Consider the following 142447-nt stretch of genomic DNA (forward strand, 5'->3'; position numbering starts at 1 on the left):
ACTAGCCTGAGCCTTGAGCAAGATGGCCTCACCTCAGCTACCAGAGTTCTGCTGTTAGGGTGGAGACCAGCCTCCCCGAGGGGATCTGAGTGATGGGAGAGCCAGCAGTCCAGAAGGAGCCTGTCCTTACACAGTCCTGACCTTTAACCTGCCTGCTAACCTGCTTATCTGGCCCACCCTCCCTGCTTACAGTGCTTTCTTTTCTAGAAACTTCCAGCCTCCCTTGGCTTCCTCACCCATGCTACAGGATCTAAGTGGCCTCTTGGATACCCAAACCTTAGCTACTTCTATGACTTTTCTTGCCCTGATACATGTAAACATGTGGACACATACCCACTTATACATGCTTGTACACACATACACACACACACACACACACACACACACACACACACACACACACACACACGCACGCACAGCATCTCTTCAACCTTGGAGTTCTACATGCCTGGTCTCTGTAACCAGAGTCTCCATATCTGTATGTGTCATCTAATCTAACCGATGCTCCAGTTTTCCTGTCGGAACAGTGAGCTCTGGTCCCCTTCCAGGGCTTTGAGAGGCTTCTGGGGTTCATGATTGCGAGAGGTCAGTCAGTGCCTGGCATGAAGCAGGTGCCCAGCCAACAGCCACAATGGTCATCTTAAGTTTGTAGTGACCCTGAGCCTGTGGGCAGTTCCCAACGGTTGAGCAGGTCTCCGGAAGGAGACTGAAGTCCTCACGTTCCCAGGGTTCCGTGGAGCCGCTGAAGAGCCCCTGGAGGTGCTCACAACCCAGCCAAGGATGTGCCTCCTGCCTTTCTAGTCCCTGATGCATTTTTCTGCCCCTGGAGGAATGAATGGCAGGGTCTTGGGGATCTGGAGAGGGACTCCTGAGAAGCCCCGCCCACCCCACCTGCTGTCCCCAGTGAACCCTGCAGGCGCCTCCTCCCAGGCCCGTGTGAACATCCCTGGGAGTTCTCAGGCTGCAGAGCCGCTGAGCTAATTAAGAATGACAAAGCACTGTGTAATTGCCAGCCACTGATGAGTCCCCTGCTTCTTCCTGCCCTCCTTCTCTGGCCCTCCCTGGAGGCCTCTGAGCACTGGCTGCCTTGCAGGAGGACACTGAGCAAGAAGTTCCTGATTGTCTTAAACTGGCTCCAACACCTCCAACACCATGCACCACACATGCATGCCACACACACACACACCCCACCCCCACCACACATACCACACACACACAGCCCCCACCACACACACACACACACACACACACACACACACACACACACCACACCACACACCACACAGACCACACACATATACCACACACCACACACCCAGCCCCCCACCACATAACACACACATACACACACACACACACACCAGACACACACCCCACACACCCAGCCCCCACCACACATACCACACACCACACACCACACAGACCACACACATACACCACACACCCAGCACCCCCACCACATAACACACACACACACACACACACACACACACACACACACACACACACACACAGAGCCAGCCCTTGCCATCTGCAGAGCCCTTGACCTTACGCAAAGAGGAAACAAAAAGCAAGGTTCAGTGGTTAGGAGCACTGACTGCTCTTCCAGAAGTCCTGAGTTCAATTCCCAGCAACCACATGGTGGCTCACAACCATCTGTAATGGGATCTGATGCCCTCTTCTATTGTGTCTGAAACAGCTACATGTACTTATATAGAATATCTTTTAAAAAAGAAAAAGAAAAAGAAAAGCAAGCTTGGTTCAGGCCTCTAGAGGTTCAGCAAGGCAGTGGGGCTCAGTCCCCTCTCTCACCAGCTGTCACCAGCTGTGCAACCTTGGGCAGGCCACCTGCTGAGGAAGCTGTTCTAAACACTCTAATCAGGAGAGCCCTGGACATCTGAGAAACAAGCCAGGGCAGCACCTGCAGTGAGGCAAGTGTGAGGGGGTGGGGGTGGGGGTGGGGGGTTGGGGGGGTGAGAGCAGGCGTCGAGTATTTGATATGTACTAGATCTTAAAATAAAAACATCAGGTTGGAGGGGCTCTCCCCCAACTAATTTTCCTTGGATTTTAAAAAAATATTCATCTGTGAGGCTGGAATTTGAACCCAGAGGACCCAAGTTCAAATTCCAGCATCCACATGGCGATTGACAACTGCCTAAAACTCCGAGATCTGATGTTCTCATGCAGACACAGATACGGGCAATGCACAGATAATAATGCTTAAAAAATCCATCTATGATGGACTAGAAGCTTGCTTGCTTTCTCTCTCTCTTTCTCTCTCTCTTTCTTTCTTTCTTTCTTTCTTTCTTTCTTTCTTTCTTGTTTTTGATTCTTTTTTGTTTGGTTGGTTTTGGCTTTGGTTTAAAAGTGGGTCTCTTAGGGGCTGGGGATTTAGCTCAGTGGTAGAGCGCTTGCCTAGCAAGTGCAAGGCCCTGGGTTCAGTCCCCAGCTCCGGGAAAAAAAAAAAAAAAAAAAAAAAAGTGGGTCTCTTGATGTAACACTGGTTGTCCTGGAACTCTCTATGTAGACCAGGCTAGCCTTGAACTCACAGAGATCCTCCTGCCTCTGCCTTCGTAGTACTAGTATGAGAGGTGTGCACCACCCAACCCAGCAGATGGCTGTGGGGCAGCAGGGACTGAGGGGCCTCCGAGACCTTGCTTGCTCTCTATCTAAATATACATTTTGATTTCTAGGAACTCTCCACATTTGCAAAGTCCCCAGGCCACTGCAACACAGTGTTATAGTTACAGAGTTTAAGAACTCCACATTCACGTTACAGGAAAAATGGCCACCAAAAAAAACCAAACAAAACCTTTCTTGTCTTGGTGGTGTTCATATGGTTGATGTCAGCAATCTTCGTCAATTTCTCAAAAATGTTATCAATTAATTAATTGATTATTATTTTTTTTTGTTCTTTTTTTCGGAGCTGGGGACCGAACCCAGGGCCTTGCGCTTCCTAGGCAAGCGCTCTACCACTGAGCTAAATCCCCAACCCCTAATTGATTATTTTTATGTGTGGAGATAGGTGTGTGTATGGAGGAGTTGGCTCTCTCCTCCTAACGTGTGTCCGGGGTTTGAACTCAGATCTTTGAGCTTGGCTGCAAGTCCCTTTACTCCATAAGCCATCTCTTCAGGCCTCCACCTTACTATTTAAGACAGATTCTCTCCCTGAGCCTGGAGTTCACTGATCTGGCTAGACTGGCTGGCCAGGGAGCTCCGGGCTGCTTCCAGCTTCTGTCTCACCAGGACTGGAGCGACAGGTAAGAACTGCCACGCCTGACACTTTATATGGTGCTGGGGATTGAACCCAGGACCTCACACTTGCATGGCAACCACCTTACTAACAGAACCTGTCCTCCTGCCCTGACAATGTTTTAAGTGAGTTTATGGCTCTGTATCAGGGTGGCTTTCTTAGCAGGGGCGGCAGACTGGACCTGACAGGATAAATACCAAGTCTTTTAGCCTGGTTTTCCAGAAACTTCTCATTCAAATCCCATACTCTTTTTCTCTTTTGGTTTTGAAAACCACAAGCTGCAGTTGAGTGGCTCTGCACTGCCCACCTCCTCCCCACCTTACCCCACCCCCACTTTCTATGTTTTCTCAGTTTCCCTGTTCTATTTCTCCGACCTGCAGGGCCTTCTCTGACTTTGTCCTTCAACTGGCAAACAAAACTATTCTTCCTTCAAGGCCTGATCAAAAATGACCACCCCTGGGAAACCTTTCCCAGTGCTGCTGGGGCCCTGCCCCCCTTAGGGTTACCCACTTCATCCCCCATGTACCCTCAGGCTTGTGATCGGTGGAGGGGGACAGCAAGCTTTAGCTCTGGAGTCAGCACGGTGTTCACCACAGCCGTGCCTGGCAGGTGGCTGTCCTGCTAAGATTCACCAGCCTCACCGTACAGTGAGCCAAGAGATGGCATAAACAGCCCCAGGAGAGATCTGAGAAGTGTCCACAGGTCTCCCTCTCATGCCGTGGGGCAGGGCCATTCTTTCTTCCCGCTCTCTGCTAGACAGAGGGCAGGGCCCCTCGGAGGGTCCTCCATCCCTGGAGGTTTCCGAGAAAGCACATGGTGTGCCCGGGGTGTGCAGTGAGCGGTCTCCAGCTGCTTCCTGGTGGCGAGGCTAGTGGCTGGAGCACTCTTGTGGATAACACTGAGCACCCCACTCTGAAAGAAAAACACGTACCGCGCAGGTGTGGAGTGCTGGCCCAAAGGGACGAGACAGTTTATGTTGAGTCAAATGTGAGTGGCTGTGGCCCAGGATAATACCCACTGTGGGAGCCCAGACATGAAGTTGCAAAACAAAGGAGGTCATTAATCAAGACATTCACCAAGCAAACAGGTAGGCAGGTTGTCACAAAGCTCACAAAAAAACCCTGTTACAGGTCTCAGATGCTGCCTAACGTGTACTCGGCTTTCGGGTTAGTAGAAGGTAGGCTTGTTGTTGTTCTGATTTTTTTTTTTGGCTGTTTTTGTTTTGTTTTGTTTTTCTTTTCTATTTTTCAGAGATGGGGACCGAACCCAGGGCCTTGCGCTTGCTAGGCAAGCACTCTACCACTGAGCTAACTCTCCAACCCCTGTTTTGTTTTGTTTTTTTTTCTTATTTAGTCTTTATTCATAATCATAAACTTAATTTTGCAATCCTGGTAGACTTGAAGGGGAATGAGGAAAATATGGAACCCAAAGAACTTCAGTGAGAGCAGAGATTACAGGGTATTGCAAGCAGATGGGGTGGGGCGCTCTCCTGAGCTACAGAAGGAATGGTTTGATGGGTAAAATGCCCGCAAGTCAAAGAAATTAGCGTTGTCCACAGTCGGAAATGGTGATTTTCTTGCTGGTCTTGCCATTCCTGGACCCAAAACGCTCCACGGCTTCCACAATGTTCATGCCTTCTTTTACCTTCCTAAAGACCACATGCCTGCCATCCAGCCACTCAGTCTTGGCAGTGCAGATAAAAACCTGGGAACCATTTGTGTTTGGTCCAGCATTTGCCATGGACAAGGTGCCAGGACCTGTATGCTTCAGGATGAAGTTCTCATCCTCAAATTTCTCTCCGTAGATGGACTTGCCACCAGTGCCATTATGGCGTGTGAAGTCACCACTCTGGCACATGAACCCTGGAATAATTCTGTGAAAGGAGGAGCCCTTATAGCCAAATCCTTTCTCCCCAGTGCTCAGAGCACGAAAGTTTTCTGCTGTCTTTGGAAACTTTGTCTGCAAACAGCTCGAAGGAGACTCGGCCCAAGGGCTCGCCATCGGCCATGATCTTGAAGAACACGGTGGGGTTGACCATGTCTGCAGCAAGCGGCGAAAAGCGACAGCGGCGTCTGCAAAGCCTTGTTTTGTTTTTTGAGACAGGGTTTCTCTGTGCAGCCCTGGCTGTCCTGGAACTCACTCTATAGACAAGGCTGGCCTCGAACTCAGAGATCCACCTGCCTCTGCCTCCTGAGTGCTGGGATAAAAGCCGCCACGCCTGGCTGATGAATAGCTTTTTTATTTTTTAAGATTTATTTATTTATTTGTTTGTTTGTTTATTTATTTTATGTATGTGGGTACACTGTCACTCTCTTCAGACACAGCAGAAGAGGGCATCAGATCCCATTACAGATGGTTGTGAGCCACCATGTGGTTGCTGGGAATTGAACTCAGGACCTCTGGAAGAGCAGTCAGTGCTCTTAACCTCTGAGCCATCTCTCCAGCCCCCGATGAATGGCTTTTTAAAGGAAGTTTGGCTTTGAATTTGTGACACTCTAGCCCCGTGATCACGAAGTTGGAGCCAATCATTTACCCTTGCGGAAATCCATAGCTCCTCCCTTCGTGGGGTCTTCAGTTTACACAGTGCTTAATGATTCCTGTGGCACCCATCCAGCCACCATGTCTAGCTTCAAGTGGCTGAAAGTTTAAAAGCTAGCTAGTAAGTTTCCTAAGTCTCCTCTTCTCTCCTCTTTTCTCTTTTCTCTTCCCTTCCCTTCCCCCTTCCCTTCCCGCTTCCCTTCCTGCTTCCCTTCCCTTCCCTTCCCTTCCTGCTTCCCTTCCCTTCCCTTCCCCCTTCCCTTCCTGCTTCCCTTCTCTTCCCTTTCCCCCTTCTTCCTTCCCTTTCCCCTTCCCCCTTCCCTTCCCCTTTCCCCCTTCTTCCTTCCCTTTCCCCTTCCCCCTTCCCTTCCCTTCCCTTCCCCCTTCCCTTCCCTTCCCCCTTCCCTTCCCTTCCCCCTTCCCTTCCCTTCCCCCTTCCCTTCCCTTCCCTTCCCCTTTCCCTCTCTCTCTCTCTGGCTTGCTCGCTCACTCTTTCTCTTGGTGTTTCCAATATTACTTGGTTTTCTCTCTTTCTTTCTTTCTTTCTTTCTTTCTTTCTTTTTTCCTTTCTTTATTCATTCATTTTTCATCCCGATCGCTGCCCCTCCCCTCCAGGTCCCCCTCCCTGCTATTCTGCTCTCTTGAGCCTTTCGACTCCAGCAATCAGCTGCTATACTTAGCCCCAGTACCTGCACCGAGCCCCTGCACCCCTGTGTGTGTGACAGGAGTGGGCTCCCATCGAGGGCAGGCCGCCTTCCATACCCTGCCACTCAGCACAGCAAGGGCCACACAGAGGTGATCACTGCCTGCCTGCTCCGACCCAGCCCCTTTATACTCTTGGATTGTCGAGGACACAAAGGTCCTGTGTCCACAGATCACGAGGGAAACCAGGGATGTTAGTCGTGAAAGGGTGTCTCCTCAAAGAAGGAAATGAATACCAGTTTTCTGCCCAGAAGGCTTTGAGTAGAGGTCGTTAAAGACCTGTCACCTGTGCTGTCTGCAAAGGCAGACCTCACCCAAATCCCCCAGTATGTCTGTGTCAGACTCTCCCTCCCCGGGGCCTTTATCTTAGCTCTCAGTCAATAGAACCCACCCTTAGGGGAGATACCGTATATACTGCTCATCTCTCTTCTATCTCTGTCAGAGACCGACCATATCAGATCCCTGGCCCCTGAGCTCTAAGACCCAGCCTCGTGATCGTGCGTACTTTGCAAAGGAGTGTTTCTGTGGTCACACCTTAAGCTCTATTGTACGCCTGGAATTGGAATGATTGTTGCCAAGAAACAATTCTCCAAATCTGTGTGGTGTCCAAGTAGACTGATAATGAACTAAAACTAACGGCCGGCTACCGGACTCTCCCCGTTGCCCTCCCATCATCCTCTGTCCGCTGTGTCTGTCGCTCTGACCAGCTTGAACCCATCCTCAGTCTCCCAAGAGGAATCACAAAATACAGATTGGGCCGTTGTGTTGTCGTGATTCTGCCCTGAGGGCTGCTCTCCTGCATCTGAGACTGGCAGTTCACACTACAAAGGTGACGAGGCCGGAGCTGCTCATTTGCATCTTTAATTTCCCATGACTCAGAAGGACGAGAATAGCAAAGTCTGAAACGCAGTGGCAAGAGATGGAGACAGGGCCAGCAGAGAGAAGAGAGGTTGCCAACCCATCTGCAGGGGCCGCCTTCTGTCCCAAGTGTAGAAGACTGCTCTTACACTTGACCTAGGGCTCTGCAAATCTCAGGGTGCCTGGTCTCCCAGTTCCTGGCCACCATGTACCCTGTGGTCTGGTTTAAGATTGCTTCAGTAGCATCTTGGCTCTCTGGGTGATTGGCTTGAAGCGGAAATTTAAAGGTTCTTTGGAAAGTCAGTTGGATGGTGTTTTGCTGGGGCAAACACAGGAAGGAACGTTTAGCCAAAGCCGACACGGGAGAAAGGATGCTCTGCTAAGGCATGCACGTGGGAAAACACGCGATGAAGAATTCTTGGCTAACAATGCACCTGCACTGGTCCACCTTAGACCACGTTCATCAGGACCCCATAGACTGAAACTCACCAGAAACATGGTGGTGTGGTACAGTTTCTTGCTGTTTCCTTGGACTCAGGCTGATTGGCTAATGTCAGTTGAGACAGACACATGTGCTGAGGCAAGACCCTCGGAGGAGGAGTGATCTTTGGAGGGTATAACAGGGCTCGACGGACAGTGCAGGAGGCTGAGCTTGGCTTGCTCACAGAGTTAGTTGTGCAAAGTGTGTTGGTCTTGCATTTTTGCTGATCTTCCCCTTCGATGAGAGAGGGGTCCCTCCTGGTCCCTCCTGGTCCCTCCTGCTGACTCATGTTGCTGATTCCTGTTTGATATTCCAACTCTACTGAACTGGACTGCTGGGGGTATCTGTGAAACGTTTGCAAATGGATCAAGCCGCCACTGCTGACCTGTGAACTGAACTGCTGATTTCCAGATAATACAGATGGGGGATCTGGTTGTCCCCTGCTAGAACCCAGCCCCTAGAGGGGTTGTCTTGTTCACAGAAGTGCTCCATAGGCACTTGGCAAAGGGAGGGGGAGGGAGAGGAAGAGGAAGAGAGGGAGGGAATGGGGAGGGGGATGGAGAGGAGGGCTGGAGAGTGAGAGAGGGAGAGGGGGAGAGGGACGGGAGGGGAAGGGGAGGGGGAGGGAGGATGGGGAAGGATGGTGGAACCTGGACCATAACCCCTCCCCGGTCCATCTTATCTGTCTTTATTTTGTTCAGGCCAGAACTTGGTGCTTCCAGAAGTCCTGTGTCCAGACTACAGGGATTCACCAGGCATTTCCTGTCACCCCTGGTCTGTGGATGTGAGCAGTGGGCCTACAGGCTTTGAGGCCTGCGGAGAGACCAAATGACCCCCCTCTGGGATTCCTTAGGTCATTTCCATCCATTGTCTGTGGTCTCTCTTTCCTGTGGCCTGAAGTTCCCTTGCTGGCCCTCCCATCTGCTTCCCCCTCAAACCCATTCTGGTTCCAAATCCTCTGTTCGGGGTTTCCTTGTCTCCTTCCGCTTCTAACCGCCAGCCAGGGAGACCTTGGGCAAGCCCTTGCAACGGGGGAGTGAGGGGATGGGGAGGGGCACGCCTTACTGTCCTCCAGGCAAGCCTGTGCCACGGTATGGGGGGGAGCCGGGGCGGAGGGGGGTGGAACTCATTGGTGACCTTTTCCTCCAAGGGCTGAGCCCTTTAGAAGAACGCTGGCTGAACAGGCGCGGAGTTGCTATACAGCTCGGAGTACGACCTCTATGGCTCAACAGTAGGCTTCTATGTGGTGCGGGGTTGCTGTGGTCCGATGTCCCTCACTCTGTCCCTTTCTTTTCGTTGCATGAGAAACGGCTTTTGTGGCCACAGCCTCCCAGCAGCCATTCATTCACTCATTATGCTGAGGTCGGATGGTCCTAGAGAGCTGGGGCTTTTTTCCTTCCTTGTCTCTCTATCCCAGCAGACCAAAATGAGCAAACGCACCCAGCAATGACCCAACAGCAGCTTAGAGAGTGTCAGTCCCCTCTCTCCTCCACACTGTTTGTTTAATACAAGATCTATTTTGTAGCCCAGGCTGACTTTTTAACTTGTTGTATGGCTGAGGATATCTTTCAAGATGACTTTCAAGCCTTCCAAGTGCTGGGACTACAGCAGTGACCCACTCTGTTCAGCTGAGTCTTTCTCTCTAACATCCTGGGCAAGCCTTTCAGGGCTGGAAGGCACTTAGGCACCACACAGAGACCTAGAAGCCTTCCTTACTGTGACTGTCCTTTAACAATGAGCTGTCACCAAGTCTCAAATGAGCCAGCATTTAGGAAACAGGGAGGAAAACAGGGTCTGGAGGTTGAGGGCTGGCCCCAGAGTGGCCTCATCTCCCCCATTCACAGTGGGAGGCAAGGACTTGGTGTTGGCTCAGCCCTTCAAGGGAGGCCGGTCCTTCTCCCTCCTTCCCTCTTGAGAGTAAGACTGGGTTGTTTTGTTTGTTTCAATTTTATTGCACTTATTCATTTATTTTTTTTAATGATTCATTTTATTTATTATATATAAGTACACTGTAGCTGTCTTCAGATACACCAGAAGAGGGCATCAGATCCCATTACAGATGGTTGTGAGCCACCATGTGGTTGCTGGGATTTGAACTCAGGGCCTCTGGAAAAACAGTCGGAGCTCTTAACCACTGAGCCATCTCTCCAGCCCAGGACAAAGATTTTAAAAGCCGATCAAGGGCTGGAGAGTTGGCTCCCTAGTGAAGACCACTGTCTGCACCTCCAGCATCCCTGCGGCAGCCACACTGTCTGCACCTCCAGCCCCAAGGGATCTGTTGCCCTCTTCTGACCTCCATGGGCATTAGGTACACATGGGGTGCACATTTATACAAGCAGGGAAAACACACGTGCATATAAAATAGAAACTTTTAACTTGTTGTTGATCTTCTGTGAATTTCACGTCATGCACCCCAGTCCCACTCATCTCCTGGCCCCTGGCCTCCACCCTTGCAACCTCCCCTGCCAAAAATACCCCAAGCAAACAAAAATCTTGCTATAGAAGCTATAGTGTGTTACAGTGTGTCACACAGTATACCCACTTGTCCACATATCTTTACTTGCAAATATTTATACACTAGTTTTTTTCCCCCCCAAGACCGAGTTTCTTTGTGTGGCCCCAGCTGTCCTGAAACTTACTCTGTTTAAAGCCTTCAAACGCAGAGGTCTACCTGCCTCTGCCTCCTGAGTCCTGAGATTAAGGGCGTGTGCCACCACCACCTTGCTTAAAATAATTTCTTAATTAAAAGAATTTTAAGATAAAAATAAAAGTATTAAGAGTTACAGATAACAGTTGGAATGGGATGATTTTTAACCAATTTATCTACCTAGTTATTAGTGTGTGTGTGTGTGTGTGTGTGTGTGTGTGTGTGTGTGTGTGTGTGTGCACTGCGTGCACTAGGACCAACTGTCAGGACAGAAGAAAAGAGGACAGGTAGAGAGAATGCTGGACAGTGGACGCAGGTGGCACCAGACAGACAGACAGCTGGACAGCCAGGAGGAAGCAGCCATCAAGGGGGCTGACTTGGGCCCAGGCCTCCACCCTCGAGGTCAGTCCAGGGTTTGCCTGACACCTCAGTTCCTCTAACACACAGGACCTGGGCCACCCGAGTCACCTTGCCTCTCCCTGCTGCCCTCCCTCACAGACACTTTGCCTACTGCCTGGACCAGAAGCTGTTTAGTGTTATCTCGAGGGGGAAAAAACCTCCTATATATCCTTGAAGACTTTCTTTTCCACGGAAATATTGAGATTGCCATGAGTGGAAACTAAGTCGTTTCTGAAGTGTCATAGTGGTTAACCAAGTGACGCTCGTTTTAGCTTACAGGCCATTCCACTGGCCTGCCCCAGGGACCTAGCAATTGCTTATGTCATCGCTGGCCGGGTATTACAGGTACTTGTTGCTATAAGAGGACCGCAGGGCACTTGGCAGCGCTCTCTCGCTCTCTCTCTCTCTCTCTCTCTCTCTCTCTCTCTCTCTCCTCTCTCAATCTCTCTCTGCCTCCCTCCCCATCTTTACCTCCCTCCCTTCCCCCTCCCAGTTTGTTCTCACATCTGCTCTATCTGTTCTCCACCCTGTTTCTCTGCCCTCCTGGCTCTGCTCCTGTCTGTCCGTCTGTCTCTGTCTGTCTGTCTAAATGCCCACTTGTCTACCTCTTCTCCTTCCCAGGACCTCACTCCTCTCCCTTCCTGCAATAAACCTCTTTTTTTGCCAGGCCTGTTGCATGGTGTCATTACTCAGGGGCACGCCACCTCGGCATGGGCCCACCAATGGTATCCCCATAACAGCTGGAGTCCCATGGCTCCTGGTTTCTGAGCCACAGAAAGGCAGTAACAACAGAGTCTACTCGCCTCAGAAATGGGCCAGTTTTCTCCGTGAATGCAGCACCTGTGCCCACCCGTCCTCCCTATCTGAGGACTGGAGCTCTGAGGAGGTGAAGGAGGGGCCGGGTGTGACTGAGTCGGGGCTGCAGTGGGGCCCCTGCTTCTAGCCTGGAGCCAGTCTCAGCTGGGCCTCCCAAAATCAGCGGCTCCGATGGCCTGGGGTCTCTGAGTCTTTATATTGGATAATCCTAAAACCGCAATCCCCACAGCCACCCTGGGCACCTGCCACTCTGCAGGGTGCTGTGGAAACAGGAGCCTGAAGGAGGCCTGAGTTGGGGCTCTAGACCTAGCTGGAGCAATAGGAAGGGACAGACCTCTGAGCAGGGTAGGATGGAGGAAGCTAGAATGTAGAATGTGGGAGTGGGCAGGGGCCAGGCAGGGTGGGACACAGGGATTTCCTTGGTCAACAACAGCAATGCTGCTTTGGGCAGCCTGAGGAGTGGCTCTCAGAGCTTCTGGGCCACACAGCTGGGACAGCCTTGGGCAGCAGCTGGGACAGCCTTGGGCAGCCTCGTTCAGAGGCAGGAGGTGCTTGAGGAGGGGGAGAGGCATGGTGAGGCACGCCTTTAATCTCAGCACTTGAAGGGCTGAGGCAGGAGGGCAGCAGTGAGCTACAGAGACCTTGGCCTGATTCACAGAGAACCAAGGTGACTTATGGTGGATGATCTGTGACTGGGGTGGGCCAGAAAAGGGAAACTCGTTCCTTAGGACATAGACACAAATGTCTACCCCTTTCTTTTTTTTTTTTTTTTTTTTTTTTTTTTTGGTTCATTTTTTTGGAGCTGGGGACCGAACCCAGGGCCTTGCGCTTCCTAGGTAAGCGCTCTACCACTGAGCTAAATCCCCAGCCGTCTACCCCTTTCTTATTGACCACCACCAACAAACCAAGTAACATTTCACCAAAGTCCAGTTTGGAGAACAAATTGGAATAGTGGGCTTCCTTCTGTTTGCACACCAAGTGGTTAAGCTCCAGACAGGGGACAGAGTTCAGTTAAAGGAGTACCGCCTTGGCGTGCACAGAACCCAGAGTTCCATCTCTAGCAATGGCCCATGCCAGTAATCCCACTACTGGGGGAGCTGAGACAGGAAGACAAGAAGTGTAAGCCACACTAGGCCTCAGAGAAACTTCGAGACTGGGTTACCTGGGCTGGGGAGATAGCTTAGCCTGTAAAGTGCTTGCCAGGCAAGCACGGGGATCTGAGTTCAATCCCAAGAGCTCATGTGTGAGAGTCCGGGATGGCAGTGCTTACTTGTCTACCCAGTGAGGGGAGGCAGAAGGGGAGTGGGTCCCTGGGTCAGCCACTTTAGCCTAACTGCTCAGCTCCAGGTCCTAACGAGTAACCGTGTATCAAAACCCTAAACAATAAAATACCAAGATCAGCGCCTGGAAAATGGCAGGAAAGGTTGATCTCCGTTCATACACGCACACATGCACACACACACACACACACACACACACACACACACACACACACTCACACACACACACACACACACACACACACACACACACACACCAGTTGCATCTGCAACCAGAACAAGAACAAAAGGTGGTATTCAAAGCCCAATTTCTCAGTCCTTTCCCCCTTGTTAGTGGTTTTTGTAGACAGGGTGGTTTCTGTGGCTGAGCTGTTCCTGTGTCTCTAGTCAGTGCTGTGAAGACCCATTGCAGATGCAGGCAGAAAATTCAGGCTGTGTGTGTGTGTGTGTGTGTGTGTGTGTGTGTGTGTGTGTGTGTGTGGCGTGGGGGGAGGGGCATCAGTGTCTTCTTCCACACTAACGCCAAGTCACTCCCCCTGTGTCCCACAGCACTGTGCAAAATGCACAAGTGCACACACACAGAATGCACACCCAGGCAAGAAACGTGAGTGCAGTCCACAACACCCAGCACCCCTTTCCACAGCTACTGGGAGTTACTCCAGGGAGGGAGACTGTGTGCAGACAGGTCTTCCTCACAGGAAACTTCTGAGGGCTCAGCACAGGCTAGTGTATGCACAGTGACCCCTGTCATGATGCTACGGTTTTATTTCTTGAGAAAGCAACCCTGGCTGGTTTCAAATTTCCTTTGTAGACCAAGTTGGCCTTGAACTTTCTAGTGCTGGGGTTAAAGGCGTGTGCCACCACACCCTGGGGTTCCTAACTGGATCATCAGACACCTGTGCCCCTGCAGGACCATACACCGCCCTGAGGGCAGGGCTTGTGAACTCACTGTAGGGGCTGGCGTACAGGAGGTGTTTGACACATGCACGGTTGCCGAGTCTTAGAAAGGGGCAGAAAGGCTCTAGACATAGGGGTCTGTTTTGTGGGTCTGGAGAGAAGAATGGGGGCAGAATCTAGAGAGAGGCACTGAGACAGACTGAGAAGCACCGGCAAGGGAAGCCAGTGGATTTGGTGTTGTGGTTTTGTGGTGACAACTGTCTGTCAGAACTGAATGATAAAAACAGGAAATGTCACAGGACCTTGGGTGGGACCCTCCCTGCCTGGCTCTGTCTTTCCAGGTCCGGTAACCTGGAGCCTCTCCATGTGCCCACAGCGCATGACAATATCTGCTGTAAGGATCTCTAGAAGACGCAGAGCCTCTGACTGTCCTCTGCTTTGTCATCTCAAAGGAAGGTGCCCCACAGCCAGGAGGCTCCTGGGGTGTTACTCCAGCTCTGCTCTGCCTCGGTGTGACAAGCCCTTTCATTCAGCTTTCTTCCTAGGAAGGGGTTGGATGATGAGGATCCTAGGCACAGGCCTGGGGCGGCCGAGGTACCCCTGCCCTGGACCGAAAGTGAGTCAGTCTCCTGCAGGCTTCAGGCCCAAGTGTCACTCAAGGCCCAGCTTACCCACTGGTGATGAGGGTAGTCAGCTGCTGTCACCGACCTCTCTGGAGCTGCAACTACAAAATACCCAAATGTCACTTCACCTTAAAGAGTGACGCAGGCCAGGTGACAGATTGGTTCTGAAGAAATGACTCATGGAGATAAGATAGTTTGCCTTGTCTGTGAGGGATAGGCAACTCAGGTGGGGCTAGGGGTGGGGTGGGGGTGGGGGTGGGGTGGGGGTGGGGGTGGGGTGGGGTGGGGCGGGGTGGGGGGAGTGCTAGCTATCATTGGGCTCTTTGCTGTTGCTTACTTTTTTTTTTTTTTTTTTTTTTGGTTTTTTTTTTCGGAGCTGGGGATCGAACCCAGGGCCTTGCGCTTCCTAGGTAAGCGCTCTACCACTGAGCTAAATCCCCAGCCCCTGTTGCTTACTTTTTTAAAAAAGATTTATTTATTATCTTTAAGTGCATCCTTGTGCCTGTATGAGTTTATGTGCTTTGTGTGTGTGCAGATGCCCACAGAAGCCAGAAGAGGGCGCTGGACCTCCTAGAACCAGAGTTGGAGGTGGTTGTGAGCCACCAGACAGCTGCTAGAAATGGAACCCTGGTCCTCCTGTGAGAATGGTAACCACTCCCGTTCCAAGTGTGTGTGTGTGTGTGTGTGTGTGTGTGTGTGTGTGTATGTGTGCGCGTGTGTGTGTGCGTGTATGTATGTGTGCACATGTGCATGCACACCCACTTAATCATCAAGATTTTTAAAATATTTTACTTTTATTTTTATCTGTAAATTGCTGTGGTAGAGGCCCATGGACAGTGTCTAGAAGCCAGAAAAGGACATGGGGTCTCTCTCTCTCTCTCTCTCTCTCTCTCTCTCTCTCTCTCTCTCCCTCTCTCTCTCTCTTTCTCTCCCTCCCTCCTCTTATTTTCCATCTTTGTCTCTAGAGACAGTCTCTTACTGAACTTTCAGCTAGTCTGGCTGGCCAGTGACCCTCAGTGACCCTATCTGCCCCTCCCTGCACTGAGGTTGCAGGCCATGTAGCCATACCCAGGTTGTTATTATTATTATTATTATTATTATTATTATTATTATTATTATTTTGGTGTTTGTTTTTCCGAACAGGGTTTCTCTGTGTGGCCCTGGCTGTTTTAGAACTCACTCTGTAGACCAGGTTAGCCTTGAACTCAGAGATCCACCTGCCTCTGCCTCCCAAGTGATGGGATTATAGACCTGGGCCTCCGCCACCCCCCACCAGCTTTTTTACATGGATCCTGGTATCCGAACTCAGGGCTTGTTTTTACAGCTAGTACTCATCCCCGCCTGGTCATCCCCCGAGCACGTCCTGTTTTTAAGTACTTAGTTCATTGGCTCTCAGTATATCCACAATATCGGATTATCATCCCCTGTGTCTTAGTTAGGGTTTTCCTGCTGGGAGCAGACACCATGACCAAGACAACTCTCATAGGGACATCATTTAATTGGAGCTGGCTCACTGGTTCAGAGTTTCAGTCCATTATCATCAAGGCGGGAGCATGGCAGCGTCCAGGCAGGCACGGTGCAGGAGGAGCTGAGAGTTCTACATCTAGATCCGCAGGCAGCACCAGGAGACTTCTCATCATACTGGCTTTAAGCATATAGAAGACCTCAAAGCCGACCTCCTCCAATAAGACCACACTTCCTGACAGTGCCAAGCATTCAAACACAGGAGTCTGTAGGGACAACTCCTATTCAAATCACCACACCCCATTACTTCCTGCACCCGGGATAGAAGCTTAAAGCTCTTTGGCAGTGGTCCTTAGTTCCCGCCTCCCGCCATCTGCCGGCAACCATCATGTACGTTCTATGTGGAGTTACCTGTTCCAGTCAGCTCAGGCAAAGAGAGAGAGAGAGACATACTACATGGCCAATTGTGCCTGGCTTTTTGTCATCATTTATCTGTGTTGCAGTGTGGTCCAGTCATTTTTTATGGGTTAATAATATTCCAATGCGGGGACAGACCACATTCTGTTGCTGCTCACTGGGAATGGTCTTTGGCGTAAATATCACCAAGGAGCCTTTCCATTTTGTCGTGTAATCTTTTTTTTCTTATTGTTTCTAGCAGAGCGGAGCCCCAGAGTAGCTTTGTAGCAGCACTGTAACTTGCTCGGTAAGTGCGCCCCCTAGTGGCTTTCCTTCCTTGTCTCGCTTCCCCTTGCTCTTGTGAGGAATTGGCTCCAAGAAGCACAGGCAAAGGCAAAGGCAAAGGCCGGAGTTCCTACATACTGAGCATTCATTCAGTTCAGGGTGGCCCTGGGCTCCTAGAAGGCCTAGTATCCTGGGAGGGTCGCCTCCGTGACACCCTTCCAGCCAGCCAGGTTAACTCCAGCCCCTGGCGGACCTAGGGCAGAAGCAAAGGGCTGCCAGTGGCAATGGCTGGTAATTAACTCTATCCATCACTTGGCGTCCTGGCCTCATTCTGTCTCAGAGAGGCCTGCCTGGGGCTGGCAGAGGGCCGTGTGGGGTGGAACGCTGACTCAGCAGGAAAGGTAGTGGGAGATGTAGGGGATCAAGGGAGCTCTGTGATCCTGTGGCCCTACTGTGGGAGGGCAAACCAGAGCCAAAGGGCAGTGGGAGGAAGAGCCAAGGCTGGGGCAGCAGGCTGCTCCCATCTCTGCTCCTAGCTCCTCCTAACTACCTGTACCATGGGCATCCAGACTGCCATGCCCCGGGGTATAGGGTCAGGGACAGTGTAGAGGCTAGGACACTAAACAGGTGTAGAAAGTATGGTGCTGGTGCCCAGTCGTCGTGGCTATTGCCATGGTGCTGAGGCTGAGATAGCCCCACATGCTCTAACATTGGGCTACACTGGCTCTCTTTTTCACTCTTTTTTTTTTTTTTTTTTTTTTGAGCTGAGGACCGAACTCAGGGCCTTGCACTTGCTAGGCAAGCGCTCTACCACTGAGCTAAACCCCCAATCCCTCACTCTTTTAAATTTCAATTACTCAATTTTCTGAGGTAGTTCTGAGGTAGTTCACATGTAACCTAGGCTAGCCTCAAACTCACTGCCTAGTCAAGGATGACTTTGAACTTCTTTTTTTTTTTTTTAAGATTTATTCATTTATTATGTGTAAATGCACTGTAGCTGTCTTCACACACACCAGAAGAGGCATCGGATCTCTTTACAGATGGTTGTGAGCCACCATGTGGTTGCTGGGAATTGAACTCAGGACCTCTGGAAGAGCAGTCAGTGCTCTAACCACTGAGCCATCTCTCCAGCCCCGACTTTGAACTTCTGATCCGTCTGCTTCTATCCCCTGAATAAGATAATGGGGGTGAGGGGAAGGGGAGGAAGAGGATATGACTACTCCTGAAGTGTGGGGATGACTTTATAGATGGAGAAAGCAGGTGGAGGAGCCCAGGTTGAGCACACCCAGCCAGCACACTAAACCAGACCCATGGGAGGAGGGAAAGGGAGGGGCAAGGGAGGAGCCGCAGACCAAGAGGCCCAGAGGGTAAAGGGAGACCAAAGTCTGGGTAACCAAAGTGACTGGACTATATAGGGAAGGGTAGCCCAGCCCCTGGGCTGCAGAAGTTTAGGGTAGGGGTGGGGTATTACAGCCGTACCGTGTAGCAGATAGGGACTGAGGGGTGCTAGGAGAACCTTGAGGCCCGGTCTGCTTTGATAGATTAAGAGGCACCTGAGTGAGCCATTAGTCCTGGGCTAACCTAACATCTCCCAGGCAGGATCCCAGCAGATACTCATGCCTGCTTATGTGAGGCTGGGGATGGGACCCAGGACTGTGTGACCCGTGAGAGCGCTCCACCAGGTGGCTGCCTGGTCCACTTCATACTGTTTCTTCTGAGCTGTGGTCTAAGGTGTCCAGGCTCTATAGCCCAGACAAGCCTCCAACAAGGAATCCTCCTGCATCAGCCTTCCAAATAGTGGGGTTTACAACTCCAGGCCCAGCTCATCGGTGTCTTTTACTATGCTGGCCGAAAAGGCCCACTTCCTACCTCGGGTCAGGATGACGGAGGGGACAGACCCAGATGGGAACCCCATGCTGCTGAGTCCCTTGGCCTTGCTCTCTGGTTCTTGAAGAAATACTATGGGGTAGAGCTTTCCTGGAGGTCCAGAGAGGGCAAGAAAGCAGTCAGGGGCTGCAGAGCAAGATGATGCCTAAGCTGATACGAGAAGCCAGTGAATTTCTGCCCAAGGCCATTTCCAGCTCTGCTCTGCTCACACCCTATACCCACATGATCCCTTCTTTCCAGAAAGTTCCAGGCCCCAGTGGAAGCTATCATGGTGTGGAATTGAGGCCTCCTTCCTTCTCTTCCTCCAGTAGGTGATAGTTTGGAACATACTGAGCCCCTTAAAATTTTGGTCACATTGCAACGTCTGGGTTACCATGGTGACCTCACTTGGAATTTGCTTTGCTGGGGGAGGTAGCCCAGTATTCACTGCTGGCGGCCTACAGCCAGCGTGGGGTGCCTCGTGGACTCACATCACAGGGGAAGCAGCTCCTTGAAATGTCTCCAAGGACGCAGGGGACTGAGGGGAGGCCTGTTCAGCCCTCCATCCTGCAGCCACCGTCTGGAGAGGTACTCTCTGTCCCCTTTCAGAGGTGAGCAAGTCAAGGCTCAAGAGTGTGTGACTTGGGGCTGGAGAGATGGCTCAGCGGTTAAGAGCACCCGACTGCTCTTCCAGAGATCCTGAGTTCAATTCCCAGCAACCACATGGTGGCTCACAACCATCTGTAAAGAGATTCAATGCCCTCTTCTGGTGTATCTGAGGACAGCTACAGTGTGCTTATATATAATAAATGAATAAATCTTTAAAAAAAAAAAAAAAAAAAAAAGAGTGTGTGACTTGTCCCCGGGCCACCCAGGATCCTGGCACCAGCAGTGGCTGAAAGGCTTGAGTTCCAAATTGCAGGGCATCTCGGGTGACTGCTAAGGTTGGGGACACCCAGGTACAGGGCTTCCCTTCCCTTCCCTTCCCTGGTGAGTCATAACAGGGGGCTGCTCTGTAAATGCCAGGCTGGGGGGTAGACTTCACTTAGTACTTAGTCCTTTGGGCTAAGTAAGGGGTTATGAGAGGGTCTGGAGGGTTGAGAGGAGGGGGCCCAAAGGCAGATGTGAGGGGGCTCCAGGTGGGGCCCAACCTCTGCATTTCAGACTGAGGGCCTTTTGGGGCAGAGTCCTGCACGGTGCACCACCCCACCTAGTCTGTAGGAAGAGAGAGGTGGTGGTTTGAATGAGAAAGTCCCCACAGTTCACATGCAGACTTGGTCCTTAGTTGAGCTGCCAGGGAAGGTGTGGTCTTGTGGGAATTGGTGTGTCACTAGGAGTGGACTTACAGGTCTCAAAAACCCAAGTCAGGGGTTGGGGATTTAGCTCAGTGGTAGAGTGCTTGCCTAGCAAGCGCAAGGTCCTGGGTTCGGTCCCCAGCTCCGGAAAAAAAAAACAAAAACAAAAACAAAAACAACAAAAACCCAAGTCAGGCCCAGTGTCCTGCATCCCCAGCCCCTGCTGCTGTGGAATGAATAAGAAAGCTCGATTTAAGTGCAGATTTGGTTCCTCTTTTCGTGTGGGAAAACGGAGGCACTGAGTTGAAGAGACGCCCATAGCCGAAACAGTGGTCAGCATGGTTAGAACCTGGAGCAGCCCAAAGGCATCTGCAAGCCATTACCCTTGAGCAGACCTCCCTCCCTCCCTCCCTCCTTCCCTCCCTCCCTCCCTTCCACCCTCCCTTCCTCCCTCCCTCCCCCCACCCCCTCTCTCAGGAAGAACCAGGATGGGTTCCTGACTGTGGCTCGGAAACAAAGAAAGCAGCTGTGTACCTGGGAGCTCGTTTAGGGAAGTGGGCTTTAGCAACGGGGTGAAGGACTGGCCCTGATACCTCTAGTCACGTCCAAAACTGGGGCTTTGCAACGTTTGTTCATCCCGATGCAAATCAAACCTGTGACTTTGGTATGCTGCCACCAGGTGGCGGTATAATGTGGCTACTCGGAAACTTGTTAAAAAGAAAATTTTTCACTTAGTGTTTAAGATAAAGTCTTTAAAGACTTTCTGACTGGGGAGATGGCCCAGTGGGTAACATGATTGCTTTACATGAAGTTTGATTCCCCAGAGCCAAATGGGCTAGTGTGCCTCTGTAATCCCAGAGTTGTTACAGCTAGTTGGGAAGCAGGAGACTCCAGATGCTTATGGGCCAGCTAGCCTGGTATACACGGATTGTCCTCTGACCTCCTCAGGTACACTGTGACATGGGCACATCCACAGTCACATACAAGATCATGCATGTGCACACATACACATATACATGATTTTAAAGGATTATTTGATGTCTCTCTGGGTGTGTGATGGAGATGGGGGAGTAATATGTGTGTAGGTATCTATCTGCATTGGCCAGAAGAGGGTGTAAGATCCCCTTGAGCTGAAGAGACAAGTGGCTGTGAGCTGCCCTGAGTGGATGCTGAGAACTGAACTCAGGTCCTCTGTAAGAACAGCCAGTGTTCTTAACCATTGAGCCATCTTGCCAGCTCTGCACTGAAACATGTTGGTTTTTTTTTTAAAAACTAAACCTATATAATTCTTATTGCTTAATTTTTAAAGATTTAAAATTTTTACATGTATGAGTGTTTTGCATGCCCAGTATCCATGGAGATCAGAGGAGAGCACGGGATCTGCTGCACTGGGGTTACAGACAGCTGCAAGCTACCACCGTTTAGTTGCTGGGAATCAAACTCAGGTCTTCTGCAATTGGGACATTTTTAAGGGAATCCCCTGTGATACAAATGCTTCATTCTTCCCATTATTTTTTTAAGGATTTATTTTACTGGGGTGGGGGTGGGGGTGGGGCTGGAGAGAGGGCTCAACAGGTTCAAGTGCCATCACTCCCGGGGGGGGGGGGGGGGCTCACAACTGTCTGTAACTCAGTTCTAGGGAATCTGGTGCCCTCTTCTGGGATCCACGAACATCAGACACACATGGGGTCCATAGACCGACACACAGACAAAACACCCATATACATAAAATAAAAATGGTAAAAGTTTTGTGTTTTTAATTTAATGTATGTGAGTACACTGTCGCTGTCTTCAGACACACCAGAAGAGGGCATCAGATCTCATTACAGATGGTTGTGAGCCACCATGTGGTTGCTGGGAATTGAACTCAGGACCTCTGGAGGAACAGTCAGTGCTCTTTTTTTTTTTTTTTTAAGATTTATTTATTTTGTATATGATTACACTATAGCTGTCTTCAGACACACCAGAAGAGGGCATCGGATTCCATTACAGATGGTTGTGAGCCACCATGTGGTTGCTGGGAATTGAACTCAGGACCTCTGGAAGAGCAGTCGGTGCTCTTAACCACTGAGCCATCTCTCCAGCCCCAAGTTTTTTTTTTTTAAGAATGTCATTATTTCTCTCTCTCTCTCTCTCTCTCTCTCTCTCTCTCTCTCTCTCTCTCTCTCTCTCTCTGTGTGTGTGTGTGTGTGTGTGTGTTTATGCCATGTATGTGAAGGTGCCCACGGAGGCCAGAAGAGGGTAACAGATCCCCTGGAGTTACAGAGGCTGAAAGCTGCCACATAGGAGCTGGAAATGGGACTTGGAACCTCTGAAGAGCAACCAGTGCACTTAACCACTGGGCCATCTCTCCACTCCATAACCTGAGGTAACATCTGTCTTCCTGTTTCTGACTGAGCCTGGTCAATACCTGGTAACTCATCTCGACTGGCAACCTGACAGGCAGCCTCTGTCCCTCACTTGTCACCTGAGGTTGTACCCCTCCCCTACTCGCCCTCCGACCCTGGCTCTGACAGGCTTTACAGCTGAGGGTCTTCCCCATGGCCTTACTAGTGGCCTGCTCTTGTTACAGTTAAAGACTGAACCAGAGCCTCACACATGTAGGGCAAATGCTCTGCCACTAGGATTACCTCCCCAGCCTCCCTTCCCTTTTTAAGTCGCCGGTCACTCGAAGCTGCCTGGGCTGGCTGAGAACTCAATCTGTAGCCCAGGCAGGCCTTGAGATGGCATCTTCCCCCTGCCTCAGCTTCCTCCCAGTAGCTGGGATCATGAGCCCTCCAGCCTGCCTGTGAGAGGCCCTCTCTTTTGTAAAACTCCTAGTTTCTGGATGCTTTAGACTCTCCCCTCCAGGAAGCTGAAGTGTTTGGGTCCCGCCCCCTCCCTCCGCCCAGACTGCCTGACACATGGAGAGTCCAGGAGGAAAACATCCCAGATCTGGTGTCTGGTTAGAGCAGTCCTGTCCCCACCACCCCCTGTCACTCCCCCTGCTGTCCTGAGAACAGGGCAAGTAGGTCCAGACTTACTCACCTATTGAATACCCCTGGCGATGCCATCACTTGGGGGCTGGATGCCACCATAGGAACTAGGCAGAGACATGCATATTAGGACCTTGGCAAGGACCTCCCTAGGTTCCTGATCTCTAGCCTGGAGTTCAGAGGGAGCAGGGGATCCGAGCAGGCACTTTCTCTGTATAAGTCCTTTTTGCTGTAGTAACAAGCAGCCCCAGATCTTACTGACACAGGAAGACAGTCTCACCACCAGACCCGAGAGCTGGCTTTGACTTACTTCCCCAAACTGTTGCTCCTCTTGACTGGGGCTACTGTCCTCTTAACTGGGACTACTGTCTTAACTGGGACTACTGTCTTAACTGGGACTACTGTCCTCTTAACTGGGACTACTGTCCTCTTTTTTTTTTTTTTTTTTTTGGTTCTTTTTTTCGGAGCTGGGGACCGAACCCAGGGCCTTGCACTTCCTAGGTAAGCGCTCTACCACTGAGCTAAATCCCCAGCCCCGGACTACTGTCCTCTTAACTGGGACTACAGTTCTTACTGAAGAAAGCGAGAAGCCAATTTGACACTTCTGCTCTGGGCCTCGAATCATGTTACACCCCACAGCTAGTACAGGTCACAGTAGGGAGGGGTAGAGCTATTATCCCAGCCTGGTAGGATTGAGCCTGCCGCGGTCCCTGCAGGGAGCCACACCCATCTATTTGGGCCTCAGAGGCGGCTCTGACTCTCAACAGCTCCTGCACAGCAAACGGCTCTGCTGGCTGCTGGCTGCTCTCTCTCTCTGTCCCTCTGAGCTTCTCCTGGCCCCGGTCCCCATGATTTATTATGGGAGAACTTGAGATGAGCCAGTTAAGGTGATGTGTGCTTGTGGTCCCACTACTTCAGAGTCTGAGGCAGGAGAGTCACTTGAACCCAGGAATTTGAGGCCAGCCTGGGCATAGCAAAGGAGACCGAGCCTCAGATGAGACGCCGAACACCAAATCAGGTGATGTTCACGGAACTTCTTTGAAGAAATTCTGGGGTTAACTGACATTGGTAAACTTCAGTGTAAGAGATAGGACCAGGAGAAACTGAGGCAGAGGCCTGGAGAGAAGCCCAGTGGTCACAGGGAAATGAGACTGAGTCTGACTCTAACTTCTCCAGCTCCAGCCACCAGAATTGATCTTCTCCGAGGCCCCAAGTCATTCGGATAGAAGGTCCCTCTGAAGCCATGTCCCCTATTCCCAGTTTTCTAAACCTGCTGCCAAAAACCAAACAGCTCAGTTCAGCCAAGACGTCTGGGTGGCCAGAAACTGGCATGTTGCCAGGACCTCGGTAATCCAATATGCAGGGAGGGTGGGAGCCATGGCCCCGCCTGTTCCAGGGCCTGCAGGGAGTACAGAAGGTGCTGGAAATGCAAAGACTTCCAAATCCTTGGCGGGTATGGTACGAGAGCCTATGGTGCTAGCACTCAAAGGCAGAGGAATGGGGATTGTGGCTAGCCTGCTCTAACACAGAGACCCAGTTTCAAAAACAAAACAAATCAGGTATCATGTATCAAATCAGGTATCAATGGCTCAAGACTGTCATCCCAGACGTTGAGATGCTAAGGCCATGGATGACAGAGTTCATGGCCAGCATGGGCTACATGGCAAGACCCTGTTTCTGAATGGATTACAGATAGATAGACAGACAGTAGACAGACAGATGATAATTAATACATAACAAATACATAGTTGACAGATACATGATTGATGATGATGGTGGTGGTGGTGGTGATGTTGGTGATGATGGTGATGATGGTGGTGGTGATGATGGTGGTAGTGGTGGTGATGATGGTGGTGGTGGTGATGTTGGTGATGATGGTGGTGGTGATGATGGTGGTGATGATGTTGGTGATGGTGGTGATGATGGTGATGATGGTGGTGATAATTTTTGGTTATTTTAAGACAGGCTTTCTCTGTACAACAGCCCTGGTTGTCCTGGAACCTGCTCTGTAGACAAGGCTGGCCTAGAACTCACAGAGCTCTCCCTACCTTTGCCTCCCAAGTGCTAGGATTAGAGGCACTTGCCACCACCACCCGGACATTTTTAAATGTCTGAGATTCTATGCAACTCAAACAGTACATCCACAGCCACAGGAGCCTGGGCCAGGACGCCCCTGAGGTTAAATACCTTGGCCAGCTCCCGGCCACTTGGCTGTGGTTGCTCCCAGTATTTCAGAACAGCCATGTCTGCACAGGATTGGATCGCTGTCCCTGGGCTGGGAAGCCTGAACCCAAACACTCTGGACTCCAACTCTAGGGAGTCTGCTGAAGCGATGGGACAAATCTTCAACTATCTTGAGCACTCAGACAACTGTGACCCCACTAACCCTCCTCCCTCAGGCAGACACCTCAGGAGAACCAACAACTGGGGCTAAATACCAGGGAGGCTTTCCTGAAGGTGTGCAAGCTCCTGAGTCTACTTTCTTTCCCTTTTCATCCCCCTCCTTCTTCTTCCTTCTCCTTCTCCTCTTCCCCTCCTCCCATCATGTGACCGCAAGTGCACAGGCGCCATGGCAGGCATGCAGGTCAGAGGACAACAGTCCGGAGTCCATTCTCTGCTTCTACCATGGAATTTGGGGGATCAAACTCAGGTCCTCAAGGCTCGCATAGCAAGTACTTTCACCCCCCGAATCATCTTACCACTTTCTTTTCTTCCCTTGATTTGTCTTTCAATTACATTTAAAATGTCTTAAAATTTATTTCTTGTAAAAGTAATCAGAATTACTGTTGGAAAATTGGGGATATATACAAGGGCCCAGAGAAGAAAGCAAAAAATCACCTACCGTTTTAACTAGAGGAATTCCGAACAAAGGTCTCCGTCTAATGGGAGGGAGGCCAGGGAGTCCTTCCCCACTAGTATCCAGAGCCTGGCCACTGGCACCCTAGGAGGTGACGTGGTGCTTGTCAGTGACAGATTCTGAAAGCCATGCGGACAGGGGGTACATCTTTAGGGAAGAGCCTCCTGTGCCCTGTGGTGCTGGTGGTTGGGGAGAAGCCAGGGCCTCCGGCTGAGATGGCCTGTGCCCTCTGCTGGCAGCTGGTGGGCATGGCCTCAGGCAGCGGTTCAGGTCAGCTCTCAGAGGTCCTCAGCCTCACCTGGAGTGTGTTCAGGATGCATTTTGAGGTCTATCCCCTGAACCTTGTGTGAGAGGGGATGGAACTTGGGAGTGTTTCAGTGGACTATATCAGGCTGTTCCCATGAACTCTACATTTGAGAAGCACCTTTCTAAGTCAGCATGGGCCCAACACAGGCTTTGGAGAGTAAAGCGCCATCTCCGACTGAGACTACGAAGCAATGGGAGTGGGGGATGGGGCTGAAGGGGAATGGAAGAACTAAGCTGTATCAGCACAGGTTTAGAGACCAGCCCTGGTTCCATAGGCAAAGAGCCTGTGCCAAACCTGGTTGGTACCTTGAGTTGACTCCTGCAGCCCATTGGTGGAGGTGGGAAGGGACTCCCGCAGGTTGTTCTCTGACCTCTACACATTTGCTGTGGCACACTTCCTTCTGCCCCATCACAGAAAATAAATGTGAAGGGAAACTAAAGGAAAGTACAGGTTCCAGGTCAAACTCACTAAAGGTCCTGCTACCCTCAGCTCCACATCCCTGTCAGCTCCAACGTATCCAGCCTGCACCGCAGCTAAAGAGGACAGAGCAGCTTCCAGAGGATGTACATCTTGGCTTCTTGGACAGAGAGCAACTCCAGGTCTAGAGATCCCAATCCAAGGAGTCCTGAGCTTGAACGGCAAGCCAGGGCAGAGGAGCCGAGATGGGGGAGAGCCAGCCAAGGAAGGAGGGAGACAAGAAAAGTGTGGTACTCTTGGGAGAATGAAGATCTCTGGGTTGTGTCAGCCAGAGCTCTTCCTGGATGAAGGAACAGGAAAAGCCCCCAGAAGACAATGGCTTCCCAGCCTGAGTTGTCCTCCGAGCACCCAGCTGTCGAAGGAATCTTTGCGCCTGGCTAGAACAAGGTGACACTTGTGGAGGAAATCTGACAAGAAACATGAGGTTTCAGCAGAAAGCAGACAGGCAGATGGGAGACGTCATGATAATAGCTCCTTCTGCTCTCTGCCTGTCCTGAGGCAGTCTGTTTAGACTTGTCTAAAATCCCTCAGAACAGCACTGTTACAAGATGCTCTGATGGGACAACACGCACTTCAGATCACACTTGCTGGCGATTACCTGACCTGGGTCAGTTGGTGATGCTGACCTGCTTTGATCAGCCATTGCTGTGTAGCAAAGGAGACTCCATCCTCCTAGCCTGGGATCCCAGCCAGAGGGAGGGAGGGAGGGGGCAGACATGGAGGGAGACAGAGGCAGGAACTCTGTGTTCCACTTTGGTCTACATAGCCAGTTCCACGGGCCCGTCAGCGCTACATGGTGAGGCTCTTACCTCAAAACAAGAAGCAGGGTTTAGAGGTCTTCACCTCCGTCACCCATCAGCGGCTAAGCTCTTCATTCTAAAATTCCAAAAGCCTGAACTAGAAGCGAGGGGATGACACAGTCTTCGGGTTGGGAATGCCACTCAGGATGGGCTATGCAGCGGACCTTATTAAAACACAGGGTCAGGGGGTTGGGGCTTTAGCTCAGTGGTAGAGCGCTTGCCTAGGAAGCGCAAGGCCCTGGGTTCAGTCCCCAGCTCCAAAAAAAAGAACCAAAAAAAAAAAAAAAAACAAAAAAAACAAAAACAAAAACAAAACAAAAACACAGGGTCAGATGACTGTAAGAGCCTGAGCCGAGGAGGCTGTGAGTGGGGCTGAGCTCATCTGAGTCCCTGTCACACACACAGCTGTCAGGCCTGTCTTTCAGCGACTCCTTGCTGATGTCAGGTCAAGACATTGCAAGGAGGCCCTGGAGAGTCCGAGCACTCTGAATTTTGTCACAGATTCAAGAAGCAACACCCAGAGGGCTCAGGGCAGGGCCAGCAGCAAAGCGGGGGGCTAACGCCCACCATGTGGTGGGCATAGCCAGACCACAGGGCTCTCGGTGGACTACAGCGGAACAGGGCCACTGGACAGAGATGGTTTTCTTTGGCAAGTGCTTGAGAGCTGGGGATGGCTCAGTAAAGTAGTTACAATACAAACTCTTGTTAGATCAAGAGTTGGGGTCCCCAGAATCTATAAATACCATGCGGACATCTTCAGTTTCAGCCTCTGAAGGCAAGGACAGGGAATACCCCAGAGGAAGCTGGCTAGCCATGGTGAGTTATCAACTCTTCCTCAATAAGGTAGTACGACTGAAGATAATTCTGGGCCTCAACTTCTGGCTTTCGGATGCACGTATGTGCAGGTGCAGACACAGAGACACAAAACAGACAGACATAGACACACACACACACACACACACACAGAGGATCAGGGATAAAAACAGAACAGCGAGGAGAGAACCTGAGGAACGCGTACCCCAGCCCTAAAGGCCAAGCATTTCAGGTCTAAGACCCTTAACCCTGGTTCCCATCCTTCCCCGAGTTCATCCTGAAAACATCTTAACTAGTTCACCTCTGGGGCAGTGTGCGTTGTCTCCCTTAGTTCCCTCCACGTAATCTGAATCATTTGTTTCTTTGAAGCAGGGTTTTACAGTATAGCTGGCCTCCAACTCACCGGACTTGGGCCTGCAGTCCTCCTCAGCGCTGGGTCACAGGCAGCAAACAGACAGCAGCTGTTCTGGGTGGCATGGGGCAAGGGGATGACAGGGTGAAGGACAGCCCCTCCCCACAGGTTTGAGCACCAGCAACTGTTCTTTCTCGATTTTAGGATCTCTTGGAAGGACTGCCGAGGGGAGGAGGGACACGGAACAGCCATTTGGAGGATATCAATCCAAGAGGGTTCTTGGCCAGTCACAACACATTCAGCCCATCCTTCCTGTAAATACTGAACCCTCTAGAATGGCAAACATTGCTTTATGACATGTGATAAACCAGAAGTCCTAGGACGTCGGGCTGCTTTAGGCTAGGCAGACAAGACAACTGATTACTAGCAGTGAAGACGCCAGCGAGAGCACCGTGGGCAGAAACTCTGTCAGGGGAGGCGAAGGCTGGCCAAGCCAGGGGTTTCCCTGGGGAACTGTGCTTACGGTAGTTAAGTGTGACGTGCATACACCTTACTGGCCAAGATTCAGATGCCTCTCTGGATAGGCAACAAGGATAGAAGGTAAGAGGCCAAGAGTAGAATTCTTTAGAAACTTGAGCCAAGATCAATTGTAATAATGGCAAGATGGGAGAGCATGGGCCACCAGAGGCCGCTGGTTCTCAGATGAAGACAGACAAATCTCTATGACAAGCATGCAGTGGTGGCTGTGGGGCTTTGGTGGAAATGCTCACCTTGGAGGCTGGCTAAGCATCCATAGAGTGGAAAACTAACAGGGCATTGGTCACTAAGTAGCCAAAGTAGCCTCTAGAAAGTGTGAGAGGGCAAAGTACTGGGAAGAAAGCTTGCCCTCAGGATTCTCCTCCTCAAGCAGTCACCCCTCGGCCCACTCTGGCTGGGGCTTGGGAAAGGAGGTTACACAGAAAGATGGCTTTGGTTTGGAAGCTGGAGAAGGGAGTAGGGAAGTGGATGAGGGTGGACCACTGGAGCTCCCGGATGTGCACCTCTCTGACCCTGTGCCTGTTTCCCTGCCCGGTGCCATGTGTGTGGCCACCATCCCACCTGGGGCCGAGACAGTTGAAAACAAACTGGCAGCCATCACAGCGGCACCAGCAGAAGCATCTACTTCGCTGTGCCCTCCAGGAATGTTGAAAAGGCGGGAAACTGGTTTCATCAGTAAGAAAATGTTTATTCTTTTGAACCCCACAGGGGAAAAAAAAGAATGCAGCCAAGACCAAGTTTAACGAAAACAGTGTCCCAAAGGCAGCAGAATGGGGGAAACCTCATCAACATAGTGACAATTTTCCATGTTTTAGCACAAAGATGGAGAAAAAAACCCTCTGACAATTCTGAGTAACACTTTCATGGTGACATTTACACAAGATGACTCAAAAGTGCAAACGGCAGCAACATGCACGCACACCTGGCACGCACACCTGGCACGCACACCTGGCTAAGCTAGAAGTCGCTTACTCCAAAATAAGCTCTGTGATTAAAGGGATGACTGTAACACTTCTAATTGTACTGACTGGTTTGTCCTACCTAATTTGCTTTAAATGAGATATACATGCCAATCAACAGGAAATTTTAGAGCCATGACCTTCCAGAACACACAGTATGGAAGCCAAGCCAATCGATTTGGTTTAATATCCCCAGCTTTCAAAACACAACTCTGCTTTGCCCCTCCTCTCCCCTGCCCTCCCACTCCCTGATTCTTAACACACTTTCAAAGGTCTGTGCAGACACTTTCTACCAACGTATAATACAGTTGAACCGGTATCTTTGCGCAGAGTTTAAATCTTCAAAACAAACAAACAAACAAACAAAAAAAAACCAACAACCACTCCTCCTTGGCACAAGAGCTGAGGAACTGTCAGGCATCTGTAAACCATCGGACACGAGATGAGGAGGGCGAAGAAAGCAGCAAATGGCACGTGGGGGCCACTCCTAGACCACGGCTTCCATCAGCCATCGTTTGGCCTCTCTCACACCCACCAGGCTGCCACCTAAGGTGCCTGACTGGCGGCAAGCGCAGAACCCTGTGTGCTTCCCATGGAAAACCCAAGTGGTGGCGTGGTGACCAGCAGCCGAGCCACCAACCAGCTGAGCAAAGGCTCAGCAGTGACCGGGACAAATAGAAGACAGATGACAGGGGGGAGGGGACAGAGTTGACAATGATCAAGCTTCCTCTTGCAACATCTTTTCTCACGGTAATGCAAAGACTGCCCTGGGTGTGCTCTGGAGCTAACAGCAATGGGAATGTCAATACTCCAAACACACGGCCACACGCCTGCAAGCCAGCCTCACCCTTAAGTCTCTCTCAGCTTAAGTGACATTCTCTCAATCTGTCTGGTTCTTGGAGGGGCAATCGCTCTTTTTTCTGTAATGGAGACAATCATCTTTAATGCAGCTATGGAACCAGAGCTGCTGGGCTACTCCGCCCTCTCGCACTAGAAACTACGCCTTTGTTGTCGTCCGTGAATACAACGTGCAATTTTCTTGCTTATTTAAGAACAAAATAGGGTTGAAAAGCAAAAAAAACTCTGCTTTTTTTTTCTTCAAGAGGAAACTATGTAAAAATACATAAAAAGGCAAAATTGGCTACTTGAAATCCAAGAATGGTTTTAATGTGTTGGCCAAGAAAAATAAACTGCAAAGTCCTGTGAGGTCTTCTAAAAACTTCCAAGAACAACTGATGGGCGGTTCTAATCAGACTTGGATGTTATTTCCCCCCTTTAAAAATGACAACATATACAGTCCCACAAAACACAATATCAACTTTTTTATCTTGACTGCCAGAGACGCTGCTTTTCGAAGCCTTCTGGTTCCAAATGTTGGGCAAACACACAGTTGGCCTTCATTTCTTCAGGGGCTGATAGACAGAGGCATTAGGATCAAGTCCAGAGGGGCTGGTCTCCACAAACTTGGAAGAGTAGTGGGGGGACACAGGGCTCAGGGGACTGGTGGCGGCACTGTATGTTATGCTGGGCATGACGGCCATGACTTCAGCTATCTTCTGTTTTAGGTCCTTGATTTCCTGGTCTTTCTGAAGGATTTGCCCTGCAAGATCAAAGACCTAGCATTAGTGAGGAGGGAGAGCTCGCGTGATACCCCCAGGCCAGCCATAACCTCACCATTTGGTAAGAGCAGACAAACTTCCTAAGTACCTAACAACAGGGCACTTTTAGGCACATTTGGTCATTTTTACTTTCTAACAATGGAAATTCTGATCTGCTCTAAGCAGGTGTGAGAAAGTGGCAGTGACCCAGCAGTCTGAGGCGGGGTTTTAAAGCTCTACCTCCTGAGCTGAGGCTCCCTTCTGGGACACTGGGCTCTGAAGGTTAAACCAAGGAACACAGGACCAGGACCTTCGATCGGTCACAACAGGTTCTCAGACAGAAAACAGATCACTTTCTGGGACTGGTGCCTAGCTTGCTGGCACGATGCCCTCTGACCTCTGTCCAGAACTCAACTGGCTACATCAGCCAACTCAGCCCTTCAAGCCCACCGTGTCACTGTGTGAAGCTAAGTTTTCCTGATCAATCGCAATGTACAAGGGCCTAGATTTTCAACACACCCCAAGTGTCCCCTTTCATTCTGTATCTTATGACAGCAACTAAGGCCCAGTGTAGCACAGCGGTTCTCAGTGCCTACAGACACTAACCCTCTTCTTCCTCACAACCAGAAGAGGTGAGTATTCTCACCACCCACTTTACCATGAGAGAATAGGGTATAGGAAGCAGTACCACACGCTTAAGGTATCCTGACAGTTTCAGAGCTGGGAGTTGACTCCATGAGCTCTGGGAACAGCATCTACACATACTCCCCATGGCACTCTTCCACTTCCTTGGGTGATGGACCCATCATCTACTGCTGGATCACGGGCTCTGTGAGGGCAGAGACTGACTCCTAACTTCCCATTGCTAAGTCCCTGCATCCAGCCCAGGGGAGAGGCAAGGCTTCACAGATTATGCATGTTCAGGTCATCTGTTATTAGGACACAGAGCAGGACTGAAGCCAGGACCACCCTGTTCCAGTCCATGAAGTCTTCCTCCAGGCTCTGCGCCTCCTTGACCTCCAAGGAAGAGGCTGTGTGTGTGTGAGTAGCTCTCACTGTGTAGACAGCAGTCTGTCTGTGAGGGAAAGCTGGGTGGCATGTCTCAGAAGGGTGTGGTGGAGATGAAGAATCAATTTGGAATCAGGATGAGTAACCAACAGCATAGGAAGGAACAGGTGTGGATTTAAGTTATGAAGTTGGACCGGATCTGGAGGGAGACAGTGAAAAACCAGGAGCCATGAACCGTGCTTTCACTTCCTTAGGGCCCCCAAATTTCAGGTAAGCACCAAAGAGCCACAGTCTCTTTGAACGCAAGGTGCTTCAAATGAATTAAGTCCTTAGTGGCACCTGATACAGAGCCACTGTGTTTTCCCCAACAGACGTCAGTTTGATTTTTTAAATTAGTAACAGGAAAACACCTCAAGAGTTTCAGGATGAACCTTTCTGTCTTCCCGAACATTTGTGGGCTAAGAGTGGAGTGCAGCCATGCCAGAAGGCCCAACACCCTGGCCCCAGGGAGCAGGTGCTGTTTCCATGCCAGGATGTTTCCATGGATCTTCTCCAAGTGTCCAGGTCCCAGCAGAGCGGGTTGGTTAAGCAGAGGTGTCCATTCCTCAGTGCTGAGCCAGACAGGAAAAAGGGCCAGTGGGAGGTGTGCAGTTTCAAGGCAGGATCCCCAGAAACCTTTTCAAGCACCTGTCCCTGAGCCCACAGACAAGGGAGCCTCTGCTCAGTCACCTGGGTCACCCCAAGCCTCTTGGGTGGCTTTCACCAACTCCTTAAGTTCTCTATTTTCTAAACATCTCCAGGCCAGGCTGAAGTTCTCAGTGACTAAAGGTCGTGCCTCACCTGGGTGTCTGAGGAGCACCTACCAATCAGTGCCCCAGAGAGATTCTTCCTCCTCATACCCAGGCCCTCTTTGCCCCTCTGCCTTGGTTCCAGTACCCTGACCTCAGCTCTTCTCCATACGCCACCCTGCCTTTCTTGTTGACAGAAGACAACACCAGTTTCCGAGCTGGCCTCTCTGCCTCTGGTCCACTGTCCTTGTCTCTCATGCTGCCATTGGAAAAGCCGCTCTCCCTGAAGACCTGGGAACCGACACACTTCAGAACACTACATTCACAGTGCCTTTTAACTTCCCCTCTTTTCTTCTAAGGCCTCCAGGCCTAGGGCTACCAAATCACTGGCCTGGACAGCCCCAGTGCTTTCTCTCCCCACTATGTTCTGATCTCAGGTATCACCATCCCGCCAGCTACTCACTCCTGCTGGCATCACATGCTCTCTGGTCTCCCATCCCTGCCGTCCTTTCTCCCTGGTCTGCCCGCCCTAGTGCAGTTATCCTCCAACGAGGCAGCCTCCACAGGTTCACTGTGCATAAGAGTACCAGAGCAGCACTGCCCTCTGCAGTAAGCACTGTGGGGCCTTCGGTAAACTCTGCGTACAGTGTAAGTCTCACAAGATGAACGGCAACACAGAGGAGGATGCAAACATTTTCTATTAAGTCAAAAAGTAAATAAATACAAGACAATGACACTTTTCTCGCTATTTGAAGATAGTTACTTTCATAAAATGACATTATGTTAGTATGTAATATTTTACCTCATTTTAAATAGATTACCAGATGTTTTAAGTTTTAATTTACAGTTAGGTATCACAGCTATATAATCTATGTGAATAAGTTCTCCCAGCATGCTCAGTAATCTTAAGCATCTAGGCTGCAATACCCGAGTAGACTCTGGGCTTTCGAGGATGTCAGTTTCCAGAGCTTGGCTGCTTGGTGAGTCCCTGCTCAAGAACCCTTTCCATGCACTAGGCCAATAGTGCAAAGGTTTCCTCAGTGTTAGTCACTTAAGTGACTAATCAGTTCTATGGACAAAATCCAATTTTCTCTTCATCAGGTTACGGCACCCTCTTTGAGAACTCCCCCACACGCCTCCACGTCAGTTAGAATCAAGTCTGAGCTTTTCTCCTGGGGTACTACTACAGAACCTGGCCGCTGCTGCTGCGATCCCTGTCTCACCTGGGCCAGCAGACCGGCGAGCATCTTTCATGCCATGGGCTTTGCCTTCATTCACTGCTCCTGGCCTCAGTCTCTGCTCAAACTCTTTGTATTCAAGGATGTCTTCTCTTCCCGTCTCCTCCCCATTTTGCCTACTGACCTTTCCCATCTTATAAATACAATAATAACTTGCTCACTGTTTGTCCCTGCCAGGGTGTCTATTGGTTATCAGAGATACTAGCAGGTCCCAGCAACTCTCTGCTGAGTGGATGGCCTGGTTCTCCAGACTCCTTTGTTGCACTGCCCAAGCCACTCCCAGCCTGCTGCAACTTGGGAGAGCCCTGCACCTTCTGCAAGGAGGCTTCTCAGCCCTCACCTCATGCTCCCAGTCCATCTCACTGCTCAAATACCAGCTCCTGTGATGGGACCCAGCCTCCTGTGATGGGACCCAGCCTCCTAGCTTGCTCTAGAGTCTCCACAGGCTGCCTCTCTCTGTCTCCACAGGCTGCATACGCATCGTAAAGCAGTTTAGACTCTTCAACACTATGCAACTTCTCTTGTCTTTAAGTCCAACACACTCTCATCTCAAAATACTCCTGTAGCACCAACTGATTTGACTTAGAATCTCAACACTAGTCAAGCACCAAACAACATAAGGAAAACTCTGAGGTGCCCTCTGGTTCATCACTGTGGTCTCTAGGTCCTGCCATCCCACGTGGGCCCGTGCTTCCTACCCTGGGCAATCTCGAGCTGCCGCTTTGCATCACCGAGTGCAGAGAACAGGTCCAGCTTGATCCTCGTCTCTGCACTGAGGCTGTTCTCTAGGTGTTGCGTTTTGTCTTGCATGGCAGAGAGGGCTGACATCAACACCTCAGTGTCCTTCTCGTTTTCTTTGTACTTCCGAAGCTCCTGTCAACAGGGGACAGTGATGTTATGGGGCATCAATATAAACTGGCTTCAGCTCACAAAGTGAACTCTCATCCTCCTGACCTGGCCATCAGAACAGAGAACCCTGATACCTTGTGTGTTTACATCTGTTCTTGGAGAATGTACATGTAATGCCCAGACACGATCCAGATCCTCAGAGGTGTCCCGTGGGCTGCATGGGCACATGGCTGGAAAACAGTGGTATCTGCTTCCAGGTCTCTCTTGCGAGACTTATTCAGAGCAGACAGCTCTTCTCAGCTCCTTGCAAATGGTGCCTTATACTATAGTTACATTTGTATAAACTGTCATGGTTGTTATTTTGACAAGGCAAACTGTAGGGAAGCCCATTTATAGTATTTGTTAATACAGTAAGTCAGGGAAGATTGAACTTGGTTTGTTTGCTTTTCCTTTTAAAATATGGTTTCCCAGCGTAAACAAGGCTGGCTTGCATCTCACTGTGTAGCTCTGGCTGGCCTTGAGGTCACAGAGACCTGCCTGCCTCTACCTCTAAGTGCTGAGGTGGAAAGCATATGCAACCATGCCTGGCCTACACTGTTTTTAAAGACAGAATCCAAACTTATTCCAGAGAATTAAAAAATACAGAACAACTGAAAGTTACCCAGAATCCTTTAATATAGATGAAGTGTTTTAAAAAACTAAAACAGACCATTTCAACTATTCAGTTTCCCAAGGGCTGGGTTACAGGCAGGTGCCACTATACCAGTCTGAAAACAGACCTTCTCATGGCTCGATGATATTCCTGTTTTGTGTAGATTGTACCTTAAGTAAATGCCCGCCCCGTTACTAACTAAGACTGTTTCCAGTTGGTGGTGGTGGCGGCTGCAGCACATGCTTCTAATCCCAGCACTGGGGAGGTATAGGGAGGCTGACTTCTGTGAGTTTGAGGCCAGCCAGGACTACAGAGTGAGTTCTAGGACAATCAGGGCTACACAGAGAAACCTGTCGCTTAAAAAAAAAAAAAAAAAAAAAAGACTTTTTTTGTTTGTTTGTTTGTTTTTATTTTACATCCCTAGACCACTGCACTGAACATGGTATCAGGCGCTGATGAGATCTTGTCTCTTGGCTGGCTTCCTAAAGAGGAATACTCCAAAAGTGTGTGATCTTCTGTACTCCCGGCAATGCTATTTTAAATGATTGCTAATTTTTATATCCATGCCATTTCTTAGCAATAAGAGTACACTTAAAATTTTTACATTCATTTTAATTTTTAAAAGTATTTGAGGGGGCTGGAGAGATGGCTCAGGGGTTAAGAGCAACCCATGGTGGCTCACAACCATCTGTAATGGGATCTCATGTCCTCTTTGGTGTGTCTGAAGACAGCTACAGTGTACTCACATACATTTAAAAAAAAGTATTTGCTTTTATTTAAATGTATGTGTGTCTGAGTATATGTGTGTGGTGTATGTGCTTGCAAGGAGCATGTGGAATGAGAAGAGGGGTCAGATTATTTAGAACTAGAGTTACAGGCAATTATGAGACACCATATGGATGCTGAGAATGAAACCTGGCTCTTCCGAAACAGCAGTAAGAGCTCCGAACCACTGAGCTGTCTCCAGCTGCTACTTTGACTGTGTATGTTGTTATGAACCTGGGAGTCAGAGAACATGAGAGTTGGTTCTCCTGATTACCAGGTGGGTAACTGAGGTCATCAGGCTTGTCGGTGAGCATCGCTCCCTGTTAGTCCCACTGTCACTGGTCCTAAAGATCCATTTTTAGCCCTTGTTTCTCTTCTGTAAATGATCTGTTTGTACACTTTACTTCACTTTACCAGCTATTTATATCCTAAAAGTGTGTTTTTGAAATTCTTTGATATCTATATTTTTTTGTTCGTTTTAGACAGGGTCTCACTCTATAGTTTTGGAACTCATAACAGAGATCCCCCTGCCTCTGTCTCCCCAGTGCTGGGATCCAAGGTGTGGACCAGCACACTCAGTAGGTATCTATCTCTCTTTTTAAATTTTTTAAAAAGATTTATCTATTTATTTTATGTACAGCATTCTGCCTGCATATGTGACTGCAGACCAGAAGAGGGCACCAGATCTCATTACAGATGGTTGTGAGCCACCATGTGGTTGCTGGGAATTGAACTCATGACCTCTGGAAGAGCAGTCAGTGCTCTTAACCACTGAGCCATCTCTCCAGCCCTCTCTTTTTAAATTTTATATCTCTCTTTTTATTGTGTAAATGTTTTGCCTGTGTGTGTATCTGTTTGCTACATGTGAGCCTGGTCCCTGTAGGGGTTAGAAGGAGCCAGACTCTCTGGAACAGGAGGCATCTGTGGGCCACCTTGTGGGTGCTGAGAATTGAACCCAGTCCTCTGCCAGAGCAGTCAACACTCCACTGCTGGGCTGTCTCTGCAGCGCTGCAGCCCCCACTCCAAGTTCTCTACCTTAGTCACTTCTTGGTTGTTCTCTGTGACTTTGTGTACTGATTTTATGCTTAGAAACTCTCCTTGTATCTCAGGATGAAATATCAGGGGATATTTTATTCCCCTAATCTTTTATTTTTGCATTCCCCTTCCTATGTTACTAAACTCTACTTTTCTTTCCTCCCATTTATCTGTTCAGGATTCCAAACCCTCTGACTGCTTATCCTCCCCTTGCCTGCTGACCCCTGAAACCACCTCTACATCACCACTTGCAGCCTGAGTTAGAGCCTGGCTCCATCAGACAGGAGACAGGATTGAATCCCCTTCCCTTTGGATAAGGAAGCGTAGAGGCTTGGTGTGGAGCTGCTGTTCCACACTGGAGCACAGCATGGCACTGAAGGTGCCCCGTGGTGGGACCTCCCCAAGCCACTCCTCACCTGCACCTTCAGCTCCAGTTCCCTGATCTGCTCCTCCTTCACCTTCAGGTCCATTGTGAGCTTCTTGCCCTCAGCTTCTAGCTCTCTGATCCGACTCCGTAAGGTTTCGGTGCACTCTCCCCTTTTGAAAAAAGACAGGAAATAAGGTTTATAGTTCTCCTTCCATCGTGGGAGATTGGTTGGAAGACCACAGTGCAAACAGAATCTGCATATGCTCAAATTCCTCAGACAGAGTCGTAGCTTTTGCATCAACTTTACATAAAGCCATCTCTCATCACTAATGGGCAGTGAGTGCCCTCACGCTTTATGTAGTTTCCGGACTGATAACAAAAACTGTCTGTGCATGCTCAGTACTTGTAATTTAGGTTTTTAAATGTTTTATTTTCTTTTCCATTTTTACTTTTCAAGACAGGGTTTAATCTCTGTAGTCCTGTCTGTCCTGAAATGCCATCTTTAGATCAGGCTGGCCCCAACTCAGAAATCCACCTGCCTCTGCTTCCTGAGTGCTGGGATTAAAGGCATGTGCCACCACCATGAAGCTTCATTTAGCTCTTTCTGAGACAGAATTTTAGTATGTAGCCCAGGCTGGCCTTTGATCTTGCAATCCTCCTGTCTCAGCCTCTTATTACAGTCATACCTGTGACGTCCAGCTTTTAAATACTCTGTGTAGTTGGTTGCACCTGAGAGCTGACGCATAGGCCCCGTATGCTTCCCGCAGGTGTACACTCTCTTCTTAGGTTCCAGGGTCTGCCTGAGCGTAGCACCTGTCTCAATATGCCTCTCACTACTCCTTGAAATTTTCAACAACAATCTAAAATTGTTTGTTTGTTTGTTTGTTTGTTTTGAGACAACTCTGTAGTTCTGACTTGAAACTCTATTTAAACCAGACTGGCCTTAAATGTATAGAGATCTGTCTGCATCTGCCACCTGAGTGCTGGAATTAAAGGCACGGCCACCAGCTATTTTTAGATTTATATTTGTCTACAACGCTACAGAGGCTAGTGGTCAACCTCAGGTGCTCTACTCAAGAGTCACCCAACTTGTTTTCTTAGACAGCATCTCTGGGAAGCTGGTTAGTGAGCCCTAGGAATCTACTAGTTCTGGACTCCCTCCCCAGGGCTGAGGTCAGAGGCACGCTCTACCACACCTGCTTTTACACAGGTGCTGGGCACCACCAGACCCTATGTTCACACTTCAAGCACTGTGCCAACTGAGCCATCTCTTCAGCCTCTAAAAGAAGCAGGGGTTGGAGCTGGGGAGATGGCTCACGGGTTAAGAGCACTGACTGCTCTTCCAGAGGTCATGAGTTCAATTCCCAGCAACCACACGGTGGCTCACAACCATCTGTAATGGGATCCGGTGCCCTTTTCTGGTGTGTCTGTCTAGTATATATGTCAGTGTACTCACATACATAAAATAAATACAATCTTTAAAATTCATAACAACAATCGAGTTGAGAAGATGGCTTAGCATAAGAGCCCTTGGTTCCCAGCACCCACACGAAAGCTTTTTTTTTTTTTTTTTTTTTTTTTTGGTTCTTTTTTCCGGAGCTGGGGACCGAACCCAGGGCCTTGCGCTTCCTAGGTAAGCGCTCTACCACTGAGCTAAATCCCCAGCCCCACACGAAAGCTTTTAACCATCCATCACTGCAGTCCGAGGAACACTAATGCCGTCTTGCTTCCATGGCTATTGCACACATGGAGCACAGAGACATACAGGCACACGAAATATTTATGATCAAATATTAAATAAATTAATCTAAAAAATATTTTAAAGGCCCTTAAGGCCACCCAATCTGTGTTGGAAGCACGGAGAGCTTTGTGAGGACTGACCGCGGAGGGAGGGAGACCTCAAAGCACTTAGAACTCAGGTGGACAGTGGGGTACGGTGACCCCTCTGCTCTGTGGGTGGGGTTGCTGAGAGACACGCTGCATGCAGGGCAGTGTGAGCTGCCTCAAGTGGAGCGGAAACAACTAATCAGCAATCCAGAAAGCAGACCACCCACCCTGATCACTCTGCCTATCCCCCCACATCCATCCCGGGACAAGGAAAGCCCACCATGGCTATTTCAATACTCTAGTGGCAGGGACATACCTAGATGCAGCAGCAAAGGCAACAGCCCGTGCAGCCGTGGCTTCTTCTAGCTTCTTCCTTTTTTTCTCCTCCATGAGCTGCTTTTCTACAAAGCCTCGGGCCTCCTGCTCAGCTTTCAGCCTCTTCTCCAGCTGGCTGATGTTCTGTTTGTCTTTTTGCTTCATTTGCACAGCATTGTGTAGCCTGTATGGAAATAGTTGTGATGCAGTCTTCTCATTAGACAGATTCACTATAAGCCCTGAGAAACACAGCCTCCATGCAGCCTTTCTGTTAGGCAGGTGTAAATGGGAGGTCCGAACAGCCAGGTATCAGCCTCTGGTGTGCCAGAGAAAACACGCGGCCATTACCGCACTTAATAGTTCCTAAATACAAATTAGCCACCGGCTTTGTGTAACTCAGAGTCAGCCCTGCCCTCTGTTCTGTTAAGTGATCCACAGCAGGCAGAAGACATGGGTCAGAAAGCTAAGGGACAGGGTAGGTAGACGGTGGCTGTAGAGTTAATTGTAGTGCCCTAGAACACTGAAAAACAAAAACAAAAACAAAAACACAGACCAAGGAACCGTTGACTGGACCAGTCCTATTGAATCTAAAATCGGTGGGAGGGAAGGTCTGTGTTCTTCATCCTTTCAGTTGTTTTCTTAGGTAAGGTCTCACCATGTAGTCTAGGGCATCCGTGAACTTGTGGCCATTCCCTTGGCTTAGCCCCTGCCACACTGGGCTTCTGAATCCCAGTCATGGTGCAGCCTTTCTTTCTCAGGTGTAAGGAAGGCCTTTTCTCACAGCCCTAAGATGAGCTCTCTACAGCTTCACACGGCAAGGCCGAGGCCATTAGACTGTCTCCCCGAGGCTAACGCTAACAACTGCACAAGCTGCTTAGAGTGATGGCCAGGGTTCTTGCATGCTGGACTCTAGCAGACAGGAACTATAGTGAGAATCTTCTTTGGGGGAAGTCTGTGGGATAGAGGTATCGCTGCCACAGACATTAGAGACGAGCAACTAACTTCAGAATGAATGAAAGTTTAAAGGAATTCACACAGAAGAGCCAGCCTCTGCCTGTCTCTTCAAACGAAACCAAAGCTCAATGTCATTTTTTAGTTCTGAGATTCAAAGTAAATATGGCCTAATCCTCAGGAAAAGATCATGATTTTCGAAGAGTAGCAAAACTCATTATCAGTGTTACTTATCACAAAAGCTTAGTAACTAATATTATAGTTAAACTACATCATTAGAGCAAAGATATTACTAAACTCTTGTTGGAATGAAGCAAGTGTAGATTTGATGAGAACACTGAGAACCAAACATCCATGAATAGGAAAGGTTGGGCCATGTCTCCTGGTCAGCCTGAGATCATCTGTCCTCCCCTGGTGACAGGAGGCCCTGCCCAAGGCCCATAAGGCGCACGTACTTGTTCTGCAGCAGCTCGTTCTCCTGCCGGAGCTGGCCCATTTCTGAGCGGATCCCTCGCTCTGTGCTTGAGAGGGAGCTGATCTGACTGCGCAGCTCTTGCTCCACTTGCCGGCTGGCTTGCAGGTCAGCCTTTAGCTTTTTAATATCTTGTTCCAGCCTAGAAAAGGGGAAAAGGTGGCATTTTCATCTGGGAGAGGCCTTAGGGCTTGGCCACGGTCCCCACTGGACACCCAGGATGTGTTTAGTTCTCTGGCATGGCTGCCTCCACAGGAGGGCTAACTTTTGATTGTCCCCAATGTCTGTGACACTGCAAGTACCTACCTACCTGAGTAGTGTACAACGGCGAGAAAAGCAGAAGAGCTAAACATTAAAGTCCCCTCCCTCCCTCCCTCCCTCCCTCCCTCCCGACGACCTCCTCAGCAGGTAAAGCCTGCCAGAGCAACAAACCCAGGGCCCCGGCACTGACTCTGCTTCTGACATTCTCCTATATCAGACTGCACTGTCTCCCCCATCGTGGGTACCCGAAAACAGGATCTCCATTCACTTGTGGAAACTGCTAGCATTCTTGCTAAGTAGCATTCACACTTCTGCTATGGTGGAAGAGCTTACCAAAGCTCAAGAAAAGGGACATAAAAAAGAAAACTGAGCTAAAACCTACCTTAGGGTGCCATTCCTTACTGCTTGCTCCATCTAGCCCATTATAACGCCAGTTTAAGTGATGTGCACTAGGGGCTCTATACATAAATAAGCAGTAAAAGGAACAAAAGGGCAAAACCAAATCTCTTTTTCATGGGAAGGCTCTATAATTTCAATGGGGGTCAAAACCTGGATGACTAAAGTGCTTAGATAGTAACACAAGAAAGGCTACAACCAAATACACCAGGAAGAACAGTGCACACACTCCTCAGTGACTGACACACTACTCCGTAGGTTACAGCAATGGGAGCTCATTTAATCAGCAGAGCTAAGGGCCAACGGCAATGATTATTCTTATTTTTCCCAGATGCAGCCCACGGCGATCCCCAGGTAGAATCCCCAGGACACATTCTCTTCCCTAACAGCCCACCCCAGCACAGCAATCTGGGGAAGGCTATGCCAAGGATGGGAAACAGGGAAGGAGGAACATTCTAAATGGAGTCTGGCACACTTAAAACCTCAGAGTATAAGCAGCCATGGTACCTGGGCAAGTCCTCAGTTTGGTGCCTGAGAAAGGCTATACTAGAAACAGTAGGAAGGGGCAGCTGGACCTTGACAGCAGGGTTAAAGATCAGGCCTACTGATCTACAAGTGAAGCAGCTCTGAGAAGAAACAGTATTCTACACGACACAAATGGTCACAGGAGCAAACATCAGTTTGCTTGAGTTTCTGTGTGTAGAAACCCCATCCCTGCCCAGGTGTTAAGGACAATCCAGGGCTCACTCATTCTAAGCCACACTTAATCTCTCAACTACCACCCCAATCCGAGAAAACTCTTCAGCACCTCTAGTCCAGCATACTGACAGAAGCAAGGCTTCCTCTGAAGGGCGATGGGGATCTCTTTTTGGAACTGCCAGATCCACAGACTAAAGCTCATACATGTTTTATTGCGTACAAAGTCCTCAGGGCCTACTACAGAAATCGACACTCACTCAGCAATGTTCCCTGGCCTCTTAGAGAAAACCCAGTGCTTTCCTTCTATCCACCATTAGACAACTTTAAAACAAGCCTCGAGCCCCCAGCCATGCTGTAGGCGCTGTCACCAGTGTTCCCTTCGGGAGTGAAAGCACAGCCTAGAGACTGTGAGTTCCAGTAGCACTACTTGGTCTCCTGCCAGCGCTCATTCCCTAGGGAAGGGTCACAGGTCCACATCACACCACACTGTCCCTATCACCAGGGTCATTTCAGTTCAGTGTACTCACAGATCAGTATTTAGATCATGGCTATGCTGTCCTTCATTCACCTGAAGTAACCCAAGAGCTACAGTCCAGACAGACTGCACAGGATTCATGCCATTAACAAGCACACGCTCACGTTCCTCTCTTAGGAGCCTAGCCACACAGAGAAGAACTGCATGTAAAATGAAGGGGCAGGCTCCGCCATGAGGACAGAGGCTTGTGGTCTGTAGAGGGCTCTGTCATCAGGGTCCTAAGCAGCTCTGGGGACAACTTTGCACGTAGCCTTGCAGTTTCCTCATCTGCAGCCGACCATTTCTAAGGCTCCTCCTACTTGCTCTAGGATTTCGGGGCCTGACACACTTATAAATGGCTGCTGATTTGCTGTTGACCAGCAGCTTAAGCTGCACCAGATGCAGACACGGGAATCTGGTTCCACAGCATAGCTGACCAGCACAGCCAAGGAAGAAGGAAAAGCCCCTTCTTAGATGCTGCATTTCAGTAACTTTGTAGTTATCGCTTTCTTTCATTCTAAAAATCTTCTGTTGTGGTTTTAGTTTTGTTGTTGTTGGTTGTGTTTTATGTTTTTTGAGACAGGGTCTCTGTGTAGTCCTGGCTGTCCTAGAACTCAAGAGATCTGCCTGCCTCTGTCTCTTCAGTGCTGGGATTAAAGGCGTGTACCACCACTGCCTGGTGTTCAGTCTTCCATTTTAAGTGACATGTTTTAAGTGACATGTTTCTCTGATACAATGACCATAGTAGCTGGGCCTTCAGTGTATGCACAGTCAGGAGACACAGTCAGGGGAGATTCTATGAGTTGCAGGCCAGTCTGCTTTACAAAATGAGTCCAGGATACCCAGAACTCTGTTATACAGAGAAACCCTGTTTCAAAAAACAATACTTACTCTGAGTAAAGTTTTGAATTTCTTGAAATTTGCAATAATCTAAAGAGTTTTGAGAACAAAAGGTACAAACATAATTTTTGTAAAGCACAGAACGCAATGCTTTAAAAAGTTTGTTTCCCCTTATCTAGTTAGTGTACGCATTTACATGTGTGCATACTTGTGGTCAGAGGACAAGTTTTGAGTATGCTCTCTCCTTCCACAGTGTGAGAACCACTACTTTTTAAAAAAAAGATTTATTTATTTATTATATATAAGTAAGAAGGCAACTGATTGAGAAGAGGCTCCCTTGTCTGTGGGTTCAGGGACAGGTGCTTGAAAAAATTTCTGGGGATCCTGCCTTGAAATTGAACATCTCACCTCCTTTTTCCTGTCTGGCTCAGCACTGAGGAATGGACACCTCTGCTTAACCAACCCGCTCTGCTGGGACCTGGACACTTGGAGAAGATCCATGGAAACATCCTGGCATGGAAACAACACCTGCTCTCTGGGGCCAGGGTGTTGGGCCTTCTGGCATGGCTGCACTCCACTCTTTAAAGATTTATTTTTTTTTTTTATCGTACATAAGTACACTATAGCTATCTTCAGACACACCAGAAGAGGGCATCAGATCCCATTACAGATGGTTGTGAGCCACCACGTGGTTGCGGGGATTTGAACTCAGAACCTCTGGAAGAGCAGTCAGTGAGCCATCTCCAGCCTCGCCAGCCTTTAAGTCAGTGGGCTTGGTGCAAGTGCCTTTTCCCGCTAAGCCATCTTCCTGGTCTCCCACAATGCTTTTTAGAAGTGGAATTCTATGAGAATATTGTCAAAGCCAAACCAGCAGTACTATATAGCAAGAAGGAAGTTACAAAAGTATGTTTCCTTTGTTAAAAAAAAGTATACTTCTTCTGAAGTATACATCCAACATCTGTATACTCTAGTGTGCACATGCTCAGAAGTGTACATCTAAGATCTGTATACTCTAGTGTGCACATGCTTAGAAGTGTACATCTAAGATCTGTATACTCTAGTGTGCACATGCTTAGAAGTGTACATCCAACATCTATATATTCTAGTATGTACATGCTCAGAAGTATACATCCAACATCTGTATACTCTAGTGTGCACATGCTCAGAAGTGTACATCTAAGATCTGTATACTCTAGTGTGCACATGTTTAGAAGTGTACATCCAACATCTGTATACTCTAGTGTGTACGTGCTCAGAAGTGTACATCCAACATCTGTATACTCCAGTGTGGATAAGTCATACCGCAGTAGGAAACTGCTTGCTTTTGTTACTGGGGTTGAATCTAGAGCTTCCTGCATACTAGACTCTCCCACTGAGCTACATTTCCAGCCCTGGAAACTGTTTTCATTTACCCCTGTACCTTCCACCCCTGCCTCTCTCTGGGACAGGGTCTTACTATGTAGCCCTGGGTAGCCTGAAACTTAACATGTAGAGCAGGTTGGCCTCAGAGATCCACCTGCTTCTGCCTCCAGAGAAATGGTTTGTTTTGAAAATACAATACAATTTACTCTCTCATAAAAAACAGGACTAAAGTGCTTCAGGCTCTTCCTAAGCTCTTCCTAACTACGGTCATTAGCTCCACCAACTCCCCCCCCCCCCCCCCCCCCCCCCCGAAGCTGAGGACCGAACCCAGGGCCTTGTGCTTGCTAGGCAAGCGCTCTTCCACTGAGCTAAATCCCCAACCCCGCTCCACCAACTCTTAATTACTGCTTTCCAAACTGTGACAGTCCCTGCCTGAGAAACCCTGGGCTTCAGGGTCACTACCTAATGACATTAGTTGAGTGTGCTAAGAGAAATTCTCAGTAACCCCAGAAATTCATAATCTAAGCATTTCAAATGCTGACAGAAGAAACTTCTACTAGCTAAGAGTGAGCTGTGCAGAAGAACGGAGCCTTACAAGTCAAAACATAGTCAGTAATCTCCACAGGCCCCGGAGAAGACTTTGGCCTTGAAGGCCTACTACACAGTTCAAGTCTTTACTGAAATAGGGGGTAAAATGATTTGTAATCTCTCACTGGGTTTAACTTTTTACTCTAAGAATGAAATCCGCTCAGCATAAAAAAAAAAAAAAAACAAAAAAAACAAAACCTAACCAAAAAAAAAAAAAAAAATCCAAAATGTAAACAACTCACGCCTCTCTCTCATTTGGGCTTTCATGGATGCACTTCTTTCTCATGAGCCTTCTCCCCACTTTCCACACATGTAACTACATATATCATAAGGAGGGGGGCAACACATACACAGCCTGCATATCACAGGCACCTTCCCCTCCTCAGACATTTCCCTTAAACTACTGAGCAGTGCGCCACCGTCTGCACAGACCCACTGTGTGGTGCTAGCAAGATGGCGCAGTGGGTGAAGGCACTTTCTATAACCCACACCATGGAAGGAAAGAACCCACTTGCAGAAGTTGTCCTCTACCTTCACATGTCCTATCATGCACATTCCCTCACATACACACAATAAATATATAAGGAAATGCTGCTCTATAATGTACTTACAGAGCCTCTCCTCCCCTTCTTTTTAGATATAATCCTGGCTGCCCTTGAAATCACAGAGATCTGTCTGCCTCTGTCTCCTGAGTGCTGGGATTAATGACGGGTATCATGATGCCTGGCAACTCTATTTTCTAATTTGTAAGATATGGCTCAATTGTTGTATCTGCTTGATAGGATGATGGATGCTGGGAATTTTAGGAGAACTATGTGAATTAGTAAGCTGAACTGAATCAAGACAGTCAGGTGCTAGGGACATTTATCAAGCAGATATGATTACTTGTGTTAATGGTACACTTAACCCCCTTGGTGATGATGGTTAATACTTCCCTAGGTAAAATACACATGTATAACTTATTAATGCAAAGAAAACTCTGATTAAATAGTATTAAGAGGCTAATGCAACATCTTCAAATATATGCATAAGACTCTATGCAACTGCCAATAGCAGCTACCTACACTGGAAGCAAGTCACTACAGAGAAAACCAGATACAAACACAGGTTTACAACCCTCAAAAGAAAAAACACCCAGTAAGGATGAGAGGGGGGAGGAAAGCACTTCCCTACCGTTGTGGGCTCCATTTCTCAAAGCTAAGCCTGCTCCGCCCACCACAGTTCCTTAGGGATGAAGGAACTCAGGGCTGGGGATTTAGCTCAGTGGTAGAGCGCTAGCCTAGCAAGCGCAAGGCCCTGGGTTTGGTCCCCAGCTCCAAAAAAAAAAAAAAAAAAGAAAAAAAGAAAAAAAGAAAAAAAGAAAAAAAAAGGGAGGGGGGAGGATGAAGGAACTCTTCCTACAGTGTTACAACATCATTAAGTTTTGAGAGGAAGCAAATGTACTTCCTGCTTGCCCGGCTCCTGTGGGCCACCCAGTGGGATCACCACTCTGGACAGACAGGGGTGGCAGTAAGTTCTGTGTACTTCTGTCTAGTTCTAACCAGTTACAAGTCATAGGACTTGACAGTCACTCCAAAGCTGTGAAGTACACACCTAGCTCCTCAGAGCTGGGACCCACCCACAGAAGCACTCCCACAGGTTTCCAGGTCTGGCTGCAGGGCACCTAGGAAGTGGATTTGTCAAGCTAAGAGCCTCTCTTTCTTACATACTCTAATCCTTATCTCTTCCTCTAATCTCACTTATTCCCCAATCCTATCCAGGAAGCCAAGCTCTTATGTAGTTGATAACTGTTTAAATTCAAGAGGAAAAGATTTACATGTTAATAAGGGGAATCTCCAAACTGACTGAAGGAAGTGCAGGTGACTGCCTTAGGCAGGCAGATAAGAAAAACTTCACCACGGTTCTCAAGTGCCAGCCTGCACTTGATATTTTAAATATCAGAAGGTAGGGAGACCCAGATCTCAATGTTTGTATTTCTCTGGTGAGTGCCTTGAATCACAGACCCCAGCAAAGAATTCTCAGAGGCTTAAAGGTTTAGTGGGGCTGTCAATTACCTCAGGCTTTTATAAAGCCTGTGGGCACAGGGGATACGTAAGGCACACATGGGAAGTGAGTTTTGACAAGATGAAGATCTGTGAGAAACAAGCTGATCTTTCTTGAACAGGAATTCACTCAGGGAAAACTAGGCTCTGGGGCCTCTCTAGGAGTCGTGCATTGCCATGTGTCTCTGTGGGCTACTGGCTGGACCCCTGATGGAGTCAGGACCCATGGCTCTGCAAATTTCCTGTTTCTAGACTATAGCCTGCTTCTAGTGGCAAAGCAAAGGGGAGTCTGAAAACCAGGTCTCAGTTACACAGACATGTGAGAGAGGCAGGTTTCCTAATGAACCCTGCTACAGATCTGACTCCTGCCTGTAACTGTACTGTGGGAACAGAGAATCCTACCTACCCATTTGTCAAGGCCTAGTCATGAAAAGAACAAAAATCAAGCACATTCTAGCACCACGTGCCACAGTGCCTTCTGGAGGAGCCCTTATGCTCTCAAGGTAATGCAGTGCTCACTGCTTTGTGCTGGCTTCAGCCATTCTGGCGTTGAATCTGCTCGTGTGCACGTCTCAGGAACTGGTAATACAGTTGGAAACAGAGACGACATTCCTAAAGTGTCATTGAATTCTTACACATCGTGTCACTAATCCTCACACTGTGTTCTTCAATGCCCTTACTCAGTACTCGGAATAGATCAGGCCAGTGTCATAAGTGCAGAAGCAACAAACACCCACAGCTAGTGGCCAGAGTTTACATTGAGCTTTAAGAGATAGGGTGATGGGGGTTGGGGATTTAGCTCAGTGGTAGAGCACTTGCTTAGCAAGCTCAAGGCCCTGGGTTCGGTCTCCAGCTCCGGGGGGAAAAAAAAAAACAGATAGGGTGAGGGGCTGGAGAGACGGCTCAGCGGTTAAGAGCACTGACTGCTCTTCCAGAGGTCCTGAGTTCAATTCCCAGCAACCACATGGTGGTTCACAACCATCTGTAATGAGATCTGATGCCCTCTTCTGGTGTGCCTGGAGACAGTGATAATGTACTCATCATATATAAAATGAATAAATAAAATCTTAAAAAAAAAAAAGAGATAGGGTGAATGTGTGTGCTCTGAAGCGGGGAGGTACACGTGAAGAAAGCAAATGAAGGGCCTCATCAAGGTAAGTATCTAATTCCACCAGTAGTCTGTGCACTTTAACTGAAGACATGGCGTGTTCTAGGTAAACCAAAGATCTAACCCCAGAAGAAATACTGATAATCCTCCATACCAACTTCCACTCCCTGCCAGGTCACCCACACCGGCAGCATGAGTAGCATGGGTCAGTCAGGGCAAAGTGTATGACACACACCTGACGGGTGGACATGCCCTCCTTATGTGAGACTCACACTGACAGGAGGCTGTTCTAATCCAGTCTATCAACCACGCTTAGCAAATACCAACTGTAGGACAATGCTTACCAGACACAAATGTCCAAAAAAACGACAGCCAGATGACCTGATTACTAGGTGAAACTGTATTACAAAATATCTTCTATATCTGCTCTATCTTCTGTCAAACACTGTGGAGGTTGGAATAGATATGGCCCCCATAGACTCATGTGTTTAAATGTCTGGCCTGAGAGAGTGGCAACTATCAGGAGGTGTGGCTCTGTTGGAGTAGGTGTAGCCTTGCTGAAGGAGGTATATTGCTATGGAGGAGGGCTTTGAGGCCATATATACTCAAGCTACACCCAGTGTGATGTTGTTTCCTTCTGATAACCACAGATTGAGATACAGAACTCTCAGCCCCTCCAGGACCGTGTCCGCAGACCGCATGCCTGCAGTCACAATGATAAGGAACTAATAGCCTTTAAACCTTTGGTCAGTCTCAATTAAATGCTTTCCCGGATAAGAGTTGCCCTGGTCTCTACGCAGCAATAAAACCCACACTAATACAAACACAAAGGGTGAACACATTAATTTTCCTTAAAGAATATAGAGGGACATCACACACCACAATCTTGGTCTGTGATGTTTTGATTTATAATGAAGCTAACGAAAAAATTAATATTAGAAAAAGAAGGGGCTGGGGATTTAGCTCAGTGGTAGAGCGCTTACCTAGGAAGCGCAAGGCCCTGGGTTCGGTCCCCAGCTCCGAAAAAAAGAACCAAAAAAAAAAAAAAAAAAAAAGAAAAGAAAAAAAAAAAAAGAAAAAGAATATCCAGAGACAAAGAAAGAACTCCAGGGTCTTTTATACAGCTGGTCATGTAGGGAAACATGGTGCTGACTTTCTAAGCTCGTCAAGAAGAAAGCCGTGCCTGCCCCAAATGAGCATCTTGCTGGATACAGTGACGCTTTCAATCCCAGCACTTGGGAAGAGGAGCACGCAGCTCTCTCTAAGTTTGAGGCTGGTGTGGTCTACAGAGTAAGTTCCAGGCCAGTTTGGGTTGCGCTGTAAGAGCCTGTCTCAAAAACAAACAAACAAACAAACAAACAAACAACCCACAACACACACACTCGCCCCTCCAAACACTAGCATCATAAAGAAATGTGACTGAACATGAATTCATATGAAAAATCTTTTAAAATGGGCTGGCAAGATGCAATGACTCAATAGACAAAAGTGCTTGCTGCCTACCCGATGAGCTGAGTCTGATTCCTAGAAGCACACTAGCAGAGAACCACTTCATGCAAGAATTCTGACCTTAACATGTACATGGCATATACACATAGTAATAACCTCGTCTTTATGATGCCATGCCTACTACTGCAGCAACTGGGATGGACAGAGATTATACTAAAGTGAGCCTTCTGTTATCGGACAGGATAACGCGTCAGGCCCTACCACTCCCAGACTCCTCATACGAATACCCACCAGGCACAGGTCACTTCTATGCGCTGGGGCTACTAGATGGTGACCAGCACGTTTAGTTTCATTTCTGCCTAGTTTCTAATATGCTGCATGGTGCTCACATCATGAAGTAGCCCTACTTAAGTATAAATCATGTTCCTATTACCACAATTATATTTTTATATAGTTTTAAAATTCCTTCAATGGTTAAAATAAGTACAATCTGTCTTGTGAACTAGTTAGTATAAACAAGACCAACCAAGTAAACCATAGCAGCCTAAAATATTACGGACAGAGCGGGAAATGAAAATAAATCAGGTCTGCCAAAGTACACTTGCTCAGACAGAGTGCCAGACAAATATAAATTAAGTTTGTTTCCAAAGAGACAAATAAACAAAACCCACTAAACTTTAAAAATAGACTCATGAATCTACTACTTACTTCCCACTTAGTGCTTTCCAAATAATTCAGTAGTCACACTTCCTCCAACCCATTTAATCGAATCTGACCAGTGTCACTAAGGGTCTGACTTTCACAGTCCTCATTCGAAGACCACACACTTCTATCTCTTAGCTAGGAAAGATGACATCTGAAATAACCACTAATGCATCCCACTGAAAACAGAGAGGCCTGTTCTGGCGGGGTCAGCAGGTCAGTCTGCAGAGCGCTTGGTGTGTAGGGAGCACACTTCTTCCCCAGGATCAAATTTTCTTCTGCTGACTACTCCTGGCACTCAGGCAAAGTGTATTCAAGCACAAACCACATAAGCAAATGTAGACTCTCCTTCTGGGGCTGGGGATAACGTTCCCCACCTAGGGCAGGAGCTTCCTGGGAGAGAAAGACAGACAGAAAAGTGGAGCCTGAGTTCCTGTCAGCAGACACAAAGCAGAGGCTGGTCCTGGGCTGATAGAAGGGCAGGCCCAGCAGGACAGAGAAGGAAGACAAGGTAGATTTCTCCCTTTGTTGCTGAGCGATGGCCTGCAACAAAATCCTTTGGCCCTAGACATAACCAATTGAACAGGTGGTGTGACTGGCTGGCTGGACAGCAGTCTCCAAGAGGATTCTGCCCTGGTCCTCTCTCTGCAACTTGCAGGTTCCCTCACCTCCCATATCACCTCTAGAAAAAGTAGGGACAGATGCCCAACTGTAAAACTTCCTAGAATCCAGAATGAAAGGAGATGGCAGCACAAAGATTTTCTTTCCCTTTTTCCTTTTTATTAAATAAAATTGTTATCAACTTCCCCAAAAGCAACAAGCTCTTATCCTAGGTACTGTCAAGGTTCCCTAACCCCAGAGACCTTGAAAAGCTGTGATGTGGCTCTATTAGTGTTCAGCTTGCAGAAAACCTTGAGTTCCATGAAATATGCAGAACAGGTATGGCAGCACTGCCTGTAACCCAGCACTCAGTCCACAGGTAGAGGCCTATGGGGAGTTCAATTGCATCCCCAGTTATAGCCTTAGCCACATGAAAACTGACTAAAAATTTAAAAGCAAAGCCTTGAGTTGCAATATGATCAATTAGGAGACTCCAGTTCACATGCCTCCTCTGTACCAAGGACAAATACAAAAGAAGCTTCTATCCTCACTGACCTTACATTTTATTACTATGGGCATTAGGATGTTGCAAACCAATGATCCTCCACCTGTGAGAAGCGACCTCTTTGTGAAGTAAAGGACCCTATCACAGGGCTCCCAAGATCAGAGGAAAATGCATGGGGTCACAACATGAGGAACTGTATTAAAGGGTCCCAGCATTAGAAAGGTAGAGAACCACTGCTGTAAAGAGTCTGCAACACAGAAAGTCACAATGCAGAAGCATCCCTACAAACTATATGACCTCAGGTAATGTTTAAGTATTTTCTTTGTACCTGAGAAACACATCAGGCTTCAAACTTCAGTTTCCTTTCCTCCCTAACCCCTGCTTCCATATAGTATTTTGTAGGAGTCCCAGACTTCCTGTGGGAGAAGAGTGCTGTCGTCAGTAAAAGTCCCTCCCCTGAGAAGATAAGTGACACTAGATCAACCGGCCGTTTAGCTTCATCCGTGCCTAGTTTCTAAGACAGAAACAGCTCCTGACCTGAGTGCATCTGGCCTCCTCGTGCCAAGAAAGGCTGTGGCTCCAGTTCTACTCTTGCTTTGTCCCTAACCTATAGCTGGAGTTCAGAACCTTCTGTGTTTCTCTGGTGCATCTTGGACCAGGACCTTCCTTCTTTACTCCTAATGCTAAGAGTCAGCCTCACTGACTGTCAACATACATCCAGGCCTGGCTCCCTAAAAGGAATAAGAAAGATGGAGTGATATAGAGTTACAAGGGGCTGGAGAGATGGCTCAGTGGTTAAGAGCACTGACTGCTCTTCCAGAGGTCCTGAGTTCAATTCCCAGCAACCACATGGTGCCTCACAGCCATCTGTAATGGGATCTGATGCCCTCTTCTGGTGTGCCTGGAGTCAGGAACAGTGTACCACATACATGAAATAAATCTTTGAGAAAAAAAAAAAAGAGTTACAAAGAAGTCAGGTCTTTCTGTTTTTCCAGGAAAGAGTACAAGCCTCTAATTTTTGCTACTTTGAAAACTTCTCTAGGAACACAAAGAGAGGCTTCTTGGATTTTCTTTTCCACTACATTTTGTTCCACAGCTATTCAAAGAGAACTATACTGGATCCACTATTAGTATCTAAAACAATGCATCTTCCCTTCCAAAGAATGTGTACTTTATTATTGTTATGATCAATTTATCTGCTTGTTTGTTTTGTGAGACAGGGTTTCTTTGTGTAGCCTTGGATGTTCTGCAGCTGGCTCTGCATATTAGGCTGTCCTTCAACTCAGAGATCTGACTGCTTCTGCGTCTTGAGTGTGCCACCACTGCCTGCCATGTTTACATTTTTAGGCTGTTATCCCTTGGTAGAGCACAGCACAGCACTGTGTGGAGGTTAGAGAGAACTTGGTGAAGTCCCTCCTCTCTTCCCATCATGTGGGTCCAATGCTGAGCTATTCTGCCAGCTGTATTTTGCATAACTTACTTCGTATTTCTGTACGTGTGTGAACGATATGCACCATGTCTTATGCAGCAGCAGACACAACCTTGAAGCTTGCTCTCTCAACCCACCTTTATCTGGGTTCTAGGCCACAGGCTTGAGGTAAGTGCTTTCTTTCTTTACTCACTGAGCCATCTAATCAGCCTAGGATATGTTATTTGAAGTTGTGTGTAGACATCTCACAAATGTGAGGAAATTAAAAATAGCGAGTTCAATAACTGTTCCAAAGAACAAGACCATACATACTAAGGAATCTTCTAGAAGTCAGAGATCACATGCCATTCTAGAAGCTTTTTTTTAAAATTTTTTAAAGTATTTATTTATTTAATGTATATTACAGATGGTTGTGAGCCACCATGTGGTTGCTGGGAATTGAACTCAGGACCTCTGGAAGAGCAGTCAGTGCTCTTAACCACTGAGCCACCTCTCCAGCCCCTATTCTAGAAGCTTAATACCTAGAAGATGAGGCCAGAAGTCTTTGGAGATCAAACCACACTGAGTGACGTTCTACTGTCATGTCTGAATCAGAAAGTAAAGTGAGCCTTCTTTTTTTAAAAAAAGATTTTGTCATCTTCATCCCTCTATTTTATTGTACACGTGTAAGTGTTGTGATTGCATGTGTGTATGTATGCCAGGTCTGCACCTAGTGACCATGGGGTCAGAGAAGTGTGTAGGATCTCCTGAAACCGGAGGTACAGGTGGTTGTAAGCACTGAGAACCAAGCCTGGGTCCTCTGCATGAGCAACGGGAGCTCCCACTGGCTGAACCATCTCTTTAGCCCTAGTCCTCTATTTTATGAAAAAAACTAGTCCTAAAACATAATAAATATAAGGTTCCCATGGACTACAACAAAGGACTTACAACTGTAAATATAAAGTTAAATGTAAGGATTTACACAATAAATAGAAGGTCCTGTGGAGTACAAAGGACAATGGCTGTAAGTCCATTCTAACTCCTTGCTGGTGAACCCCAGGCACTGAGAAACTACAACAGCACCAAGTCTCTTTACCAACTGTGTTGCCCCAACTCAAATGCTCTGAAAATGTGTCCTGCAGACCCTGAAGCTTTAATCAAAACTGGTTCTTAGGGGTTGGGGATTTAGCTCAGTGGCAGAGCGCTTGCCTAGCAAGCGCAAGGCCCTGGGTTTGGTCCCCAGCTGTGAAAAAACAAGAAAAGAAAAGAAAAGAAAAGAAAAGAAAAGAAAAGAAAAGAAAAGAAAAGAAAAGAGAAGAAAAGAGAAGAAAAGAGAAGAAAAGAAAAGAAAAGAGGAAAGGAAAGAAAAGAAAAAAACAAAACAAACAAACAAACAAACAAACAAAAAAACCCAAAAAATCTTGAATCTAAGTTACACACTCTGTTATGGTTTGTATATGCTCGGTCCGGGGAGTGGCACTACTAGAAGGTGTGGTCCTATTGAGTAGGTGTGGCCTTATTGGAGTAGGTGAGTCACTGTGGGTGTGGGCTTTCAGACCCTCATCCTAGTTGCCTGGAAGCCAGTATTCTGCTAGCAGCTTTCAGGTGAAGATGTGGAACTCTCAGCTCCTCCAGCACGATGCCTGCCTGGATGCTGCCATGTTCCTGCCTTGATGATAATGGACTGAACCTCTGAACCTGCAAACCAGCCCAATTAAATGTTGACCTTATAAGAGTTGCCTTGGTCATGATGTCTGTTCACAGAAGTAAACCCTAACCAAGACACACTCCTTAGTGTAAATAAACTAATGGAAACATCTCAAGTGTTTCCCTATGAGGCATAGCATTTGTTGTTTAAAGATATGGGGAAAATCTTGAGACAGGTTTTTCACATTCCTCCTTCCCTGGATCTCAGGTCAACAAAGAAACAGAATTAATTACAGGAGAAACTAAGTTTTAAATTATTATGTTTTACTGTAGCTAAAAGAGCCCCATAAATTTAGAAAGGAAGGGGCTAAAGAGATAGCTCAGTGGTTAAGAGCACTGACTGCTCTTGCAGAGGACCTGGGTTCAATTCCCAGCAACCACATGGCAGTTCATAAATGCCTTTAATTCCAGTTTCAGAGATCTGACACCTTAACATAACATATATGCAAGTAAAACACCAATGCACATGAAATAAGTCTTTTCTCACTTAGGAGTAAAGGAGGTAGTCGGCATGTTAGTGTGACCTAGTTTCCCATCTCCCCCTTTTAAAGGCTTTCCCCTTCTAAATCTTCAACTCCCAGGACCTGCCTCTGAGCGGTGCCCACACTCAGGACAGCAGCCTCCTATGCAGGAGGAGGTGCAAGCACCTCCTGTACTGCCCCTCCTCCTGTTTGCTGCTGTCTAGGTAGGGCCTATTCAACACACACGGTCGATCCCATGCCGGTAGCTCTTGGCCCTCACTAGAGCTGACTTTCAGGAATTACAGAAGCTCAAGGGCACAAGCAATCAGCTCCCTTCTACTAAAGTACTAGGATGTGTTTTTTTTTTAAAGAGTAAGGCATTTTAAATACCCAGAACGAGACAGTAAAAAAAATCTGAAGTTTTATGTATTCTTTTTATAGATTTTTAGCATTAAGACCAAAACATCTAATTCTGGTGGCAGCTGTATTTAAATTTAAAAAACAGAAAACAAGGGGTTTGGGGATTTAGCTCAGTGGTAGAGCGCTTGCCTAGCAAGCACAAGGCCCTGGGTTCGGTCCCCAGCTCCGGAAAAAAAAAAAAACAAAAAACCAGAAAACAAGATTAAGAACAAAAATAAGCCAGGCACACCATTAATCCAAGCAAAGAAGAGGTAGAGGTATATGGTTCTCTGTGAAGCCTGGTCTACAAAGAGAGTTCAGGACATGCAGGGCTACACAGAGAAACCCTGTCTTCAGGAGAGGGGAGGGAATAAGAAGATGAGAAGGAGGAGGAAAAAGAGGAAGAGGAGGAATACAGCAGGCTGACCCACATTTTTCAAGGTTCCCAGAAATGTCAGCCTGGTCCTGCCATGGCCACTCTGGCTAGATGACCTGCGCCAGTCTCAGTCCTCATCTCTGGGCCTCATTTACTTAACTGATAAGGACTGGTCCAGAGAAGCTGGTGTACACACCTCTTAGATCTTTTCTAACAGTGAAAAATAACTATTCTCAACCCCATATGGTCGTGCTATTCTGTCAACCATAGCATCTGGATATATATTTACTTATTTAATGCTTTCTCTGTTTTGTCCTGGCTATCGGAGAACTCACTCTATAGATGAGTCTGGCCTCACACTCAGTGCTTTGCCTGCCTCTGCCCCTGAGTGCTGGGATTAAAGGCGTGCTGCCCAGATGGAAACTTGTGACTTAATCTATAATTCAACTACTTTAGTAAGTTTATGTCATATTAAAAATAATAATTTTTTTAAAAAACGAGGCTTCTAGCCAGACATGATGGTACATGCCTTAAATTTAAATCCAGCAATCTGGAGGCAAAGGCAGGTGGATTTGAGTTCAAGGCTGGCCTGGTCTACATAGAGTTCCAGGACAGCCAGGGCTACACAGAGAAACTTGCTCTCAAACAAAACAAACAAAGCCTTCCTTCCATTTTTGATGCATAAGAGGCAGAGGGACAGAAAAATACTTAAAGGAGACTTTTGTTTCATCCTTTCTACAGAATATGGAGCAGTTTACATGGTTAAGGCCTCTTCCTTAACTATGGAACTTAAAACAAGTAACAGTCACCAACAAGAACTCTCAGTCTTGGGCTGTACTTGAGAAGAAACCCTTGCCGAATGTTCCAGGACAACAGCAGCTCAGGTGTCACACACACCCTGGCCTGCCGGATCTCAGACAGGGACTTCTGACAACCAGAGACTACAAAGGACTATTTTATTCACCAGGAAAACAAGGTGAGGATAAGTGGACGAAGTGATTTTGATATATTTTAAGTAGAAAACAGAAGAGCGTAAGAGCTACACAGTTTAAAGCAACAAGGCAAGAAAGAAGCTCGGCTACACTAAAACTTCACATTTCTGGGGTTACGAATACAACTCCGGGGTAGACCCCTGGCCTAGCATAAGCAAGGGCCTACATCCAATCCCGGCATGAGGGTTGAATGGGAGAAGATGTGCTCTATTAAGAAAAACAGTCAAGGAAGGCTGAAAGGATGGTTAAGAGTGCTCACTGCTCTTCCAGAGAACCCAAGTTCAGTTCCCAGGCCAGGCAGCTTATAACCACCTGTTAACTCTTATGCCGGAAGTTCCAATACCCAGATGTGTGACACAGGCACACAAATTAAAATAACAAAACAAACAAAAATCCAAAACCAACCCCCCTCCCCCCAAAAAAAGACCGTCAAAAGTATCAGACAGCCCAGCTGTGATGATGCACCCTTTAATCCCAATGCGTGGGAGGGTGAGGGGACTGATCTCTGTGAGTCTGAGGCCAGCCTGGTCTACCAAGGGACTTCCAGGCCAGCCTGGAGCTACCCAGTAAGATCCTGCTTAATAACAAACAGACAGACAGACAAACAGACACCACTGGGGCTGGAGCGAAGGCCCCGCAGTTAAAGGCACTGCAGAAGACCTGGGTACAATGCCCAGCATCTACGCTTACACCCATCCCCAACTCCAGTTCCAAGTGATCCCATGCCCTCCCATTCTTGCCACGGACACCAACCATGCACTTGGTGCACGGGCTTAATACATACAGACAAAACACTCATACATATAAAATATCTGGAAAAAAAAAAGAAAGGAAGGAAGGCTGGAGAAATGATTCATCGAAGACAAAAAAGTTGCAAAAAAGATGTCTAATAAAAATCTATTACCTAGCTCAGTATGGCAGCATATCTCGGCAATTTTAGTATTTTGAAGCTGAAGAGGGTTTCATATTCAAAGGAGACCCTGTCTCAAATGAAAAAAAAAAAAGATCTAGATATACAAAAAAAATTCTTAAAACTCAACAGTAAGAAAACCTGATTAAAAACTGGGACTAATAAAAACAAACAAAACCCCACCTCTCAAAGAAGATAATAATATAAAGAGCAAATGAGCTAGAATACACTTTCCATCATGGCCCCTGGTCACTGTGGCCTCACTCCCCTCGCAAATCCTGGAAGCACTGAGCTATGTTGCAGCAGACAAAGGCTCACAGGAAACTGGTACATCTACCCAGACAGTCAGCCTTAAACAGAAACGCTACCAAGAAAACGAACCTGAGACCCATTTACTAAATGAATCGTGATATGCTGAGAGGCAAAACTATAGCCAGTAAGAAAGGCACAGTGTTGGCATCACATGAGGAGACAAACTGCTTGTATGAGGCTTTAGTGGTGGCTGCCTGTTATGAATTTGTCTAAGCCTACAGAACACAGCCCACCAAGAGTGATACATGTGGGGCTGGAGAGATGGCTCAGAGGTTAAGAGCACTGACTGCTCTTCCAGAGGTCCTGAGTTCAAATCCCAGCAACCGCGTGGTGGCTCACAACCATTGTAATGGGATCTGACGTGTCTGAAGACTGATTGTGTACTCACATACATAAACTAAATAAATCTTGAAAAAAAAAAAAAGAACAAGATTGATATGTCTCACCCCTAAGGACAGGCCTGTAGCAGTGTGTCAGCACAAGTCGTCAGCTGCAACAGAGGGTATGTGTGAGGAATCTCGGTAGCTCCTGCTCAATTTTTCTATGAACTTAAAAACTGCTCTGAGGGGTTGGGGATTTAGCTCAGTGGTAGAGCGCTTGCCTAGCAAGCTCAAGGCCCTGGGTTCGGTCCCCAGCTCCGGGGAAGAAAAAAAAAAAAAAAGCTGCTCTGAAATAGTTTTGTTTTTTTTTTTTAAAGTCTCAAAAATACTGACCACAATTATCAATTAGAATTAGCTAATAAGAAGAAAACACAATAAAAATGTCAGGACGTGTTCATGGCAGTAGGGTAATTCCTCTTTATTTCTTTTATCTTTGGGAGAGTGGAGGCTATCAGAGCAGGGTTCCTTAGAACTCTTGCTGTCCCGGAACTCAGAGATCTGCCTGACTACCTCCCAAGTGCTGGGACTAAAGGTGTGTCCCACCACCACTTAGCTTCTTTTTATTTTTAAAAAGATGTTTTTCTTATTGAGAGAGAGACAGAGACAGAGACAGAGAGACACAGAGACAGAGACTGAGAACCCCAATGGATCATAGCAGCTGGAATTACAGACATTATTAGCTACACACTGGAAACTGAATGGAAACTGAACTCTGGTCCTCTGGAAAAGTAATAAAAGCTCTAACTGTTGAACCACCAGCCCAGTGGTTTTTATTAAGTTTTCACAGGAATCGCTCTGCAGCACTAGAAAGACTAACATGCTTTGAACTAGCCACTGAGAACTAACAGGCTTCTTTCTTGATTTACCTTCTTCCTTCCCAGCACAGCACTTGGCTGACATAGATGACCTCACTGCTTTCTGGCTTAACTAGAGTTTTTCCCACATTAGGAATAAAAACATGTTTGGCTACTAACATTTTAAGTCTATTTTTAAACACCCTGAGCTAAGAATTCACAACTTACTGGGAATGGAGCATGCCTTTAACCCCACCCAATGAACCGCCACTGATCTACACAGCAAGCTCCATGATAGCAGGACTATATAGAGAGACGTTTAAAAAACAAAAACTTACAAAAGGAACAAAACAAACAAACAAAAAAAGAATTCAGGGGCTGGAGAGATGGCTCAGCAGTTAAGAGCACTAACTGTTGTTTCTGAGGTCGAGTTCAGCTCCCAGCAACCACATGGTGGCTCACAGCCATCTGTAATGAGATCTGATGCCCTCTTCTGGTGTGTCTGAAGACAGCGACAGTGTACTCACATACATAAAATAAATAAATCTTTGAAAAAAATTCACAGAATCAAGTTGGGACAGAGTCCTTCAGTTAGATAATGTATTTCTCAAATCAAAAGAGGACTTTGGACTGGCCTTGGCAAGTTCCCCAAGGTTTCTGGAAAAAGCCCATAGGCAACATTTATTATTCCCAAGTTCCCAGCCTCCCTTGCTCTCCCTAGCGTGGTTTCCTGTGTCTCACACCTAGTGTCTTCTTCATTCACTCAGCTCCTTGCTCTCAGGTTACTCTCTTAGCTAACATGTCCATTCACGAAGAACCTTCCTTTTACAAAGGCACAAAGATGAAGACTTTCTGAAATTCACAATCTATTAGAAGGAAAGAACAGGCAAGTGCTGTACAAAGCAGGCCAACACGTCTTCTGAATAGGGCCAAAAGGTCAGTATTTGTGGCTCTGAAGCTACAGAGTCTGCCACAGCTACTCAGCTACTTGACTCTGCCACAAAGGCAGCCACTGGAATCGTATAAACAAGCGAGCTGTGCTCCAACTAATGCTTAAGTACAACAGTGGTGTGAGGCTGGAGGGGACTCAGCCGGGCAGCGCATACTGTTCTCGTGCAGATCTGGTCCCAACACCCACGTGGGTGGCTCACAATTGGCCGTAACTCTAGTTCCAAGGCGATGCTCACACTTCTTCCCAGCAATGTATTCACATGCAGAAAACAACACACTCAGGAGCAGCATGCACACGCGCAGCAGACACACAAATACCTAAGAAATAAAAGCAACCTTGGCAAGGTAGCACGCAAATTTAATCTCAGAACTTGGAGGCAGAGGCAGGTTGATTTCTGTGAAATTGAGGCTAGCCAGGTCTACATGCTTTGAGTTCCTGGCCAACCAGGATGACAGAGTGAGACCTTTTCTCTAACAAACAAACAATATGTAATATTTTCAAAATCAAATATCAGGCCGTGCAAAGGTGGTGAATGACTTTAACCCCAGCACTTGGGAGGCAGAGGCTGAGCCCGGCCGATTTCTGAGTTGGAGGCCAGCCTGGTCTACAGAGATATGGGTACCAAGGCTACGTAGAGAAACCCAGTCTCAAATAAATGAAGAAAACTAAAACTAAAACCTTAAATAAACAACAAAACTGTCAGTGGGCTGCCTGTCTGCTAAGGAATACAGATTCCTAGGGCACACCCAGGGAGCCGGTGGAACTTAAGAAAAGACTCACAGGCATGCTGGCCCTGCAGAGTGCTAGCAAGTCTTAGCTCAACCACTCCCCCCAAGAAGTCTCTTTGAAAGTTGTTAACTGCTAGTCCACACAAACACCCAACAGAATTCATTCTTCAAAAATTATTTTCAACTACGATCCTGAAAAGAGATAGCTGAAGATTATAATTAATTTATCACTATAAAATAACTACAGGTTAGTTTATTGGTAAATGTAATTCTGGCTTTCAGCTTTTTGCAAATATTTGAAAATGGTGGAGAGCATCCCTGTGGGGTTAGAGTTAGAGCCAGGTCATGCCATGCACACTATGCCCTGCCTGAAGAAGGAGCGTGCACAGTGGGCCTGCAGGCACTGGGAACCTTAGAGTCCATGCTGGCTAACTCTATGCCAACTTAACTCGATGTACTCATGTGAATGAGAGAACTGCAGTTAAGAAAATCCCTCCAGGGCTGGAGAGATGGCTCAGTGGTTAAGAGCACTAAATGCGGGGCTGGGGATTTAGCTCAGTGGTAGAGCGCTTACCTAGGAAGCGCAAGGCCCTGGGTTCGGTCCCCAGCTCCGGAAAAAAGAACCAAAAAAAAAAAAAAAAAAAAAAAAAAGCACTAAATGCTCTTCCAGAGAGAGGACCTAGGTTCAATTCCCAGCACCCACCTGGCAGCTCACAACTGTAACTCCAATTCTAGGTGGTCCAACACCTAATACACACACACATGCAGGTAAAGCACCATGTATACAAAAAATTTTGAAAATTTTTACTCCTTTCAAATGCTTTCATTATTCTCTTCTTTATGGAGCGTCATATTGGGAAGTTTCTAAAATTCTTTAACAAAGTATGATTTTTACAATAGCTGTATTAGAAGACAGGTGCAGGGGCACATGCTAATCCCAGCGCTCCAGAGGCAGAGACAGGCGGATCTCTTGAACTTGAGTCCAGCCAGGTCTACAGAGTAAGCTCCAGGACAGCAAGAGCTACACAGAGAGACCCTGTCTCCAGAGTAAATAGAGCACACACCTTTAATCCCAGCAGAGGCAGGTGGATCAAGGACTATTTGTATACATTTCTCCCACTGTTGGATAGTTGGGTTACTTTCTTGTTTTAAGACAGGGTTCTCACTATGTAGCTCTTGTTTTGAACTCACAGAGATCCGGGTCCTAGAATTAAGGGTGTCCCTTTATTTTCACAGTCCATTAAAAGTTGAAAATAATTCCACAGGAGTTATAAAACTACTTAAATATATTTTCTATTAACTTACTGACAGCAAGTACTTCTCTAAACTAGAAACTTACTCTGGGGGGCCTACAGGTGAAGATACAGTCCACACTGGTGACAACAGGAGGCAGCAGTCCCCAGGAGCAGGCAAGGGGCACAAATGCTAGGCCTAGGTCAGTGGCCATTTGGGTCCTCAATCTTCTATAGCAAAGGCAGAGCAGGAGCCAACCAGCATCACAATGAGCTGGGAGCCTGAGCAGGCAGTTTCCCCTCATTTGCAACACCAAACAAACACAGGAAACCTGTTTTGGTACTAAAATCATGTAAAGATGTTAAATAACTTTGTGGCAAAGGTTTCACCTGCTTCATTTAGTCAATGTTGGGGAATTCCTTCTGAAATAAGACACATACCAACTGGTCTCTCCTCTGGACATGTGGAAGAACTCTCTTCACTTGGCAGGATAGTGGGGAACCTGTGGACTCCTGCCTGACACAGGTGTGCTTCCACAGTGGCACGCAGAGGCCTGCTCAGGAGTGAGAGGTGCTATATAGATCCCATTTCTCTTATCCGGCTGCTGTCACTCACAATATTAAAACCAATCAATACTCTGGTTCACGCTTTTTACAATGATAAAAACTCTTCCTCGAAGAAAAAAAAAAGTCCATGGCCTTTAGAAAAGCCAAAGAAAGTGGAATATAAAAAATCTTACTGGGGGGCTGGAGAGATGGCTCAGCGGTTAAGAGCACCGACTGCTCTTCCGGAGATCCTGAGTTCAAATCCCAGCAACCACATGATGGCTCACAACCATCTGTAATGGGATCTGATGCCCTCTTCTGGTGTGTCTGAAGACAGCTACAGTGTACTCATATATAATAAATAAATCTTTAAAAAAAAAAAATCTTACTGAACTGAGTTACATACAGCAAAAACAAAAAACAAAATACCTCCAGTTCAGCTCTCAGCTGAAGACCACAGCTAAAAACCACACCTGTTTGCCAATTTAATCAAATGAAGCTTGAGTTAGTCAGTGTCACATAACAGTGTTTCTCTTTTAATTAAGGTTGAGAAAAGGAATGTTCCTGATCAAAATCTGCATCTAGCATTGTGTTTCCATATGGAATTTTTATCAAGAGATTTATTTCTTTTTTCTTTTCTTTTTAAAATTTATGTTTTGGGTGTGCAGGTGTCGTGTGTGTGGAGGTCAGAGGACAACTAGTCAGCATCCGTTTTCTCCTTCTACCATGCGGTCCCAGGGATCATCAGGCCTGACAGCAATCATCTTTACCCACTGAGCCACCCTGTCAGCACAAGAGATTGCTTTTCAAAGCTGAGTATCCCAGACTTCGTCTAAATTCTAATTACAGAAAAAGAAACTAACCAATAAAACAAGCTCAGGGTAAAAGGACAACTTTCCTACTCCTCCCCATCTGTCAGCTTGATTACAGAGAAATTTGCACCAACAAGGCACAAACTCTTCTCGTCTTTTTGCCAAAAAGAACTTCCTTTCGATAGACAAACATATGGACAGGATGGACACAGCATCTTTGAGAGCACCAGTCAGGCAGCACGTCAAGCTGTCACCTCTTATTCGGAATACAGAACCGGTTAAGGCGTTTTTCACTGTGCTGACCACACACAAGTGCTCTCGGTCTCAGCACCGGTCAGGAGCAGCCCCAGCAGCCCCACCAAAGTCTTCCTTTTGGAGTCCCCTCCAGAGGCAGGGAGTCCGCACACTTACCTTACCAGAGCGTCGGGTTTGCTGAGCTGGTTGTTAGGAATACAGTTCTCCATTAAGTCCTTGTGTGCACTCGGGCCCTTGCTGGTGCACCTCTGCTTCTTCTCGTTTTTACTGGACGAGGAAGGAATGCTTCCATTTGTAGCGCTGTGACTTCGAGGCGAGGAGTTCACAACTCCACTGGCATTTTTGTAATTTTTTGAGGAAGCAGTGCATGAGTCCTCTTTTAAGAGATTTTCTGTACTTCCCACAAGATCATTGTTTAATCTTTTACTATTGATATGGTTTTCCATATACTCAATCTCTTGTATCTTAGAGTCTACAGGCTGTAGAATGTTGTTGTTATTTATTCCGAGGTTGTGTTTCTTGGCATCCTTGTCCTTCTCTTTCCCCTTTTCTCGATATTCTATCTCTGGCAACGCTGTGGAAAGTTTTTTGTTGGCTGGGATGCCTCCGTTGTGGTGTATAAGGATCGAGGAGTCCATGTCCGGCAATCCTTTGGCTGCTACAGTACCAAAAACAAACCAACAAACAAACAAAAACCCATACTGGAATATTTAGCTTTTAAAAACAGATACTAGCTTGACTTAGTAAAATGTATTAACTAGGCCTAGAAATTCACTACACTAATCACAGTAGAAACTTAGAAGCAATAAATACAATATATATTACACTAACTCTAAGAATAAATACAATATATATTACACTAACTCTAAGAATAAATACAATATATACTACACTAACTCTAAGAAGTAATGCCTGACACATTTGAGAAAAATCACCAAAATATGAACTTCAGGGGCTGGAGAGGTGGCTCAGCGGTTAAGAGCACTGACTGCTCTTCCAGAGGTCTTGAGTTCAATTCCCAGCAACCACATGGTGGTTCACAACCATCTGTAGTGGGATTCAATGTCCCTTTCTGGTATGTGTTAAGAGAGCAACAGTGTACAAAAAGTAAATAAATAAATCTCTTTAAAAAAAAAAATATGAACTTCAAACCATAATGCCAAAACATATGGCATTAAAGTGATTAAAATTTTACAATTAATCCACATATCGAGTAAACTAAGTCTGTCGTAAGAGTAAGCGCTAAAGCGGGTCACTGTTAAGAGAACCTATTTTTTATGAAAAAGGATTTACGATATTGGCTTATGCTACGGCAGGGTAGTCCCCCAATGGCTACCTTCCTAAGAAGTTCTATTTCAAAAGAGGCCTAAATTGGAACTGGGTGAGGGCTCAGTATGTAAAAAGGTTTGTCCCACAAGCCTAGGTCCCCAAGCTCAACCTTCAAGACCTAAGTAGACACCACAAACCTATGCTCCTCTAACTTGGCATGTGGGCGCGTGCACACGTACACACACACACACACACACACACACACACACACACACACACACACACACACACACACCCCTCTTATCTCTCCAGAGACAGGGACTGGTGAGATGGCTCGACAGTTAAAAAGCATTCCTTGCTCTTACAAAGGACCGGAGTTCAGGTCCCAGTGCCACATGATGGCTCAGAACAAGCCGTAACCCCAGATCCAGGGCTCCAGATCAACAATGCGGTACACAGACAAACATACAGGAAGAAAATCATACACATAAAACAAAAATATATGAAAATCAAGCACCTTATTTAGAAGCTGATGGCCCTCAAAGACACATTCTGTATTTTATGGCCAAACAATGGCCCGAGGAGGAACATCAGAAAAACTGAAAATCTAAAATCTCAGTAAAATTCTTTTACTGAGCCAAAATGTGACCGGCCTCTTAGGCCACAGCTTCAGAGTAGAGACATACCTTCCTCGGCCTCCTTCTCCTGCTTCTGCAACATCTGCTGCTCTGGAGGGAGGGCCTGCTGAAGAAGCTGCATGTAAAACTCGTTCTCCTTCTGAACCTCCTTCTGCTTTCTTAACCGCATTTTGTAGCTCACATAACTTTTGAAGCCAAAGCCCAAAGTCACCACAGGGTACCCAATACTAGAAGGAAGACAGTGCAGCCAATAACTGCAAGCTTAAAACAACATGTGTAGCAAGCACATAGGCTACTAAGACTGAAAATTAGAAAATCAAGTCTAGTTGATAACCCATGCAAACAGAACAAGCCCTTGCGGAAAGGTCTGCTGGACTATAGGAAAATACTTTCCAGCACACTCCAGGGAGAGTCTTTAACTCTAGGAGTTACCAGAGGGACTGACAGATACAGCAAGTAATGTTTTTGAGGAAACAATGACTCTTATACATTAGAATTTAGGCATATTTATGATTTTAAGAATTAAAGGTATCTGGACATGACGGGGCTCAAAAGAGCTCACAGAGGCTATGGCTGCACAACACCAAGCCAGACTTCCAGCACAGCCTGAGTCCACTTCTAGCTGGTAACAGACATCAGTAAATGGCTCTATACCCAGGCACACACTGGCAGCATTGAGTAGATTCAGTGGGATTTTAAAAAAAGAATACAAGTGGGCTGAAGAGATGGCTCAGTGGTTAAGGGCACTGACTGCTCTTCCAGAGGTCCTGAGTTCAAATCCCAGCAACCACATGGTGACTCACAACCATCTGTGATGGGATCTGATACACTCTTCTGGTGTGTCTGAAGAGTACATTTATTTAGATGTACTCATATAAATAAATAAACCTTAAAAAAAAAAAAAGAATAAATCTAGCTAGAAGGGATAAGTGTGTGTGTGTGTGTGTGTGTGTGTGTGTGTGTGTGTGTGTGATAATAGAAAGAGTTTAAGGGGAAGGAATAGGGATTAGATTTGATCAAACTATATTATATACATGTATGAAATTCTCAATAAAATTTTTAAACAGAATTGAAGGCAGAGATTTTTATGGCTATCCACAAATAACCATGCTAAGTGTTGTGAAAGGGCAAAAGGGCACAGGTAGTGGCTTTAATCTCAGCACTGGGAGACAGAGGCAGATGGATCTCTGAATGACGACAAACTATAGAGAAGTTCCAGGACAGTCAGGGCTACACAGAGAAACCCTGTCTCAAAAAAAAAAAAAAAGAACAAAAACAAAACCACAAAACAAAAACAGTCAAAAGGACATTATCTTTAACTTTTAACAAGGTAGAGTCAAATTTGGACAATTATGCATTACTCTCTGTGTTTCTAAGAATAAGAGCAGTAGTTCCTTTGGTAAAATTAATCCATAATCACAGACACAGTGATTCCAAAGTCACATTTGTGCCAGCTACCCTTTAAACAAGTATCACTGGGCCGGGCTTCCAGGTTAAAGCGAGTCTTACAGTGCTAAGACGGACAGATGGTAACTCTGTCTCTGGCCACTTAGACTGCCTATCGCTTTTCTAAAGCTTCTACAGATACCGTCAAAGCCATATTAAGGCTTATAAATGTTAAAATGTATATTTTTGATTAGTCTAAATGTGGTTTCACTACAGACTTAAAGTGACAAGGTTTATTTCATTAGTTTGTAAAAACTAAAAATACCAGAAATATAATGCCTGTTTATCTGGAGGGTTGTACTTTCTCACAACTGATGTAAACAGAAATCAAGCTTATTTTTTAACATTTTTAGTTAATATTAAATGAAATGTACCTCAATATTCACTTATGTTTCATAAGAAGACATGTTCCCTTTAGAAGTGTCAGTAGTCTTGTTACTTCTGTAAAAGACTACGGAAGCTTTAAAAACAGTCATAGCCCATTTAGATTGTTTTGCATCATCATCATAACCATGTGTCAGATGCTTCCTAAGGTAAACACCTGACACACCGCACCTCCCTGCCACACAGATGCTGGGACAGAGCTGGGACTCCGCCCATCTACACTGAAATGTGGACTAAGAATAAAGTAATACTCACCAGTGAGCAGCAAATGGCCGACAAAGGTCTACATGAAAATTTTTCAGATCTTTAAATCTAATTGCGGCTTCAATATAAACAAAGAGTATCCAGAGGGACACTGTAGGCAAACACACTCCCCGTTCTGTAGGAGACAACAGAAAGGACCGTCAATGAGACAGTGGCTGACAACAGAGGGGTTGTCTGGGAGACCCAGTCAAGGACAGCCACTTTCATTAAGACTTTTCAACTAAAGTAAAAAAGCAATCTGCTCTGAACTGAAGGATTCTCTAGGACAAATAAGCCCACAAAGTCACTGATTAAAAACAATAGGTAAACAACTGTTGGGAAAGACTCATAATATATGTCAAACAAAAGATTCACAATCTTGACTGAAGAGCTCTGAAAACTCAATTAAAAAAAAAAAAAAAAAAAAAGTCAACCAAAGCTGGGTATGGCACTATGTGCCTACAGCAGTCCCAGCACTAGGAAGACTGAGGCAGGGAGATGGCTTGAGCTCAGACTTGAGGGCAGCTTGGGCAAATACTAATATCCTGATTCAATACGCAAACAAAACCAATCAAAACTACAGAGGCTGTGGCCCAGTGGCAGAGCACATGCTTAGCATGTGCAAAGCCATGGGTTCAATTCCAATGTCCCTACCACAAACAAGAAACAAAAAACTAAAGAAAAGCACTGTGGGGTTGGGGATTTAGCTCAGTGGTAGAGCGCTTGCCTAGCAAGCTCAAGGCCCTGGGTTCGGTCCCCAGCTCTGAAAAAAAAAAAAAAAAAAAAAAAAAGAAAAGAAAAAGAAAAAGAAAAAAAAAGAAAAAGAAAAGCACTGTGTGCATTAGTGTGCGCCTTTAATCCCAGCACTCAGTAGACAGAAGCAAGTAGGTGGGTTTTTTTTTTTTTAGTTCAAGATCAGCCTGGCGTGCAGAGTTCCAAGCCAACTAGGACCACACAGTAAAACCCTGTCTAGAGAAGGCTCAGTGGTTAAGAGCACTGACTGCTCTTCCAGAGGTCCTGAGTTCAATTCCCAGCAACCACATGGTGGCTTCTAACCATCTATAATGGAATCTGATGCCCTCTTCTGGCTTGTAGGCATATATGCATATAGAACATTGTATACATAATAAATAATTTTTTTTTAAAAAAAGTGTGAATGAAGAAAAATTTTAAGTCGTACTCTACTTTACCAAAATGTTATTAAGGGAACTACAACCAAAGCAATAAGATCCCAATTTAATTCATTATTTAAAAAAAAAAAAAAAAAAAAAGAGGGGTTGGGGATTTAGCTCAGTGGTAGAGCGCTTGCCTAGGAAGCGCAAGGCCCTGGGTTCGGTCCCCAGCTCCGAAAAAAAGAACAAAAAAAAAAAAAAAAAAGAATGCCAGGCAGTGGTAGCCAACACCTTTAATCCCAGCATTGGAGAGGCAGAGACAGGCCAATCACTGAGGCCAGCCAGTCTACAGAGCCCAAGAGAGCCAAGGCTACAGAGGAAGATGCTGTCTGGGAAAAAATGTAAGACAGATAATGAACAGTGTAGGGCATGGGTAGTTTTGCTCTCAAAGCAGACATAGTACACTCTATGGAGACTTTCTGGCAGTATACGGAAGCTTTGAGGACCTGTACTTTTAACCCAGAGATCTCACTGTTAGATCTTACCCTAAAGAAATACACAAAATATGCACTGAAACGTACAATAACAAAGATGAACTTAAATGTCCACTAAGAGAAGACTGTAATCATGACAGTTATACAATACAATGCAGACAGTCTTCTAAAGGATGCAGATCCAGATATGGCAGACCATGCTTTTGCTCAACGCTTGGATAGCAAAGGCAGGCAGTCTCTGAGCTCCAGGCCGGCCAGGGGCTGAGCTGTTTTCCTGACAGTAAGAAGCACTAAGCCTTCATTTCCAGGAGCAGATGCTCATTTAAGCGTGAAAATACCCGGAAGGTGAAAGCAACTTGCAGCAGAATAAATAAAATATTCTGGTTTATTGTATTAAAATAAAAGAAGCAGAAAACATCTACAAGTTGCATCGGTCAGTGTTAGGAAAAGACAGGTAGTGGAGAGTTTGTGAACATGGATGACAAGCCCACGGCCACAGACAGTGGAAAGTCAGCTTCTAAGAAAAACCCCAGCAGCCACCTAGAGCCCAAGCTAAGGTAGAAACCTGTGACGGCAGCTGGCAAGCTCCGCTCGCTGCCTTACAGATCCCCCATGCCCAGCAGAGGCATTTTCACAATTACAGATCTTCAAAATAATTTCAAATTTTATTTCCAGCTGGGTGGGGTGGGACATATCTGTAATCCAAACACTAGGGAGATAGAGGCAGGCCGACTTGAACGCTAGCTTGTTGCTACACAGAAAGTTCTAGGCCAGCTAGAGATGCACAGTGAAACATCTCAAAACAATGATCTTTTAAATATGTCCTACCTGGTACATTAATCTATTAAGTTAAAATAAATATAAAAATATTACTGAAAAATAGTAAAGATTGAACAACACAGGTTATTCCTCCATCTATGAAATGAAGAACCACCCTAAAAACCTTTTAAGTAAGCGTGGGACGGTATCAGAGATTGCATCTTAAGAGCTCCCTGGCTTTAACATCATGGGGAAAGGTTTATAAAAGTTGGATGTGGTGGCACAGACCCATAATTCCAACACTTGGAAAGCAAAAGGATCAAGAGTTCAAGGCCACCTTAAAAAATAAAAAGGTTGCAGGCTGGAAAGATAGCTCAGCGGTTAAGAACACTGACTGCTCTTCCAAAGGTCCTGAGTTCAAATCCCAGCAACCACATGGTGGCTCACAACCATCTGTAATGAGACCTGATGTCCTCTTCTGGTGTGTCTGAAGACAGTGTACTAGCATACACAAATTTTTTTTTTTTTTTTTGGTTTTTTTTGAGCTGGGGACCGAACCCAGGGCCTTGCGCTTCCTAGGTAAGCGCTCTACCACTGAGCTAAATCCCCAGCCCCACAAATTTTTTTAAAAAAAGTGCAAGGAGGACTTGTGTGTGACTCAATGTAGAGAGATGTCTACATCTTCCTACACAGCCAAAGTGAGGGGAAACGGCAGGAGTCCATGCGGCTGCACATTTCCAACTGTATAAGGGCCACGGAGTGTCTGGGATCCTGGCAAGATGGTTTTCTGTTTTGTTTCTGTCAAATTATTGGGTTCGCTTAAATGACTCTAGCATTCCTTTCAATAATGAAATGTTGTAAACAGTCTTGTGTGGTACATGAATGTCTTCAAGGACTCCTAACAGAAACCATGTGACACCCCCTCCCTTAAACTGGCATCTTTGCAACAGAAGCTGCCAACCAGAATACCTGAGCATGTAGAGCAAGGTACACCTACAATCCCAGAACTCAGGAGGCAAAGGCAGGACTTCCAGGCTGGCCAGATCTACATGGTGAGTTAAGGGACAGACAACCAGGATTACCTACTAAGACCCTGCCTCAAATAACCAGACCTACAACCAAATAACAAAACCCCACAAACCAACAATCACAAGATGTATTATTGGGGAAAGAAGCTTTAAAATATCAATCTAAATAATTCATTAACTTGCATCTAAAATTTCTAACCAAGAAGTCATTAAGACTCACCTGTGTGCCATACGTACTGGACCCATACATATGTGCTAGCAGCAAAAAAAAGCCATTGTATGGGAATGAAGAGGAGACATATGATATTTGAAGTGAATGCTACACAAACAAAAAATACTGAGAAGGCCTAAAGACAGAGAGAGAAAAAGGCAAGTTAAAAGCCACATTTCAGGATGTTATTTTCAAGTACGCTATTAAAAGCTTTGTGGGACACAACTGCTGAACAGTTAACCAGAGGCCATGTGGGCACAGGCCGGGGCGGTGGTCATGAGCTCAGCACAGGCCGGGGCAGTGGTCAGGAGTGCTCCAGCAGCACATACACTAACGCAGTGGCTGACTCAACATGAAAGAGTGCTCTTGCTCATGGCTCTTAAGTCAAGGACATGAACTGGGCTGAAACCAAGGTTGGGCCACAGTGAACTCATTGGGATTCTATAGGCAGGTTTTACCTGAATGAACAACAACTTTAACACTGAAAAGCTTCCTGTTTCCTCATAAACCATTCCTAAGAGCTTCATTCTTAAAGCTTGCTGGAATGCAGATGAACCAAAATATTGGCAAGAAATATGCTGGTGGTAATATTAATAATGCTGCCTTCCTCTGGACACCACTATTCATTACCAATAAGACATAAGCTTGAAGCCATCTTTTGGAAGCATGGGTTTGCTCTGACCAAAGCGCCAGGCCTGGACTGGAGAGTTAGCTGTAAGGTGTAGCTATGGAACACAATAGAAATAACATGTAAGTCAAAGGAATTCAGCTCAGGCTATGCCCAGGCTCTAACTGGATAATTTAAAACCTGTAGTCTACAGACTCCTGAAGTAGCCCTGAGATCCTTCCAGAGAGCTCCAAAAACCAGAGCCACCCTTCTATTTATTTTTGGGTAAATGGTTATTTTCAGTGAATTAATAAATATATTTTACTTTTTGATTTATTTTCTCTTTTGTTTTTACAATTGTTATTTGATGGATTGATTTTTATTAAAAACAGAGTCTCTAATAGCCCTAACTGGCCTAGAAACTCACTGTGTAAACCAGGCTGGCTGGAACTCAGAGACCCTTCTACTTCTGCCTCCTGGGGGCTGGGACCAAAGGTGTGCCTCACCACCCCTGTTTTATTTTGTAACCTACATTAACAGAAGCTCTGTGGAGTTCTCAAGAATTTTTAATTACTTAAAAAGGAGTCTTAAGTCCCATGAGAACCACTGCTTTGTTCAATGACAACTCAGTTCCAGAGCACTCCAGGGTAAGACTAGGCATCCATTGCTACCTCCCTCTTGTAATCCTCCACCCAATCCCTTCTCTCCACTCAAATGGGGAGGAGGACAAAACAGAACCATTCACCAGTGGGTTTACAACAGTCAAGCTTTATCTACAGGCTCAATTAACTCATCGCAAACAGGCACTTCCACTGCTAACAGCTAGTTTATTCCTAATAAAATCCATTTAAAACAGGCCACCATCGGCCACTTTAGATAGTCTCTTATTTAGAAGGGCAACTAAATCCCTCACAATTGGAGAACATGCAACAGAAACATACCAGTCCCTGGTATCTGAAGGAATCATAGACGCTTCTGATGAAAAGCCAAAATGGCCACAGGTATTCAAATCGGAACTCCAGGACAAAGTCGGCCAGGAGGACAAGTGCCCACACTACCAGGAATTTCAGGTATAAAAAGGTACTGCAAAATAAAAACAAGGGATTCAAGGTCATGCATGAAGAATCCAAAATAGGAATGCATCGTTTATGTTTAAAGTAGATAAAAATAACTTAATTTACCATAAGCCCATTAAGATAAATCTCAGGGCCACCTCTGGCCACCTGGATTGTAAAAAGGCTGTCGCTCGGAACCTCATAACTGTCAACACAAGGTGACAACCCAACGTGCTCAGTTACTGTTAAGATGGAGGAAAACCCTCGAGTCTCAGCACTGATTTTTAAGATGTGCCATGTCTGACTTTAAAATACTGCAACCCTCTCAGAATGACAGCCTTCGAGCTGCTCCTTAGAGAAAACGTCGTGGCTGAAGTGTGCTGCTTCCTCGCCTCCACACCTGCCTGAGAGTTGCAAATTCTTGCTATGCACCTCTGCATGCTTCAAGAGTCTGTGCTTCTCGCTCTTCTTTTGCTTCTCTACACAGCATTCATGATCAAACAAAATGTAACTGACTTCCCAAAATATGACAAAGCTAATTGATGGGGCAGACACCAGTCACTCCCAAACACTGTGGGCACAGAAATATCTTTTAAAGGAAAAGGCGGGGTTGGGGATTTAGCTCAGCGGTAGAGCGCTTGCCTAGCAAGTGCAAGGCCCTGGGTTTGGTCCCCAGCTCTGAAAAAAAGGAAAAAAAAAAAAAAAAAAAAAAAAAGGAAAAGGCTTCAAACATCCAGGACTTGAGATGAAAACGTGTCTTTTGAGTTCCCTCCTATTCATGTTAAAGAGACATGTACATGCTTTGAGAAGCCAGTTAGCATACATATGTAGTGACTGTACTGAGCTTAATAAGACAGTTTTCTTTAAAAAAAATTATCTTTCATATAATCTGAAACTCCATTTTCCAGTCATTATTCCCATCAAGAGTTTACCTACTAATAAACCTCTATTTCTATATTCCTAATTCTGTCAATTCCAGAGCAGTACAAATTCAGCTACTAAAAAGATTTCTAAACCAGGCACAAGGGCATACACTTACAATCCCAGCACAAAGCTGGGTCAGAAAGTTTGAGGCCAGCCAGAGCTACACAGCAAGTTCCAACCAATCGTGGGCTAGAAAGATCCTAAACTAAAAGTTTAAACTTTAAAAACTGACCACACATGAGTACCTATAAGAATGTAACCAGCTGAATGAACGTTTACACTGGGGAGGGATGGTTCCCGAGGGAAATGCACACTGCCTCCAGACTCACAGGGTGTCACCACTGACCTGCCATCTTGTTACTAGCAGCCAGCTACAAACCAAAAGTAAATTAACATAGAGAAACACAATTTTAGAGTTCTACACCAAGTAAATGTACTCAGCAATGAGCCACTCAGGAGAAAGCAAAAAACTATCCCCGAAAAGCTCAGCAGAAACACAGCTAAAACTTCAGAAAGTTAACTGATCTAGAGAGCAAGAAAGCTCAGGAACAGAGAGACAATGAAAAAGAGAAGAGCCAGGCATGGTGGCACACCCCTTTATCCTCAGTACAGGCCAATCTCTGTGGGTTTGAGGCCAGCCTGGTATACTTAGAGAGACCCTGTCTCAAAATTTAAAAAGAAAAAGCAGCAGTAAGAGGTCAGGAGGTAGTGAGTCAGACAAAAAGCCTGAGAACTTTGGCACTGGACAGGACACCTTACCAAGAGACCTCACGTTTGACCTGGGACAAAGAATTGCATCACATCTGGCTGCAGTGGTGAAAGGCTGGCTGGTGTCTCCTTAGAGTAACCAGTTCACCCAAGCCCTGAACAGCCAGGCAGGCAGGCAGACAGGCAGCCTCCCAACTGTTTGAGCCACTCCACAATACAGACCAAAGACACTGTAGGACACTGCTAACTTATGCTAAGAAAGCTGCTGTCGAGAGACATCCCGCTTGGAGACCACCTCTCCATTGAGTGGGGTCAATACTGTCACTCACTGTCTTGGTAGAAAACAGGAATGCTTAGCCAGGGGCAATTATACATTACAGACTCAGTGGAACTAGTGTCCCTGCCTTGTGTCCAAGAGAGGAGGTCCCTATCGCATCAGGGGCAGGCAGGGTCGGGTAGCTGGGTCACAGGAAGACACAAAGACAAAGCCCCTGGCTGGGCTGGTGGAAGCTACAAGGGCCAATGAAAACACATTTCATTGGGAACTGTTGCCATTGGAAAGGTAATGTCCTAGGTCCAATCTCTGTGGCTCCACTGCCAAAGCTGGAAAAAGTAAAGAACAAAGAACTGTCACCAAAATGGGTTAAATGATGTACACTGTTGAGTTTCCTGTAGATAATATAACTTAAAAGTTGCCCTTCGGGGCTGGGGATTTAGCTCAGTGGTAGAGCGCTTACCTAGGAAGCGCAAGGCCCTGGGTTCGGTCCCCAGCTCCGGAAAAAAGAACCAAAAAAAAAAAAAAAAAAAAAAAGTTGCCCTTCAGTGCTGAAGAGATGGCCCAGTGGTTAGGAGCACTTGTCTATGCAGAGGACCTGGGTGTGAGTCCCAGCACTCAGATGGCAGCTCACAACTGACCAAAATTCCAATTCTAGAGATCCGGCATCCTCTTCTGGCCTCCAAGGGAGTTAGGCATGTACATGGTACAGACATACATACAAGCAAAACACTCATACACACAAAATATTAAAAATATTTAGTTGCTCTCTTTTGGGGGCAGGAGGAAGGGATGATTCAAGACAAGGTTTCTTTGTAAAGCTCTGGCTGTCCTGGAACACTATATAGACCAGGCTAGCCTTGAACTCAGAGATTCACCTGCCTCTGCTACTCAAGTGCTGAGATTAAAGGCTTGGATCAGCAAATGGTACAGAAGAAGAAAAACCATAAAAACATCTTACCCCAAAGACCCAAGTTTCACAGTAGAAGGAGAATGTTGTTCTCTGACTACCCCCCCACACTCATCATCATCACCATCATTATTGTCATCATAATGATTATACTTTTTAAAAAATATTTATTTGGGGCTGGGGATTTAGCTCAGTGGTAGAGCCCTTGCCTAGGAAGCGCAAGGCCCTGGGTTTGGTCCCCAGCTCCAAAAAAAAAAGAACCAAAAAAAAAATATATATATATATATATTTATTTTATATATGTGAGTACACTGTAGCTGTCTTCAGACACACCAGAAGAGGGCATAGGATCTCACTACAGAAGGCTGTGAGCCACCATGTGGTTGCTGGGAATTGAACTCAGGACCTCTGGAAGAGCAGTCAGTGCTCTTAACCACTGAGCCATCTCTCCAGATCCCTGATGATGATTTCTTAAAAAATACTTTGCAATGCAAACATTCCTACGTTGATGTGATCACATTAACTATTTGAATAAATACATACCAAACACAAGCAAGCAAGCAAGCAAGCAAAACAAAGTATTTTCCCTCCTGGGGCTGGGGATTGAATCCAGGGTTGTATACACAGTAAGTATGTGCTCTACCACGTAGTTAATACTCTCAGCACAAATAAAGATTTGTAATAATTAAGAAACATATCAGTAAGATACAGAGAGGTTTATATGTTTGAGGACAAAAACAAAATTCAGCCTGAAAATTCTCTGTGCCCTACGGAGCCACACAGGTAGACAACAGCAAGAACAGGCATACCAGGCACCAGTGATGTGCTATTTATAATGACATGAAATTTGCCATCCAGTGTTCATTTCTTTTATTTTAAATTTTTGTAATAATTATTTTAGGGGCAGGAGTGGTTTTTTTGCACACATGTATGTGCACTATATGTGTGACTGACACGCAAGGAAGTTAGAAGAGGGCATCGCATCCTCTGAAACCTGAGGGGCTGGTGGTTGTGAGAAGACATGAGGGTGCTGAGATCTGAACTCCCTGCAAGAGCAAGAAATGTTCTTCATCACTGAGCCATCTCTCCAGGCCCCTAGTGCTAACCTCTAACATTAATTCTTAGAACCTGAGTGAGTGAATCTGTGTAGTAAATTCTAGAAAGTCTGATGTAGAAATCAAGCAGCTCAGGTATACACAGTGCCACTCCATCTGCAGTCCTGTGTGCAGCTCATGGCACTACAACTTTGTTGGGCAGTTAAAGGCAGAGCCCACACTCTCCTCAAACTCACAACTGACTGTGGACAGCCATGAACGTGAAGTAGGAAAAAAACAAGTCCTGTAGATACTTAGAATTATAAATGACTTCAAATTTTTCCTATGGTCCAGAACTGTTTCTAGGAACTAAAAAAGGAAAGCCAGTCTCTTGGCCATGTTTTAAAAGCATTTAAAAATGGCATGTGGCTAGCTGGAGGGGTGGAGCACGTGGAAGACATTAGGGTCCATCCCTAGCATCACACACACAAAATAGGCATGAAAATGTATTTCTGTGTTATATAAATTGGTAAGCATACACTCAATGGCTTCCAGCTCCTTAAACATGCACCAGTCCTGTGGCCCAGAAACTAACTCTAGGTGCCGCAGAGTCTCATGGGAATGCTGGGTTGGCCTACTGTCACCTGCATTCTTCTTTCTTGTTTAGCCATCTTCAAATGGGAACTCTCTCTCCTCCTCTACCTCCATCCCCACCTCCCTTCCTTCCATCCCTCTGTTGCTTGGTTTGGTTTGAGACAGGTTTTCTTTGTGTGACCCACGCTGTCCAGGAACTCACTCTGTAGACCAGGTTGGCCCTGAAACAGAGATCTGCCTGTTTCTGCCTCCCAAGTGCTAGAATTAAAGGCATGTGTCACAATCACCTGGCCTAAATCTATACCTGAGTTCTGGATCCTACCTCTCCTTGTCTTTCAATGTAGGATATTTTGTTTTGGGGTTTTCAATTTACTTTAATTACATGTATACAGCTGTGTTTGTTTGAGAGCAGGTAGGTATGTGTATGTGACTGCAATGATGTCTGAGAACACCAAAAAAGGACATTGGACTCCCTGGAGCTAGAGGTACAGGCAGCTGTGATCTGCTCAGAGTAGGTTCTGGAAACCAAACTTGGGTCTCTGGAAGAGCAGTATATACTCTTAAACACAGAATCATCTCTCTAGCCCTGTTTTGTTTGCTGGGACAAGAGTCTCATTTACTCATGTGTCCAAGGCTGGCCTCAAATTCACATCATAGCCATGGATGACCCTGAACTTCTCATCATTCTGCCTCCAATCCCCAAGTGCTATAATTATAGGTGTGCCCCACCACACTCAGTATATGATGTGCTGGAGATCTGAGTCAGGCCAATGTAGCTGAGTTACATGCACATTCTGACAGAATAACCGCTGGAGCTGTCCCTGCCATCTGGCTGAAGGGGTGTGGTTTATCCCCAGGTGGGACATGAACAGCACTATCAAACGCTCTCAGGCCAAGGGCACCTAAGGCAGGGCAGAATCCCAAGTCAGCTGGTAAGACTGCTTCAACATCAGGACACTGTCCACAGAACAGCAGCCTGAACAATTTCTGATATTCTAATCATTTAAAAGTAGGGCAGCAGAGACATGGTCTTTAATTACCGTCTTTTTTTTCCAATTCTGCAGTTTCTGGCTGGGGGTGGGGGTCCACGTTTAGTACTTTGATCTTATATTCTTTGACAATCACTTTTTGCCGAGTCTCAGTTTAGAAGTAAAGACAGTTTTCCTCAGGTTCCCTTTTCCGGAAGGTCTCTTTTAAAATGTAGAGATGGGCTAATTAACAAAGCTGATTTCCCCTAGACCCAGTCTTGAATCCTACCAAGTTGCTTCAGTCTTCTGGGTTCTAGAGTTTATAAGAGCCACCTGGGGGGCTGGGGATTTAGCTCAGTGGTAGAGCGCTTACCTAGGAAGCGCAAGGCCCTGGGTTCGGTCCCCAGCTCCGGAAAAAAAAAAAAAAAAAAAAAAAAAAAGAGCCACCTGGCTCAGCTGCCCTCAGCCTTACTACATCACCCCTTATCCTTAAAGGACAGCAGAAAAAGCACACCCTTATTAGTCACTGTCCTTTGGTCCTGAGATTTCTGTCAAATTAAAAGAGATGCTATCCTAAGGGCATTTCAAGACATTTCTTTTCAACCATGAAGAAAATAGAATACATTTTTACATATAAAGCTCTTTACATAACTTGTGGCTAATTTGATGATATTCTGATTCTCTGAATGACATTTACTGGCTAATAATTATAAAAAATTATAAATAAAATTTTTTTCTTTTTTTCTTTTTTTTTCGGAGCTGGGAACCAAACCCAGGGCCTTGCAAGCGCTATACCACTGAGCTAAATCCCTAACCCCTATAAATAAAATTTAGAGCATAACTGCAAAATATTTTCTAAAATTCTAATATTTGATAGCATTGTATGCTTCTATTAAAGTTGCCAGTGAAATTAAGAAAAAATAATGCTATTACTTAGCTTAAGCATAGTGAATCTTTAAAGCTAGAGCATAACGACAAGATTTTTCCCTCTCTCTACTCCCACCAGTGTCCTTTACAGCCATTTGTCTGGGGCTCCACCATCTCACTAGTGAGGAGTGGTGAACCTTCTTCCTTCCTGAGGAGAGCACCTTCCACTGTCACTAGCTCTGGTCTGGGGTATACATAATCACCACAGATGAGCCGTCCATCCTCAGTCCCTGACCTTTTCCTTAGCCAAACCAGTGTTCTGCTGGCTGCCATCTGTCCCAGTCCAGGCTTCCTGTCTTTTCACAATGGCAATTATGAATCACCTTTCGCTCTCAATGCACGGCATCTGTCCTGCCACCCACTTTGCCCTCTCTGCTGCCAGAGCACTGCCAGAATCCTCATCTACCCTGCATCTGATTCCCTGAGTATCTCACTGGCCAGCTGTGACTGAGCCTTGCTGTTCATTACAGCACAGCAGTATCAGTATCATATGTAAACTTTGTGGAAAAGCCACCCAGTCAGACCTATTTATCCTAATCCTGTATTTTCACAGCTCCCTAGGCCTGTGCCGATGTTAACATTTGAGAAGCACTGGCAGCATGGCATGCATGGTGTCCCCTCTGGAACTCAGGTTGAAACTCACATTGAGTGGTTCAAAATCACCTCTAACTCTAGCTCCAAGGGATCTGACGTCTTCTTCTGGCTTCTATGGCACCTGCACTCACTTGCACAGACACATTAAAATAATAAAATAAATCTTTAACAGAGAGGAAAGGCAGCAACAGCCAGGCACGGCAGCACATGCATGCCTGTAATCCTAGATGCTCAGAAGGCCAAGGCAAGAGCTCGCATGTGCAAAGACAACCTGGAACACTATCAAGACCTTATGAAAGAAGGGAAAGACACCTCCAGGAACTTAATAGTACATATTTATTTATTGGGTGGGTGTGGTAGCAAATGCATTCTGAAGGCAGAAGTTGAAGGTTCTCTGTGAGTTCAAGGCCTGCCTGGTCTACAGAGTGAGAGTTTCAGGACAGTCAGGGCTACACAAAGAAACGTGTCTCAAAAAAATACCAAAAACCAAAACCAAACAAACAGAAGGAATTGTACATTCACTTATACAATATTCATTTATACAGTGAGAGGAGATCTCTAGCCAAGGCTGGTCTAAAACTTCCTATATATCCGAGGACGTTGTTAACTTCTTTTTTTTTTTAGTTTTTATTGGTTATTTTATTTACTGACATTTCGAATGTTATCCCCCTTCCCAGTTTCCCTTCCACAAACCATGCTAACTTCTATCTTCCTGTTTCTATCTTCTTTTTTATTAATTAATAATTTATTCACTTTACGTTCCAATCGTACCCTCTCACCCCTGCCATTTCTAACTTCTCAATGCTGGGATTGCAGGCAAGTACCAGAGCCTGGTTTATGCCGTGCTAAGGATCAGAGCTTCCTGAATGCCAGACAAGCACTCTACCAACTGAGCAACATCCCCAGGCCATGACACACATTTCTAAATAAATTACAGTCTCAAGTATTCAGTCACACACACACATGCACACACACACACACACACACACACACACACACACACACACACACACACACAGATGGACAGACAGACACGCAGGAAGGCAGGCTTAAGAAAGCTAATCCAGGGCTGGAGAGATGGCTCAGTGGTCAAGAGCACTGACTGCTCTTCCAGAGGTCCCGAGTTCAAGTCCCAGCAACCACATGGTGGCTCACAACCATCTGTAATGGGATCTGATGCCCTCTTCTGGTGTGTCTGAGGACAGCTACAGTGTACTCATATATACAAAATAAAGAAGCTGTATTACAACAGAAAAAAAGAAAGCTAGTCCATCACTGAGGCAAGAGGATGACAGTTTTATCCCGACCTGGTGGATTCAGGAGACTTAGCTAGATCCTGTCTCAGAAAGAAAACCCAACCTACCCAAACCTGCCAAAAAGAAAAATGAACTGAGACAAGAGATGGTCATGTTCTTTCAGAAGAGTCTGTCCACAGAGATAAGCAGCTCTGCTCCAGACTGTTAACCAGCTTCCCCTCACTAAGAAACACTGACGCTGTCCAGAGCTGACTCCCATATCCCCACCTAAGTAAACCACCCAAAGCACTTCTATTCCAGCCCACAGCATAATCACCACACCACTTCCTCAAAAGAGCACCCATGCCTAAAGGGCAACATGCCTTTAAGAAGCAAAGGCAAGCAGACCTCTGTGAGTTAAAGGCCAGCCTGGCCTACATAAAAAGTTCCAGGCCAGCCATAACTACATAATGAAGACCTGTCTAAATAAATAAATAAATAAATAAATAAATAAATAAATAAATAAATATGAAGGAAGGAAGGAAGGAAGTCAGAAAGAAAGGGAAAGAGTCTAGAATGGAAGTCACTAAAATAAACTCTTATAAGTTTAGGCGTATGATACATTTATAAATAACTGAACAGACCACAATGCTATCAAGAACGGATTCTGTAACCTAATTCAAGCAGACTTTGAAATTCTAAAATTTCTGCTTCAAAAACACTTTGAAGGTGTGTGTATGCATGTTGCATATGTGTGTGAATCTCTGTGCACACATGGAGGTCAGAGGATGCCTGGTATGGTGCTCTTGCTGTCTTGAGACAGTCTTTCGCTGAACCCACAGCCAGTAAACCCCTAAGCCTCCTGTCTTAACACTCCACGGCATCAGGGTTGCAGGACCACTGTGACCACGCCTGGCTCTAATGCAGGTGGAGGTGTTCACACTCAGGGCCTCGAGCTTACACAAGTTCCTCTACCCACTGAGCAATGGCCTTCCTCCTAAAACACTTTGAACAGCAGAGAATTTTTATATAAAAGATATATGGGCTGGGGATAAAAAGAAAAGAAGTGAAATAGGAAAGAGAAGACAGTACACAGCCTCTTTAAAAAAAAAATCGGGGCTGGTAGAGCGCTTGCCTAGCAAGCATAAGGCCCTGGGTTTGGTCCCCAGCTCCAAAAAAAAAAAAAAAGAAAAAAAAATCACTGAGGCAGCAACACACACAATAAAAATTTTAAATAACTCTATAACCACTGTGTTGACATTGGATGGCAGAAGCAATCTACTTACTTCTAAGTAAATCTACTGTTTCACAGCCAGACACAATGATCTACCTAATCACACCCGGCCTGCATCTATATCACGCTTGTCAGTTTTCTAAATGTGTACATATTAACCATCTCATTTTTCCTAACTGTGAGGTAGGCAGGACACACATTGTTTTTTACAGGAAAGAAACCTGAGTAACAGGAAGGGAACTAACAGGTTAGGGCACCACTGAAAGAGAATAGAAAGCAGAAAACTGTTCATTCAGCATGGCTGTGGCTAAAATGAATACCAGAAATACCTATGCCAAAGTGAGCACACGGGGCTGGAGAGATGGTTCAGTGGTAAGAGATCTTGCAGAAGACCTGGGTTCTGTTCGAAGCTCCCACATGGTGGTTCCCAATTATCCCTAACTTCAGTCAGGAAATCTAATGACTTTTTCTGAACTCTGCAGGCACCAAACCCACACATGGTGCACATACATATATGCAAGCAAAACATACATAAAATGAATAAATCTGATACAATTTTTTTCTAAGAGAACACAGTTTGGGGTTCTCCTCCTCTGGACACAGTTTCTCTGTGTAGCTCAGCTAGAACCAAATTTTTTTAAAATGAGCAAATATGCTTTATTCAAGATAAAAACTCAGATCTTTAAATTTCCAGTTGATAAATTGTAAACGCTCTTTAAAATTACAGAAAATAATTAAAATGAAAGGTTCTTTATAAAGTAACTGTCACAAAAAGATGAGTTTCTTTAATAGCCATCTTTTCTTTTTTTTTTTTTTTTTTTTTTGAGCTAGGGTTTCACTATGTAGCCCTGGCTGCCCTGAAACTCTGTGCGGCCCAGCTAATATGGTTACTATGCCAGAGAAAAATGACACTTAAAAAATAAAGTGGGGGAGTGTGTGAGGGGGTTGGAGAGATGGCCCAGAGGTTAAGAGCACTGACTGCAGGGTTGGGGATTTAGCTCAATGGTAGAGCGCGTGCCTAGCAAGCGCAAGGCCCTGGGTTCGGTCCCCAGCTGCGAAAAAAAGAAAAAAAAAGAAAGAAAGAAAGAAAAAAAGAGCACTGACTGCTCTGCCAGAGTTCAATTCCCGGTAACCACACGGTGGTTCACAACTTCCACAACTCCAGCTCCAAGAAATCTGACATCCACAGCCTTATAGTCCCTCAGCTACCAGTCACATACATGCAGGGATGCAGTCAAACACATAAAATAAAATTTAAAATGTTTTAAAACATGTTTGAATACAGAACCTTTTTAAAATTTTTATTCTATGTGTATGGATATTTTGCCTGCAAGTATGTCTGTGTACCAGATACATGCCCATAGAGACCAGAAAGGCCACCAGATCTCCTGGAACTGTGCTGGGAACTGAAGCCTGGTCCTCTGGAACCACCCAGTTCCCTCAACTACTGAGCCATTTCTTAGCCCCAGAACCTCTTTTTTTTTTTTTTTTTTTTTTTTGGTTCTTTTTTTCGGAGCTGGGGACCGAACCGAACCCAGGGCCTTGCGCTTCCTAGGTAAGCGCTCTACCACTGAGCTAAATCCCCAGCCCTGAACCTCTTTTTTTAAATGAAGTCTGGTGAATAATGGACCACAAGCAGCGCCTTGCTAAACGCAAAACAGAAAACAACTCATCATGTGTAAGAAAGCCTTGTCTCATCTAAAGTAGAAATCTGTTTTTAAGATTTATTTTATTTGATGTATATGAGGCTTTTTGTTTGTTTCTAAGACAAGGTTTCTCTGTGTAGCCCTGAGTGTCCTGGAACTCACACTATCACCAGTTCCAGGCTGATCTGGAACTTGAGACCCACTTTCCTCTGTCTCCCAAGTGCTAGGACTAAAGGCATGCACCAGCACTGCCAACTATGAGTCTTCTGTGTGAATGTACGTCTATGCTACGTGTGTGCCCCTGCTACCTACAGAGCAGAAGAGGGCATCGGACCCCCTAGAACTAGAGTAACTGATGGTTGTGAGCCACCATTGGCTTCTGAACACCCAACACAGGTCCTGTGCAAGGACAGCCAGTGCTTTTAGCCATGATTCCATCTCTCCAGTCTGAGATTGAAATTCTTGCTCTGACCATCACCGTGGTGTTCATTCCCTCTAGTGCTCAAGTGTTCTCCCCACAGGACAGGCTAAGAATTGATTTTAGTACAGCGGCAGTTTTCTTGTTTTTTTAAAGGTGTTTTGAAAGTGAGCAAAGTAGTAATATAATCTATAGACGAGCAAGGTCATTCCCAGTCACCTCCTCTGTGCTGGGATCACAAGTGCTCAAATGCACCAGTGACACGAACCTTCTAAGACGGTGAGTTCCACCACTTCAATTCACTATATGCAAAGCCTCTGATTTCTCACAGAGGGGATGGCAGTGAGGGGCAAACTCCTTCTGAATTTATAATCTTAGTACTTAAAGTGAGCACGGTGTCCTTAGTGGCAGCAGCTAAGAAACTATAAAGGAAAGAAGGCAATGCCATGAAAGTGTCTTGGAAGGTCTGATGAACTGAACGGAGACCCAGTTGATGTCAGGTAAAGTGATTGTCAAGTTAAAAATACAAAGCCCCCCAAAAGTATCCTAAAAGTTGTTAAGCCTGTCTTTGTTTCCACTGCCAAGACATGAGCTCAAAGGCAAGGTCCTGAGGAACCAGTCATCAAAAGGTTTGAAGACATCCATGATGGAAAGTCTAGCAAAGCTGTGCGTGCTCTTGCCTGTGTGCTGCACAGACAGCTTTTTCCTCAGAACCCAACTCCTGAAATCTGTCCAAGTAAAATAATTACACCCAAACTGAGTAAGCCCAGAGAACAATCAGTATAGCTCAATTACAGTATTTCACCTAATGAAGTTTGTGGGGTTAATTCTGACTTTATTCTGTGTGCACACAGTGATGGATGTGTGGAGATCAGAGGACAACTGTGGAGTCAGTTCTCTCCTTCTACCAGGTGAGTCTTGAGGCTGAAGTCAAGTTGTGGGGGGCTTGGTGCCCATCTTGCTGGCCTTATGTTTCTGAGATTTTTGCCTGATCCTCTGGACTCCACAGGATGCTAGCAGCCTAGAAAATAAAAGCCCACACACGCAGACACACAAACCCAGTAGGCAAGTCTGAAAGAACTGGCCCTAGAAAAAGTCTCTGGAAATGTTCAAAGAACACCAAGTAAGTCCACAGCAGAGAGGGTACACAGTAAGAGTAAGAAATTAGAACTATCAGGTTCCTAAGCTCACGGTTACATCAATCTCTAAGATTGTGGAGGTTAAAAGAAGGTCCCTAAGCAAGGCTCACAGAGGCAAAGGGAGAGCAGCTCCTACAACAGAGAAGGTTTTGTAATAGGCTGAACTAAATCATGTCCCCTTCTCCACTACTCAGCCCAGCAGCAACAACTTGAAGGACTTTTCTTTTCTTATTATTTTTATTTTATTTTGGGGGGGATACAGGAGGATGGGAAGGGTGTTCTACCTGTATGGCTATACAACCACATATGCCTGTTGCTGTTCACAGAGGCCGGAAGAGAGCAATGGATCCCCCGGCCCTGGAGTTACAGATGGTTATGAGCTACCATGTAGGTGCTGAGAATCAAACCCAGGTCCTCTGTCAAGAGTAGCTAGAGGGGTTGGGGATTTAGCTCAGCGGTAGAGCGCTTGCCTAGCTAGAGCAAGGCCCTGGGTTCGGTCCCCAGCTCTGAAAAAAAGAAAAAAGAAAAAAAAAAAAAAAAAAGAGTAGCTAGAACTCTGAGCCACTGAGCCATCTCTCCTATCGAAGGGCTTTTCAAAACACCTAATAAAACTAACCTATCAAAACTACTAAGAAAATAAGAATCATACTGGAAGTTGGAGGAAAGTTCTTATTTTTTCTAATATTCCACAAGCAAAAAATTAAGACACAAACACTTGAACGTGACAAATTGTTTAATTGTAGTTTATAAAAATAGTGAACCTAAGTGTTTATCTGAACACTGATTTATTCATTACACTCACCCCTTCCCAACAGGCCTCTAAAACATACAAAGCCTGTGTCTAGGTCCTTTATGACAGGTCCAGCCTGTTGAAGTCAATGCCTACCAAGATTACAGAAATGCTTGCAGGCTGGGAGATTGCAACACTGGAATCTGGAGTTCCAGTTGCAGAACACATGTACAATCAAGGCAGCTAGCCTCCAGTGACTTTAATAAACATAGCCCAAAGGAATCTAAAGCCAGGCTTAGAACACATCATTAAAGAGACAGGAACAACAACCAAGTGAATCCTCCGGGGACAGCGCTGTGTAGACAAGGGTCTGGAAAAGGAAACTGGAAAGGAAAGGAGTGCACAGGACTGATGGCTTCTAACAGCGACTCTGGAGGAGGCTGGAAGACCAGGGGGCTATTCCTGAGAAACAGGTAGGAAAGTCTCATGTAGGGCAGTCCTAAAGCCCTATGCTGTCAGGTCCAGTACTGCACTGTAAGCTTCAGGTATCACTTCAAGTGGAGCCCCATACAGGAAGTGTCGTAAGTTTACAATGAAGAGGTGCGAGCTTCAACTATGAGAAACAGAGGCAGGAAACATTTCCTAAAAGCTGGACATACACGTGTAAATTAAAATTCTTATTCTACTTCACTCTTTTAAGGAACAATTTTAAATATAGAGGCTTGAAATAAACGTTAATATGTTTCTGTCTATGTCTTATAATTAACACATTTTTACCTAAATACCTTTCTCTTTTAAAGTCTTGGAAGAGAGGGAGTGTGGTATAGGAGACATAGGGAGACCTACACAGAACCCCTGAGTTAGACACCACATGAAAGGCAGCCCACCTCCAAGAGAATCAGCACCTGCAATGAGATGCAGTTCCTTGGATATATGTGTAAATATATATATATATATATGTGTGTGTGTGTACGTATGTATGATATTATATATATATATATATATAATATCATACACACACACACAGCATTAATACTTTAGATTAACACTCCAGGGGTTGGGGATTTAGCTCAGTGGTAAAGCGCTTGCCTAGCAAGCCCAAGGCCCTGGGTTCGGTCCCCAGCTCCAGAAAACAAACAAACAAACAAACCACTCCGGAGCATCTTGGCCCTCAAAAAACATTCCATGATACCGACAATGAGTGATCTCTGACAATCACCTCAGTAATGGCTGCCCATGATTAAAGCACCAGGATTTTTAAGGCAGCAGTTCTCAACATGTGGGTTGCACCTGTTTGGGGGTTGAATAACCCTTTCACAGGGGTGCCCTAAGACCACCTAAGCAACGTCAAAAAGCACAAATATTTACATCATGATTCATATTAGTAGCAAAATTGGTTATGAAGTAGCAGCAAAAATAAATTTATGGTTGGGGGTCACCACAACATGAGGAACTATATTGAAGGGTTGCAGCACTAAGAAGGTTGAAAACCACTATTTTAAAACTATGCTGGGGCTGGGGATTTAGCTCAGTGGTAGAGCGCTTACCTAGGAAGCACAAGGCCCTGGGTTCAGTCCCCAGCTCAGAAAAAAAAAAAAGAACAAAAAAAAAAAAAAAAAAAAAAAAACTATGCTGAGCAGTAAGAGCTGAGCGGTAAGTGGCCGCTGAGTTATGATTAGTCAACTATGGCTTTTGGTTGGATCAAATCTAATGGCCTTTCATGCCTCCTTAAAGAATAGGCTGTAATGGCAATAATATGGTAAACAATGCCTGAATAAGGGACTGGAATTTATAAGGAGTTCCACAAACTATATTTGTACGTGTATATGTACATATGTCTTCAAATGTCGATTACCAGATGGGAGAAGTGAGCTTCAAAGCAGTGGATATTCCACTGGTCCAAAGCATCGGGGCTGGGACTTTGAGCCTGACCCAGGTCTCTGGTAGGCTGCAATCTAGGGCTTTTCATCTCAGCTGCTCCCTCACATACAGAGAAGTGAGCAGACTACCAACCAGAACACAGTGCTCCACGAAAGGTTAGGCCATGAAACAGGAGACTAGACCGTGGATATCAAAACTGTCAACATAGCCCTTGGAGAGAGGGCTCCTTTTTAATGAGATGAAATTGGCCAGATGTTCAGAAACAACAGACATGAAACAGAATTGAATACAGACTTTAATTTGATGATCAACAGAAATTTGATATGTATGAATCCTCTAATGTCCTAATTTATAACTAGCCCACTCATTCTGTTTTCTTAAGAAAATATTGGAAGTTTTCCAATGTGGTCCTTAAAAACGAAAAGGGGGTAAAACACTATATGACTTTCCCATTGCAGTACTCCATAACACTAAGAAACAGAGACGGAACTGAAATACTCTTTGCCTCAAACAAGAAAGACAGGTAGACATATATTTATGCTCTTTTATTGACATTTAACAAAGAAAGCCCAACAGAGTTGAGAGCAGACAGAATTGGAAGCTGAAGCACCATTTAGTTTTTTTGAAGTTTTACACAGGAAACCGAATGACAGACATAGTGTATTCACTATTAACCTTTAGGGTAAGAAAACTCAAAGTCTAAAACCCATTAGTGTAACAATAGCTCTTCATTAAAAGAGGAACTCCGTGTCAACTGCTAGGCTGCTGAGGTACAAGTCATAAACCAGGTATTTAAATAGGAAAAAAAGCTAAAATACACCAGAAATCAGGCAAACAACACAGCTGTTTCCAATCTTGTCATAGGGGGGGCTGGGGGGAGGCGCTCATCTTTCTTATGTGACTGTGAATAGAAATTCAAATACCACGGGGTCCTGACCTGCCAACTTTAACGCACTTTTTCTATTTTCTATTCTTGCGCGGCTATTAATGGGAAGTTCTTCTAATGTTTTCAATAGCTAAGGAAAAAAGCCTGCCTTCATTCAAGAATTTATAGTACGCAGGCTTGCCTCCACCCATTCAATCTGCCGGAAATTTTGGGTTAGCTTATTCGGTTTTACTTATTGTCACATCTGATTCAGCAACAATGTTCATCCGTTTTACTAACAGCTGTGTCCTGACTCCAACACCATTAAGCAAATAGTATTCACGCTTGTTGAATGAATGAATGAATGAATGAATGAATGAATGAATGAATATGATCGATGGCTCCTTACATAGCGTCTATCCTAGGACTTTTGACTTCTTACTCCTTTTAAACTTGAAGAATCCCCCTTCATAGAGAGCAGCCACTTCACACGTGTAAACAACCGCATGTGCAAGGTGTACGGGTATGCTACAACTTGGCTGTCATCAGCTACCTCCTACATCTCTCCAAGATTCACAGCAAGAACTAAACCGTAAGGCGCCAAGAGGACTCAAGCAAAGCCTACAGCCACACGCTGAGCACTCTCTTTTGTAAACTAATTACTTCGCCACAGAAATCAGCATTCCCAGAAAATAACCGCCACACGCAAATTGGGCTTGGGGAAGCTGTGACAGTCACCGAAATGCCCCGTGAACCTGTTGTCCGACTCTCCAGGAGTGGATTCAATTTCTATTTAAAGGGACACAACTCTCCTTCATGAACAGGGGATTTAAAAAAAATAATAATAAATAAAAATCCCCAAACCTGAGTTGGGAGAGAATCCCTGCTAAAGGTTCTGAGCAATGTATCTGCTTGCAATTGTCAAAATGTTTGCTGAGGAACTGAGAGAAGCCTTGGTCTAGAGCGGGATCCCGGCATGATTTGGGGGTATTGGCCTTGGCGCTCTGAGTCAAGGTAGGAATCCCATGAGGTAGCAAAGGGCAGAAGAGTAGTCGGCGTGGCCCCGCCCCATGCCCGAGGGTCCCGGGCCCCTGGCAGCTCCTAACTTTGGCGGCTCGCTCTCCCCGTCGCACGCGTCCACGAGCCTCGGGCAGCCAACTCCTGAGCTCAGCGTGACCCGGGCTCAGTAGGGGGCAGGGCGCACAGCCTGCTGGGGACCCCCGGGCTTCTGGGCTCCGGGCCGCGGGGGTGCCGCCCCTCCCCCCGGCACACTACCGCCAACGGCGGCCCCGTGGCTCCCGCCCGCGCCCGCCGCGCCCTCCGCCTGGCCCTCGCCACACCCCGTGGCCCGGGGCGGACCCTCGGCTGGCTGGCCCTGCGCTCCGCGGGCGGCGCGCCTCAGGAGAGCCCCCGGCGCGGGCATGCGGCCTAGTCGGGGGGTTACATAACGGGGCCGGGCCCCTTCAGAGCGGCTCCCAGGACCCGCTGGCCCACGCCGGGCGCCGCCGCTCACCTGCCGTAGATACCCTCGGTGATCCGGTTCCGCTTCAGGGGGCGGCGGAGCTTACTGCAGTCGGCGTTCCGCCGCTTCATCCTCCCACTGGGGGGCCGGTGCCCGAGCCGCGCCGCCGCCGCCTCTCACCTCAGCCGCCGCCGCCCGCCCGCCCCGCGTCGGGCCTGGAATCTACCCCTGCGGCCGGTCACACAGACATGGAGCCAGCACCGGGGGGGGGGGGGGGAGGGGGGCCAGGAGGGGGGCGCCGAGCCTCCTCCGCCTTCGGAAACAAAGAAATGACAATTCCGGGGCCCGCCCGCCCCGCACCAGCCAGCCGCCCGCCCCGCCTCCTTTGCCACGACGGACGGCCCGCGTAGCCAATCGAAGGCGCCGCCGCGCCGCGCACGGCCAATCCCGGAGCCCGCTGAGGCAACACTGACCCTTAGACCCGCCTCTTTGAAGGACATAAGGGCACACCAATCAGGATAAGGCCTAGACGCGTGGCTGGGCCTATCAGAAAAGAGTTAAATAGAGGCTTATAAATAGGCCCTATAAATATAACATCCTATATTATGCCTTGTTGCGAAGGTGCGCTTCGCGGTTATTGGGTTGCGCCTCGCTGTGGGGAGGCCCACGTCGGAGTACACCGTGTGGTGCGGTGCCGCGGGCTCCCGCCTGGCGTGTGAGAACCAAACGGCGTGGTGTGCGGCGTGTGGGGACTCTGCGCTGACATGTGCTTCAGTCAGCCGCGTCCTTATGTAAGAAGGCGTCCCGGGAACGCCGCCGCGGCCCCTGCTGCGGGCAGTCGAGCATGCAGCCATACCGGCCGCGTCAGCCGGGGTACGAATGACAAAGCAAACCCCACACACATACACACACACACACACCCTGCCAGCTTCCCGCGACGTGGTGACAGCGCGCCGACCAATCGGAGGCTGTGGGGCGGGGCCTGGGCGGTTCCGCCCCTAGCGCGTCACGAGGGGGGGCGGGACCTAGGGTGCGCGCGACGCTGCTCTGGGCTGCCGGGGGCGTGTGCGGCGGCGTGGCTGAGCTCCACGTCCGCAGGTTTGTGCATGCTGAGGGTTCCACGGGTGTCTCTCGTCCTCCGAGTCTGTCTGGGGCTGTTCGCTGCTCCTCGCGTTCACCCTGTTTGCTCCTTCAGCCCATTAGCTCTCTGGCTTACAGGTGAAGGCAAAACGGCCAAGCACAAACGAGATGCTCAGCGGGGCAAGGCGTTTGCTGCCAAGTTCGATGACCGAGTTCGAACCCAGGAATCCACGTGGTGGACTGATGGAACGAACTCCCCTACAAGTTGCCGCCTCACCTCCCACACGCGGGCCCACACAAACACAGTTACTAAATAAGTTTATTTTTTAAAAGCAACAAAGCCGGGCGTGGTGGCGCACCCCTTTGATCCCAACACTGCAGAGGCAGACGCTTGTGGATCACTGAGCTCCAGCCCAGCCTGGTCTACAAAGTGAAGACAGCCAGGGCTGTAACATGTACCAATCCTAGGGAAGTGTAGGAAAGTAGCCATAGTGGCAAGGCACTGGTGGGTCGTGATAACTGGTAGAAGAAGCATTTTACTGTACATCTACCACAATTTTCTTGTTTGGTTGATATTATTGCTATAAAATAGAATAGAGCTCATGCTGGACATTCGATTTCATATCTTAGTCTTCATTTTACGTGTTGTTATGACCCTTTACGAATATTTCTTTAAAAGGTTGCAGAATGTCCTAGCAAGTGGCATTGCCACCTTAGCCCCTAGTCATCTAACACAACTTCCTTTTTTATATTACCCTGAGACCATGTGCACTTCTCCCAGCCTGCAGTCACCCATCTTAGTCAACATCACTCCAAATCTTTTTTTTTTTTTTTTTTTTTTTTTGCTTTTCTTTTTTTCGGAGCTGGGGACCGAACCCAGGGCCTTGCACTTGCTAGGCAAGCGCTCTACCACTGAGCCAAATCCCCAACCCCACCACTCCAAATCTTTTAAGTTCCTATCAGCGCCTTCAAAGATCCCCAGTACCTAAAGGGAAACCCAATGTTGATAGTACCCAGAGTTTAGCATGAGAACTTACTCTCCCCTTGCAGGCTACTAAAACAAGCAATCCTTTTCTGCTCTGGTTTTTGGGTTTGTTTCTTTCTTTGTTTAAGACAGGGTTTTTTTTTGTTTTGTTTTTTTTTGTTTTTTTTTTTTTTTTGTGTGTGTTCCCTTGGCTGTCCTGGAAATCTGTACACCAGGATCACAGAGATCCACCTGCCTCTGCCTCCCCAGTGCTAGGATTAAAGGTGAGCCACCACCACCCACCTTTTTTCCCATGTGGATCCAAGTCCTCTATAAAAGAGTAGCCAGACTAAGCACTAACCACTGAACAATCTCTCCAGCCCTTTATTTTGTTTTATTAGTGTGTGTGTGTGTGTGTGTGTGTGTGTGTGTGTGTGTTTCTTTGTTTTTCATGATAGGGTTTTTCTGTGTAGCTCTGGCTGCCCTGTAACTTGCTTTATAGACCCGACAGACCTCAACTTCACAGCGATCTGCCTTCTTCTGCCTCCCCAGCTAGGATAAAAGGTGTTTGCCACCATGCAGGCTTCTGTGCTGTGTTTTTAACCCAGCTACAGTTTCCTCTTCCCTCCTTCCCTTGGTCTCCCACTCATAGCATCTGACAGTTCATTAAAGTGTCTAGGGTGAAGCTTGTCTGTCCACCATTGGGAATCAAATCTATACCCTGTGGAGGTGCGGGTTTTTTGTTTTATTTTTTTGAAAAAATGGCAAGGATTCCTGCCATTTTAGACCAAGCTTGAAATTCCAGTTTGGCCACTTACTAGCTTGGGCAAGTTCCTGAATCTCTCAGAGCCTCTGATTACACTCAGGCCTGCTTTAAGGCTGAAGGATAATGAACCCTCAGAGCCCAGCATCAGGCCTCTGCTGAAGCAACCGACTGCTCTCTCCTTTTTTGCTTACCCAGCCCTTTCTGTTCTTTGCTTTCCTTGTTTGTTTGTTTTGTTTGGGGCCCTGAAGTTTGAAACAAGGTCTCATTTTATAGCCCAGGCTGACCTTGAACTTGCAACATACCCCCTTGTCTCAGCCTCCAAAGTACCAACCAGTATTTTCAGCACAAGCTAACACACCCAGGTCTGTTCTTTTTCTTTTCTTTCCCCTTTAGACACAGGGTCTCCTTGTGTAGCCCAGGCTGGCGTCTGAACTGCTGAGTTCCTGCCTCAACTTCCCCAGGGCAGGCATTACAGGTGTGCACCACCATGCCTCCCTCAAGTAACTTCAATTTGTACTTGTGCCTCTTTCACCTCTACTCCAACGTGGTAATCCTGGATGGCCAGCATAAGGAACCCTGAGCCCTGAGCTCTTCTTGCTGTCTTGCTCATGCTCAGTCCTATTGCGCTCTCTCTCTCTCTCTCTCTCTCTCTCTCTCTCTCTCTCTCTCTCCATTCCCATCCCCTAGTGCTCATGGTGGGCCTCCTCTCCTCTCCTCCTCATCCCTTCCCTTCCCTTCTCTCATCTCTTCTCCTCCTCCTCTTCTTCTCCTTCTCTCTCTCTCTCTCTGTCTCTCTGTCTCTCTGTCTCTCTGTCTCTCTCTCTCTCTCTCTTCTTCCTCAACTCCCCTCCCCATGCCTTGAATAAACTCTATTCTATTACTAAACATAAGAAAGAAAGAAAGAAAGAAAGAAAGAAAGAAAGAAAGGAAGGAAGGAAGGAAGAAAGAAAGAAAGAAAGAAAGAAAGAAAGAAAGAAAGAAAGAAAAAACCTTTGAGCTCCAAGCTTTGCTCAGGTTTGCCCATCATCCAGAAAGGAAAGAAACAGAATGTCTGGAGTAGCCAAGACTTCAGCTGCAGACTGGTTCACAAAGGACGTCCAGGCAGTTGGAGGCGCGTGTGCATTGAGGGGAGCAGAGAGTTGTTTAAGTCCTGGCTGTAGACACTGTGGTCATAACCATGCTGAAAAACATCCTTCCTCCCTGTGACTAGAAGGTTCTGGATTTGGGGGCCCAGAAATTGCACTTTCTTCTGCTCAGCTTGTCTTCCCTAGGCTTGCACAGTAGATTAGACAGATGAGCAATTCAGAGGAACAGCAACACAAGTACTGGGGACACATCAGTTCCCTGAGCTCACAGTCCAGCCTGCCACTAGGTCCCCAACAAGGGTGCTCTGTAGGTGTCAGAACCGTGCAGGAAAAAGTGTGCTGTTGCTAGGAGAAGTAGGAAGGTGTGGCCAAGAGTTACTGTGGAGATCTTAAATCAAGCAGAGAAAGGTTGGAGAGACTCCAGGGTGATGACCTGGAGGTGTGGCAGGGGTGGGGATATTCTGAAGGGTCACTCAGACTGCTAAATCAGTAGACTCCCAAGAAACTGGAATCCCACAGGAATAAATCGGGCTGGGAGAAAAAAGCCTGGGGCAGCCAGAACAGGGGCTTCAAGGAAGCGTTTACAAGTTCACAGACCATACTGTAGGAGAGCCTAGGGCTGAGACAGTCCTGGGTCCATAGTGGGCAGGACCACACCTTGACCCAGGCTGTGTATGTCATGTACACCTCTGACTCTCTGTAGGACTTCGTGTTAGGACTGGCTTTGCACCTGTGGAGGGGTCCGGGGGTCACTGGATAGCTTTGTCCCTTTCCTCAGTGTGGCCAGATAAATACATCTGCCTTTTCTCTATTGATGTGTCTGCCTATTGGCTTACTGAGGACAGGTGACCCAACTGGAGTTCTGAGCTCTAGTGACGCCCCTTATTCAGATGACAACTCTGTGTCCTTGTCTACTCTGTCTACTCCTTGCCAGAATCCACCCTGGAGCCGCTTCTAGCATTAGCTCCATTTTACAGAAGACTGAGATCCCTGACCATCCTAACTCATGGAGCAGTTAGCTCAGCACCAGCCTACAGGGCACGGACAAACATCCGAGCCTGTCACACCTAATGGTAGCCAGAGTTGGTGCCACATGTCTGGGATAAGAAGATAAGAATTGTATTTTAGATTTAGATTTATTTATTTTTATTTATATGAATACACTGTAGCTGACTTCAGACCCACCAGAAAAGGGCATTGGCTCCGTTACACATGGTTGTGATGTGGTTGCTGGGATTTGAACTCAGGACCTCTGGAAGAGCAGTCAGTGCTCTTAACCACTGAGCCATCTCTCCAGCCCCCAAGAATTATATTCTTATTACATATTTATTTGGGAGGGGGCTGTGCACAGCATGTATAGAAGTACTTTCCTCCTTCTACTGTATAGGTTACAGTTTTCGAACTCAGGTTGTCAAGCTTGGTGGCAAGCGCCTTGTTGCCCACAGAGCCATGTTATCAACCCAAGAGAATGGTCTTCTTGGTATTGCACAGGGCCAGGCCACAGGTGGGAAGAAGATTGCCTTCTCCAAGTCCTTCCTTTATGCTTCTCTGACCAACACGTCCCTTGGACTTTAGCCAAGTGCCTCTCTTTCCTCCAAGCCCTGAGATCCACAGAGCACAGAAGTAAACCGACTAATGGAACCTCTTTCCAGAACATATCCTACCCCTTCTCCCTTGCTTCACCACCCTTCTGGAAGCAGAGGGGGTCAGCAGTGGCAGTCTCACAGATGATCAAGAGGGGATTGCTCTCAATTAGAAGGTTAGGGGTTGGGTTGTAGCTCAATGGGTAGAGTGCTGCCCCTCCAAAGTCAGGTGTTCTGGTGTGCTCCTATGGAAGCAGGGAGTGATGGAAGTAGGAGGGTCAGAAGTTCAAGGCCAGCCTGGGCTACAAGAGTTTGCCACTGTGATAGTTAATGTTTTTTTTTTTTTTTTTTTTTTTTGATTCTTTTTTTCGGAGCTGGGGACCGAACCCAGGGCCTTGCGCTTCCTAGGTAAGCGCTCTACCACTGAGCTAAATCCCCAGCCCGTGATAGTTAATGTTGACCATCAACTTGATGGGACTTCGAATCACCATTTGCGTACGAGGAAGTTTCTAGATTTGGTTAACTGAGATAGAAAGACTGACCCTAACTGTGGGCAGTACCATTCCGTGGCTTGGAGTCCCAGGCAGAATAAAAAGGAGAAAGTGAGCCAACCAGGATTCACGACTCTGCCTCTTGACTGTGAGAAGGTTCGATGTGACCAGAGGCCTCCAGCATCTGACGTCATCGCATCTCTATCATCATGACCGTACCACAGACTGTGGGCCACCATAAGAAGCTGGCCCTTTCTTCCTTCCTCCCTCCTTCCCCCCTTTCCCCTCCTTTCCCTTCCCCTCCCCCCTCCCCTTCTTCCTTCCCCCACTTTTATTGGGTATTTTGTTGTTGTCACAGCAACTAGAGAAGTAACCAATAATATCTGTCTAAACTCAAAACCGAGGTGCAATGTCAGATGGGAAGTTAGGCGTGTGCTTCCTGACACATTATGAGAACGAGATGCAGGGACGTGCATTTGGGCCTCAGCTGAGCTCAGAACAGAGCTGGACTGATCCTGTTTCCCGAATAAGAAGAGGCCTTGCCCCCCTCCCCGCACAGCGTCTCTCCCTGCAGCTTCCGTTGGGTACTGCTGGCCCAGCTGCCAGGAGCCTTGTGCCCACAGGCTCCCAGCAAAGCCCAGACTGACGCTGACTTACACACGCCTACCCTTCTCCCCAGAGAACCTATGGAGTTAGGGAGCTCCCCGTGGCATTCCGAGCCAGACAGTGTGGCAAGGATGGTGGCTCAAGCCTGTAATCAGAGCACGTGGGAGGTGGAGGCAGGAAGATCGATCGGGAGATTGAGGCCATCCTTGACAACGGAGAATCTGAGAGCCATCTGGGTTATATGAGATCCTGTCTGGTGGGAAATGGGAAAGGAACTAAGACCGGAAGCAGCCCAGATGTCCTACAGAGCCTATCAGTGAAATGTATTGCCACAGGGAAGTCTGTGCAGTGTGGAGCACGGTTCTCCGCGGCGCTTAGATTACATTTATTTTTTTGAAATTGGGATTGAGTAAGGGTCAGAGGACAAAGCGGAAGGAATCGGTTCTCTCCTTCTGCCATGTGGGTCGTGGGGTATCAAACTTGGGTCATCAGTCTCAGGGCAAACAACTTAACCCATGCCGAGCCATCGTGCTGCCCAAGCACTTCCTCCTGAAGCTCTATGGGTTATACACATCCCACCCTAATTCTCACGACAGTGCTGTGAAGCGGAAATTTTTACGGATACCGTAATGAAGGTTAGAGGCTTTAAGCACAGAGAGATGAAGTCTCTTGGCCACTTACTTTCACACACTATGTGAAAGAGTTGGATTCAAACCCATGCCGTCTGTCCCTACAGACTGGACCCTTTATTTTATTTTTTAAAATTTTCCATGGCGTAGTCTTTTAAAGAATTTATTTATTTTATATTTATGAGTAGACCGTAGCTGTCTTCAGAAATTTTTCAGAGAAAAAAATAAATTTTTCTAAAATAAAATAATTTTAGAAAAAAAATTTAAATTTTTAAAGAGTTATTTATTTATTTAATGAGTTCACTGTAGCTGTCTTCAGACACACCAGAAGAGGGCATCACATCCCATTACGGATGGTTGTTGAGTTACCATGGGGTTGCTGGGATTTGAACTCAGGACCTCTGGAAAAGCAGTCAGTGCTCTTTTTTTTTTTCTTTTTTTTTTTTTTTTGGTTCTTTTTTTCGAAAGCTGGGGACCGAACCCAGGGCCTTGCGCTTCCTAGGCAAGCGCTCTGCCACTGAGCCAAATCCCCAAACCCCAGTCAGTGCTCTTACTAACTGTTGAGCCACCTCTCGGGCCCCAGCCTGGACTCTTAGTCACCATGCTAAAAAGCTGTAGAAAGAATTTTCTGCTTGGAAACTGCTTTGACAAACAGGCCCCCAACTGTGTGCTATAGAATTCTGTTTCTTTTTTTTTTTAGACTTATTTTATTTTATATGAGTACACTGTAGCTGTCCTCAGACACACAGAAGAGGGCATCAGATTCCATTACAGATGGTTATGAGCCACGATGTGGTTGCTGGGAATTGAACTCATGACCTCTGGAAGAGCAGATAGTGCTCTTAACCACTGAGCCACCTCTCCAGCCCTAGAATTCTGTTTCTATTGGGGTAGTTACATACATTTGTGCGAATTATGTTTTTTTTAATTTTTATTTTGGTATTGGGGGTCAGACCTAGGTAAACATGAGGCACACCCCGAACTCTCACCTCATTTCATCTTCTCATCAACTTTATGAAACTGACACTTTACAGAGACAAAAAAAAAAAAAAAAAAAAAAAACAACAGAGAGACTCAGAGAGACTTATTGTCTTGCCCAAGGTCACACAGCTAATAAATTCCAGAGTCAGGATTTGAACCCAGACTGCTTGGCTCCAAAGCTCATAGGTGTTGAATGAAAGACCATACCCAATGCCCAGAGCAAGCTCGCACACTGGTGGTGTGGTCAAAGAATGGAGGCCCTACCTACCTCACGGTCATTATGTGTGTTAGTGACCTCAACCATTACTGTTCAAGGGAACAACCTGAAGGGAAGAAGCATCATTTTGGCTTTGTGGGTTTTTCACTCCATGGTTATTGGCTCTGCTGATTCTGGGTCTGTGATACGGCGAGCTTCACCATACTGGGAGCGCCAGCACGGTAGCAGGGTTGGCTCGCCTCTTGGTAAGCAAGAAGCAGAGGGAAAGAAAATACAAGAGAGGCCCACTGGGAGACAGAGCGCCCAAGGACATGCCCCCACTGACCTGTGTTACTTCCTACCCTGCCATTCTAGAGTGAATCTGTCACAGGAGGAATCCTCGACTCTGTACCGGCTCCTTCCCCATTGCCGTGGTAAAGCACCCAGCAAAGCAGCTATTGGAAGGACGGGTTGACTTTGCCCAGTTTGGAGTCCTCCTGGTAAGGAAAACATGGCACCAGGACATCAGGGTGCTGCCCACATTCACAGTCAAGAAACAAAGGAAGGGGCTGGGCAAACCGCTCTGCTGTTAACGCTACTCACTGCTGTTCCCAGAGGACCCAGCTCCCACATGGAGGCTCACAACCATCCCTAGCTCCTGTTGTAGGGGATCCAATGCCCACTTCTTACGTCCTTGGGCACCTGGCCCACATGGTACGTAAACATACATGTGGGCAAAACACTCACACACATAAAATAAATACACCCTGAAGAGAAGGTGTTGTGCTTCATACAAACAGAGAAAGAGAAGGAATATGTTTGGTCGATATGAGGTCAGGTGTGGTGGAACGGACGCCTCTGGGGGGCCATGCTGAGGCATCCCTTCCCCGCTGAGGGACCAGTGTGGATTAGGGTTTATTCGGGGCATGGGTAGGGGAGTTGAGATGGTAGTAGAGATGGAGAAAGGGGGGAGAGAGAGAGAGAGAGAGAGAGAAAGAGAGAGAGAGAGAGAGAGAGGAGAGAGGCTGGCCATGAGCACATAAAGAGAGAGGGGGGAGGGGAATGTAGAGAGTGGGGGTATGGGGCAAGAGGACAGAGCAAGAATAAGAGAGCAAGAGAGAGGGGTTGGGGATTTAGCTCAGTGGTAGAGCGCTTGCCTAGGAAGCGCAAGGCCCTGGGTTCTGTCCCCAGCTCCAAAGAAAAGAAAAGAAAAGAGAGCAAGAGAGAGAGGAGGGGCAAGCAGGCCACCCTTTTTTTTTTTCCGGAGCTGCAAGCAGCCCCTTTTGCAGTGAGTCAGGCACACCTGGCTATTGCCAGGTAACTGTGGGGCGGAGCCTAGACAAAATGCCAATAGAAGGAAGGTGGATGCTGACCTTTTCCCTCTGTCCAGGATCCCAGCCTGTGGAATTGTGCCACCCACACTTAGGTTGGTCTTCCTACCTCTATTAGCCTGATCTACAAACTCTCTCGCATGCACACCGAGGCTTGTTTCCAAGGTAATTCTACGTCCCATCAATAAAGACTGATCATCACAACGTCCTAGCCAAGCCAGGCTGAGGTGCCACACACACTGTTAACCCAAACACTCAGGAGGCAGAGGCAGGTGAATATCTGTGAGTTTGAGCCCAGCCTGTTCTACAGAGTGAGTTCCAGGACAGCCAGGGCTACACAAAGAAAAGTTGTCTCAAGGGGGGAAAGGGAAGGTGGGAAGTCCCAGTCTCCAGAACTCAGTCATTTCCCAAAAGGTCCATCATCCAACAGCCAAGTCCCAGTACATGAGCCTTTCGGGAACATGTCACACGCAAGCCGGAACACCGACCATGCTGTGGTAAGGGAAGGGGTCCTGCGTTCTCACAGGACAGAAAACACATGACTGCATATGAAGACGTTGAGCTCCCACTTGCTTCCACCTTCCTGGGGAAGGCCTGGCCAATAGACCAGCATGCCACAAACACAGTGCATATGCCCATCCTCCTTTCTAGAAGCTATACCGGGCCTGCTTGAGCGCCTTCGGATTCCCAAGAATCCTGCCAGCAGGGCAGAGAAGGTTTCCTTATTTGGTTTCTAGGGAAATAGAGACAGTGGTTTGGGAACCTGGGAGGCTGAAATGCAAAGTTCACAGCAGGTGTCTGTTGGGGTGGGGCCCAGCCCTGCCCTTCAGTAGCTGTGCAACTTTGGTAGGGACAGCATCTCTGTAAGAAGCCTTTTCCTCGGGAGAGATGGCTCAGCGGTTAAGAGCACTGACTGCTCTTCCAGAGGTCCTGAGTTCAAATCCCACATGGTGGCTCACAACCATCTGTAATGGGATCTGATGCCCTCTTCTGGTGTGTCTGAAGAGAGTGACAGTGTACTCATATAAATAAGTAAATCGAAGAAGAAGAAGAAGAAGAAGAAGAAGAAGAAGAAGAAGAAGAAGAAGAAGAAGAAGAAGAAGAAGAAGAAGAAGAAGAAGAAGAAGAAGAAGAAGAAGACCTTTCCTCACCAGTAAAGCAGAGGCAATGACAGCTATACTCAGAGGCTTGGAGGGAAGATTAAACAACAATGTATAATGCCCAGCAGTGGTGCAACAGGCCTTTAATCCCACAAATGGGAGGCAGAGGCAGAAGCAGGTCCAATCTTCCATCTGAGGCTAGCCTGGTCTACAGACCAAGTTTTAGGACAGCAGGGCTATGCAGAGAAATCCTATCTCGATTGAAACCAAACAGCAAGCAGGCAGGTCAACTGTGTAACCTCGCCTGGGCTGCCCCGCAGCACAGCTGCACAGCCTGTTTTGCTCTCTTCATTTGTGCCTCACCAGAACTTCCTAGGTGCCCTCTGTGGTTTACGGGGCAGGGCTTATTTCTCTGCTCGACGGCGTGGAATATGGACAGGCGCATGCGCACATGCACGGAGGTCTGAGGAGGATGTGGGATGTCCCGATTTACCAGTCTTTGTATTTTTCCCTGGAGACGGGGTCTCTCAATGAACCCAGAACTTCGTTGGCAGCCAGCAAACTCCAGGGATTCTCCTGCCTATAGCACAACTAGTACGAGTCCAAGAGGCCCTGCCTGGCTTTTTGTGTGGATGGTGGGGATTTGAACTCTGGTCTGAATGCCCAACCCACAATGGGGTAAATTTTAAAGATAAGTTTTGTGAAGCTAAAGTCACTTCTGAGCCTCAGTTTCTCATTTTGAGAAATCAAGACATTGGTCCATCCTTTCTGTGATAGTGATGTCAACTTGACAAAAATCTAGAATCTCTTGGGCTCGAACCTTGCCTGTGGGGGATTATCCTGATAATGTAACTTAGCGTGAGAAGACAGGTCTCCATTGTCTTTTTTTTTTTTTTTTTCTTTCTGTTTTTCGGAGCTGGGGACCGAACCCAGGGCCTTGCTAGGCAAGCGCTCTACTGCTGAGCTAAATCCCCAACCCCAGGTCTCCATTGTCTTGATTGTGGGCGGAGTAGCCTGTGTAAGGAAAGAGCATGAGCTGAACACTAGCCCACACGATGTGACCAGCTGCTCGAAGCTGCCTCGCCTTCCTGGTCACGAACTGGGCGCCAAAACTTCCTCTCTCCCCTAAGTTGCCTTTGGCAGAGAATTTTACCACAGCAACAATTATAGAAACCAAGACACAGCCAGGCAAGCCTTTAATATTAGCACTTGAGAGGCAGAGGCAGGTGGCTGGATCTCTGTGAGTTTGAGGCCAGCCTGGTCTACAGAGTGAGTTCAAGGACAGCCAGGGCTACACAGAGAAACCCTGTCTTAAAAAACAAAACAAAACAAAACAAAACAAAACAAAACACAAGAGAGAAGAAGAAGAGGAGGAGGAAGGAGGAGGAAGAGGAAGAGGAGGAGGAAGAAAGGAAGGAAGGGAGAAAGGGGGGAGAGAGAGAGAGAGAGAGAGAGAGAGAGAGAGAGAGAGAGAGAGAGAGAGAGAGAGACCAACACCCCTTCACCCTTTCTGGGACCCAAACCTGAGCCTGGTTCATGCTCTACCACAGAACTCCAGAATCAGCTCTAACCCTAGACCCTGCCTTTCTTACAGGGTAGGCCAAAGGAACAAGACTAAAGATGGATGGATGTCAAACAAAGAGAGTGCTTTCCTTCAAACTGAGCACAAAGCCAGGTGCTTGCCTGTATTCCTAGCACTCAGGACACAGAAGCAGGAGAATTGCTGTAAGGCCAAAATCAGTCTAGTCTACACAGTGAGTTCTAAGTCAGCGCCATATAGAAATACCCTAGCTCGGGAAATAAACTGAATAAAACCAAGCCCAGTAGGAGCTCTCAACAGGAATCCAGCCAAGACTGGCTGAATGAACCACCATATTGAATAAGTGTTGCTCTTCCTCCAGTGACATCCCTCTGTGCAAGGCCAGCCCTGCTGCCTCAGATAAGGCCTTTGGCGGGTGTCTCTCCTATCACTCCTTCAAGTGGGTGTGGGGGACACCGGTGAAGCCTGCAGCTGACAGAACTTGGGCACAGCGGCAGACACAAGATGGGCTCTAAGTACCCAAGGTCCCTCCGCTGCTGCCTGCCCCTGTGGGCCTTCGGGCTACAGGTGACTTTTATCCTCCTCTTCTATTTTCTCATCGGCCAAGACCCTATCCAGGCAGATCACAAGTTCATGGCGATCTATCAAGGTGAGAGGCATGGGGGAAGATGGTCCGAGGTAGGGGAGGTCTGCCGCTCCCCACTGCCCCAGGGCACAGACCTTTCAAAGGTATTCCCAAGGAAAGAGGTTTCCAGCCCTTTCACTGATTGCACCGAGACAGTGCGGGAGGGCAAGCTTTAGGAGTGGCCTGGGATTTCTCTCCTCCAAGAGCCCCACCTGGATTTGCGGGCACAGAACGGAGGATCTGCTTGTCTGTGGTCCTGAATTCCCTGTTGCAATGGTCTTTACAGTGTTCTATTTCTCTGCCCCTTGCTCTCTCCTTTGTGGCAATGACTGTCATGTTGTGTTGTATTACATTGTGTTCTGGGGTCTCTGTTACGCCTTCCTTTTTTTAATTTATTTATTTTTCTTTCTTTTTTTCGGAGCTGAGGACCGAACCCAGGGCCTTGCGCTTACTAGGGCAGCGCTCTACCACTGAGCTAAATCCCCAACCCCTATTTTTATGTAATATCTTAATTAGATATATGTGTCCGTGTGTGGGTGAATATAAATGTAGGCCCCCAGGGGAGGGGTCCCTCTCAGAGGCACTGCATCCCCTGGGAACTGATGTTACAATGGTGGGATACTGGAAACCAAACACTGATCCCGGGCAAAAAAAAGCCCTTCTCCTGCCCCGCTCCCACCCCATCCTACCCCGCTAGCTGACTCTTTTCCATACTCCATGTCCCCTCTTTCCTGCCTCCTCTCCAGGGCTGGAGAGCCTGCTTTGGGTTCAAATCCAGAGCCAAAGAATGGCTGACTGCCGGGGAATGTGGGATGATGGTTTATTCTGTGTGGCTGTGGTGAGAACAACCAAACAAGTCTCGTGTCCACAGTGGTGTGTGTTTGCTCCTGTAGAAAACATCCCAACATGTCTGAAGCCTCTCCTCTCCCAGGCTGACAGAATGCTCATGATAAATAGATGGGTGTCCCTGAGGGGCTTCCCCGAGAGATGTCCCCAAGACAGAACTGCAGGTTGAGCCAGTTAGCTAGCGGGAAGAAGAGGAACCATCCGGTGGCTCCTGCACAGTTCTAATTCCTTTCCTTTGTGTGGGCATATTTTTCGAGACAGGGTTTCTCTGTGCTGCTCTGGCTGTCCTAGAACTCATTCTGTGCACCAGGCAGGCTTTGAACTCAGAGATCTACTTGCTTCTGTCTCCACCGTGCTGGGATTAAAGGTGTGTGCCCCTATCATCAGGTTCATTCCGTCTTTTATATCCGACTGGATGTTCGTTTAACTTCGTTCCTTCCGGTTTCTCCACTAAGCTGAGTATTGTGTGCACGGTGAGGTCTGGACACGTGGTAGAGCCTGCAGCTGGTCTTTATTGAGCACTTGCTGTATACGCCACTATCCAACCAGCTTCCCGTTGGTCCATCACAACAACCCAGTGAGACAGGCTGCTTTGTCCTCTGTTTCTCATTGAGGAACTAGGTACTCTGAGGTTGTCACTGGCCCAGTGTCACCTAGCAGCACATCAGGCTGACAGTCAGGCACGCCGGTTTTAATTGCATGGACCTACCATGGTGTCTCCTGGCCCCTGTCACATTTAGCCCCTAACCAATAGGTATGGTTGTGGAAACCACCTAGGCCAACCCAATCTCTGTATGTTCCAAACGAACGAACGAACAAATGAACGAACGAATGAGTGTAATTCCTAAAAGTTCTGTAATGCAACGGAAATGGTTAAAAATTAGCAAGTAGGGAAGCAGAGGTGGCACCGGGGTTAAAAGCCAGAGGAGCCAAGTTCAGTTCCTACCACGGACATTTTTGGTTCTTTTTTTTTTTGGAGCTGGGGACCGAACCCAGGGCCTTGCGCTTCCTAGGCAAGCGCTCTGCCACTGAGCCAAATCCCCAACCCCCACCACGGACATTTTTAACTCCAGCTCTAGGGCATTTAAACCCTCTGATGGTCTCCTTCTAAACCTGTGTGCCCCACCCCCACAAGTAATAATGATAATAGTGTTCATAAATGAATAAATAAAAAGGATTGAAAGAATTATCACGTAAAAAAAAAAATTCAAAGCAGGACAAAATGGCTCATCCCTTTAAAACCAGCCCTCAGGAGGCAGAGGCAGGATCTCTGTGAGTTCAAGGCCAGCCTGGTCTACAAAGAGAGTTCCCAGACAGTCAGGGCTATTATACAGAAAAACACTATTTAAAGAAGAAGAAGGGCTGGAGAGATGGCTCAGTGGTTAAGAACACTGGCTGCTCTTCCAGAGGTCCTGAGTTCAATTCCCAGCAACCACATGGTGACTCACGACCATCTGTAATGAGGTCTGATGCCCTCCTCTTCTGATGTGTCTGAAGACAGTGACAGTGTACTCATATAAAATAAAATAAATAAATAAATAAAAAGAGGAAGAAGAGGAAGAAGGAAGGAAAGAATTAGCATGTATAGATAGATAAGCCCATCAGCTTTTAGATAAAAAATGAACTGGAGGTGCTGATGCTTTCTTCCAGCAACCTCTAAGAACTGCCCTGGGCATCTTCCAAGCTGTGTGTGCCTTACTCTGCTGACCACGTCTGAGTCATTTGTAATGGAGCCAAACGGGGTGGGGGGGAGGTGGGGGGGGGAGCAGGAGTAAGGAGTCAGATTCAAGACCCATTTAGGAGATAAAATCACCTACACTTGGTGAAAAAGAGGGGGGCGGGGATGATGGCAGACAGGTGATTGGGTGATAGCTATGCACATCAGTTCCTATTATGGTGATGAAACACCATTCTGGAGGCAACTTAGACTGGGCTACCGTTCCAGACAACCGTCCACGTTGGTGGGATGAGGGCACAGAGGCGGGAAGAGTTGGGAGCTCAGGTCTCAGACCTCAAACAGGAGGCCAAGAGTAGGTTAGGGTTGGCAAGAGACTTTTGAAGCCTCAAAGTCTGCCATTGTAACACACCTCCTCCAACAAGGCCACACTCCCTAAGCATTCTCCTGCAGTCCACCAATGAAGGACGAAGACTCAAATGTAGGAGCACACAGAGGCTCTTCTCATTCAAACCACCACACTCCACCAGTTCTTTTTTTTTTTTTTCCGGAGAACCCAGGGCCTTGTGCTTCCTAGGCAAGCGCTCTACCACTGAGCTAAATCCCCAACCCCACTCGACCAGTTCTTAAAGAAACACAAAAACAGCGACCTGATGTCTAAGCCAACTGTGTTTTGTTCCTCCTGGGCTAAGGGTGGGGATGTCCCTGAGATGCTTAAGGGAAGCAGAATCTATCAGTCACCTACAGCTGTGTAACAAACATCTCCAACTTTAGTGCTTTTAAAAAAGCAACCAAGGGCTGGGGATTTAGCTCAGTGGTAGAGCGCTTACCTAGGAAGCGCAAGGCCCTGGGTTCGGTCCCCAGCTCCGGGGGGGGGGGGGGGGGGAAGCAACCATGTCATCGAACCAGGTGATGATAGGGTGCTCTATCCCTCTCATCCCAGCACTTGGGAGGCAGAGGCAGGTGGATCTCTGAGTTCGAGGCCAGCCTGGTCTACAGATGAGTTCTAGGCTAGGCAGGGGAGGGGGAGGGGGAGGGGGAGGGGGAGGGGGGAGGGAGCAACCATGTCATTTACCCACCCCCATGATTCTGTGGCTCAGCAAGTGGGTATCATTCAGTTGGCAGCTTCACCGAGGATCACTCATCTATCTAAAAACCTAGGAGTTTAGCTGGGCCAAGATGGCTGGTGCCAGCTGGGAACGTCAGGCCACCTCGGGCTTCACCTGGCAAGTGAGAACAGAGTGGAGGGAAGCATTTATACAATGTCTACTGATACCCCATTGTCTAAGACTAATTACAAGGTTGAACTCCCAGGGGAGCAACCTATGCCCAGAGGCATGCTCCAGCGGGAGGCCATCTGGAATAGTTTGCCAGAGACAGCCCCTCCTGTGACTGCCAAACTGGGGAACTATCTCTTGGGATCTTTGCTTAGTTAGCCATCATTGGTCCCTGCTCTCCTCAGGGGCAGCGTTATGGGGAAACAAGAGGGGTTCTCTAGTGATGAGTCAGCACCCCACACCTGGTACCTCCATCTCAGGAAAAGATGTTTCTATTCCCAGACTGCTGCTGGGATGGAAGGGTGGGAGGGAACAGAGGCTTTGGGGAGGGGGGACAGTGCAGAGGGGCGTGGCCCCCAAGGCTGAAGAGCTCCTCCCCCATGCTTTGTTTCCTTGAACTATCAGGAGGAGGGGCTAGAATGGGTGGGCAGGTCCCCGAAGGGGAAAAGGGAAGATGTCTGCGTGGACATACCCAAGGGCTGATCTTCTGTGATCCAAAGGGGTCTTCATAGAGAGGGACCTGTCATCTAATGTATGACAGGCGTGTGTGCTCCTGTCATAGCACCAGACCTTTCAGGAGCCAGTGAGTAGGTGTCGCCACCCATTTTACAGATTAGGGAGACTGAGAGAACCGGGGCCTTAACCCTGACATGCTAACTCACTGCACAGGAAGAGGCAAGAGGGTATATGAGGTTCGAATCTCTTTGTCATCATTCAGCCGCTGTGTCACCTGTGCTAGTCACAGCAGCCCTCTGTGCCTCCCTTCCGCCCTCTGTAAAATCGGAAAGATAACCGGTGATTATCTGAGACTGTGAGGTGGAGTCGTGGGTCCTGCCAGCCATCATGAGGATGCTGGAGACTACCTCCAATGCTTTGCCGCTGTGCTCAGAGGTACTGTTTTTACCTCCCAGTAGGCCTGAAATTTCACTCCCAGAACGCAGTGAAATCCCTCCCCCCCCCGCCCCCGCCCCCGCCCCCGCCCAGTCCTCTCGGCTCCTTATCAAACCCCAAACACCTTGCAGCCCACCAGTTTATCAGCCCCAGCTGGTGTGGCGGTGTGAGGGGCTGAGGCTACCGCCCATGTGGGTGCCCAAGCCTCTGAGCAGGGCTCAGCCCTGGGGTGAGGGTGGGAAGGGGGGATGTGAGCCCTGAAAAGAGTGAGTGCGAGCCTGGAGCCTCTGGAGAGGAAATAGGAAAAGCTGGGCTTGGGGGGTTAGGGGGGCAGGGAGGGCGCCTGAGGCCAGATTGTTATTACTAAAGAACTGGACTGACTGCACAGGTTCCAAAAACAGCGACAGAGCATCTGGGAACTGTTTCCCTCAGTCTCTTCTTCCAGCCTAAGGCACCCTTTTCTGCCTTGGGACCCTGTGGGGCCTATAGGGAGTGGGGGGTCGGGGGCGGGGAAGAAAGCCGCGATGGCAGCTGAGCCAGGAAATGCTTCGCCCTACCCCCACTCTCTCATTTTCCAACCTTCAGGTTCAACTCTACCCTCTTCCTCTCTACCCTCCCCTAACCCAGTCTTCAGAATGTTCCTGGGTTTTAAGGGCGCGGAGACTATCAAGCCCAATCCTATGATTTCCAGAGAGGGGAACTGAGGCTCAGAAAGCCCGAGATCCTTCTGCCTAATGAGGCACACACCAGAGCGAGAGCCTGCCTACCTGGCAGAAAAGCCCTCACTGTAACAGCCCAGAGCGGAGTTCAGTACAGGGTGATCTGTGTGGCCCCAAGAAAGTCAGGAAGGCACTTGCTGCTAGTCCCCCTCCAACCTGCAGTGGCACTGCCTTGATGCAAAGGGACAGACAGGTTGTGTTTCAAAGCACGGTGCAAACAAAGGCTGGACATGTTTCCAGGGAAATGGTTTTCCATTGGCCACAGTTCTCAGTCCCAAATAGACATCAGACTTCACACAACACTTTTCAGGCTTGGCTCCGGAAGATTTTGAGCCTTGTTCCTTGATTCACCCAGTAGGACTGCCAAGAAGATGGACAGGGGAAAAGGGATCCCACACTGCACCCTCCCTCCCACATCAGTGGAGAAGGTAGGGTCTCCTGAATGCACACCAGATCACAGGGCCGCCTCCTGCATCCCAGGGCTGTCATCGACCACTGACGGCATACATCATAGGTGAAACACTGTGCGTTCTCCAGTGTCAGTGATTTCCATGGTTTCCGACACCAAAGGAACTTTCCAGTAATAAGAGTTGTCTACCTTGTGTGCAGAGCCAGGACTGAGACCAGGTGATTTCTTCCTGTGGTGATCGATTGGTAAATAGCTCTCTCCACGGGCCAGTTCCTGGTCAGAAACACCTTCATTACACTGGCCCAAATTCCCTCATAGATTCGAGGCACACACAGAAGGTGGAAAAATATGTCTCACCACAGATCCCATTTGTTGGCATTCTGCTGGCTAGGATTTGGGAAAGAAACTGCCAAAAGCTCAGTTAAGCAGGTTGTCATGTGTCTGAGTACCTCCAGGGCTCTGCCTGTACACAAGGCTGGAGTGGTCCACACACCCTTTACACGGTGGTTATCCTAGTAATAACTGATAGGTTATTTTTAGGCCGGTGAAATGAACCGATTCAAACCAGATTAGAATATATTAAAGGCAGGTTTATTGGGAAGCTGCTCTTGGGTGAGATCACTGGCCCCCAAAGATGGAGGCCAGGGAAGTCACCATGGGGAGAGAGAATGGGGGGGGGGGAGGTGTGAGCAGAAAGAGAGGGAGGAGGAAGAAGAAAGAGAAAAACCAAAATGTCTGGATTATATGGGGAAGAACCTCTGGGGGAAGGGCAGCCCAGCCCCTGGGCTGGAAAATGCCCAGAAGAGGGCATCGGATCCCATTATAGATGGTTGTGAGTCACCATGTGGTTGCTGGGAATTGAACTTGGGACCTCTGGAAGAGCAGTCAGTGCTCTTAACCGCTGAGCCATCTCTCCCACACCAGGCATGAGTTCTTTTATGGTAGGGAAATGAGTACGCAACTAGAGGCAATTGTAAACTGTGGGCACGAATTCATACTGATAGAAGAAGATGGCAAAAAACTGAGTTGTTAGTATTTCCTAATAAACCTCACCAAGTTGCAAAGCGGGAACAAATCTGTGCAGGTGTCATGAATATGGAGAATGGTCAACATCTGACGGTAAAACTGCCTTTCCATGCATGGGCCCATCTCATCACAGGCGTCCGATGAAAGGCTGGAATTAGTGTTGCTATCACACTGGAAGAGGGTAGTGTTAAAGCTAGGGGTGAAGGCTCAACCAATGGGATGGTAGGACCCAGCTCCACTTTTACTTCCGGTTGAGCTTCTACTTCCGGTTGGACTTTTTCACTGCCGTGGCCAAAGTGGAAAAAGATCGGGTTTTTTTTGTTTGTTTGTTTTGTTTGTTTGTTTTTTTCAGAGCTGGGGACCGAACCCAGGGCCTTTCACTTGCTAGGCAAGCGCTCTACCACTGAGCTAAATCTCCAACCCCGTAAAAGATCGTTTTTGAGTTTGTGAGCAACTGGCTTCTGTTGCTTTTCAGGCTGTGGTGGGAAGGTGCACTGGAGTGGGGAGGGATACCTCACGGCAGCTAGAAAGCAAAGAGGAGCAGCTGGCTAGATGGGGCACTGAGCAAAGATACATTGTTCATTGTCCAGAGACATTTTGCTGGTCTCCTGGACACCTCTCAGTCCAGTCAGCTTGATGGTCAAGATCAGCCAGCACTGGCTGTTAGCGAATGTTAAACTCTTAGCATGGACTCCCCAAGACCACACGGCTGGAAAGTACACAGTCTCACCGAAGCCATGTTTATCTGGTTCTGGCATACATGTGCTAATTATTAAAAACTGGAATCACATTAAAGTATCCTCGTCATCCTCTGCTGGGGCCTTAGGGTGATTTTGGGACTCACAGATTCAGCAGATCCTCCCAGGCTAGAAAAGGCATTTTCTGCTGGCCCACCAGGTCCTTCACAAGAACTGAGAAAGAGCCAATTCACTTCCCTCCCTCCTGATCCTTCCTTCCTTCCTTTCTTTTTTCCATCCTCCCTTTTTCCCTTCCTTCCTTCCCTCTGAGACAGGGTTTCTCTTTGTACCTCTGGCTGTCCTGGAACTCGATCTGTAGACTAGCCTCCAACTCAGAAATCTGCCTGCCTCTGCCTCCCAAGTGCTGGGATTAGAGGCCTATGCTACCACCATCCAGCTTTTTTCTTCTTTTAAACGTTGATCATTTGTATGCATGTGTGCCTACAAATGCACCTATGTGCATATAGGCCTGTGAGTGCCAACCCATGTGGAGGTCAGAGGACAACTTTCAGGCGTCCATTCATTAATTCATTCAGAGTTTATTCAGGGCATGGGGAGGGGAATTAAGAGGGTAGTAGGGACAGAGAAAGGCAGAGAGAGAGGAGTAGAGAAGAAGAGGGGTAGAGGAGTAGAGACTGGCCATGAGCACATGGAGGGGTCAGGGAATGGGGAGAGAATGGGGTCAGGAAGGCAGGAGAAAGAGAGGAGCAAGAGAGCAAGAGGCCACTCGTTCCTTCCACCATGGACTCAGGAGGGCCCAGGCAGTCCCCAGGATCATGAGATAAGTACCTTTTCCTACTGACCCATCTCACCAGCCCTTCCTGCTGCCTCTCATGAGTTGCCAGCACCCAGCGTTGTTTTGTCTTGTTTTATAATTTCTTTCTGACCTGCTTCTTTTTTTTAAAAAAGATGAATTTATGTTATTTATATGAGTACACTGTAGCTGTACTCATTACAGATGGTCGTGAGCCACCATGTGGTTGCTGGGAATTGAACTCAGGACCTCTGGAAGAACAGCCAGTGCTCTAACCGCTGAGCCATCTCTCCAGCCCCACAAGTGTAATTTTGATAGTGCTCTCTGAAAGCTTCTAGAAGGCTCTCCCTCGAAAGTCCCGGCAATGATTGATTTCCTCTTGCGTCTGATGTGTGTCCATGAATTCTGCTCTCACCGTAACTCCCCAGGTGTTGCCTCCATACTACAGGCGGAGTCATCCAAGGTCCCACACACCAGAAGAGGGCATCAGATCTCCTTACAGATGGTTGTGAGCCACCATGTGGTTGCTGGGATTTGAACTCAGGACCTCTGGAAGAGCAGCCGGTGCTCTTAACCACTGAGCCATCTCTCCAGCCCCCTGACCTGCTTCTTTTGAAGATGATTTGGCTCCTGCCACAGGAATTCTGAGCCACCTCTGCCTTCTCTTTTCTGTCACACCTGGACTGATCAACTGCAGAGGCCTTAGCATGTATGACCATGGTGGATCCCTGCCCACAATCCCAGAGCAATTTTACCTTCACTGAATGCCAATGACACAAGGACCCTGAGTCTGAGCTTGCCCACGCCATGCTGTTTATTTCTCATAACGGTTGATCATGTCCTGTGCACTCATACCTACTGGAATCACTTCACCAGCTCTCACTCATCTACCCACACCACGCCCCTGCCTGCTCAGTAGTCATTATCCCATTATTCAGATGGGAAAGTTGAGGCCCAAAGAGGAGGGGCAATTTGGCCAAGTTCTCTTAAATGATCTCAGAAGTCCCTTCCAGTGGCCACTGTGTCTCACCCTTTCTCCCTTTGTCCCCACCTACTCTACCCCTCCCCACTCACAGTCATCCAGGATTTGACCCTTGTGGCAGCCTTGGGTTTCGGCTTCCTGTCCTCATCCTTTCGGAGACACGGCTGGAGCAGTGTGGCCTTCAGCTTCTTCATGTTGGCCCTTGGGGTACAGGGGACAATCTTGCTGGACTATTTCCTGAATTGGGTCCTCGACTGGAACATGATCAAGAATCCGTTCAGGTAACTGAAAGGAACTGGGTCACATGGGCACTTCGAATGTGGAGGTGGAAGGTTCTAGAAGATCATGACCTCTTGACCCCTCTTCTCTCTGGCATACGAAATACGTAGGATACACTGTTTTTTTGTTTTTTTTTTTTGTTGTTGTTGTTTTTTGTTTTTACAAGATTTTCATTGCTTATACAAAATTTTGACTTAATTGGCCCTACTGGGTATGGTTATGCCAACCCTGTGGTACCCGAGGGATCTGGAGCTGTAGCCCTCCCTGGGTTCTCCCTATTTTGTTATTAATGACTTGGATTGTCATGAACAATGGAAAGAGGTTAGAAGGGAAAGTAAGAAGAGGAGTAAACAAACAACAGAGCAAAAGGAAACAGAACTGTCACACAGAGAGGCACCATTTTAAAGACAAAGACCAGCACTGGGTGACCATTATGCATGCCTTTCATCCCAGCACTCAGGAGCCCTAGGTAGGAAGTCAACCTGGTCTACAGTGAGTTCCAGGACATCCAGGGCTATACTGAGAAACCCTGGGGGTGGGGAGGAGGGTCACCTGGGTGATACTTATATAAGGGAATATCAGATTAATTAATAAATATAGCTTAGTCGGGGTTCTCTAGAGGAACAGAACCAACAGGACATGTATTTCTATATTAGAGGACTTTATCGAGCTGAGTGTGATGCGCACGCCTTTAATCCCAGCACTCAGGAGGCAGAGGCCGGTGGATATCTGAGTTCAAGGTCAGCCTGGTCTACAGACTGAGTTCCAGGCCAGCTGGGGCCACACAGAGAAACCTAGTCTCAGAAAATTTTTAAAAAGAATTTATCGAATTAGGTTACATTAAAATAGTGATAATGGACACCTCACACCTAACAGCAGAGACCACTGCAGGTATTTGGCCTCGAGGCTGTGTACTTCAGCAGGTGGCACAGCCCCACAGTAGCTGTCACACTTGAGGCCGATGACCTTGCTCAGTCTAGGGTGGGGTGCCTGGTCCTTAGTCCACAGTGGAAGACTGGGAATGTTGGTTCTTCTCCCAGCAAATGACTTAGCAGAAGCAGACCTGGTGGGCAGGATGCTAGCAAGCTTCTTCCCGCCTTTTCCCTTCTTATCTCGGTTAATTCCAGTAGGAGGCGCCACACTCAGTGGCGGGTCTTCCCACATCAATTAACAACTAAGAAAATGCCCCACAGACACACCCACAGGTCCATCTGAATGGGGACAATTCCTAGTTGAGGATCTCCTCTTACAAGATGATCTCATGATCCTCCTGCCTCAGCCTTCTGAGGGTGGAGACTACAAGTGCAGAGTGAGGTACTGGGGGTCAGACTCAGGGCCTTGTGCACACCAGGCAAGCACTGTGTCAACTAAGCTACACCCACTCCACAAGTGTAAATTTTTTTTTAAGATTTATTTATTTATTACATATAAGTACATTGTAGCTGTCTTCAGACACACCAGAAGAGGTCATCAGATCTCATTACAGATGGTCGTGAGCCACCATGTGGTTGCTGGGAATTGAACTCAGGACCTCTGGAAGAGCAGCCGGTGCTCTAACCGCTGAGCCATCTCTCCAGCCCCACAAGTGTAATTTTGATAGTGCTCTCTGAAAGCTTCTAGAAGGCTCTCCCTCGAAAGTCCCGGCAATGATTGATTTCCTCTTGCGTCTGATGTGTGTCCATGAATTCTGCTCTCACCGTAACTCCCCAGGTGTTGCCTCCATACTACAGGCGGAGTCATCCAAGGTCCCACAGTCCCACAATCTCATAGTCCCGACATTGCTTAATCAGCCTTCCCCCCCAATCCCCTTCCTTTTTTTGAGACAGTTTCATTTGCTGTGTAGCCCTGGCTGTTCTGGAACTCACTCTGTAGACCAGGCTGGCCTTGAACTCACAGAGATCCCCTGTTTCCCCAGTGCTAGGATTAAAGGCTTGTGCCACCACTGCCAGGTTTTTTCTTTCTTTTTTTTTTTTTTTTTGTTTTTGTTTTTGTTTTTGTTTTTGAGCTGGGGACCGAACCCAGGGCCTTGCGCTTGCTAGGCAAGAGCTCTTACCACTGAGCTAAATCCCCAACCCCCACTGCCAGGTTGAATCAAGCTCTCTAACCATCCTATGTAAGGGTCTTGCCACCTCTTGCTGTAACCCGCTGCAAGGTCTGAAATCCCACACTGCCCGGTGATTTCTGTACTTGGTGGAGCAGTAAGCACTCATTCACTAAACATAGCTCGTGTGGTTGCAGTGACCACCGAGTCACTCCATATACTGAGTCACTCCTGGTCCACACAGGACCTCTTCCTTCCCCATGTCCTTCTCTTACCTTCCCCTCACACCTTTGAGCCTCATGAACAATGGTGAGCGCTGGGGAGGCTGCATGCGGACTGGTGGACTCTGGCTTTAGATCTAGGCTGGCTGGGACCTGAATCTCAGGTTTGTAATCAGTGGGTAGTGGCCTTCCTTCCAACTTCCTGGCCTTTCATATTCTATGGGTAACACAGTGGTAACCTAGCAACCTCTGCCGATGGAGGGCTGACCTTTAACCTTGGGCATCTGGGTAGCCTCTCAACAGCATCTGGATGGATGCCAGCTTCCTTAAATCCCTAGGCTTCAGAGGAAAGCTCAGTGCCACCTCTCTCAGGAAGCCCACCATGATAAGCCCAGTTGGCACAGCTGTCTCAGGAAACCCCGTGTCTCCCCAGCCAATCAAAATCACTTTGAAAACAAAATAAAACAACAAAAAAAGTTTTTCTCTACCGGAATCCCCACACTGAGCATGCACATTTGTGCAAGGGAGGAAGGATTTGACAGTCTTCATAATGCCAGCCTCCATTTACGAGTTCCCTCTTCAAGTGCTTGCCAGTCTTTTGGTATTATATACCCACGTACAATGTCTTCCTTCCCTGCCAGGGCCCCGGGAAACAAATGTGGTCATTCTTTTTTTTTTTTTTTTTGGTTCTTTTTTTCGGAGCTGGGGACTGAACCCAGGGCCTTGCGCTTCCTAGGCAAGCGCTTTACCACTGAGCTAAATCCCCAACCCCTGGTTGGAGGCTCCTTGAGATTAACTAGCGGCCTGAGTGGTGGGCCAGCAGGCACACAGCGCCCTCTACCGAGCGTCTGAGTGGCCACAGCAGAAAGTTAGTGTGAGGTTGCCGTGGAGTCCAGGCAGCTGTGTCACTGGGGAGGAAAAAGCCACTTCGAGTCACAGTGACCTTTGTAGGAGAGGCTCAGAGACTCCAAACCTCCCTGTACCATGGGTGTGGGCAAAGAAAAATCAGACCACACGTGCCGCCCTGGTGGGCACGAGAGCCCCGCTTGTGCTCAATAGCCCTTCTGTGGGCGGGGCCTGATGAGAGATACTCTTCCTCACTCTCTCTCTCCCTCCCCCAAACCCCTTTCCTTCTTCCTCTCCCTTTCCCTCTCCCTCCACTTCCTACTTCCCTCTCTAGTCCGTTTCTCAGCATCCAGAGAGCTACCATAAGCACCTTACCGCTGCTGATCTCAGCGGGCGCTGTCTTGGGGAAGGTCAACTTGGTGCAGCTGGCCGTGATGGTGCTGGTGGAAGCTATGACCTTTGGTGCCATCAGAGTCGCTGACAAGAAGGTCTTCAGAGTGAGTTCCTGGGGCTGTGAGAGGGACCTTGGAGAAGGTGGGAGGTAGGATAGCATCCCAACTGGAGCTACAAGTGGTTAGACTCCACTGAAGGCCAAACACAGTGAGGGCCTGGAGCCTCACAAGGTTTTTTTTTTTTTTTTAAAGATTTATTTATTAGCTATCTTCAGACACACCAGAAGAGGACATCAGATCTCATTACAGATGGTTGTGAGCCACCATGTGGTTGCTGGGGTTTGAACTCAGGACCTCTGGAAGAGCAGTCAGTGCTTTTAACCACTGAGCCATCTCTCCAGCCCTTTTGTTTTGTTTTTAAAGATTTATTTATTTTATGTATCTGAGTGCTCTATCTATATGCACACCTGCCCACCAGAAGAGGGCATCAGATCCCATTACAGATGGTTGTGAGCCACCATGTGGTTGCTGAGAACCGAACTCAGGACTTTGGAAGAGCAGTCAGTGCTCTTAACCACTGAGCCATCTCTTCAGCCACTTCATAAGGTTATATTATGGGATACATAAGATGAATTCCCAGAATGCACTAGTCAGGGTTCTCTAGAGAAAGAACTGATGAAATGTGTGTGTGTGTGTGTGTGTGTGTGTGTGTGTGCGTGCGTGTATGTGCATGTGTATGATTTATCAGAGTGACTAACAGGTTGGAGTCTGACAATGGCTGTCTCCCAGTGGACAGTCCAAGCACCCAGTAGCTGAGCAGTCCATGAGGTGGGATGTCTCAGGTGGTCTTCAGTAGACACTGTGATTGATCCCAAAGGAATAGGCTCTAGGGCCTGTGAAGGACAAACTTGCCAGCAAGTGAGGGTCGCAGGCAAAGAGCAAATGCTTTTTTCTTCCACATCTAGAAGGCGTGACCCAGACTTAAGGTGGATCTTTCCACCTCAAAAGATTGGGACTTAAGGTGGGTCTTTCCATTTCAAAAGATTCAATCAAGAAAAATTGCCCATGGGAGTACCCAGTCTCTTGGGTTTCAGTTCATTCTAGAAATAGTGGACAACCAAGAATAGTCATCATACACAGTCACCTGGCAGTGGTCCAGCGAGTTATAGGTCTTATTTTATGTTGATGGGTTTTTGTTGTTATTGTTGTTGTTATTATTGTTGTTTTATTGAGACAGGATCTCTGTAGCCCTGACCAGCCTGGAACTTGCTATGTAGACCCCATCTCAAGGAAGTAAGGTAGAGAAACTGAGCAGGACACAAATGGCCCACTTGCATTAACTTGAACACATATATGTATATGCCAGACACACACATAAACACACACACACACATGCACGCACAGATCAAGAGAGAGGGAGGGAGAGAGAGAAAGAGAGAGAGAGAGAGAGAGAGAGAGAGAGAGAGAGAGAGAGAGAGAGGCTGGTGAGATGGCTCAGAGGTTAAGAACACTGGCTGCTCTTCCAGAGGTCCTGAGTTCAATTCCCAGCAACCACACGGTGGCTCACAACCATCTGTAATGGGATCTGATGCCCTCTTCAGGAAAGCAGATGTATGTGCAACAGAGCACTCATACATTAAATAAAATTTAAAAAGAAAGAAAGAAAGAAAAAGTATCTTAGTTATGGTTCCATTGCTGGATAAACACCATAAGCAAAGCAACAGGGAGGGGCTTGTTTCAGTTTACAGACTGCCGTTCATCAGGAAGGCAAATTGGGACAGGAATGCAAGGCAGGAACTAAGGCAGAAGCCATGGAGACTGGATGCTTACTGGCTTGTTTAGCTTGCTTTCCTATGTAACCCTGCCTAGGTGTAGCACCACCCACAGTGGGATGGCCCCTCCCACATCAATTCACAGCAGCTGTGTTCCCTAGGCACGCCTCAACTCCCCTCCCCCCGCAGGGTTTCTTTATACTTTCTTAGTTTGTACACCACGAGCCTTGCCTATAATTCACAGACATTAAATGTGGCAAAGGCAAGTAGGAAATGCCACAAAATTCCATTGACAACCTTTGAATTTTTATCGACTGCCTGAAGCATTGAGGTGTCCTCCAGCAGACGAGACTGGTGAGACATTACTGCTATCTGTTGTTCAGATTCACAGTTCTATAGACATGGAGTTAATATGCTTTTGCATAGGTGGTTGCATATTATTAAAAAGATACCATGGGGTTGGGGATTTAGCTCAGTGGCAGAGCGCTTGCCTAGCAACCGCAAGGCCCTGCCTGGGTTCGGTCCCCAGCTCCGGAAAAAAGAAAAGAAAAAAAAAAATACCATAACAGGAAAATTAGATTTCAAAGAAAAAAATTAATTCCGATAACGCTCCTTTAAAAGAGTTAACATTGAAAATGTACATTAAACCTCCCCCATAGAATATTTATGCACTTTCTCTTTCTTCCTTCCTTCCTTCCTTTCTTTCTTTCTTTCTTTCTTTCTTTCTCTCTCTCTCTCTCTCTCTCTTTCTTTCTTTCTTTCTTTCTTTCTTTCTTTCTTTCTCTTTCGTTTGAGAAAGGGTTTCTCTGTGTAGCCCTGGCTGTCCTAGAACTCACTTTGTAGCCCAGGCTAGCCTCAAACTCAGAGATCCTCTTGTCTTTGCTTCTCAAGGGCTGGGATTAAAAGGGGTGCACCCTCACCCCCACCGAACCATATCTATGCATTTAACCATTGATGTTGGTGGCACAGTTGAGTCCAACGAATCGGAAGTAATTCTACTGAGAAGAATCAATAGGAAGCTTAGGACGTGTGGAGTGTGCTCGGTGGAGAAGGCTTCTGTGGCTCTCATTCATCAAGAGAATGTGCAGAACAATCTGGGGCGTGGCATTTTCTCAGTTGAGGTTCCCTGCTTTCAACTTGACCCAGGCTAAAGTCAGTTCACACACACACACACACACACACACACACACACACACACACACACACAGAGAGAGAGAGAGAGAGACAGAGAGACAGAGAGACAGAGAGACAGAGACAGAGACAGACAGAGAGACAGAAAGACAGACAATGAGAAAGAGAGAGAATGAGAATGTTGGTGGCCTTGTCTAGGGAGAGAGGAGGGTGATGTGGGGGGAGGGGAAAAGAGAAGAGGGGAAGAGAAATGGAGCAGATGTTGGGATGTAGAATGAGGGAAACTCCACTTACTTAGGATGGGCGATGCCTGCATAGCAGTTAGAACAATCTGGAAAAACTGACAACACAGAAAGACAAACCCCGTAAGCGTCACAGCTCTGAGGCAGAGAGGGAAAAGCGTTCTTTCATGGGCAAGGTAACAGGGGACACGGGGTGGTCTGCCAGCTCACTTGGATGTCCTCAGGGAGACGCAGCGTCAAGGCAGCTGCAGGGTGAGGAGGGTGCGGAGGAGGGGGAGCAATTCTCCACAAGTATGGACGAGCTGGCTGGAGAGGTGCCCTGAGACGGCAGGTCACCTTCTGTGGCCCCGGAGGGACTGGTAGTCAGAGCGGAGGCCATGTGCCGCTTCTCTGTGGCATGTGTGGAAGAAGGAGAGGGTTGGGGTGCTGCCAAGAGAGAACCCAGAGTCCAAGAGCAATGACAGATGGAGCTGTCTGCAGGGCCAAGAGCGTAACAGGGAGCCATGGACAGAAAGATGTCGAAGGAAGGAGAGTCCTCCAGAGTCAGCAGCCATCAGCTTGGGTCTAACCTCGGCTCAGCCTGCAGCAGCTGAATCACTGATGGTTCCTAGGCAGAAGGAGGGGACTTAGTACAAGAATCTTCAGGTCCATGACATTTAACTGGACTCAGAAAGTGACTAGAAGCCTCCGAGGCCCCAGGTGTCCTCATCGGTTGGGCATATTCCTCTTTTCCCTCAGTTTCTAGAGATTGTGGGGCAGGGCATGTGTTATGGTAGCCTCGGATCCAGCCAGCTGCAACTGACAGAACACAGTCCTCACAGTAAATTGTGGTCATCAGGACAGGGTAAGACCAGAGGTTGGGCCACACACCTGTATTCCCAGGACTAGGGCAGTGGAGACGAAAGGATCAGAGGTTCAAGGTCATCTTTAGCTGGGCAGCAAATATGAAGCTAACCTGAGCTACAGGGACCTCGTCTCAGAAACACAACAAACCCGGCTGTGCTGGTACCAGCCTTTAGTGCCAGCACTCGGGAGGCAGAGGCAGGCGGATCTCTGAGCTCGAGGCCAGCCTGGTCTACAGAGTGAGTTCCAGGACAGCCAGGATGACACAAAGAAACCCTATCTTGAAAAAACAAAAACAAAACAAACCCCCAACCCCAAAACATGTAGCAAACAAACAAACAAACAAACAAAGGGAAAACAGAGCTAGGGAGATGGCTCAGTACATTAAAGTGTTTGCCGTACAAGCCTGATGACCTGAGTTTAAACCTTGGAAACTGCTGGAGGGCTACAGAGATGGCTCAGTGGTTAGAGCACTTGCTGCTCTTCCAGAGGTCCTGAGTTCAAATCCCAGCAACCACATAGTGGCTCACAACCATCCGTAATGGGATCTGATGCCATTTTCTAGTGTGTCTGAAGACGGCAACACTGAACTCATATACATAAAATAAATAAATCTTAAAAAAGAAAAGAAAATCATAGTGTGGTCCAGAACTATGAGGGGCGGGTAAGACAGCAGACACCAGTTGGGGAGCTCCACTAAGCAGTTTTCAAAGCCAGCCCTGCAGTGTCTGGCAGCAGCAGCTGGCCCTGGGAGCCTGTACAGAGATTGTGTCTATTCAGAGGCCCTCACCCATCTTACTCTTTGGTCATCCTAGAAAGCAGACAGAGATGTACCTGCTTGTTGCTTATCCCTAAGAGCTGACCACTGCTTCCTCCCTGCCCATCCCCCCTCTGCCCATCCCCCCTCTGCCCATCAAACATTTCAAGCTGGTGTAGTGAGAGCCAGCAGGGGGAGGTGTGAGGAGTTGGAATCAGGCAGAGTGGAGGTGTGGAGGGGGAGAGGTGAGGCAGGAGCAAGAGCAGAGCTCACAGGGTCTCCCTGCGGGTCACGGAGAGGAGACTTTGAGGGGAGCAAAAACCCCTGGAGGATTCTGAGCAGGCAAGTGGCAGGTTTCTACAGATGTTTGGAGAACATTCCACAGGGACAAGGATGGAAACAGGAAGCTCTGTTGGAAGGTTATGGCAGAAATTTGAAGTAGCCCTGAAGGTGGCTTTGGCCAAGGCGGCAGCAGCAGTGGGGAGTGAAGAGCCCATCAGTCCTGAGTGGGTTTTTTGGAAGACCCTGAAAACAGCCTTTACTGGAAATCCACTAAGAATGAGACCCAAGGCTTATAAAACTTACTGTGCATGAGGCCTGATCAGAGTGCACCCAGAGTCTAGCCAGCTGTGTGGCATGCTGTTACAGGACAGGCTGTGTTACTTGTCACCCCGGGCTTAGCTGCCCACTGGCTCTGCTGAGGTGGAAGCCGGGGCTGGGCTGGATAAGCTCAAGTCATACCTCCCTCAGGAAGCTCAGGACTGTCTCAGGTAGGCAGCAGCCTCTTTGCCTAGAACGTGGACACTTACCGCACTGCTGCGACCTGTTGCAGATTGAAGACCACATAATCATGATGTACGGACACGTGTTTGGGGCCTATTTTGGGCTGACTGTGGCATGGTGGCTTTCCAAGTCTCTGCCCAGGAGAAGGCATGAGAACGCCCAGACAGAAAAGGTTCAGATGACCACGAGCTCCAGTCTGTTTGCCATGCTGGGTAAGGACCAGAGGGCTGGGTAGTCCACCTGAACAGAGTCCAGATGCTCTACACAAGCCCTGCTGAGAAAACGTCCCTTGGCCTCTGACCCCGGATGTCCCTCTCCCTTCCATAAAGTCCCTTAGTGTCTAATAATGTTGCTGACTCCATAGCTTTGGGTTAAGCCTTTCCTTTTAGGGAACCTCTCTCCAATAAGATTCGGCAGAGACTTGCGTGTGGCGATGCACCCCTGGACTACAGTACTCGGGAAGCTGAGGCAGGAGGATTGAAAGTTCAGTGAGGCTTGTTTCATTGGACTTTTTTTTTTTTTTTTTTTTTGGTTCTTTTTTTTTCGGAGCTGGGGACCGAACTCAGGGCCTTGCGCTTCCTAGGTAAGCGCTCTACCACTGAGCTAAATCCCCAACCCCTCCATTGGACTTCTAAGTGTTCATCTAACATTTTTGTCTCTAACAAGAGGAAGTCCATTGACAAGTTAACATCGTGAAGAAAAGCAAGAATTGAGAATAAGAAATGCAAGGGGGTGGGGGAGCTGGGGAGATGGCACAGTGGTTAGAGCCCTGGCTGCTCTTGCAGGGGAACTGGATTCTGCTATCTGCACCCACAAGGTGGCTCACAAGTGCCTATAACTCCATTTCCAGATGGTTCTATGCCTTCTTCTAGTATGTATATGCATGTGTATACATACATGCAAGCAAAACACTAGTGCATGAAAAACACTTTTAAAAGATTACATATTTAAAAAATCTGGGGAGTTATGGGTCAGTGAGATGCCTCATGGGTAAAGATTCTTGCCATCAAAACTGATGATGACCTGCATTCATCCTTGTGACATACTGCAGGAGGAAGATTTTTGTTTTGAGACAATCTCACATAGCTGCCTAGGCTAGCTTGTACCTTACTATGTAGCTCAGGCTGGCTTTGAACTCACTGTAATTTCCTTCCTTTATGTCCTAAGAACTGAGGTAACAGAACAAAACACCTGCCTTGTATTTTTATAAAAAATAGATTTGTGTATGCCTGCATGCATGCATGTACACCATGTGTGTGGCTTTTGAATCCCCCAGAACTGGGGTGACAGATGGTTGTGAGTCACCACGTGGTTGCTGGGAGAAAAATCCAGGACCTCTGTAAGAGCAGCCAGTGCTCTTAACCACTGAGCTGTCTCTAGCCTCCAGCACTGCATGTTAAAAGAAAGCACTTGGCCTTCAAAGACTAGAGTGAGAGCTGGTGTTTGTAGATTTCAGCTTTCTGGGCCTTAGATCTCTGGTCTGAAAAATGTGTTGTCTGCTTCCCACCAACCTGGGACTTCAAGGGGCAAGGGGGAGGTGACTAGTCACCAAACTGGAGAGTGACCGGCTTCACTTGCTAGTTTCTGGCCATTCCTCTGTTACCCTGGAAGACTGTGATTTCAGAGTCGGGACTTGGTTCTAGCTAATGGCCCTCTGCCCTCCAGGCACCCTCTTCTTGTGGATATTCTGGCCAAGTATCAACTCTGCTCTCCTGGAAGGGACAAAGAAAAAGAACGCAGTGTTCAACACCTACTACGCCCTGGCAGTCAGCACAGTGACAGCCACCTCCATGTCCGCCCTGAGTCACCCCAAAGGGAAGATCAACATGGTAAGAAGGGAGGCTGCCTCTTGGGCAGCTTGTATGTCCCTGGGCATAACACCTATGTTTATGGCCCTTATCCAAAGGGCCAGGCTATGGGTGAGACTGCTCCAGTAATAGGCCCTTCCATGTTCGTCATGCAGGGACCATCAGGGTACCAGAGATGGGACAGGCCATCTGGGGGTTGGTGTGTGTGTTTAAATCAATCAATATTGGGGCTGGAGTTAAGAGCCCTGGCTGCTTTTCCAGAGGACCTGGGTTCAATTCCCAGGACCCACATGGTAGCTCACAACTGTCTATAACTGTTCCAGGGGTCCTACACCCTCTCACAGACATACATGCAGGCAAAACACTACTGCACATATAAAAGATCAATATTAATCCTATAGACCTGATTGTAGACCCCATTTCTGCTAGTTGTTGAAGCCAATCACCAGGAGTAAGAGCCAGCAGAACAAACTGGAATACGATTAGCTAGTCTTGGAGCTGGAGAGATGGCTCAGCGGTTAAGAGCACAGACTGCTCTTCCAGAGGTCCTGAGTTCAAATCCCAGCAGACACATGGTGGCTCACAACCATCTGTAATGAGATCTGATGCCCTCTTTGGGTGTGCAAGTAAGTGTACATGCAGGCAGAACTCTATACATAATAAATAAATCTTTAAAAAATTAAATAAAGGGCTGGAGAGATGGCTCAGTGGTTAAGAGCACTGACTGCTCTTATAGAGGTCCTGAGTTCAATTCCCAGCAACCAGATGGTGGTTCACAACCATCTGTCCTGGGGATCCAATGCCCTCTTCTGTTGTCTGAAGACAGTGACAATGCACCCACATACATGAATTAAATAAATAAATTTTTAAAAAATTAAATAAAAAAAGATTAGCCAGCCTTTCTTTCTCCCCTCAAGAAATTTCACTGGGAGATGGTGGAGAATGCCTTTAATCCCAGCACTGGGGAGGAAGTGGCAGGTGGATCTCTGTGAGTTCGAGGTCAGCCTGGTCTACAGAGTGAGTTCCAGGACAGCCGGGGCTACATAGAGAAAAGCCTGTCTCAAAAAACACAAACAAATAAACAAAGAAAGAAGGAAAGCAGGAAGGAAGGAGAGAGAGAGAGGCGAGACAGGTAATATATGAACAGTACCTAGTGTGTAGTGGGTCCTGGTACGGGTACTGATACACTGGGAGACAGCTTGTAGAGAGGGATGGATGAGAGGAGAAAGGCAGGCTCAGCTAGCCAGAGGCACAAAGAGCTGACAGATGGAGTAGGAGTGGGGGAGGGATGGGGTTGAGGGAACCTGGCCACAATGACAGGCTCCCAGCACAATCCAACCATAGGGAGGTTGGTGTGCCCACAGGTGAACGAGGTGGTGACAGGAATTCTAGCAGACAAGGCAGGGTTGCTGAGGAAGGCTAAGAAGTAGGTGTCAGGTAAAAGCCCAGAGCTCTAAGGCTGCGAGATCTGAGGGGCACAGATGACAATGGAGGTGTGACCCAGGAGCCAGGGACAGCATCCTGGAGCTGAGTGTGGGCACAGGGACCCAAGCAGCAGTAGCTATTACCAATGAGCATAGTAACAGTGGCTTTGGAGATCTGAGCCAGATCTAGGGCTAAGTCAGCGTTTATTTATTTATTATATACAGACACACCACACGAGGACATCAGATCTCTTTACAGATGGTTGTGAGCCACCATGTGGTTGCTGGGAATTAAACTCGGGACCCCTTAAAAAGAGCAGTCAGGGGCTGGGGATTTAGCTCAGTGGTAGAGCGCTTGCCTAGGAAGCGCAAGGCCCTGGGTTCGATCCCCAGCTCCGAAAAAAAGAACCAAAAAAAAAAAAAAAAAAAAAAAGAGCAGTCAGGAGCTCTTAACCGCTGAGCCATCTCTCCAGCCCCAGCCCTCTATTTTTTAAAAGATCAATTTATTTATTTTATTTATATAAGTACACTGTAACTGTCTTCAGACACACCAGAAGGGGGCATCAGATCTCATTACAGATGGTTGTGAGCCACCATGTGGTTGCTGGGAATTGAACTTGGGACCTCTGGAAGAACAGTCGGGGCTCTTCTCCAGCCCTTATAAGAACTCTTGAGGCACCAGGCAGTGGTGGCGAACTCTGTTGTTAGAGATCTGACGCCCTCTTCTGGCCTCTGCAGGCACAATTTATGCATATAGTGCACAGACACGCAGTAAAACATCTATCCAGAAAAATAAAAATAAATACATCTTTTTAAAGTTTAAAAAACGATGGGCTGGAGAGATGGCTCAGAGAGTTTAATCTCAGCACTAGGGAAGCAGAGGCAGGTGGATTGCTGAATTTGAGGCCAGCCTGGTCTACAGAGTGAGTTGCATGGCATACAGGAGGACATAGAGGAACCCCTTCTTAAACAACAAAACAAAACACTCCCAAAACAAACAAACAAACAAAAAACAAACAAACAAAAAAGAAAAGTCAGGATCTTACCGTACAGCCTAGGCTGTCCTGGCCTCCTGAGTGTTGAGATTAGGTCATAGCTCATTATATCACGCCCTGGTCTTTTAAGTGCTCAAGGGTGCCCAGTCAGGGGGCGACTCCCTGAGCCCGAGGGAGCCTGTGGATGCAGGTCATTGGGGCGATGGACAGGAAGGGATGACTTCCGGGTCCGGGAGCCTGGGTTACTAGGAGGCTGCTCGTGACCAGTGCGCTGCAAGGCTGTGAGTGAGCTCGGAGCTCTGCTTCTCCCACGCATAAGCTCTCGTTCTGCAGGTTCACATCCACAACGCAGTGCTGGCTGGGGGTGTGGCTGTCGGTGCCCCGAGTTGCCTGATTTCTTCTCCTTGGATTGCTATGGTCCTGGGCCTCACAGCTGGGTTGATCTCCATCTGGGGAGCCAAGTGTCCACAGGTAAGGAACGGAGAAGGTACCACTCTCTGCTCGGCCTCAATCCAGTTGGTATGCAGCAACTATGGACACTTTCTTAGGGCAGATACAAGGCTGGTCATGCCCAGAGACATTTCTATCTATGATTTTACTTTTACTCATTTTACTTTTTAAAGATTTATTTATTTTACAGGTTATATATATATACACACACATATATATATGTGTGTGTATATATATATGTAAATATATACATATTATTCTGTCTTCAGGCACACCAGAAGAGGGCATCAGATCCCATTGCAGATGGTTGTGAGCCACCATGTGGTTGCTGGGATTTGAACTCAGGACCTCTGGAAGAGCAGTCAGTGCTCTTAACCAGTGAGCCATCTCTCCAGCCCTCATTTTAATTTTTAAATAAATTAAATTGTAGCTGGGCAGTGGTGGCACACACCTTTAATCCCAGTACTTGGGAGGCAGAGGCAGGTGGATGTCTAAGTTTGAGGCCAGCCTGGTCTACAGTGAGAGTTCCAGTATAGCCTGGGCTATATAGAAAAACCCTGTCTCACACAAACAAAAAAAATTAAACAACTAAATTATATTTATCTGTTCGTTTTTATTATTTATTTACTGTAAGTACCAGTAGAAGTCAGAGGATAACTTGTATAAGTCTGTCCTCTACTTCTACCGTGTGGTTCCTCGGATTTGAACTCAGGACCTCAGGTTAGGGAGCAAGCGCCCTTCCCACTGAGCCACCTTCCAATCTAGGTGTAGGCTTTTTTTTTTTTTTAATTTAATCATTATGTACACAGTGCTGCCTGCATATATGCCTGCATACAAGAAGAGGGCACCAGATCTCGTTATAGATGGTTGTGAGCCACCATATAGTTTCTGGGAATTGAACTCAGGACCTCTGGAAGAGCAGTCCGTGCTCTCAACCTCTGAGCCCCCTAGGTGTAGGTTTTTGAAGACTGAATCTAGATAACATTTCTATTCAAAGAAGGATTTACCAACAGTTTGATTTGATCAAAGCTATATTCCTCTGCTTTTCTTTTTTCTTTTTCTTTCTTTTTTTTTTTTTTTTAAGAGGTTTCTCTGTGTAGCCCTGGCTGTCTTGGAACTCACTTTGTAGACCAGGCTAGCCTCAAACTCACAGAGGTCTGCTTGCCTCAGCCTCCTGGGTGCTGGGAATAACTAAAGCTGTGCATCACCACAGCCCAGCCTTTTCTTTTCTTTTTTTTTTAATTTTTTTTTTTCCGGAGCTGGGGACCGAACCCAGGGCCTTGCGCTTGCTAGGCAAGCACTCTGCCACTGAGCTAAATCCCCAACCCCCTTTTCTTTCTTGTTAACAGCTTCTTTCATCGGTGTGAGGGCGTCAGATACATTGAAACTGGAGTTACAGACAGTTGTGAACCACCATGTGGGGGTTGGGAATTGAACCTGGGTCCTTTGGAATGGCAGCCAGTGCTCTAACCACTGACCCATCTCTCCTGCCTGTCTGCTTTTCATCTGCAGTAGGAACAAATGTCTCTTATCTCTTCTGACTGTGATACCCTGAGATGAGAGCAGTTGTCACACAGTAGAGATGGCTCAGAAGGCGACAGACACCATTGGGCTTGGGTCCTGTCATCGTTATTGTTTTCATTGCTGTGATAGAATACCATGACCAAGAGCAACCCCGGGGGGAAAAGGGTTTATTTCCTTACAGTTGGTGAACTGTGGCAGCGCCTAATTAATTACTTGAATGAATACGAACTGACGGTGGTGTGCTCCTTGCTACCTGCCCCAGTATTCTGGGTTCCCAAATGAAAGACACACAGGCACGCACGCACGCACGCACGTGCGCGTGCACACACACACACACACATACACACATACATGCAGATACACACACGCACATACATGCACATACACACACATACACACACATACACACATACACACATACACATACACACATATACACACACAATCATACACACAAATACATGCACATACACACACATACACGCACATACACACACATACACACATACACACATACACACATACACACACATACACGCACATACACACACATACACACATACGCACATATACACACAATAAGCATACACACACATACATACATACACGCATACACACACATACACACATACACATACACACATACACACACAATCATACACACACATACACACACATACACGCACACACACACATACACACACATACACATACACAGACAGAGTCTTATTATATTTTGACATGTCTAGAACAGCTCAGTGGCTGGGCCACTTTCTAACCTTCACATGACTAATCCACCGCCCTCCAATATTTCCAAGTCATTATTTACTAAATCCAATATTCTATCTTTACTGCCGTGGATTCAGTCGGGGAACCCTCTGGGACCACTATCTCCCCTTCCCCCAGCTCTTACATGGCTGCTATGTTCTCTGTCCCCCACTTTCTCAGACATGACATCTTTCCTCTCCTCCCAGCATGGCAGATCCCTCCTTCCTCCTCCTCCTCTTGGTCCCACACCCGAGAAAATCCTAAGGTTTCACCTCTATCTACCCTGCTCAGCCATTGGCCGCTGACATTTTTATTTACCAAAGAAAACCAACTGGGGACAGGGTCCCTCTATGTCTTATAGGTGGATATGTGGATTCCTGTACAATCTATTTTGGGAACCCAAATTAACACAAGAAGACAGACAGCCACAGAAGAAGTCAGGAATAGGAGGCAGGAACTGGTGTATAGACAGTGCTGCTCCCATGGCTGGCTCCCCATGGCTGGCTCCCCATGGCTGGCTCCCCATGGCTGGCTCCCCATGGCTGGCTCAGCTTTCATTCTTTTAAAGCCCAGGACCACGGAGAGGTGGCACCATCCGCAGTGAGCCGGGCCCTCTCACATCAATCACCAATCAAGACAATGCCCCCACAAGCATTTTCTCAGCTGAGGTTCTCACCTCCAAAACAACTCTAGCTTGTGTCAAGTCGACATAAGACAAACCAGCACCAGTCCCTGGGTGTCCTGGTGCCTCAGTTCCCTTGACTCTTTCGCCCGGTCGGGGTGGCTCTGTCACTTTGAAGATGAGTCATTTGCTTATTCATCCTGTCAGCCCTTCGCCGTGCACACTTTAATCTTCCTTTTACCCCAGATAGACACAATGCACTGATAAACACCAGAAGCTGGCCTAGGACGGGTCGGAGTAGAAGCTTGTACTTCCAGAGGGGAAGTGGCCTTGGATGAGCAGTGGGCAGGAAGTGGGCTTAGCCAGGCAAAGGGGGAAGGCATTCCATGCAGGGACAGTGCCTTCAAATGCTCAGTGGGAAGAGTGTGTGACCCAGAATTGGGTATGATCACAGCAGGAGGTTTGTGTTAGCCAGGACTTTGGTGAGACCAGCATCCCAAGAGGTAGGAATTGCTGGGATATCTCTTGGAATAACCAGGGGCCTGGATGTTTCCTCTAGAGACAGAGGGGACAATAAGGAGAGAAGACGCCTAAGGAAATTCGTGTCTTCTCAGACTTGCTGAGGGCAGAAATGGGGGGATGGTGGGACAGACAGCCATTCAGACAGATGCTGTCATCCTGACACCTCCTCTCCTGTTGTCCTGTGGATGGGAAACATTTGGCAAGAACAAGAGACATTCTTGGTTGGCATGCTGCTGAACTGTAGAAACTAGAAGCCAGGGCTATCGCCTAACACTCTACAGTATTGGTTCCCTGTCCCAATATAGAATTGTCAGCCTCAAAGATGAGTGGCATCTGGGTCAGACCTTCTTCTACTCGAAATGGGACACGAGACAGCGCTGGCAACTAAGTGTGTCGGCTGTTTTCCTTGGCTCTGTCACTGAGTATCACCCAGAAGCAACTTAAGGGGGAAATGTTTTTGTTTTGGCTCCTGGTTTTCAGGGATACCATGCCACGGTGGGAAAAGCGTGGTCGTGGTCGGCAGCAGCTCTCCGGCGGCAGGAATCTGTAGCGACTGCCTGTTCACATGTCAGTGGACCATGAAGTCGAAAGCTTGGAAAAGGAGCTAGCTTGGAACGTATAAGACCTAACTCCTAGGAACTTACTTCTAGCAGATGGCTCCTCCTAAAAGGGTCTACAATTTCCTAGACCAGGACCATTGGGGAGGGGGCAGATATTCAACCCCATAAGCCCGTGGAGGCTGTGTCACATTCCAACTGTGACAACATCACCTGAGAGTTTGTCAGAATAGCAGAATCCCAGTCCTCATCCCATAGCCACAGCCACTAAATCATCTGCATGTGTGTGTGTGTGTGTGTGTGTGTGTGTGTGTGTGTGTGTGTGTGTGTGTGCGCGCACGTCTACTCATGCCTGTGGATGGAACCCAGATTCTTGTATCTTGTAGGCAGGCATTCTCCCATTGACCTACATCCTCAGCTTTTCTTGCACAAAACATCATGACCAAGAAGCAAGTTGGAGAGGAAAGGGTTTATTCAGCTTACACTCCCACATTACTGTTCATCACCAAAGGAAGTCAGGACTGGAACTCACACAGGGTAGGAACCTGGAGGCAGGAGCTGTCGCAGAAGCCATGGAGGGATGCTGCTTACTGTATTGCTTCCCCTGGCTTGCCCAGCTTGCTTTCTTATAGACCAGGCCAGGGACAGCACCACCCACAAGGGGTCCTCCCATCCTTGCTCACTAATTGAGAAAATACCTTACAGCCAGATCTCGTGGAGGCATTTCCTCACGGGAGGCTCCTTTCTCTGTGATAACTCCAGCTTGTGTCAGGTTGACACACAAAACCAGCCAGTACAGTATTTGTGTGCACCACATGGGCTGAGTCCAGAGAGCGTGCCACCACGTGAGTCCTGGGAGCTGAGCCTGAAGTTCAGGAGGCCCTTTTCTAGAAGGTCCTAACTGCTGAGCCATCTGTCCAGGCCCCTCTTCTTGGCGTTTTAAATGTTTCCTGGGGAGATGTGAATGTACCTTTAAGACATGTTTAGGTGAGCCTCTGCGTCCACTCCCTTTGGTGCCCCTGAGGTCAAGGAACCGTGGAAGAGTTGGGAGGGACTGTGGGTCTTACTTCTAGGTTTATTTATAATGCCATTTTGGTCCCAGGTGTGTTTGAGCGACTTGCTGCTGAACCCCAGTGGGATCCACTACACCTTCGGCTTGCCCGGCCTGCTCGGAGCACTCACCTACTACTGCCTCCATATAATAGCCGAGTCCAGGCCCTCCAATCTCTGGTGGGTTGCTTGGCATCGTCTCTTAACCTTCATGCAACTTGGGAGGAAATGTAGCAATTTATTCAGAGAACCTTTTGTTTGTTGTTGGTGGTGGTGTTTTGTTTGTTTGTTTGTTTGTTTGTTTTTCAAGACTTTTTTTCTGGGTAGCCTGACTGTCCTGGAACTCGCTCTGTAGACCAGGCTAGTCTTGAACTCAGAGATCGATCCACCTGCCTCTGCTTCCCAAGTGCTGGGATTAAAGGTGCGCACCACCACTGCCCGGCTTTTTCTTCTTCTTTTTAAAATGTATACAGGGTCTTACACTGAAGCTCAGACTGGCCTGGAACTCACTCATGCCTCAGCTCGGATATGAGTTACCATACCCGGCTTCAGAAACGTTCCTAGTCTTTATCTTGTTTGGGGCAATGAGTTCTGTGCACATCTGAGAAAGGTGCAGCTTAGGAGTGAGACCCAGGTACACAAGTTTGGAGGTGCCACAAATCTAGACAGTGCAGGCCAGAGGCAGGAGGATCTCCAGGAGTTCAAGGTCAGCTTGGTCTATGGAGCGAGTTCCAGGACAACCAGGGCTACACGGAGAAAACCCTGTCTCGAAAAATCAAAAACCAACCGACCCAAACAGAGAGTGGTCACGGAGCCATTTCTTTGGGTGGTTGTGAAGGCTTTGGGGGTGGGGTTCTTGAAAACCGTACCCAGTGTTTCCAAGTTCTCGTAATTGTCATAGGGTTCAGAGAGGGGGCTAAGCCAGGAACGCACTTTTATTAGAAATGGAAGTACTCGTCGGGCAAGGGCAATGCCCCAGTAGGCTGTGAGATTAGCCTCCTCTTTTCTTGTATTCCTACTTGCCCGTGGAGTGGGGGATGAGAAAGAGGAGTTTCCAACAAGGCTTGCTTAGGGGGAGGGGAGTGGCTCAGCCCAGAGCGTGCTTCCCATCCTTTAGCACCGTACAAGCTGGGTGTTGTGGTGTATGGGAGTCCCAGAACGGGTGTAGGAGCCAAGAGGATCAGGAATTCAAAGTCATTCTCTGCCTGGTAAGGTAGAGTCTACCACATAGTGTGTTTGAGGCCAACCTGGACTCAATGAGATGTGAGGAGAAAAAAAAAGCAGGGTTGATTAACGCCTCTGACTAGTAAACCCACTGAAAAGCCAGCGGCGGTCCTGCTGAGTCTGATCCCAGCCATGGTCGGGTTCCAGCGATACACAGAGCCTGGGAAATAATAATAATTATTATTATTATTATTATTATTATTATTATTATTATTATTATTATTATTATTATTATTAAATGTTCATAAGTACACTGTAGCTGTCTTCAGACACACCAGAAGAGGGCATCAACTCCCATTATAGATGGTTGTGAGCCACCATATGGTTTCTGGGATTTGAACTCAGGACCTCTGGAAGAGCAGTCAGTGCTCTTAACGGCTGAGCCATCTCTCCAGCCCCAGCCTGGGAATTTTTAGTCTGCAGAGCTCTACTGGACCATGGCAGTCATGTGTCAGCTGGGAGAAGGCCACTTTGTTTCTCTACAGCCCTTGTTGGCAATGTCACCACTAAGGAATGCCATTTGTCATGTTTGTCCGTGATGCCTGTAGCCTGATACCTGAGTGACTTCTCTGCTTTGTGGATTCTAGGATTGTCACCCAAACGATCACTGACGTCGGGGCTCTCAGCTTTGCTATGGCGATGGGAATGGTGACTGGACTGCTGACAGGTGAGTGCAGTACCAGTTTCCAACCACTAGAGTGTGCCCTAGTACACATGTTGAGGCCTGGCCCCTTCCTGAACTCAGAGGCAGCTCAGCAAAGTAGACTGCTCGAATGATGATTTTTAAAGTTATTTTATTTTATTTTATTTTATTTTATTTTATTTTATTTTATTTTATTTTATTTTATTTTATGTGTATGGGTGTTTCACCTGCATGTATGCTTATGTAACACTTGTATGTTTGCTACCTGTGGAGGCCAGAGAGGAAGATGGATCTCTGAAACAGGAGCTACGAACAATTGTGAGCCACCATGTTGGTGCTGTGAGTTGAACCTGAGTCCTCTGGAAGAACAAGTACTCTGAACTGTTGTTGAGGCATCCCTTCAGCCCCTCATATGCTGATTTTTAAATATCAAAACAATCAGGGCTGGAGAGATGGCTCAGCCCTAGTTAAGAGCACTGACTGCTTTTCCAGAGGTCCTGAGTTCAAATCCCAGCCCCCACATGGGGGTTCACAACCATTTGTAAAGGGATCTGATGCCGTCTTCTGGTGTGTCTGAAGACAGTGACAATGTACTCACATACATACACTGAATAAATATTTATTAGAAATTATTTTAAAAAAATCAAAGAATCAACCTTTAAGAGTAGTGGGGCATGCGCGCAGCAGATCTCTAGGAGTTCAAGGACAGCCTGGTCTACAAGGTGAGTTGCAGGCAAACCAGAGCTATACAGTGAGACCCTATCACCACCACCTCCTCCACTACAAAAGACCCAACGCAAAATCCAAGGAACACTTAATTTCAGAACTAGAAAGACTTCCAGAGGTCAACTGCTGCCAGCCAGGCCAGAGAAGACAAGGACCTCCCTGGAGTTCTAACTGGGGCCGGTGGTATCCTTAAGCCCAGGGTGGAGTAACTGTGCCAGCTTTTGCAGAGAATCCCGAGGAACCTTCAGGCCTCGAGCTTGCCTTCCATTCCCTGATAGCATCTTTGAACTACGTTACACAGCAGATGCACATCCGGGCTCTACTCTGAGCCAGTCTCTCTGTTCAACAGGACAGAACATTCTCCAGCCTCCCAGAGCGGACATGGTAGTCAGTAAGCGCCCTCTAAGCATCCAATTTAACACAGGAGGTCCCTGCTCCCTTCTCTCCCCGTTTCTCTTCTGTTTTTCTGAGACAGTAGCCAGGGCTGGTCTTAAAATCTCCACTCTCCTGCCTCCCTCTGGCATCCCTTGTTGGGATGTTGGGATTACAAATGTCACCATACCCGACTTTCTGTTTTGCTGGAATCAAAAGAGCACAGCGGAAAAGTGACGGGTGATCCTCCTGCCTCTGCCTCTTGAGTGCTGGGTGGCAGGCGTGTGCCACCTTCCCCGGTTTGCTAGGGCCCCTCTAGTTTATGTTAGGGAAGGGTGTCAGATCCAAGACCAGTTTTGCCTTCATGCTTCCTTACCAAAGTCTATATAATGAACAAAGCTACCAGAACCCACTGAGCTTTGGTTTATCCGTCTCAAAATTATGGGGAGGGCAGATTTCTCTTGAGATATTGTCACTTACATAGAGTATTTCAGTGATCTCTCCTTATTTTAATATTATTTTCGGGTTTTTTTTTGTTTGTTTGTTTTTTTAAGACATGGTTCCTCTATGTATAGCTAGCTCTGGCTGTCCTGAAACTCACTCTGTAGATTAGGCTGGCCTTGAACTCGCCCTGCCTCTGCTTCCCAAGTGTTGGAATTAAAGGGGTGCACCACCCCTGCCCAGGTTCTTTCTTGAGGTAACAAAAGAGCTCTGCATATTGTAATGTTTAATTATTTGTTTAAGGTTGTCTCCTAAGTGTCAAAGTGTGGAGGGCTCCCCATGCAGTCAAGTACTTTGATGATCAGGCTTTCTGGGAGGTAAGTTTTTTTTTTTTTTTTGTTCTTTTTTTCGGAGCTGGGGCCCGAACCCAGGGCCTTGCGCTTCCTAGGTAAGCGCTCTACCACTGAGCTAAAACCCCAGCCCCGGGAGGTAAGATTTTAAAGCTATTAACGTGATAGATGTGTGTGTGTGTGTGTGTGTGTGTGTGTGTGTGTGTGTGTGTGTGTGCGCGCATGCGTGCCTTCACTTGCAATAAAGACAACAGTCTGCAAGACCTGGATGCTACCATGCAGCCATCTTACCTATTTCTTGTCACTGTGGTGTAGGAAAACAGACCAGGGGCTGCCAACACTTCCAGTCACGTAAGCACCAGAGCCAAGGGGCTGCTGTGACTCCTCAGTGTCATAAGCACCATATAGAAAACACCAAACAGAATGGGCTGTTGTTTATGAAGCAGCGAGTCCTTGACACTGAAGGTATTCAAATAAACGATCCATGTGAATCCACGATCCACGAAGCTAGGCGAGCTGGCTCCGGCCTGTATTCCCAGGACGGCAGGTTGGGGCAGGGGCAGCGCTGGTTAAGAGCATTCGCTTATCTAAACGGAGAATCTGGCTTCAGTGTTACCAGTGGTTACCGGTTCCTGGAACTCCTACCCTCTAACTTCAGTTCCAAGGGTTTCAGTGTCACCGCTGGCCTCTTCTGACACTGCGCACGGACAGGCATGCACACGGGACTATACAAATGTGAAAACAAGTATAGGATGGAGGGATGGCCCAGTGGTCTAGAGTCCTGGTGTCTCCCACAGGACCTGGTTTGGATTCCTAGACCCCGCCTGGCAGCTCACCATTTGCAACTTAGGTTCTAGGTCCTGCACATCCTCTTTTTTCTTTCTTTCTTTCTTTTTTTTTCCGGAGCTGAGGACCGAACCCAGGGCCTTGCGCTTCCTAGGCAAGCGCTCTACCACTGAGCTAAATCCCCAACCCCTCTGCACGTCCTCTTATAGCCACAGCAGGAACCATGCACGTGCACAGTGCACAGAAATATACGCAAGCGGGGCTGGGGATTTAGCTCAGTGGTAGAGCGCTTACCTAGGAAGCGCAAGGCCCTGGGTTCGGTCCCCAGCTCCGGAAAAAAAGAACCAAAAAAAAAAATATATATATATATATATATATACGCAAGCAAATCCTCCACACACATTTTTTTTCTTTTTTTTTTCCGGAGCTGGGGACTGAACCCAGGGCCTTGCGCTTGCTAGGCAAGCGCTCTACTGCTGAGCTAAATTCCCAACCCCAACATTTTTTTTTTTTAATTAAAAGTAATTAAAGCTGTGTGCACTTGCACACATCTTTAGTCCTAGCATTGGAGAAGCAGAGGCAGGTGAACCTCTCTGAGTTTGAGGCCAGCCTGGTCTACAGAGTGACTTCCAGGGCAGCCAGGGCTACGCAGAGAAACCCTGTCTCAAAAAAAAAAAAAAAAAAAAAAAAAAAAAAAAAAAAAAAAAAGAGGAAAACAAAAAGTAAAAATAATTTAAAAAACACAGAGAAATATACAGGTAAGATCTCGCCTAATTTAAGATTTTGATAGTGACAGCCAGGTGTGGTGGTTCCCTTTAATCCCAACCCAGTCTACATAGTCTACATAGTGAGTTCCAGGACAATCAGAGCTACATAGACAAACTCTTGGTTTCAAAAATAAAATAAATAAAATAAAATAAAATAAAACAAACAAGTCTTGCCTTCACAGTTCCCCCACTTGGCTGTCGAATTTTAAGCAAAACCATCTGAGAACGAGGCTGAGCACGGCGAGCCCTTCCTTCACCTTCCATTTGTCTGCATCATGTGTTACAAGAAAGGCTTCCGAGTGATGGTCGAAGTTTAAATATGTTCGCTTTCATGACAGATACGATCAATACTTTTGGCTGAAGACACCTCATTAAAGTTCTGGTCTAATTCTACGCACAACGGCCTCGTTCTTCTCACACTGGATAAAGCCGCAGCCCGGGTGGCTGACTCCTTAGCAGGGAAATTAAGAACCCTCACATCTGGTCACTGCACACAGGTTTGGATCCAGCGAGGTCCTCAGCCTTCCTCAGTCTGTGCTGTGGACCAAGAGTAGGGCTGGCTGGGGAGTGAGGGAGCAGTACCGAGTTCCTAAGAGGTAGACTCACCTGAGACCCCTGCTAAGTTCTACCCTCTGTCATGTGTGATATCATGGAGGAACAGCAAAGCAGTCGTTTCCATGTCCTGAAGAGCCAACATTATTCAAAGCCACTGACGGGTGATCGCGGCTCCCAGAGGGCAAATGCAGAAGGCCAAGGCTTCAGGCTTAGCTTTGAAGTTTGTAGTATTGTGTGAGGTGGGAGCCTGGGGGTGGCACAAGCGCTCCCTCCACTGGGACTCTCAGAGTCCCCAACTGCTGCTCTGTGCTAACAGACCCTGTGGTGTGCAGAGTTTAGGTTGGCTAGCTGTTTAGAAGTGAAAGGGGGGGCTGGAGAGATGGCTCAGCGGTTAAGAGCACCCGACTGCTCTTCCAGAGGTCATGAGTTCAATTCCCAGCAACCACATGGTGGCTCACAACCATCTGTAAAGAGATCCAATGCCCTCTTCTGGTGTATCTGAAGACAGCTACAGTGTACTTACATATAATAACTAAATAACTAACTAACTAAATAAATAAAAAAAAAAAAAAAAAAAAAGAAGTGAAAGGGGGTTGGGGATTTAGCTCAGCAGGGTTGGGGATTTAGCTCAGTGGTAGAGCCGCTTGACTAGCAAGCACAAGGCCCTGGGTTTGGTCCTCAACTTGGGGCGTGGCGTGGCGTGGCGTGGCGTGGCGGGTTGGGGCGGGGCGGGGCGGGGCGGGCGGGGGAAGGAAACACAAAATTCAGGCCATTATCAAACAAATTATCACCCGAGTCAGACTCCAGTCCTAGAAATTGTCACCTAAGATACTGTCAAGTGTGTGGCCTCTCCTCTTTCCATCCATGGCCAAGTGTGGAGTGAACCATCTGTATCTACCGGGACCCTGTGCCACAGCTGGTCACGTGTTGTGTTCCTGCTCCTGACGTCCACATTAGGGATGGAGCCTGGCGTAGCCCCGGCTTCTCTAGCATGTTCTTACTTTCTCTTGGAGGCCCTGGAAGCACTACTCACACCGAAATGTTTCCCAGTTTCTCTTTTACCTTTGCTTGTGTTTCATTTTGTTCGGTCTCTTCCGGGCTGGTGTTCTCTACGCTGCCTTGCCCGCTGGCTTCAGGAAGTTTGTTCCTTCTCAGCAAGGAGCATCACCACACATCACCTGAGGAGCTGGTGTGCCGCTCAGACATCTAAGTCTGGTGCATCTTGGGTCCTCAGTTCTCCCGGAAATCTCCAACAATAGAAGGAGCTACACTCGAACCCTTCAGTTCCACAGTACTGTTTTGGTTTTTTTTTGTTTTTTTTGTTTTTTTTTGTTTTTTTTTTTTTTTGGAGCTGGGGACTGAACTCAGGGCCTTGCACTTGCTAGGCAAGCGCTCTACCACTGAGCTAAATCCCCCAACCCCAGTACTCTGTTTTTAAATACGCAAGCAAAAAGTTTGGGCCGCCAGCTGTGCCCAGAGCACTGACCGTGTTCAGCTTCACTGTTTGGCCTGGGCACACCTACCAAGTCCACCATTATACTGCCAGGATGGCACGTCACTCTTTATCCTAAAGTGCCATCTTTCAGGTACTCACTAGTCTGGGCAGCACAGGTATTCTTATGGTGAACATGGAGATTTGAAGTTCTTTACACGCACGTTCTGAACGGTTTTCTGGTCAAGAGAGCCGTAAACTGTGGTCATCGGTTATCTTATCTTAGGCCATTACATGAAAAGGAAGATGCATTTTTTCTAGGAGAACCATATGAACCAAATACAAAGTATAATGAGAAAAAACTCTCACCACCAAATAGTTTTTTAATAACAAGAAAATGTTTACACATTATTCAACACCAGACACGGGAGACGCCGAGTTAGTAAACACTTTGGACCCCAGAGCGAATCCTCACCCCAAAGGCTCCACCATTTCTCCATAACCAACTCTTCAGACCATGACAGAAGCTGGCGGAGTGTCTCCCGCCAGCAATTTCCTTGCCTGTGGTAGAAGCTGATGGGGCTCACGCCACACGAGGCCGTTGCAGTTTACATAGGAGTTCTCAATGATTCTAGCGTTGTACGATTTTAAGCTGAGATTATACTCAGAGGTAAGTTTAGAAAACAGTATTACAAAAGATTGGGCGAGCAGAGAAAAAACATCCCACGCAGGGCGGCCATGCTGCAGAAGTGGGGGTGGGGCGGTTGTGCTGCAGAAGTGGGGGTCCTCATTGCCACAAGTCTTCTGTGCGGCCAAACTTAAAAACCAGGCCCCTGTGGACAGAGCAGGAAGCACAGCATGATGGCCTGGGTTGGGAAACTTCTAGAACGGTAGGAAGCATGTGACAGGGAAACACGCACAGCTGCAGAAAAAGCTCCCAAGATCCACACACACACCGACTGCCCTGGAGACACGAATTGTTCATAATGTTCGACTGCTGTCACTGTCACTGTCCCCAGACCTGAGCTCTTACTGCTGAGGCTTCTGAAAAGTCATCCAGTGTTTGGGAACCCAACAAGGCTTTTTGGGGGTGAGTCGGGGGTGGAACCCAAGGTCTGGGGGTAGGCATGCTAGCCTGGAGCTGCAACTCCACCCCCATCTATGCACCTTATGGGTTGTCTTGGAGTGCAAGGCCCAAACAGACAAGTAAGACTGTCCTTACCCTGCTGGCAGATGATCACCCTGTCACTTACTTTAGCCGGTAGTAGGCACACACACAACACACCAAGGAATCCCAATTCACAAGCTCATTCTCCATGAATGAGTGCAATTTTTTTGTTTTGATGATATGGGGGTCTTACTGCGAAGGCTGTGCTGGCAAGGTGCCAATGATATAAACCAGGCACCTTGTGGCAATCTGTCTGCCTCTGCCTTCCGGTGCTGCCAGAGGTTCCAGGCACAAGTCACTATGCCCTGCTGTCAATTTCTGAATTTGAATGATTCAGACAGGATCAGGGCAGGGGCGTTTGTTGGGAACCCTGACAACCGGAGTTCCCTGGAACCTGCACAAAGGTGGAAAGAGGGAACCAACTGGGGCTGGAGAGATGGCTCAGTGGTTAAGAGCACTGACTGCTCTTCCAGAGGTCCTGAGTTCAATTCCCAGCAACCACATGGTGGCTCACAACCATCTGTAATGGGATCTGATGCCCTCTTCTGGCCTGCAGTCACATATGCAGGCAGAATGCTATATATAAAATAAATAGATAAATCTTTAAAAGAGTGAACCAACTGTTAAAAGTTGTCCTCTGAGGGGTTGGGAATTTAGCTCAGTGGTAGAGCTAAGTCCTAGGAAGCGCTCTACCACTGAGCTAAATCCCCAACCCCCGAGACAGCTGGTTTTATGTAAACACAAATTCAAGTTGTCAGAGAGGGCAGAGCTTTAGTTAAGAAAATGCATCCCTGTAAGATCC

General features: G+C 47.3%; 3 protein-coding genes, 2 long non-coding RNA genes and 1 pseudogene across 20 annotated transcripts in view; 2 read left to right on the forward strand and 4 right to left on the reverse strand.

The window, feature by feature from the left end:
- Positions 1-2191: 2191 nt before the first annotated feature.
- Ppia-ps9 (peptidylprolyl isomerase A, pseudogene 9) lies at positions 2192-5336 on the reverse strand (annotated as a pseudogene). Its single transcript, XR_015621222.1, has 3 exons — positions 4574-5336; positions 4437-4493; positions 2192-2354 (listed from the first exon to the last, which is right to left on the reverse strand). The product of XR_015621222.1 is annotated as a peptidylprolyl isomerase A, pseudogene 9 (transcript).
- A 9492-nt stretch (positions 5337-14828) lies between these two features.
- On the forward strand, positions 14829-19789 carry LOC148006098 (uncharacterized). Its single transcript, XR_015621223.1, has 3 exons — positions 14829-15141; positions 16614-16661; positions 18767-19789. It is a non-coding gene; the product is annotated as an uncharacterized LOC148006098 (long non-coding RNA).
- Positions 19790-29585: 9796 nt separating this feature from the next.
- On the reverse strand, positions 29586-92195 carry Maco1 (macoilin 1). Of its 5 annotated transcripts, none has more exons than XM_087549340.1 (12): positions 91913-92195; positions 74205-74346; positions 72666-72792; positions 69065-69188; positions 67028-67206; positions 65229-65730; positions 41726-41884; positions 40321-40503; positions 38227-38347; positions 35208-35382; positions 32894-33094; positions 29586-31477 (listed from the first exon to the last, which is right to left on the reverse strand). In XM_087549340.1, exons 1-11 carry the CDS (start codon positions 91990-91992, stop codon positions 32904-32906), a joined length of 1983 nt encoding a protein of 660 aa, XP_087405466.1. In that variant the 5' UTR covers positions 91993-92195; the 3' UTR covers positions 29586-31477; positions 32894-32903.
- LOC148006099 (uncharacterized) lies at positions 52487-56786 on the reverse strand. Its single transcript, XR_015621224.1, has 2 exons — positions 54759-56786; positions 52487-53583 (listed from the first exon to the last, which is right to left on the reverse strand). It is a non-coding gene; the product is annotated as an uncharacterized LOC148006099 (long non-coding RNA).
- A 12350-nt stretch (positions 92196-104545) lies between the features above and the next one.
- Positions 104546-138887, forward strand: Rhd (Rh blood group, D antigen). Of its 11 annotated transcripts, NM_022505.3 has the most exons (10): positions 104681-104862; positions 114249-114435; positions 117876-118038; positions 123511-123673; positions 125127-125290; positions 128022-128159; positions 133234-133361; positions 134993-135072; positions 136891-136964; positions 138673-138887. In NM_022505.3, the coding sequence occupies exons 1-10, from the start codon at positions 104718-104720 to the stop codon at positions 138697-138699; spliced, it is 1269 nt and encodes a 422-aa protein (NP_071950.1). In that variant the 5' UTR covers positions 104681-104717; the 3' UTR covers positions 138700-138887. The 11 variants fall into 11 exon arrangements, 9 of the variants coding, with proteins under 9 accessions (XP_087407018.1, XP_087407017.1, XP_087407021.1 ...); XR_015620052.1 differs by lacking the exon at positions 133234-133361 and having other exon boundaries at positions 104576-104862; positions 138673-138883; XM_087550891.1 differs by lacking the exon at positions 136891-136964 and having other exon boundaries at positions 104576-104862; positions 138673-138883.
- Positions 138888-140842: 1955 nt separating this feature from the next.
- The window catches only part of Tmem50a (transmembrane protein 50A), a 14764-nt gene continuing 13159 nt past the window's right edge, over positions 140843-142447 (reverse strand). The window contains exon 7 of the mRNA NM_001127525.1: positions 140843-141310. Within this exon, the coding sequence (NP_001120997.1) occupies positions 141265-141310 (46 nt within the window). The 3' untranslated portion in view covers positions 140843-141264. The remainder of the gene's footprint in view (positions 141311-142447) is intronic.

Source organism: Rattus norvegicus, chromosome 5, assembly GCF_021556685.1.
Source record: "Rattus norvegicus strain SHRSP/BbbUtx chromosome 5, alternate assembly SHRSP_T2T, whole genome shotgun sequence".
NCBI classification, from domain to species: domain Eukaryota; kingdom Metazoa; phylum Chordata; class Mammalia; order Rodentia; family Muridae; genus Rattus; species Rattus norvegicus.

What these genes read in the sequence shown, in the direction of transcription:
- Maco1 (XM_087549340.1), bottom strand. Translation starts at nt 91,992, where the DNA reads ATGAAGCGGCGGAACGCCGACTGCAGTAAGCTCCGCCGCCCCCTGAAG. An exon ending in CGGCCATTTGCTGCTCACTG is followed by an intron (nt 67,207 to 69,064) that starts GTGAGTATTACT and finishes TCTTCCTTCTAG; the next exon opens with TATTGGGTACCCTGTGGTGA. An exon ending in GCCTTTGCTGCTGCATCTAG is followed by an intron (nt 38,348 to 40,320) that starts GTATGTCCCTGC and finishes TTTTTTCAAAAG; the next exon opens with GGGAGAGTGCACCGAAACCT.
- Rhd (NM_022505.3), top strand. Translation starts at nt 104,718, where the DNA reads ATGGGCTCTAAGTACCCAAGGTCCCTCCGCTGCTGCCTGCCCCTGTGG. An exon ending in CTGACAAGAAGGTCTTCAGA is followed by an intron (nt 118,039 to 123,510) that starts GTGAGTTCCTGG and finishes GACCTGTTGCAG; the next exon opens with ATTGAAGACCACATAATCAT. An exon ending in GGGGAGCCAAGTGTCCACAG is followed by an intron (nt 128,160 to 133,233) that starts GTAAGGAACGGA and finishes TTTTGGTCCCAG; the next exon opens with GTGTGTTTGAGCGACTTGCT.